At 33.9% G+C, this 130,998-nt stretch overlaps 10 protein-coding genes and 6 pseudogenes across 12 annotated transcripts; 7 read left to right on the top strand and 9 right to left on the bottom strand.

The window, feature by feature from the left end:
- Nucleotides 1-10,999: 10,999 nt before the first annotated feature.
- On the top strand, nt 11,000-16,813 carry LOC120171366 (annotated as a pseudogene).
- A 541-nt stretch (nt 16,814-17,354) lies between these two features.
- On the top strand, nt 17,355-17,927 carry LOC120171374 (annotated as a pseudogene).
- Nucleotides 17,928-20,809: 2,882 nt separating this feature from the next.
- Nucleotides 20,810-23,710, bottom strand: LOC120171375 (annotated as a pseudogene).
- A 2,793-nt stretch (nt 23,711-26,503) lies between these two features.
- Nucleotides 26,504-27,746, bottom strand: LOC120171389 (annotated as a pseudogene).
- An 815-nt stretch (nt 27,747-28,561) lies between these two features.
- Nucleotides 28,562-30,494, bottom strand: LOC120171370 (formimidoyltransferase-cyclodeaminase-like). 3 transcript variants are annotated; one of them, XM_039179081.1, is made up of 3 exons: nt 30,363-30,494; nt 29,668-30,093; nt 28,562-29,176 (listed from the first exon to the last, which is right to left on the bottom strand). In XM_039179081.1, the coding sequence occupies exons 2-3, from the start codon at nt 30,056-30,058 to the stop codon at nt 28,668-28,670; spliced, it is 900 nt and encodes a 299-aa protein (XP_039035012.1). In that variant the 5' UTR covers nt 30,059-30,093; nt 30,363-30,494; the 3' UTR covers nt 28,562-28,667. The 3 variants fall into 3 exon arrangements, with proteins under 3 accessions (XP_039035012.1, XP_039035011.1, XP_039035010.1); XM_039179080.1 differs by having other exon boundaries at nt 30,367-30,459; XM_039179079.1 differs by lacking the exon at nt 30,363-30,494 and having other exon boundaries at nt 29,668-30,348.
- Nucleotides 30,384-30,797, bottom strand: LOC120171388 (protein LTO1 homolog). The gene has a single exon (XM_039179093.1). The coding sequence runs from the start codon at nt 30,795-30,797 to the stop codon at nt 30,384-30,386; it is 414 nt and encodes a 137-aa protein (XP_039035024.1).
- Nucleotides 30,798-32,335: 1,538 nt separating this feature from the next.
- On the bottom strand, nt 32,336-34,278 carry LOC120171367. The gene is made up of 4 exons (XM_039179076.1): nt 34,097-34,278; nt 33,836-33,906; nt 33,426-33,512; nt 32,336-32,807 (listed from the first exon to the last, which is right to left on the bottom strand). Exons 1-4 carry the CDS (start codon nt 34,206-34,208, stop codon nt 32,781-32,783), a joined length of 297 nt encoding a protein of 98 aa, XP_039035007.1. The 5' UTR covers nt 34,209-34,278; the 3' UTR covers nt 32,336-32,780.
- A 16,484-nt stretch (nt 34,279-50,762) lies between these two features.
- LOC120171359 (putative pentatricopeptide repeat-containing protein At1g03510) lies at nt 50,763-52,094 on the top strand. The gene has a single exon (XM_039179068.1). The coding sequence runs from the start codon at nt 50,763-50,765 to the stop codon at nt 52,035-52,037; it is 1,275 nt and encodes a 424-aa protein (XP_039034999.1). The 3' UTR covers nt 52,038-52,094.
- A 448-nt stretch (nt 52,095-52,542) lies between these two features.
- LOC120171372 lies at nt 52,543-54,134 on the bottom strand. Its single transcript, XM_039179082.1, has one exon. The coding sequence runs from the start codon at nt 54,056-54,058 to the stop codon at nt 52,736-52,738; it is 1,323 nt and encodes a 440-aa protein (XP_039035013.1). The 5' UTR covers nt 54,059-54,134; the 3' UTR covers nt 52,543-52,735.
- Nucleotides 54,135-56,581: 2,447 nt separating this feature from the next.
- Nucleotides 56,582-56,928, top strand: LOC120171357 (annotated as a pseudogene).
- A 638-nt stretch (nt 56,929-57,566) lies between these two features.
- LOC120171358 lies at nt 57,567-58,046 on the bottom strand. Its single transcript, XM_039179067.1, has one exon. The coding sequence runs from the start codon at nt 57,973-57,975 to the stop codon at nt 57,718-57,720; it is 258 nt and encodes an 85-aa protein (XP_039034998.1). The 5' UTR covers nt 57,976-58,046; the 3' UTR covers nt 57,567-57,717.
- A 13,017-nt stretch (nt 58,047-71,063) lies between these two features.
- LOC120171365 lies at nt 71,064-71,369 on the bottom strand. The gene has a single exon (XM_039179075.1). The coding sequence runs from the start codon at nt 71,358-71,360 to the stop codon at nt 71,103-71,105; it is 258 nt and encodes an 85-aa protein (XP_039035006.1). The 5' UTR covers nt 71,361-71,369; the 3' UTR covers nt 71,064-71,102.
- Nucleotides 71,370-85,112: 13,743 nt separating this feature from the next.
- Nucleotides 85,113-85,550, bottom strand: LOC120171356. Its single transcript, XM_039179065.1, has one exon. It carries the CDS (start codon nt 85,521-85,523, stop codon nt 85,266-85,268), a length of 258 nt encoding a protein of 85 aa, XP_039034996.1. The 5' UTR covers nt 85,524-85,550; the 3' UTR covers nt 85,113-85,265.
- A 17,711-nt stretch (nt 85,551-103,261) lies between these two features.
- Nucleotides 103,262-104,400, top strand: LOC120171369 (transcription factor MYB41-like). Its single transcript, XM_039179077.1, has 3 exons — nt 103,262-103,421; nt 103,509-103,628; nt 103,704-104,400. Exons 1-3 carry the CDS (start codon nt 103,279-103,281, stop codon nt 104,398-104,400), a joined length of 960 nt encoding a protein of 319 aa, XP_039035008.1. The 5' UTR covers nt 103,262-103,278.
- Nucleotides 104,401-114,745: 10,345 nt separating this feature from the next.
- On the top strand, nt 114,746-115,579 carry LOC120171361 (annotated as a pseudogene).
- A 5,748-nt stretch (nt 115,580-121,327) lies between these two features.
- On the top strand, nt 121,328-122,702 carry LOC120171373 (putative cyclin-D6-1). The gene is made up of 4 exons (XM_039179083.1): nt 121,328-121,484; nt 121,569-121,956; nt 122,027-122,157; nt 122,249-122,702. The coding sequence occupies exons 1-4, from the start codon at nt 121,329-121,331 to the stop codon at nt 122,525-122,527; spliced, it is 954 nt and encodes a 317-aa protein (XP_039035014.1). The 5' UTR covers nt 121,328; the 3' UTR covers nt 122,528-122,702.
- Nucleotides 122,703-130,998: the final 8,296 nt, after the last annotated feature.

Raw genomic sequence — 130,998 nt, 5'->3', positions numbered from 1 at the left:
TTTTAATATTGTATCTATTTCGACAACTCTTCTGTCTACGACAGTATGAACCATTTCGCCATATCATGGCTCCAGTCTCTGCCCAAAGTGAAAGCATGGTAGCCATTGTTACTTGGTTAGGCCTCACTCCTTTGTTCCTCGTCTTAACAAAAACATCGAAAGCCTGATCTAGGCAATGAGGTTGTGAATAAGCTACAATCATAGCACTCAGATCATAACATCTTTATTCTTAACTGAGTCCAAAACTGCTTCCGCATTCTTTATCTCCCAGCGTTTCCCATACATATCAACCTAAGCTGTAGAAAGAGCCAAAGACACAAATCCCATTTCTCATAATATAAACATGTAGTTTTCCCAGCTATGATAACAGTACATGAATAAGCTAAATTTTCACTTTTGGCATACATATGAATGAAAGCCGTAGCTAAATGAACACCCATTTTCTCAAGATTCCTTGTAGCATAAGCATGTATCACTTTTCCCATTTCAGCATCCATGAGGTCTGCAAATAAATCAATCATGCTAATCATGGCACTTCACTAGGTCTTGTTCGTAAATTTTGCATCTTTCATGTAGTCTCAGTGCCTCTTTATACAATTTTCCTCTAGCATAGCATCTAATCATTGTCTCCAAAGCACAACACTTTGACGCATATGTCAAACAATAATCTGGCAGAGACCACACTATCACATTCATGCATTTGTATCAAAGCATTACTTGCAACATCTTCAGTCAATCCATTCTTCACTGTAAAGCTATGATTTCCTTTCCCAACTGGTCGTTGAAACAAGACTGCATGCTTTCAGGACTGCTGAGACCATGAAGTAATCAACTTCATTGTCCATTATTCTCAAATAAGCATGGATGTCAAGTGCACAATGCGGTGGTGTTTTTAGTGTAAGATGTCTAAGGGGATTGAATTGTGCTGAATGGCTAAACTTGGATCATCGAATTGGGTCATGACGACCACGAGAGCAGGATTGCCTGGTTTGTTCAAGGGTGTGCTGAAGAGCATTTCAATCTTGAATACGAGTGGTAATTGTTGCTGTCGGTTTGGTTGTGGTGGGTCCTACATTGCTGTCGTGAAGTAGGCTGGTGAAGGGACTGCTGCCTTTGTTGGTGCTGCCTGAACAGTGGTTTACTGAATATAGCGGAGGTGATCGGTGTTTAAAAAAAATGAAAATTAGAAAGTTTTCGGGGGGTAAAATAGATATATAATAATTGTTCAAGAACTTATTTGATGTTTTTAGCTGAAGTTTAGGGGTAAACCAAATCTTAACTTTTTTGTTAATGTTGTCACATCATCAATTTAATGAAGACGACGGTGGAGTGATTATTTTATTACAAATCAATACGTTAGTGATCAATTTGTTACTTATAAAACTTCAATGCGAAAAACAAAAATTTATTCAAAAATAGGGACTATTGGTGTAGTTTACCCTTTATTTAATAAATTATTATTTTATCGGTTACGATGATTACACCCTTAGTTTAGAATAAGGTAAACTACACAAATATTTACTAAAGTTGGCGTGAATTTTCATTTTTCCTGCTAAATTAAAAAAAAAGTAATAAATTGATTATTAATATTATCAATTTATAATAAATTGGATAATAGGTCACTCGTCGTTAATACCTGTTACGATAATAACATAAACCTGAGTGATGCATTTAGACTTCTGATTTGGCACTGTTTAACCACGTTGACGATCAAATTTTTAGATAAGTAAGTTTCATTCCAATCCAAAGATAGAGGTGTCCAGGATCTGTAAAATAGCTTGCTCGGTAATATTCATTTCTGTTCGTTTAAGTTCATTCATTTATGTTCGTTCTTTTATGTTCATTATGTTTAATACAATCTTTCTAGACCAATTTAAAATATTAAACCCCAATAATTTTAATATAATACACATAAATATTTTAAAATTAAATTAATTTTAAATACAAATAGAAAAATTCAAAACAATTAAATAAAATATAATCCTAAAATTGTTAGGAAAGAAAAAAAATTATTTTCATTTATATCGTTTACGTTCATTATTTGTTTGTTTACGTTCGTTCGTTTACGTTCGTTTATGTCCGTTTACATCGTTTGTTTATGTTTGTCATTTGTGTTCGTTTCATTTAAACGAATTAACATGAACGAACACGAACAAACTACATCCTTAACAAACGAACACGAACAATAAATTTTCCGTTCGTTTATGTTCGTGTTCATTATTTGTTTAGTTAAAATTAAACGACGAATATGAACATACTCGTTCGTATTGGTTCGATTCATTTATAATCCTAGATTCAATATTGTACTTTAATGAATAGAGCAAAAATATTTAATATAGTAAAGATAAAGTGGCTAAGCATGACAGATAAGGATATCGGCGGAAACTGTCGTATCGGTTTATAATCACATCCAACGAGTAGAAATTACTTGATGATATTGGTTTATCGTGTCATCATGGGATCGGTCTTACGGAGGCATTTCATAATTTGGAGGTCTCCTACTATCCTACTTTCTCCTTACACCATACATATGGGAATAAGGGTCAGCTAATTAATTTTCTAGGTCGATTCTTAGTGTTCCCACTCAATAAATTTGATTTTTTTTTTATAAGCTTAATAGTTAATAGTAAAATTATATATCATTAATATATAAAATATAAAATATTATTTTGTTAAGTCTATTAATTATTAAAATGATCTTTCGATTATAAGATGATGTTTTGTTGAGTCATCTAACTATATAATTATATTCAAACATTTTCTTATTTCTATTATAATTATAATTGATGATATATATTCTAAAGACTCTTAACTATTTGCGATAAATGCTCAAATACCTTGCAATCATTGATGTTCAACTCGAAATTTACAAGATAACAATCATCATTTTAACTACTAAAGATAATTTGATTCGTCAATTATATTCAATCATTAATATATAAACCGATGACCAATATAAATAATAAATAAATAGTAATAGAATCAGAGGTAAATTATGTTTACCTAAACCATTATTTTTAGTTCATTTTAATACTTAACTTTTATTTTTTTTCAAAATAATATATAACAAATTAGTTTTTGTTTCATTTTTGTACCCGCAGTTAAAAACTTAACGGAACTATTACAACTTGACACCTTTTATGGGTAAATTACGTCATTTATCCTTTAACTATCTCTCATCTATTTTGATCATTGAAATTTAATTTTTAATTTAATTACTTAACTTTCAAATTACTCTTAATTAATCACTCTAACTTTCAAATTTATTTTTTATTTCAATTATTATTAATAAAATAATTCAAAAAATATCATGTCGCGGAATATTAATAATAAAATAATTAGAGCGATTAAAATGAGCAATTCCAAAAGTTGAGAATTTAAATTGAATTTTTTTTAACTTAATAACCAAAATAAGATTGAGAAGATAGTTTAGGGAGAATGATATTTTACTCATAAAAGTTGTCACGCGCAAATTTCATTAAATTTTTAATGGTATGATACACAAATGAAATAAAAACTAAAAGTTAAGCATGAATTTAAAAAACTTAAAAATTTTAAATACTAAAATATAATAATTGATAATTTAAATATTAAATTCGTAGTCATTAGAATACTTGGTATTGATCGTAAAAAATGAGACATGTTGGCGAGGAAAGGCAAATGAAGGGAAGGATTTGAGTAAAATTGGTGGAGACTTCTTTTTGGTCCGTTGAAATTTTGTAGTTATTTTTTTAAATTAATCATTAGTATCTGATCTATTGATTGATTAATCTAAGATCGGGTAATGCAGGAGCAATGACGACCCTCCTAACATAGTTTGCTCAATTCGTAATTCGAACCTCTAACTTACTTAAGAGATCTAGTGCATCATCCCACTAAATCAACTGATTATTGGTTAGTTCATCGTTTTTTAAATAATCAGTATTGTTTTTTAATATAGAATAATTAATTATTTTAATTATAATTTAAATAATATTTATTGATTTTTATAATTTAAAATTCATCAACATTTACACACACCACAAAGAAAAAAAATCACGATGTACGAAAAGTTTCAAACAATTATACCCCATTGTTGTCTTTGTTTGACAAATTAATAAAGTAGATTTTATAACCAATAATTGGATAAAAATATCCCTCGTAATCATTTCAAAGTTTTCTTTTTCTTTTTTGAAATGTTCATTATTTCAAAGTTTTAACAGACTTGTAGTGGGATTAGGGCTTTGTTAATAAGGGAGTTTGGATAAGGTTTTATTGGTCGGAATCTCATTCTCAGTAATGTAAGATTATTAATAGTAATTTTTTTGTGTATATTACCGGGAATGTCATTACCTCCTTTCCTTAGGTATTGTTGGATTACTGGTATTTTGGACTAAAATGCCCTTAATTTTTTTTTTCAAAAATATCATTTTTCTGTCGTTGAATAATAAAAAATCTACGGAAGTTAAATTACAAATTTATCCTTAAAATATTTTAGATTTACAAAAAAAGTCTATAATTTTTTGTATGAAGTTCCGGGGTTAAATAAAATTTTACCCTTTCATTAAACCATTTTATATTTTCAATTTTGTAAAAAATTATATAAATTTTATGAATTTAATTTTTTTAAAGAAAATATAAAAAATATTTTCCAACTTGTTAAAAAAATAAATATATAATAAGGAAATTTGGTCAAATATACATTCCATAATCTTTATTCCTTTAACCAAACACGGTAATCTTACATTCTCACTGGTAATCTTACATTCGTGAACCAAACGCACTCTAAAGGTTATACTCATTACCATTAAAAAATAATTATAATGTTAGAAGAGAATCCAATTACTCTATTGTAGAATTAATTTCTTTTATACATTTGTCTAACTTTTTATATGATTTATATGTGAACATTTCATCCATTACATTTACAATATGTTCACGTAAATGATATATATATATCAGATTCTGACTATATTAAAAATATTTAACTATATTATCAATGTAAAAAAAACTTTTGAAAGTTAAATATTTATTCAACGATACATAATTGTCTGTTATTGTTATAGAATATCACTACTATTTGTTATTATTTGCATAAAAGGAAGAGGTTGTCACAATTTTTTTGGCGAAATTTGTGTTGGGGGTAATATATCTACCTATCTCTTACCCCGTACATATGGGAAAGAGGGACAGCCAAAAAAAAAGCTCTTCTCACAATGCTATCCATTGTTGTATTTTTTTGTTTGGGTCACAACTTCTTTCGACAAACTTTCCTTGTTCTCCCTTAATTCTTTTCATAATAATAGGATAATATTACGATTGTGGAGATTGATTTTTCATTTATCGGTTTTTAGATGCTCTCTAAATTCTTCTCTTTACATCTAGTGCTCAGGGATGTCAGAGTGATCTATTTATATATGATGTGCTTCAATTATTCGTACTTTTTATTCATCAGGTTATCACTAAGCGTTTTTAACCTCTTGTTCTCCCCTTCTTTCATTTCCAAAAGCTCCTTTGCTTCTCATTTTTGTTCGTTTTTGTTGCTTTTCCTCTTTAGTACTATGCAATTTCCCTCTCTATGAAAAAAATATGTGGGGGCTTGGCGTAATTAGCACTCTCTTTTTTCTTTCTTGTCGCCTTCTGCTGCTCAATTCAATCTCATTCATAGTTTTTAGAATCGGACCGGTTAATGAATCTATCATACTATCGGTTTATTGATTAATCGGTCGAATCGATTCGACCGATCGAAAGAACCGACGACGTCATAATTATTTAAAAATTAAATAAAAATACAAAAAATTTTAATAAAAATAATTTTTATATCACAAGTCATATCAAAACAAGTCATAACATATAGGTTAAAAATCATAAAATCAAGTGAAACAAATGATTCAAATAAACTACAACATATATTTAAGGTAAAACATATTAAATAATAAATAATTAATAACTATAATTAAAAAATAAATTTGGGGTTAAAAAAATCATAACAAAATGATATTGTTTGGTTTAATTTTTTTTTTAAAAACAATCCCACATGGCTAAACATAGAAGAGCATCCCAAAGTCTAAAGAGTAAAAATATGAGAACAAAACAATCTCACATTGCTAAGAAACATAGAAGCGCATCACTACTAACTTCTATAATAATAGAGGTAATTTGGCATTCAAAATCATGGAACCTTTTGGTGAGCATTGAGTGAACTATTCTTTCACTTCAATCAAGCTCGAATTTTAGGCTTCAATTGAGCTTCTAATTTTTTTTTTGAGTTCAAGCCTTTTTGAGTTCAAGTTTTAATATTAAATTTCGAGTTTGAGTTGAACTTGATAATTTTTAGCTTATGAGTTTGAGTTGAGTTGAGCTTACTTTTAAAGTTTTCAAGTTCGAGTCGAGCTCAACAATACTCGAGTTCGACTTGGCTCGTTTAACAAACGACGTGTTTGGTTTAATTTTTTTAAAAAAAACAAAAATCCTGGTTTTTCCAGTTTTTCCTGATTTTTTCCGGTTTCAGCCGGTTCAGTTCGAACAGTTTAAACGATTCTGACCAGTTCACTAATAACGGTTCAACCGATTTAGATTAACCGGACTAAGTAACGATTCTCGATTGAACCGGCCGATCCGGTCCGGTTTTCAAAACATAGATCTCATTTCATATTGTAATACACTTTTCTGCTTCTCTCTCCGAATCTGTGTTCTTTCCTTGTTTACAATCTTTTGAACAAATCTTCCAGTGGTACTAAGAATAAACAATTCGTAACCTGGAAGGAATCTGAGTTCATCTTCCATCACGCATTATTATTTAGGACGAAACTGCTGATGTGACTATAATATTTGCTGATCTCATGACACGTGGCTAGAAAAAACATTATCAACAGTGTCTCTCACGTAGAGACAAATCTATATATATTTCTTTTTTCCATATATATATATTAGTTCAGTTTATTTATTTTGAAAATATAATTTTAAAAAAAAGTTTTGCTGACATGAAGCTGATAAACACAAACAGGACGTGGCGATTACTAGACTTTTGTCATATCGTAGAGTTCTTTTTAATTACTTTTGGATGTTTCAGACCTTCAAAAAAAACCGATTTGATATAAAAATTATCTTAAATTAAATAATTTTAATTAATTTTTTTAATATTTCGATCTAACATCTTTTAAAAAAAATATATATATTTCACCAAAAATATCTTACGTAAAAAAAGGGAAGGTGCTTCATGGGATATATCTTTCAGGGGTTTTATTGACTTGACGTTACGGTGGACCCACCTTTGAAGACGCATTTTGAGACGTGCGCTTTTCATTCTCGGATTTTTGGTAAATAAATAATAATTATTTTAATACAAATTTTTAACCTTATCATTTTCTTATCAGGTTCGAATAATTATTTTTACATAGAATGCATTGTCAAAAAAATTAAAAGTTATGAAATGGTATCGTTTTATTTTAATATAATATAATATTACTTTATTAAGTTCATCGATTATTAAAAGTTATAAAATGATCATCAGACTATAGAGTGTTGTTTTTGAGTCACCGACTACTAAAGTTATAAAGTGATTATATGACAATTCATTATATTCCAACTCGTCCATTTTTCAACAACTCGTCATTTTTCGTTGAAAAATAGACGATATTCTAAGTTGAACATTAACATGTTGATTGTGATATGATAAAATCTGATCTCAAAAATTTCAAACTACTATCATATCTCAGTAATTATGTAATCTCAAGCTTAAACAACCTTCAACTTTTAATAGTCAAGGACTTAACAAAGTAATATTTTGTAGTCGAATGATCATTTTGTAATTTTTTATAGTCGATGAACTTAATAAAATAATATCCTATATCGAGACACATTTATGTATTTTACACTAAATTTAAAGAATCAATTTTCCATTAAAAAATTGACGATCGTTTAAGATTGAGGTTAACACGATGAATAAAATATGAGAGTCGTTTGAAATTTTGACGTCGTATTTTATCATATCACACAGTGCAAACACAATTGCTCAAGCCAATAAGGAAAATGGTAAGATTAAATTATATTTGTATTAAAATAATTTGATTTTTTTTAAATTTAGAAACCCAATAAAATCCCAGAAACCCGAGAATAAAAAGCACATGTCCCAAAACACGACTTCAAAGGCGAGTCCACAATGGTGACAGGTCAACAATACACGCCTTCCCTTTTCTCACATAAGACGCTTTGATGAAACCCTCATCCTTCTCTCATCCAAAAAAGTGATACATCGGTAAATTTTTTAAAAAAATGTATCTAATTGGGGATATTTGGTTTTTAGGGTGGTTTTGAGTCAAATTGCCTTCAAAACAATCAACTAATCTAATAATATTCATTTTGACGCTTATAAATATTAATTTTAAGCGTCAAATTGAATATTTAAGATCAACGAGTGTTTGTTTTTATAGAATCAAATCATCAAACACGAATCAATATAATAAGAATCCGACTTAAACAAACGAAAATTAGAGTCCAAAACAACCAAAATAATATACCATAAAAATTAAAGATTCGAACTAATACGAAATAACAATAGAACAAAGACGTGCATTATACACTGGAGTCGAATACTCTTATCTTAGTCATTGAATTGAATGATAGATGACGGCTTCCATCCTTCTTTCTATTGAGAGAACGAACTGGAACTTTGTAGTCTTGAATAAGATATTAAAAAAAATCATAAAATTTAAGACTAAAAGGAATATTTCAAACCAAAATGGATAGAAGAGATGATAAGGATAACGCATCTCTAAAAAAAAATTAATTTTTACAATTTTTTAATTTCACCCTACATTCATAAATAAAAATCATATTTGTCGTATAGTTTTTTTTAAAATAAAATGTATACCTCTGATATAAAGTTTTATCTTTTTTATATGTAACTCCACAGTTGCAGAAAAAACCTTGAGTTCAGATACGCGGGTCAGATAAAAAAGAGAGAGAGTAAATTACACAAATTGTCCCCAACTATAAGATAATAATTTTATTAAGTCTAGATTAAAAGTTACAAAATAATCATCGATAATATAATGTTGCTTTGTTGTGTCTTTACTATTAAAAGTTATAAAATGGTCACTCAACTATTCATTTGTTTATACTCGTCCTTTCCCATTAAAAAGTTTGACGATATTCTGAGCTGAACGTTAACTTACAGACTATGATATAATAATTTGATTTCAGAATTTCAAACAACTATTACATATCATTAATCATGTTAATTTTCAACTTAGACACCACCGTTTTTAATGCAAAATGAGAGTTTGGACCATAATGAATAGTCATATGACCATTTTGCAACTTTTAATAAGCGAAATACTTAACAAAATAACATTGTATAATTGTAGTACCATTTTATAATTTAATAAACAAGGGATTCAATAAAATAGTATCGTAATCGGAGATGTGTGTATTGTTTTAAAAAGGGTTAACTACATGGATTATACTTATTTTGTGTTTTGTCCACTTTTAGTCATTGTTTAAAAATACTAAGTATGAATATTTTTTTTTATTTAATTAAGATATGTCATTTTCATTCATTTAATTAAGATGGGTCACCCCGAGTTAATTGTTGTTTACAACATTAAATATTTTTATATAATCACACATTTGGTCCCTATTATACATATTCTCTCAATTTAGTCGTACTTTTAATAATTAAAATAAATTTAATCTCCAATCGAACATTGTCACTGTCATGCCAGAAGGTTGTTCAAAAATACCCGACCCTGATTGAGCTGACCTGTCGACCCGCTGGCCTAGACAAAATATTAGGTATTTATAATAAAAAATACCTGATTTTTCAGGTTGGTACCTGAACGAGTTTCTGGGTCAAGCTCGGTCACAAAATGTTGGTTAATTGGGTACCCTCCAACCCGGTACCGATTTAATATATCTTTTATTTTTCATTTTTATTTATATTAAAATTTTATTCATAATCCTCAAATCATTTAACTCTAACATTCTAAAATCTAATTTCTTAAATTTTGACGCATTACGTTCTAATTCTTAAGTTCTTAAATTATTTCACATTATCGTTCTAAATTATTTTTTAAATGTTTATTTTAACTTCAAAATATTTGAAACTTAATTATATTTATCTATTTTAGTTTTTAATAAATTTATTCAATTATTTAATTTAATTTTTAAACTTTATGGGTGAATTATATATTTTATAGATTTTAAATTTTTAAATTTAGAATTATATATATATATATTTTAAAAATAATATAATTTAAAGAAAAATAAAAAATTAATAGGTACCCGTGACCCGAATTATATATATATAATTTTATATTAACTTAAATATTTTATATTAACTTTTAAATTATTTTACTATTAAATTAATTTAAAAATACTTTATTTTTATTTAAAAAATATTTTATTTTAATTTATTAAAAATATGATTAAATTGAGATAATATAATAAATAAGGATAAAATATGTGAATATATCAAAATATTTAACTGCTGTTAATGGTGGTTACCTCATAATGATCAAATCTTGTTTAAATAAAATAAATGATCATCTTATGTATTTAAAATTAATAATCAAAAGTGAAAAAACTCAATACAGTTTCAACCTATAGTTAATCCTTTTTTTAAATGGTAAACCCTGAAACCATGACGCCCACCGACTGCCTAAAATCTGTTTAATTTCTTTTTCGGATCATCTCAGCAAGAACCATGTTTCCGACAAATCACGATAGTCTTGAAGCTCGTGTTCGGTATCCCTTTTAACGAGATAGACAAAGAAGAAGATGGTTAAACATGAGTAGGCCGCACACCATCACACTCTTCTTTCTGTTTAGTCTTCATTTTCTCATTTGAAAAAAACAAATCTAACCATGAAGAAATAGAGGGATTCATTCATATAGATAACCCCTGCTGTCTCTTTCCACATTTTGGGTCAGTAACTTTTCTCTTTCCTTTTCTGCCATTTCTTTTTCAATATTTATATATTATATTCTTTGTTTCTGCCTCTCTTTTTTTCATTCACCAATTCATGAAAGTTGGAATCTTAGCACCCAAGTTCTCACTTCCATATTTATTTATTTTTTGGTTATTTTTTTAAACAAAAGGATTAATGTATAAAAACAACTTTTGTGACTGAAAGTTCTTTCCCACTCTTCCTTTCCTTATTGGCCAATTTACTTCTAATTTCGCCTTCAACGTTTTTCTCAAACGTTCCGCTTCTTCTTCTTCTCAGTGAGTTCTTTGCTTGTTCTCTTCATTTCGTTTCCATTTTCAAAAGAAAGATTTGAACTTTACTGATGTTCATACATATATTCTCGTGTTTATGTTTATGGCCTTTTATGCAGTGGATAAGACTTGGGTTCTTTCTTAGAATCTTTTTTTTAACAAATTTAGTTTTTTTTTTTGTTAAGACCATTTTGAGTTTATGTCACTGACTTTGTCTCTCTGCTTTTGTTTTTTCAGATTGGAATTTTTTTTATTACGTGATTAATGGTGTGAAGGACAGATTTGGAATATCGGAGAGGAGTCGAGTTTAGAGATCAATGGGTAGTTGGAGTTCTGGTATGGAATGGAAGAATTGAAGATCTTTTTGGGATTTTTGCTGATATGTGCAGCTAGGATTTCGTTTGGACTCACCAATCCTAGTGATGGTAAAGCTAATCTTGCAGCATTTTTTGTTCCTGTTTAGTTTTATCTGTTTGTTTACCGAGAAAATGCGGGAAAGTGAAAGAAAATGAAAGATGTGGAACATTGGTTAGGTCATTGTCTGAAGCTGGAGAAACAGTCGTAGCTGGTTTGACTAAGTCAAATAGCTGAAATGTTGAGCAAATTTTGGTTTCATAAATTTTACTCTCTTTAATTGTTCCCTGTATTCTCTGCTAGGAATGAAGCCTTTAACTGGGAATTTTCTCTTTTCGTTTGAGCATTTTTTGATGCTTTAGTGTTTGTGTTTCCGATTCTTTTGATGCTTTGTGGTTATCATGTGGAGCTATGTATCTAATTACTTGCATTGTTTTTGCTCAAATTAGTTGCTGCCATTAATAGTTTTATACTGCATTGGGCTCTCCCTTACTCCCTGGATGGGTTGCTTCCGGCGGAGATCCTTGTGTTGAAGCATGGCAAGGCGTACAATGTAACGGTTCGGACATAGTCAGCATGTACGATGCCCCTTGTTTGACTCTTTAGATTGATCAAAGTTATGCAGCGTTGCTGATATTTGCATCTCTAATGTGACGGCCTCGTTCTGCAGAGTTCTAAATGGTGCTAATTTGGGTGGAGAACTGGGTGACAGCCTCGGAACGTTTGCTTCTATCAAGGCAATGTTAGTGGTGCTTTTTCTTTCTTCTTACGAACCGATTCTATGCCTTCGGCTGTCACTGGCCAACATTTTGAAGTCATATTATTGGTTTCTGCAGTATGACATGTTCTGAAACATTAGACGATACTATTTTTGGAATTTTTTTTGTTTCAGAGATCTAAGCAACAACCATGGGGAAATTTCCATCCAGCTTGCCTGTTACCATGCAAACTTGTATGTTCTATTCTCACTTGAATTCATATCTGTTCATCTTGTAGCGATTTCGTAACTTCTTTAAATTGGCAGTTTTCTTTCAGCCAATAAATTCAGTGGCAGCATCCCAGATTCACTATCTTCTTTGACTATGTTGACAGACATGTAAGATTTTGCCTTTCTGTTGTGGATATTACTTTGAAACAGAATATATTCTGAACTTTTCTTCTTCTGTGCCCTCAGGTCATTGAACGAAACGAACTAAGTGGAGAGATACCAGATGCCTTCCAATCCCTTTCTGGATTGATCAATCTGTATGTCCCGGAAATCAGAATTCAATTCAATTGTTAACTTCCAAGTTCTTTTCATAGTCGATTCAAAGTTGGTGTATTGTTTCTTTCAGGCATTTGTCCAATAACAATTTGAGTGGACCTCTCCATCATCAATGGAAAATTTGTCTAGCCTAACAACTCTGTGAGTTTCTTTTTGAATGGTAATGTTTATTGAATGGAAGGGAAAGCTTACTGTCTCTGTTGGCAGACGTTTGCAGTTCAATCAGCTGTCGGGGACGCTGGATGTTTTACAAGATCTTCCCCTAAAGATTTGTACTTTTCTCCACTATGACATTTGCATTTTTTTTAGAATCAACGTTTCTGACTATAATTCTCTACGTTTCAAGAACCAATTTTGAATGATTGAAGAAGATGCTAGGAGGAATCTTGGCTAACAATGTCATCATCTTTTTCATCCAATTCTGGACAGGAACATAGAGAACAACCTTTTCTCTGGACCCATTCCTGCCAAGATGCTGAGCATCCCAAGCTTCAAGTAAGCCCTGTACTACCAATTTTAAGCAATCACACATCGTTAAAGTTCATAGGTGTTCAGAAATACCAATGGGACCAATTATTTTGTAGAATTGGTCAATACCTGGATGATTTATGCACCATCAGCAATGTTCCTTTGACATTTATATTTTTAATCCGCCGCATGCTTTTGGTATGAGGTATATAATCAAATATAAAGATTTTTTTAAAGAAATTGAAAATATTTCTTTGGGCACTCACCCGAATTTGATTCACATAAAAAGTCTCCAAATTCATAGCATACAATGAAATCTTCTTTGTTGATGGATCTTGCCCCACTTCTTTCTTAAGAACTTCTTCCATATATATGTCTAAAACCAAATATACTGTTTTGTATACTTCTTTCTGTTACTTGTATGCTTGCTTATTGAAATTCTCTTCACAGGAATGATGGGAATCCGTTTAATTCCACTGTTGCTCCATTGCCTGCTCCAACATCACCTTAGCACCACCCCGTTTGCCGCCACGTTCTGAAGTACCGACTTCTGGTCAAACACCAACATCTGATCAAACACCTGGGAAACATCTGATGGACCTTCTGTGTCGGAGGGATCTACTTTTGGAGAGAAGAAGAAATTTTTAACTACAAAAGGTGGTGTGGATATCAATTGCTGGTGTTGTTTATATATTAGCGTTAGCACTTCTGCTTTTTATGCCAAAGTGTATCCGAAGAAAGGAAGAGGCTGGTGGCGTTTCAAACGGCATCAAGTAGGAGCATATAGAGGAAACAGGGAGAACCTTACTGGGGATGGATACTTGCCCACCACAACCAGTCAGACAGAGAAAGGCAAATGACAACTTTTACTATCACTTTAGATAATATTTTGTTTGCTATTTTGTCCGGTTTCAATCACTTAAGCAGTAATGGTTTTTGAAAATTCATGAACAGGCCCGAAAGAGGCAGTTACAAGACCATGGGAGGTAATCAAACAGAGAGGGGAAGCATGGGGCGATTGCAAAGCCTCAGAACAAGGAAGAGAGGAATGTGGAAAGGATAGGCACAACGCCAAAGAGATTTGACCATGAGATAGACATGAGGAGGATGACTAGCTTTGATATGATGATGCTGGAGCCCCTCCACCCCACCACCCCCCCCTCCGCCCCCACCCATCCTGTACCACTTTCTGAGAAGGTCATTGTGAAACCCATTGTGCCTGATGAAGTAACCGCAAGGCCTTCTGCCAAAACTCCAAAGACATCTACATTTGCAAAGTCTTTCACCATTGCAGCCCTTCAGCAATATACAAATAGCTTTTCTCAAGAAAATCTTTTAGGGGGCGGCATGCTTGGAAGTGTCTATAGGGCAGAACTCCCGGATGGGGAAGGTATAATTGTTGGTTTTAAAACTGATTTTATTTCATTAGAAGCATACTCCCTTAATTATTTTTCTCCAAGAGTCTGTATCGTGTCATAGACTCGCTATTTTAATGATAATAATGATGATGATGTACCTAACAGACCTTTGGAGTTAACCTGGTTACCATAACATATTGCTAGTCGGTTTTAGAATTTTTAATTCCTACTTTTCTTCCCTGGCTTCTTCCGTTGCTTAACCTGTTTTTACACCTGTGTATATGCAAGTTGCACTTGGGCATGGGGCTATAGCTTATAAAGTAGACCTTTTAGATGTTATGTATGTATCGAGCAGCTTCAGATTCTGATGGATCTGTTGTATGCATCTGTAGCTACTTGCTGTCAAGAAACTGGAGAAGAGAGTCGCAAGCCAGCAGAAGGATGATGAATTCATTGAACTGATAGAGAATATTGACCGTATCCAGCATGTGAACATTGTCAGGGTAATGGGTTACTGTGCAGAGCATGGTCAAAAGCTTTTGATCTATGAGTATTGCAGCAATGGATCACTGCAGGATGCACTGCACTCTGATGATGAATTTAGAAAGAAGCTCTCATGGAATGCCCGCATTTGGATGGCTCTTGGAGCTGCTAGAGCCTTGGAGTAAGTAATGGCATTGTTTCTCTCCATTCTAGCAGCTATAGAATTTCAACTGGTTGCTTTTGTGGTTGGAGTCTTTGTTTAGTAGATCGGGTATAGTTGGTTGCATTGTGTAAAAACTTGAGCATGATGTTATTGACAATGAACCTAAAGTTAATAATGGGTGTAAATAAAAGTTCCAGTTAGCTTTATGCTGGACTGGAAAAGTTGCATTTGTAGCTATTTGCCGTCAAAAATGAGGAGGAATAAGATACATGCATTTCCTATATGCAGATTGACATAACTAAACAAATCACTCACGGTTCTTTATGCTCGACATCGAGGCACGTAAACACTTTTTTTTCGGTCCTGATTTTCTTGTTCTATATGAAAAGGTATATGCATGAGGCCTGCCAGCCACCTGTTGTACACAGAAATTTCAAGTCTGCCAATGTTCTCTCGATGATGTTGATGTCGTCTCTCTGATTGTGGTTTGGCTCCATTAATAGCATCAGGTTCCGTAAGCCAGGTGGGTTTAAGCTTCTCATCATCTTAATAGTCTTTCTGAACGTGGTACATCGGAAAGCTGATTACTTTATCCGGCTTCTCTAAATTTTCTTATTAAGATTGCATATCGACAAGCAGCTGCCTTACAAATAATCAGTTGAATGGAAATAAAATTTAGACAAGATGACAACTGTCCTCTAGGCAACATAATTTTGAGGAAAATTAGTTTACGCCACTCGGAAGTATTGTTAATCGTTAATCATCTATCCTTGGTTTAGACAAGATTGCACCACCTGTTAAAACGACGACTAGTATAAGCATAAAAAAGGAGTGACTGGCCTTTCTACAAACATTTTCTTTACCTAAAACTGTTCCACTTTCAGTTGTCGGACAACTACAATCGATTTACGGTTATGGAGCACCAGAATTTGAGTCTGGAATTTATACATCCCAGAGTGATGTTTACAGTTTTGGTGTATTTATGTTGGAGCTCTTAACTGGCAGGAAATCTTACGACAGGTAAATGGTGAAACCTTAATGCAGTTATCATTGAGTGTCCACTGAAAATAATCTGTTCAATTTTGAGTTTTGTTGAAAATGTCATTCAGGAATAGGAGTAGAGGAGAACAATTTCTTGTGAGATGGGCAATCCCGCAGCTCCATGATATCGAAGCATTATCTAGAATGGTAGACCCTTCTCTCAACGGAGAGTATCCTGCTAAAGCGCTATCCCGCTTTGCCGATATCATTTCTCGATGTGTCCAGGTGAGAATATCATGTAACTAGGAAGCTGGCTCTGTCCTTCCACAGGATAGAGTTACATTTCTGTGTTCTTGCCTAACCGCAACTTCATTTTACAGTCTGAACCGGAATTCAGGCCTCCGATGTCTGAAGTTGTTCAAGATCTATTGGACATCATACGCAGGGAGCGTCCGAGTAACGAATCAATTGGAGACTGACTTGTACAAGGCAATAAACCTGATTAATTAGCTCGTGAACGGAAGTCACGGAGATTTGATCCGTCCGACGTTGATCCGAGAAGACACATCCATTGTAAAGGAGCAACCAAGCTTGATCCGAAGCCGGGATCATGTAGGAATCGTTTAATTTTCATTTTAATTTCGTTGTAGTCATCTTATTTTTTTTTTCTCTAAAATCATCGTTAATTTTATGTTTTGATTTCATTTTAATCTTGTGTTGGTTGAAAATTAACAGTTTTACTAATTTTTTAATAAAGAATTGACATTATTAATCAAGATAATAATATTTAAAATACTATAATTAAGTGATTAAGTATAATCAAATGATAGATAAACGAGTACATAGCGGAGCGAAATTGATTGGGCACCGATTACTGTCTGACCTGAAATCGACAAGCGACAAAACATCCGTCGCCTCAACCATTTACTTATCGCTACGCCTGTAAGCCCACCCTATCTTTTCCTTCCCTGTGTATACGGCTGATATTCAATGCTGTACACGTGTCGTTAACCTGCAGGCTATTGTTAACACTTAAACGTCGAGCAACTCTTTGCCAGTACTTCCGTATCAGGCACCCCAAAGTTGCTCTCACTTTAACCCTACTACTCTCAAATCTCACCTATACAAAATAACTTCCATTCATCTTCTACTTAGCAGCTAAGTGTGAAACTATTGGAGTCAACAGCTGTTCGAAAGAATTATATATATCCTGATCGGTGAAGCTAAAACAAAGAAGAAGAAGAAGAAGAAGACAAAATCATGGTGTGTTTCTGCTTTCTGGTTGATCAGACGAAGGAGGTGAGCAAAAGTAAGCCGGCCGCAGGGTTTTGCTCGAGGTGCGGTGGAGGGGCCAGTGTGGCCGATATGAAGACTCGTACCAGGTTTTGCTACTTTCCGTTTTACTGGAATTCTTGAAAGGCGATCGTCTGCACTTTTTGTGGGGCCATTCTTCGATCTTACCGTTGGATTCATGGGAAGAGGAGTACACATACCAGCTTCTTCTGCAACCCCTTTTCTTTTTGTTTGTCCCTTGGTTAGGGTCTAGCAGCAAATTAAGTGAGAGATGGATGATACGATACGATCTTCAATCTTTTAATAATCAAGTTTGACATAAGAAAAAAGGATTTAAATGTTCTTTCTTATGTTTGTGTTAGTCCTTGAATCATTGGATGGAACTGAACTGATCACCCCATATTGATTGAGGTCCAATGTATATGTAATACGAGTATAGATGGATTGAAGGACGGAAGGGACGATTGTTCTTTTGAAAATCTTAAATTCTCGTACCGTCTACAGTAACGTTATTAGCATTGAAGGTTTCTCTGCTTGGAAAATTATATTTTCATTTACGTAGCAAAAACCATTAAATATATGCATGTTAGTGACAACCCAAGCAGCATGAATGTATAGCTGTCGATTAGGAGGTTAAATCACACCATACTAGCTACCAAGCTACCTCGGACGTTTCTCTCTCTTTTAAGGGTAACAAAATTAAATTTTGAATAGTAATATTATTATAAAAATATTTAAAAACATAAAAATCTTACACAAACCAAACTGTTTTAGTAGTTATAGAGATTAAGGAATTGTTATTATCCCTTAATATCTTGAGTTCAAACACAATATATATATATATATATAGTAGGGAATAGGAATTGTGCTTAAAGGGGTTGTGCAAATCTAAACGAGGTGCATGTGAAGAAAGAGGACAGAAGAGTAGAAAGGGCGTGTTTGCTTCGTTTTTGTTGCAGTGAAAAGCTCATGTTGGGTTTGGTAATAATACAAATCTAGCAGTTCATATTAAATTCTGAAGGTAAATGTAAGGACAGCACCAACTACTTACTAATAAATATTACAGCTTTAGGCATTTTATTATCTTTCAAGCTCATTTAATGGTTGTCCCTTGTTCCCATATGTAATGGGGTAAGGGGAGGTAAGATAGTAGGTTGTCCCCAACACTAGGTTGAGAACAGCTTCCGTAGGAGACCTCCAAATTATGAAATGCCCTCCATGAGACTTGATCCCACGATCTCAAGATTAAAAACCTTGTGCTCTAGCAACTGAGCTGGATGATCATTTTTTTCAAGCTCATTTAATGGTCCCCATAATTAATATATTTGACAATGAGGTTCATCAACTTTCATATACAATGATCATCTTCAACTGTAAAAGAAAAGGAAATGAACATCTTTTTATCTTTTATCTCATCTGATGTTATGCTATACTGAAAGCTTACTGGTCCCGTCCCCGAGAAAAGTCAGCTTCTCTCTCTCTCTCTATATATATATTGGGAACTGAATATTATTGAGAAGAAGTCAACGCAATAAAAAAAACAAGCAACCGAGGATGGAGGTGGTCCAAGTTCCGATATGCCAAGGGGCAAGGCAATGCAGGCGCCATGCTCACATCCGACCCTGAAGTTTTAGTTTCAAGGCATATGATGATCATCAATGAATGAGAGGGTTGACCTTTTCAAAGTGTTTTATTCTTACACAAACCCTTTGACTTTTCAAAACGAAAAACTGTGGTCGGTCCACGTGTGTCTCGCATTTTCGAATGCCATGCACGCCGCCGCGCTTTTTTTAATTACTACACACGCTCGATCTGGTTGGAGGGCATTGCCGAAAGGAACTATATGAAGATCAAAATAAGCAAGCTGCCCCCGTAAAGATGTTAACTGTATCTACTACTAATATTCTCACGGTCGGCTGTGGCGGTGAGGAAGTTTGCTACAACTTGAGGTTGAAACACCGCTGCCGCCGTGGCTGAGCACAAAAAGCAGCAGAAGTGGCGTTATCATATATCAAGATTGTGGATGCTGCCGTATTTTTAATTATCTTATATTTATCGCTATTACTTATATAACAAATGTTATTATAATTTCATCATTATTATATAAAGATAATTATTTCAATAAAAGTCAATGCCACAATACCAAAAAATTATTAGATCGATCCGATTCACTACATCATTCGTGGTTTCAACAAATAATATTTTTTCATTTATTTTAATGTGATTCTTCACCTCTTTCCTGTTTAAATAAGAAGTGAACAATTATTCGAAAGTTTTTTAAAATTAATAGATGTAATTTACTGAAATCGATCGTGATGAGCCAGGTCCATAAAATTTCTCCATAATACTAAAGTTCGGTGGTACGGACCTTTAAATTTTGAAGTAATAAGGGTTAATTTTGTCAACCACCCTCGAATGATATAGGCTAGTCTTTTTATTTAACCATTACAATTCAAAGTATTTTAATTTAATCACCAGTTATCGATTTATCGATAAAATTCCAATCATGTTCTTTTAACAATAATTTATTAAACAAGTTTTTAAATATAAAAAGAGAATATAGGAATAATAATGTGTATACCATTTTAAATTATTTTTAATAAACAATCATTTAAATATATTCATTTATCTTTGTTCTATATTCTTTCTCTAAAAATATGTTTATAAAATTAACATGATTAAATAATTTAGTTTAGTAAGTTGTTATTATTATTATTTTATTAATTATGAAAAATTATAATAATGAGTGACACCTGCTGCGCGACCAAATTACAGTGATACGTATCATCACTGACTGCATACCTAGCTAATATAATGATCTAATTGCAAAGACATGAAAAATTCGAAAGACTCCATTCAAACTTTTTAAAATTTAATGACCTGTTAACAAAACATTATAAAAGTAAATGCATCATAGCAAAATAGTTTGAAGACTAATTTAAAACGTTTTAAAACTTAAGGACCTAAAATCTGAATTAGACCATATATCCTACAAAATATAAAACTTGAAATAGAGGAAGGAAGAATGAGAAATACGGAATCTGTCAATTTTATCAATGAATAAACAGAGTTAAATAGCAGAGAAAAAGGGAATATGGACCAAACATGCATCAATGCAGGGATCAAATTTTGATTAAATTAAAGTTTTTAAACCAGTCGATAGCAGGCAGCATGAAGGCTGAACCAAGGCACTGAGGGTCTAATAACAATAGCAGCAGACAGAAGTAACCCATCCTCTAACAGTTGATTCAAGCCTTGGCATTCCTAGTGAAGTCGATACAAGTTTGGCAACTGCAATCACTGAACCTACAGATTTCGCACCCGAAGCACACACAGGACGTGCAACCCTTGCATGTCGGAGACCGGGTGCAGCCCCTGTATACCCTGCGACTGGCTCGTTCTTCCTCGTCATCACATGTTATTCTGAAAACAAAATCAAACCCAATGTTGCCATAACATTATAGCAAATGATTCTACATTTCCATGCAACAAAATCGTGTCAAAACCTTTAACGTGTTCATATCTGATCCTAATATAAAGAAGATATTAACAGTAGCAATTCTCTGAGCATTTTCAAAAAAGAAAATATGCAGGCGTTCAAGAACAGAGCCAGAACATTTTGGCTTCATCAGATAATGAAACAGCAAATGATGCGTATCATGGTAGATTATAATTTTAATGTACTTGCCAACTAAAGGCATATTTTTTAAACAAAAAGGTTAATGGTTGAATGTTGATGCATAAGTTGTGCGAAACAACTACAATCAAACACGAAGATATAACCCGTTCTTATTGACCCACGGCTTCTAGTAGAATGGCTATTAATGAAACAAAACTAGCATATAATCAAAGGTAGAACCACATGCATTATCTACAATTTACATTTTAATTCCTTAACAACTGGATGTTTTTAGAGGTAGAAAAGAACCAAGTCCAGTATCATGTTCTAGAATGACTGATACCTCAATATGTTGTAGGCAGCAGGCTCGAACATCACAAAAAAAAAAAACAAGACTCAATGAATAATTGGGAGACAAACCTGTCATGTGGAAGATCCGAACATTTCCAGTTCACATCTGCTAAAGCATCATGGTGAATCCGACATTCCTCCTCCGTCCGCAGTCGGAATCTTCTCTCCTTGTTACATCTGCTGCAACGAACAAACTCATCACGATGACAAACTCTTCCATTATGGGATCTGTTAGTACCATTGGCATTTTTAGATGCCTGGTTGTAGTATTTCAGCAACACAGTCTTTGATAATGACACCTTCTCCCCATTGACTATCACCCAAACATTATTTTTCCACTTTCGAGCCGTCTCTCTTCCAGAATGCTTCTCAAACGCAGCAGGAGTCAACTTGTCTAGCCATTGAAATTAACATTCACACAATTAGAGAAGAAAAATGGAACAAAAAACAAAGCTTCTATTTTGTTAGGAAAATAGAAAGGAGCTACTATATAAAAGGGAAAAGATGATATCATATGCACCACACAATGGAAGGTTCTGATAAACAGTAAAGGCAGAGAAAACAGTACAGACAGCTTAAGCCGGTTTTAGTTGTAAGGAGACAGACTATATAGTTCGGCCACCAATTCACCTTGTTCTTTTACCAGACTATACAGCTAGTTGTAAAACTAATTTTCTTTTCGTTTGACATGGCTAATGTTTCTTCTTTTATGAACAAAAACAGTCTCCTCACAGACCTAAGGTTCCTTGACATGCAATCTACTCCTTCGAACAAGAAACCCTTTATTTCCTCGGCAATACTGTTTCAATGCTAAAGTGTTAAAATAATAGAATCTAGCTAGTACAAGTACTGTTTGAACCTCCGAGCCAGATTCGTACTACTTTCACATGGTAGCATTATGTAAAGAAAAGCACATGCACACAAAAAGAACACGTGAAAGAGGACGTTTCACCCCTCCTAGAAACATAGCACTCCTTGTAAAACGAGGCATGGAAATGATTAAAAGCATCCCTCCCTCCCAGTTATTCTTCCCAAATGGCATGCCATCACAAGAAGAGCAAAAACGTACGCATAATCCATATGGACACATGTTTGCTCCATGAGTTTGACTGTCTACTGTCTAGTGATAAGAAACAGAACTTAAAGCTTGAAAAAACAGATGCTGAAAAGACTAAATCGAAGATCTTAAGAATCACAACAATAAACAATACAATGCATGTGTTATTCTGAAGACGATTCTCATAGATCTTTACCAACAAATAAACTGATGGACTGTGCCAAAATATGAATGACCACGGTCTTGTCGTCTTACAACCAAGGAAAGAAAAGTCTTTGAGACAAAACAGCATACACATAAACTGTGCCAATAAGAAACCAGAAAACGAAAGGATTCAAGCCTCCCACCATCCACTTCTCACTATATCAAAACCTCGATTAAATAAGAAAGCGACACACTTCAACGTCAAATGCACCATAACTTGAACAAAGCACGCATTAAACACCACATAAATCAAAACCCAGATTCCCAACAACACTAGAGGAGAACAGAAAGGATGGGGGAGAGATGGAAAAAGGAAAAGAAGGGTTAAACGGAGAGATAGAGACCTTCGTTGCATCCAGGGTGCATTCACAGGTAATTTCGAGGTCACCGTTAGAGAAACCCTAAGCCTGCCACGGCATCACCATATCTATGGCTGGTACACCCACATGTCACTTCTATAAAATCTCTTCCTTTCTTAAATCCAATTACTTCTACCAACTCCTCCTCGCTAAAGATCATCGACCCACTCTCTCTTTCTACTTCATTCTCCATTCTCTCTCTCTCTAACAAGATCCCCCCCTCACTCAGACGCTATCAAACAAACAAACCACACGCACGCACGCACCAAACACGATCCTCCTTACTAGGTTTCCCGAAAGAAAGAGAATCCAGAGAGGAAAATTTTAATACGGGTAATGTTGAAAAGAGATTTTATAACAGGCCTCCAGTCTAAAACGAAGCAAGGGGTGGAAAAGCTCGCATCTTTATGGGATTACTCCCGGAGATCTGGTGGAGAATACGTTGAAATAGAGATAGAGCGAGAAAGGGTTTGGTGCTGGAGCTGTGTTGTATTTGGGGGGTGTGAATGAGCTGGCCAAAGAGAAACAATTAAACAAATGTCGTGGGGCGAAGGTAGGTATAGATGAGAGTGGTTAAAGCCTAGATGCTACTTGCATGACATGAGATGCAGAGAAAGAGAAAAAGAGAAAGGCTTTGGTTTTGGCTTCGGCTTCGGCTTCGGCTTCGGCTTTCGGCCTGGAAAGTCCCCTCATGGGAAGGGGAAATTAGTGTTGGGGGACTTCATATTTATATACTAATGTATTTTTGCCCCTTTTATTTATTTCATTTCTTTCTTCTCTTCCCAATGCAATTCCTTTTTACAATTTCACCCTGCCTATATAAATGAAACTTATAAGCCACTCCTCTAGTCTTACTACTCTTGTAAACTCATTCTTCTTTTATCAACCAATTCTTCCATTAAGAAAGACGAACTAAACGTTACAATAGAAATGTGCCGAGGCCCCTCCATCGACCTCTCCGGCTCTGTCGTCGACCAAAAAAACCTATTCTCCGTCCGGTTACGACTGAGGATACATGCGCTTTTGATCTTGCTGATATAAGATGCAACAGCTTGACTCTGACAACACCCTGTACCACGAGCTTTTGATCCTTGGTGTTTCCCCATTCATCCCAAGCATGTGAATGTGTTAGAATTATCAAAAAGCAATTGCTTTTATATGTTAAAGTAGGGCAATTAGTGACAGCAGTTTGGTCTGGAAACAGACGATAATCAAATGATGATCATATTGAGTCATGGACATCATTCATTGTCCCCTGTGCAAGGAAACAAAAGGATCTTTACCTATGATGTTTAATAAAGCATCCATTGTTTGGTGTTTGTTGGAAGAATATGGCTGGTGGCTGGCATGTCAAACGGTGAGCGACAAAGGGAAAAAGTAATTTTTAGTCCTTAAATTCTGATAATCTTTTTAATTTGATCCGCGAACGGTGAGCAGTTCTAGGTTCATATTTTAATATCTTCGACCGTTTTTTTTATCTCATATCATGGCCTCATTTATTAAATAATACATATTAACATATATGATATAAGATAAAGTACTCAAATGATGGGTAATGAGTGGAAGCAATACAAATTTTATATTTATTTAAGTAGATGGCACCTAAATAATTATATTCAAGAACAGTAATATTCTTTTTGACAAGATGCTCGCCACGTAAAACATGACACAAGTACTATTATTTACGACATTTTAAAAAATAAATTTACACATATTATAGTGAAATATAGAGGTAAGTATTATTTTTTGTTTTATTGGTATTTTTTCGAGTTAGGGGTTATTATAAGATATTATTTATTTATAAGTTTTTTTAGTTATTGACATGATACATAAATTTTATAAATGTAATTGTTCGAACTTGAATATTTTTTAAAAAAAAATAACACTCTTTTTTATCATTAAAATCATTTAATAAGTTCATTTTATTAATATCTTTTGTTGTGTTTTATCGAAAGTAAACTTATAATGTATATAAACTAACCAATTTACTTAGGGGGTAAAAGTTTTTTTATTAAGATAAAGTGATTATAAAGTAGTATTTGTTCTAAATACTCTTAACTATTTGACAATGAACATTCAATCATCATGTTGCAATCGTTGGTGCTCGAATTCGTGACCTCTAAGAAAAATAATAATTCTTTTAACCGTGAAGGTAAGTTAATTCGTGATTCAAGGGGGTAAAAGTTTGGAATGTCGAACTCGATATTGAAACGTATTGTTGATAGCAATTCAGAGTTTAACATAATACAGTAGTGCCTAGCATAGGGCACGGCCTTTAATAAAATACAGACTAGTAGCTATGCAGTCTGCGGTTAGAGAAGGAATAAATATGAACTTACTTTAGATTGTTGTATTCTCCCAAAGTTTCAAAGTACGCAAGTCCCCCTTCTTTACTGCATTTTCCATTATTAAATTAGTAATATGTGCGGGGTTAAACGATAGTTGTTATTCTTATAATTTTGGGATTAGAAAACGTCGTTTATAAGGGTGTTTGAACAATTATGGAGTGGCTTCAAGTTGTTACTTTAGATCGTGGGGTGGCTCTCCCCTTCCAATATTATGCCTTGGGGTGGCTTTTGGCACATGAAGGTCGACTCACCTACAGAATTCGCTAGAAGAGCTTTGGGTTTGAGTTGCGACTCCAAGGACCACTTCAAAATTTTATCTTCCATAGTTGGCCTACCGTTTTAACGTATTCTTTGTTGTTGTTGTTTGTTGGATCGAGTGATAAAGAGTTTAATTTTTTTAAAATAAAATATTGAATTTAAGTTTTGTAGATGAAAAAGAACCAAGTTTGGCAGAATTACAGAAGAGTCCAACATAATAAAATTCTATATCGGTGGAGATGAAATGAATGGAAAGGCATGGGGCATGGGGGGATCGGCTTCGAGTTGGGTAGCAAATAGTATACTAAGCAAAATGGTGGGCACTTTTGGCTGCAAAAGCTGTGATGAGTCTGCAGAGAGTGGGAAAATTTTTTATGCGAATCTGAACGTGTAAGGTACAGTGTATACTCAGCTTTTTGGTTATGTTTGAAGGCAGCTACTATCATGTTTTTTTTTTAATCTTGTAATACAAGGCCCCTGGTGCAGCACCTGGCCAGGCCAATCAATTTGCCGACCCATCCCCATGGCCGAATGATGTAAATAAATACCGGCCTCCTTTTAATTACCTATTTTAATCCGTTGCATGCAGGGATTAAATTACCTAATTTCAATCCATTTCATCCGAGGTTATCTCATTTCATTGAACATTCATGGAATACTTGTCGGATAATGTACATGCAACTCTTGAATATTGGAAGGGTCATACATTCTCACAAGATTTATTGGGAGGGTTAAAGGTAAAAGCTGCACAGTGGCCCATTTTATTATCAATCTCTGACAGCAGAAATTAAGTTGAGATATTTCTCAAGTATCATTTCAGGTGAAGAATCCGTGAAATAGCCCTGTTCCACATCCAACCCTTCTTTGGCAGCGAGCACGGAGCATCTCAACCCGGGACTGGACCCTATCTGCTCCGACCCGATTCGGCTCTAGAAGAATGCAAGCTATCTCAATCGAGTTCTCGCCATGGACCAGGCCCAGTGATTGGACCGTCGGAAGACCACCTCTTCTCGCGCTCACCATTCTCGCAATGCGGCGAGCCGACGCATCAGTTGACATAACAGGCACATTGTATAGTCCAAGCCATTGGGATGCCCCGATCATGGTGATGCCTCTAGCCCAAGATACACCGGTGCCCTTCATCGGGCTTTACAGAGAGTGTTTCAGGCAAAGCCCAGCCTACCCATCGATTGCCCATGGCATTGGGCCTGTAATAGCCGAGCTCCCGCCTGATGTTAGTTATCCAGGGCCCTCCCTGTTGGGTGTGCCGCACCAAACAAAAACTGGCACTGCAACATTAAAACAGAAACAATGTTACAAATAAGTTTTCAATACTATTTAGAAGAATAACTTACCTTGGAATCGGTTGCCAATGTGTGCTGCAATAGCCTTGGCAAGCCAAGCTGCTTCGTCCAAGGATGCCCAAACCAAGGGATGCAAAACGATACCGGAATGCAGCTCGAGGTTTAAGGTTCCATATGCAGCCTCAACCATGGCTAGGACAGTTTGTTGCGAGGGGCTATAAATAGCACTACCCGTGCTGTCATGAACAAAGTACGAAACAAGAGTGAAGCGTGTCCGGTTGTACACTCGGTCCTCGAATTTGTTGAGGATCACAGTTTCCGGGTCTAGCCTTGCAGCTCTCTATGGCGTCAAGGGGTTCTCGGCTTCGAGATTCAGAGAAATAGATCTTGCAGCATATCAACACCGACTGAGTTGCACCTTTTTTCTTCTGGTTATACACAAACCGTTGACAGATAGTTTAACTAGCTAGCAAGCAAAGGGATAGAAAACTCCATAACTAGAGTCGGACCTTACCTTGGTACTTGAGCTAATATTTGTCGGAAAAACTCGATAATTTTGGAGCTTTGAATGAGAAATTGATTCAAACGTTGTTGAAGAAAATGTAAAACCAATTGTTGGTTTGTAAATGTGTAGACGTGCACAATATAAGTAACGTGAATGTCCGAACCAATTGATCTTCATTAATATTATCAATTTGTAACAAAATAATTACTAACGTTATGAACTTGTACTAAAATGATCACTCGCCATTAACAATTATTAACATGGGCCTGGGATGGACCTAGGGGAGCGCGGGGTAGTCGCCTTTCCTCCAAAATCTAAAATTATCATATGATTTAGATTTTTTTTATGTATTTTCTATTGAAGATATATTTTCGTCTTCTAAAATTTTATAAGTTTAAATTTGTCATAATTGAATTGGGCGACGGTCCACGGAAAATTGAGCTGGACCGTTACCTGCCATGTTGATCGGTCACCCTACTACCATAACTGTTTCTTCTTCTGTTTTCCTTTTCTGCTATTAAAGCTGTACAATGGGATATTGGTTTCCATAGTGAAAAGTGCATGAATACCCACCTCTTTTGCATTAGTCATGTAATTCAAAGAAGCCTTGAACAGAAGTAGAACAATTTTCTAAGCAAGACGGTAATGTTGTCTTTCAAAGATTCAAGCTTTAGCTTTTTGTAAACAGCAAAGCACTTTATTTTATTTGGCTAAAACATTCAAAATAACAGAAACGAATATCGCCGAACCAAAAGTCTGCTTTTACAAGATCAAAGAAGAAATGGTCATAAAGAAGAGGAAAGGACGCATGATTTTATTTAAGAATAAAGCTTTTTTTTTATAGAAACTTGTAACTAAATATTGTTAATTTATTTAAATTTAATACACATGATTTTATTTAACTAACTTTAAGGACGCATCAGTATTATACCATATGTCAAATCATTTGCATGATCTTCATGAAGTTCAAACAAGAGAAATAAACTGTGTACGTGATTCTTAAGAAGATCAAAATGTATTTGTGAGGCAAGAGAGTAGCAGCACAAACTGAGATACATGAAAAGACCAAAAAATACATCCGAGATCACATTTCACCCATTAATGAGAACTCAACCTCATGTACCTTTCGATAATCTGGTATGGTGTAAGATCGGTGAAATACCCCTCTCCTATGCGCAAACCCTCCTCCTTTGCGAGCCTCTCAACTTCAAACTGAACTCTGTCTCCTCCCACTTGACTTGGTTCCAGCAAATAACAAGCCACCTCAGTAACACCATCGCTATGTGCAAGCCCCATCGATTGCACTGAAGGAAGTCCACCTCCTCTCTCACTCACTTTTGAAGCAATCCTACGAACAGCTGCAATATCAGTTGAGAACACGGGGGCATTGTAGTTAGCAACCCAATGGGTTGCTCCAATTAGAATAACGCCTTTTGTTGGAGATGCTTGAGCTGGACCTGCCTCAGGCTTCAGTGGCAAGGACCCTGATTTAGACCCTCCAGACCATAGAATACTGCCCAAGTTAGGCTTGAAATAACCAAGTTCTCTTCTGATAGAATCAAGCAACCTTCCCTTCTCGTTGGCAGCCCCATAAAGAAATGTAGGTACTACACAGTTAGCATTCAAGGTCATCAGCAATGATTCTTGCATACTGCCTTTCAACTTCTAAATTTAAATCAAGGCGGGCAACAAAGATGATACAATGATTCAAAATTAGAAAAAGAAAAAAAAAGTAAAAGAAATAATATCAACATGTAAAATAGCATATTTATAGTTCTAATGTCGAACGAACAAAATGTCTACGATAAGCAACATGTAGATCATTCCTCTGGCCTATTCCAGAGAGGAGAGAGTGACTGTTCATTGCAGATACTCAGAATGACAAATAACTACAACAAAAGAACAGAGAAACATCAATTCTATCAACCTCTACAATACCTGACTGGAGTCTTACAAAATAATTGATTAAAAAGGAAGAAGTAAATCTTCCAGGCTCCAATTATACATTTTCTTTGCTAAATCATATCCCAAACTTCCACTGATTAATCCAACTAATACTGGCAACATCTACATAGCATTTAATTCAAAAGGAAGAAACCTTCGAGCTTAGAGCCTATATCGGCTGCCAACCACTTTGCAATCTGAGCTGCCTGGTCCAAGGAAGTATGTGGCAAGGGGTGAAAGCATATATGATCAACAACTCCGAGTCGAGGATGGGTTCCGGAATGCAACTCAACGTCTATGGTCTCCAAAGCAGACTTAACAATGGCAAACACCGTATCTTTCAAAGGACATGAATCTTGAGATGGTTTTGGAGTCAATCTCGAAACCACCGTATACCCAACTCTATTGTAAGTCACATCTATGAACTTATTCACAATAGCAGCCTCTGGGAATAGCTGGGCAGCTCTTCCAATCGACTCCAAAGCTGCTCTATTTCGGCTTTCAGAAATATATACCTTTCCACATGCCAGCATCTTGTTCAACATCTTTGCTTCTCCTCCTCTTTCTACTTGCTCAAGATCTGCCAAAAAGGATACGAGAAAGATATATGGAGATAACAAAATGAGATAAAAGGCAAACATTTAGCCACAGTTTAAGTGAGAAGCGGGGACCAGCACTCCAGCCTAAACAAAAGGTAAATCCAGATGAGAGACAGATCAAGACTGAAACTTTAATAGCACACTGCACTACTTAATACTGATTAATCGAGAATCGATTTCCAAATTCGACAAAAACAAGATAAACAAAGAGCATTAGCATCTGATACCCAACGTATGCAGCAAAAAATACCTACAATCAAATTAGCTGAAATCAAAATTCGATGTCATTAGGTTTTGGGTATCCATTATATTCCAATTTCACACCCAACCCAGCACAGATAGCCCTAAACTTGAGTCTCAAAGCTTCCATTATTTCTTGGACACTTTCGTTTTCTGGATCCATAACAGGGTACTTTTGGATTAGTTCCTGCATCTGCTTGATATTCTTCTGAATCCGAGCAGAGAGCTTGGTCGGATCGACTTGGATGGCGGAGTTCCACACATCGACACAACCCTTGTAGAAACCGAGCTCCTCGCCTGTTTCGAAACCCGTTTTAAGACCCACTTCCTTTCCCTCATCCTTGCCGGTGGTTATGCCATGGTTGAAACCTTCTTCGTAACCTTCTTGGTAATGGATTTTTTCAAGATTTAGCGACGAATCGAAGATATCTTCGGCAGAGTCCATGAAAATAGAACCTAAAACCTTGGTTTTGGGGGCGGCTGCTTTTTATATTGAATGATTCAAAGGAAGTACAACAGGCTGGAAGCCTAACTCTGGCCCAATAAAAATTTGAATTATGAAAAATATTTTTATATAAAAAAACAATAAAATTGAAATTTAAAAATGATTGTTTGTTATGATATTTATTTATTAAAATTTAAAAATAAATTAAAAAAATTGACTATTTTTATTTATTTAAATTTTTATTGTATATTTACTTATATTTGTATATTTCGGAGAAGCCAATAGTTAAATAAAAGCAGGGCACCAACCATGACGAAATCGAAGAAGCTGACAAGATCAAACAGAATACAAACAATATGGAAGTCAAGGAACCCGAGAAAGCTTAAATTAGTTCTAAAGGTCGAAATGAAGCAGACGATGATATGTAGAATCGGAAAAGCCTGACTTTTCCAGCAATTATTGATTTCACGTTTGAATCCGAGGGTGGAGGAGAGAATAAAGAGGAAAAAGATGAGTCCAATTTTAAGTTTTGTGACATAGTTGTGGAGCATTTTAAGCAGCTGAGGATTACTCTTATATAATATTGTCATAACTTTTGACAGTACAATTACAACACAACATCAATAAAATTATATTCCCATATGCAATAGGGTAAGGGGAGGTAGGGTAGTAGACTGCTCTCAACGCATAGTTGAGAGTAACTTCAGTAGAAGACCTCCGACATTCAGAAAATTAAAAAATAAAAATAAAATGCAATGCATGTATAAATAAATAAATACATAGTTGAACAGTCTTCATATGTAGTCTTCATGTGCTCGTTTGTAATGGTAAGTAATCCCTGCAACTAAATTTCTACTTTAAAAATCTCTGCATTTAGATAGAAACGTTAGACCCGACTAAATTTAAAAAAAAGAAACATAAAGAGAATGATATCCAGAAGTCAACGATGGCAAGCTACGAGAAGGAATAATGTCAAAAGAGATAAAACCTAAACTAAGGCAACACTACTCAGCAACCCTAGTTCTAAGCCTTCAAAAATTCAAATGACAGAAACGTATAAAAAGTAGAAGTCATGGAAATTGCTATAAAGGCATTAAAAGAAGACAAAGAAGATACACCCTATGGATGTGACCCGCACTACTCGGATATCATGGTCTTAAGTCTCCATAATTTCCTATCAGAGGTCATGTCTTCGGTTATGGCTAAATCCTTCAAATCAGATCTCAAACAGTCTTCTCACTTCCGCCTTGTCATCCTCTTCTTCTGGCACCGTTGACTATAATCGACTCAACTCTCCTGACCGCATTCGACGGTTGTCTCCTAAAGACATGTCCAAACCACCATAGTCTTCCCTCCCTCAATTTTTCGGACACAGGCAACACCCCCAAGTTTAACCTAATAGCAGAGTTTGGTGTCATGTCCCACAGAGTCCTACCACATGTCCATCAAAGCATTCTCATTTCTGCGGCCTTCATCCTCCTTACGTGATCCTTCTTGATTATCCAACATTCTGATCCATACAGCATCGCTGGTCTTATTGCCATTCTATAAAATTTTCCCTTAAGTTTTAGAGGCACCTTTTTGTTATACAGAATTCCAATAGCAGCCCTCCACTTTAGCCATCCCGCCTTTATACGGTGAGTAACGTCATCATCTACACCTCCATCTTTATGTATCATAGACCCTAAGTACTTGAAACAATCCTTTGAGGAGAGAACGTGTTCTTCTATGCATATTTCTATATCTTCATCGAAGTATCAGTACATAGTCAATGCCTGCCCATAACATAATTCACACCTCATTTTCCATCATATAAAAGGTGAAATCCAATAGAAAGTTCAATTCAAAAAGTATACTTCACTACTTTTCAAATCCATCAACAGAATATCTTATCAACAAAAGCGAAAACAATATCCTGAGGACATCAAAGTTACAGGCACACATTATTACTGGGAATCTTGTAAAAACCTAAAAGCTCCAACCTCATTTTTGTGCCGTTTCCACTGCATTCTACAAGAAGAAAAAGATAAAATGAGAGGAGAAGCCATAATACACACACTACACTAATGTGGAACCTAAGAAACTGTTAAGCACTCCTATTAGCTATCACTAGTTAGATTCTCAATGAAATTAGATCACACGGTAGTGATCATCAACAAATGGACGTGTGACGGAAGACAACACTGCACTTGATCATATATAAACCACTTATGGTTTTCAACCATAATCTGGTTTTTACTGCAGGTAAATAATACTCATTCCATGTAATAACAGTAAAAATTCAACATTGACCAACAGAAACATATCCAGCCAAATGGGGAATAGATAGGCCTAACTGAAAAGAAAATCTGCAACAAAATTTGACCGATGGAATTCTCTTGAGAAGGAACTTACAGTCCATACTCCATTCCTACTTACCCAAACCTTTCATTTTCTAACATGTGCTAAACAGATATTTCGATATGAGTAAGACTGTATGATCCTCCAGATAAGAAGGCAAAGCTTAGAAAAATTGAGCATAATTGTCTTGGACTTGCACACCTCGAGTCCGAGTAACATAACATTGACAATGCAAGAAATTGCTTATTCAATTCTAGATAAGTAAAAGTTCAGAGTATATAAAAGTACCTCTTCCTTCTTGCCTTTGCCTCTGGTTAAGAACTTGTATCCGCCATAGAAAAGCAGACCCCAACCAGTTAAAGAGACGATAACGAACTGTGCAATCATTCAAAGAAGTGAATACAGTTTCTACATTTGCGCCTCCAATTTATCAACAATATCATCAAATAGATTGAAAAACAGTGCCTATGAAATAATACATGATAAAATAGGAAGTAAAACAAACATCAGTGTATGCTGCAATCTAACAGCGGCCAAAACTCAACAAGATATCATTGACAATGGAGAGGGCGTAGATTATAAATATAAATGAATCTAAAAAATCCCAATTTCCTACTCCAAAAAATCTAAAATCGGGAAATAAGACAAGAAATGATGAGAAAAATTGAAATATAAAACATGAAGAGAAACAAACTGACATGTTCTTCCTTCCATTTAGCTGGGTTCATTGGTTCTTGCCAACAATTAACTTTTGGGGGTCCATGGTGATCTGACAGAAAATAAAATCAAGAAAAATCATGTAAAATCATGTTCATAACTTCTACGATCCTTTGCCTCTGACTATGATCAAATTCAAATGACATAAAATTGAAGTTAACGGGCAGATAATTTTACAATCGAAAAGAATATAAATTTAAAGAGTAAAAAAGTTTTTTTTAAAAAAAGTATACAGAAAATACCTGCGGCGCCGGCAAGACCACGGCGAAGAATGAGAGAAGAGGCTTGAGAATGAACCGGTGTACGAGTTACATTCGCTATTCTACGACCTGCAACCGCCGCCAAGGTAGCCATCAAGGTGGTTTCTTCTTTTCTTCGGCGTCTAGGGATTATTTTTTACTATTATTATTTTTTTGAACAATTCGGTGTGTACAAGAGAATCGGGATGGCATATGTATACTGTAACCCCCTAGACCCGGCCTATGCGTTTCGACTAAGTCTAGTGGATCACATTATAATTATTAAAGACATTTTTTCGCAACCGTTATTCCATCAATATAAAATCACATTATAAAAACATGAAATTATAAACAATTTATACTATCAAAATCCAACTTGTAAATATAGTACAAATAAATAATAATTTAATTTAAAACATGTCTTCAAATTCAAAATCACAATGAACCGAGCAGTAGTAGCAAAAGTGTTATCATTATAAAATCCGATATTTTAAAATAAGGTCCATGTCACCAAAATAAAGTAAACTTGCCAGATAAAAACATTACAATCTGATTTACTTCAAGAGATATGTTGATCCTCCAAGTGCTCGAACCAAGGTATCTACCCAACAGTATCTGAAAGGGGAAAACATTTTCAAAAGGTGAGCTAGGCTCAGTGTGTCCCAACATTTCCATAAAATCACAATAGGTACAAATCATATTCCAGTAATCTCACAAATTCGTAAAAAGAGTTTAACTTTTTGAAAATCATAGTTTAAACCCTTTTCTGGTACACCATCAGTAGTTCCCAAAATTATTTCCATATAGCTTAATTTATGCACATAGCAAAAAGAAAGCCGACTTAAGGATAGGCTCTGAAGCTTGTATCCTTAAGCCCAAGTCAATAAGTCCATATAGCTTACCCTAAGCACACAGCAAAGGAAAGCCGACCTAATGAAACATCTTGGGGCCCTCAAGAGTCACATTAGGCCCAGTTAGCTTGATCAGAGCTATTCCATCGTATTTCAATTCCAAAATTCAATTGCACCGTGACATAAACTCCATAAATCCAAAAACATAGTAATCATATACCATTTCAAAACAAAAATTAGATAGCAGCCATATTCCATAAATTGTCACATTAAATTGGTGCATTCATAAAACAATAGCCAATGAATTCGGTGTACCACATATTAAAACCAATAAAACAGTTCAATAACAAGTAGGGAACACACCTCGACAATAGATTCAAATAACAAATCTACTGATTGCTGGTTTCACCACGCTCTGCTACAGTTTTCGAACGGGTAAATACTGACACACGTGGTTTAACTGATCTAGAAGAGCTGGGTCGAGCTGTCGAACGATCCGGAGAGTCTCTTGTACCTTCAAACAATAATATTTATCAGTCTCAAATCCTATTTAATTGTTCAAAGCTAAACTTCTTAAGTATATACGCATTTTTAGGGTTTGACTATCAATTTGAGGTATTTCGAGTCTGAATTTGGCCAAACGGATTACGGAATCGGAATCAGGGCGTCGAAAAACATAAAGTATGACTTTTCGAAAATTCAAATTCTTGGTCAAAGTCAAAGTCAAGCACTTTGACCGTAGATTTGGAGACCTTCGGATTCGAATTTGACAAAACGGACCACGGAAACGGATTCGGCACGTCGAAAACTATCAGGATAGGTATACTCGGAAAAGATTAACGGTCGTTTAATGCTCGGTCAAAGCCATTTTAAGTTTTGGTCAAAGAAAGTCAATGGTCAATGGTCAACGGTCAACGGTCGGGTCGGGTCGGGTCAACGGCCGGGTCGGGTCAACGGTCGGTTCGGGTCGGGTCAACGGTCGGGTCGGGTCAGGTCAACGGTCGGTTCGGGTCGGGTCAACGGTCGGGTCGGGTCAGACCGGTCAAACCGATTCAGACCGGTCAAACCGGTTCGAACCGTTTGAAACCGGTCAAACCGGTCAGAACCGGTTGAAAACCGGTTAAACCGGTTTCCAGCAGCCACTCGCCCTGCGGCGGCGCGTGTGGCGCGTGAGGCGTCCTCCGGGGCCCTAAAAATCCCGGAAAAATTTCTAAAAATTATTTTGAGCGATTTCAAGATACTTACAACGATCGGTTCAAATTTTTGAACGGCGGAGAGCTCGATTTCAAATCGGCCGAATCTTTGACTGCACCACCTCCTCACGCGCCGCCGTCTACGGCGGACAAGGTTGACACCGGTGAACTCGGAACGGCACAAGGAACACGATGGTGCGGGAGGTGTCGTAAACGGAGCAACGATCAGCGGTGAATTTAAGATTTCCTCGGCGATAGAGCTAACAAAACCGTCGCTACTTTGACTGGAAATTCCCGACGTTTGGCCGCGTTTCGCTTCAATTAATTTGAAGGGTTTGTTCCTCGCTCGATGATGAACACAACGGTGGTTTCAAAACAACGATCGGAATTCGGACGGCGTCGGAATCGGCTTTGAAGTAGAGTGCGGGAGGAGGAATTTCACAATTGTTTTCTGTTTTGAAAACAGAAAACCATTCATACGCTTAAATGAAATTTTCTGCCGACACTAAAAGGAGTAATGCAGGGCTTGGTCCCTGAATTTCCTTTAACTTCTAAATGGCCTACAATTTTGAAAACTTTCGATTTAATCCTCAAATTTTGCCAAATTACTTAATTAAATTTTTTTTCTCTAAATTTTATTCCGGGTTGTTACAATTCTCCCCCTCTACAAGAAATTTCGTCCTCGAAATTTACCTTATGAGAATAGTTGAGGAAACTGAGCCTCCATTGACTCCAATGTCTCCCAAGTAGCTTCTGAGGGGCCTCGATTACTTCACTGAACTTTGACCATTGGAATTCGCCTATTCCGAAGAACTCTTTCATCTCTTTCTAAAATCTGAATGGGCTCCTCCTCATATGACAAATCAGGTCTTAGCTCTACTTCTTCAACCTGAATAATGTGACCTGGATCTGGACGGTATCTCCTCAACATTGATACATGAAAAACATCATGAATACGACTTAACTCAGAAGGCAACTCAAGCTGATATGCTACAGGTCCTACCCTCTTCAAGATACGAAATGGTCCAATAAATCTTGGACTTAATTTACCCTTACGCCCGAATCTCAATACTTTCTTCCAGGGTGAAACTTTCAAAAAGACCCGATCTCCCACTTCAAACTGTATATCCTTCCTTCTTTGATCTGCATAAGATTTCTGCCTATCAAATGCCTCTTTCAGACGATCACGGATTAATCTGACTGTGTCCTCCATCTCTCGCACTAACTCAGGTCCCAACGTTTTCCTATCACGCAACTCAGTCCAACAGATCGGAGTGCGACATTTACGCCCATAGAGTGCTTCATAGGGTGCCATACGAATACTGGTCTGATAACTGTTATTGTAAGCAAATTCAGCCAACGGCAAAAAGTTCTCCCAACTACCATGAAAATCGATTACGCAACCCCGCAACATATCCTCCAGAATCTGAATTACTCTCTCAGATTGACCATCAGTTTGTGGATGAAAGGATGTACTATAATCCAATCTTGTTCCCCAAAGCCGTATGTAACGCCTTCCAAAATCTCGAAGTAAATCTCGGATCTCGATCAGAAATAATAGACAATGGAATACCATGCAATCTGACAATCTCTGAAATATACAATCTTGCCAGCTTATCCAAAGTATAATTTACTCGCACAGGAATGAAGTGAGCTGACTTTGTAAGTCTGTCAACAATCACCCAAACTGAATTTTTTTTTAAAGGAGTCATAGGCAAGCCAGTAACAAAATCCATAGTAATACGCTCCCATTTCCATTCAGGAATCTTGATAGGCTGTAACAAACCTGATGGATGTTGATGTTCTGCCTTAACTTGCTGACAAGTCAAACACCTAGCCACAAAGTCAGATATGTCTTTCTTCATACCAGTCCAATAATACCTCTCTCTCAAATTCCGGTACATCTTATCTCCTCCGGGGTGCATAGCATATGGACTACTGTGAGCCTCAGTAAGGATAGTCTGCCTCAATTCAGCGTCATCAGGCACACAATATCTACCTTTAAAGCATAAAACTTCATCCTGATCAATTGCGTAATCTGTGTTTGTCCCCTGCTCTACTTGCTCAAAGATGGAAAGCAAGGAGCTATCAAGGGGCTGCTTAGCTTTGATCTCATCAACCAAGGTCGGCTTAACTTGCAATTCTGCTAACAAAGTGCCATCGTCATATAAATTCATCTTGGCCATTAAAGACCTCAACTCCGATACCGTCTTTCGACTCAAAGCATCTGCTACAATGTTAGCTTTACCAGGGTGGTAATCAATCACGCAATCATAATCCTTTAGAAGCTCTAACCAGCGACGCTGTCTCAAATTAAGTTCCTTCTGGGTCAGAAGATACTTTAAGCTCTTATGATCTGTGAAAATGTAACACTTCTCTCCATAAAGATAGTGTCTCCATATCTTCAAGGTAAAAATTACTGCTGCCAACTCTAAATCGTGAGTAGGATAATTACACTCATGCGGTCGCAGCTGACGGGATGCATAAGCCACCACCTTACTTTCCTGCATTAAAACACAACCAAGTCCTGAATGTGAAGCATCACTATACACTGTAAAATCCTTCCCGGACTGTGGTTGAATCAACACCGGTGCTTGAGTCAAAACCGCCTTTAATTTCTCAAAGCTCTCCTGTTGTGCCTCACCCCAGTCAAACGACACATTCTTCCTTAACAACTTTGTCAAAGGAGAAGCAATGATCGAAAAGCCCTCAACAAAACGTCGATAATAACCAGCCAAGCCCAAGAAACTGTGGATTTCAGATACGTTCTTAGGTCGTTTCCAATTCATAATAGCCTCTATCTTGCTGGGATCAACCTGAACACCTCGCGCAGAAATAATATGCCCCAGAAATGACACTTCTTGAAGCCAAAACTCACACTTGCTTAGTTTGGCATATAGACGATGCTCTCTCAAAGTCCGCAGAACGATCTTCAAATGCTCGTCATGCTCTGCCTCCGTACGAGAATAGATCAGAATATCGTCAATGAAGACCACCACAAATTGATCCAAATATGGTCGGAACACCCGATTCATCAAATCCATAAAAGCTGCAGGAGCGTTCGTCAAACCAAAAGGCATCACTAAAAATTCATAATGACCATATCTAGTGCGAATGGCCGTTTTTGCAACATCAGATCCTTTAACTTTCAATTGATAATACCCCGAACGAAGATCAATCTTAGAGAATACAGTAGCTCCTCGCAATTGATCAAATAAGTCATCTATCCTGGGTAATGGGTATTTATTCTTGACCGTCATCTTGTTCAATTTTCGATAGTCAATACATAATCTTAGCGACCCATCCTTCTTTTTCACGAATAGAACTGGAGCTCCCCATGGTGAAGTACTATGTCGGATAAATCCTCGATCGAATAATTCTTGCAATTGGACTTTCAACTCCTTAAGTTCCTTTGGAGCCATACGATAAGGTGCCATAGAAATAGGTGAAGATCCTGGATAAGTCTCAATCTCGAACTCTACCTCTCTATCAGGAGGTAACCCAGGCAACTCCTCCGGAAAAACATCAGGAAACTCGCTAACTGTACGAATCTCCTCGATCGTGGACAATGCACCTTTGGTGTTCAAAATACAAGCAATGAAGGTCTCATATCCCTTTCGGATCATACGATCAATTTCCATCGCTGAAACTATATTGGAGAGATAGCCACGCCGTTCCCCAATTAACACAATAGTCCGACCATCTGAAGTCTTCAGAGTAGCCCGCTTGTATTCGCAATCCAGCTTTACCTTGTGTTTATTCAACCAATCCATTCCAAGAATTAGATCAAACTCCTCTAGAGGAAGCTCCATAAGATCAGCGAGAAAAATTTCTCCCTGAACCTCGAGAGGGCAACGCCGAAATACTTTATTCACTAATACTGCTTGTCCTACTGGACTCGTAACTGTAACAGTATTTTCAGTGTTCTCTATCGGAATCTGAAGGTTTCGAGATACTGAGCTCGATACATAGGAGTGAGTGGAGCCATTGTCCAGTAATGCAAAGTATGGGATAGAATAAATAGTAAATGTACCTGCAATAACCTCAGGCTCATCTCTGTCATCACGACGTCTAGTTGCATAAACCAAAGCTGGCTGTCTAGCCTCAGAAGCTGTTGGCCCTCTATTTTGCTGAGGTCGGGCTCTACTGTCTGTCCTGGACGCTGATCCTCGAGTCTTTCCTTGACTACGATCTCTAATTGGGGTCTGTACTGTAGTCTGCGAACGCACAGGAGTTTGGGTAGTGGTCTGCTCAAACGAAACTAACTGAGGACAATCCCTCCGATAATGACCACTAGATCCACACTGATAGCAAAGACCCATCTTCTTACGACACTCTCCTGAGTGTTGTTTACCACAATACTCACAAAGGGGCCCATTATAATACGACGAGGAACCGCCTCGACTGACAGCTAAAGGTGAGGATGCTGCAGGCCTAAAACGTGTATTGCTTCTCTGAGGAGCTGAAGTACGAGTCCTCTTTCCGGACTGTGCTGATGACTCCATCGGGCCTGAAAATTTCTTAGATCGATCTTGATCAACACGCTCTCTACCAGAAGCTAAAAACTCCACCTCTTCCGCATCTTTGGCTCTGCCCACCAGCACATCAAATATCTCATCCTGATGGGTTACAACTTGCCTACGCAGCTCGTATCTGAGTCCAAGGGCAAATTTACGACATCGATCTCTCTCCGTAGGTACCATACTGAATCCATACTTCAGCAATTTCAGGAACTCGATCTCATATTCAGAAACAGTCATGTCTCCCTGAACCAGGTCTTGAAACTGTTGTCGTCTCTGAGCTAAGTAGCGCTCTCCCAGAAAACGGCTCCGAAAGCGATCCTTAAAGAAATTCCAGGTCAAACGATCGGTAGGAACACTACTGGTCACTGACTCCCACCAAGTGTAGGCATTGCCATCTAACATCGCCACAGCACCCTGATATCTCTTAATTGAGTCCAAACCCAACTGATCCATGCGTCTCTCTGTATCCTGGAGCCAATCCTCAGCTTCAGTAGGAGCTCCACCTATCTGTCCCCCAAAAGTTCTAACTCCATTGGCAATCAAAGTCTGCGAAATAGGAACCTCAGATACAACACCAGTAGCTCTGACTGCTCCCTGTATTAACTGCAGAAATTGTCTACCAAAATTCTCATCCAAAGCAACTCCGGTAGACTCTAACTCAATATCGGTCGCTCCTATTATCGGTGTAGTCATGCCAATACCAGCGGCAGGAGGCAGATCCGTTGGGGTCGTAGGAGCATGATCACCTATCGGAGGTGGGGGATCTACCCGTATCTCATCGATCGGATCTGCGAATCTAGCCACTCGACCTCGTCCACGGCTAGTTCGACGACTACGTCTAGCACTCATTTTGATGGATCTCAAGTTTACTACAGAAGATAAAACTTAGGGTTAGATAAGCACTTGGAGTCTCAAACATAGTTAAAATCTTAATAACTTTGTGACATGGCCTTAGTAACTCGTTTTGTAAAATATTTCAAAACCGTATTTTCAATGTGGACTCATACACAGTCCGAGGGTTAAAAACCAAAAGCTCTGATACCAATAAATGTAACCCCCTAGACCCGGCCTATGCGTTTCGACTAAGTCTAGTGGATCACATTATAATTATTAAAGACATTTTTCGCAACCGTTATTCCATCAATATAAAATCACATTATAAAAACATGAAATTATAAACAATTTATACTATCAAAATCCAACTTGTAAATATAGTACAAATAAATAATAATTTAATTTAAAACATGTCTTCAAATTCAAAATCACAATGAACCGAGCAGTAGTAGCAAAAGTGTTATCATTATAAAATCCGATATTTTAAAATAAGGTCCATGTCACCAAAATAAAGTAAACTTGCCAGATAAAAACATTACAATCTGATTTACTTCAAGAGATATGTTGATCCTCCAAGTGCTCGAACCAAGGTATCTACCCAACAGTATCTGAAAGGGGAAAACATTTTCAAAAGGTGAGCTAGGCTCAGTGTGTCCCAACATTTCCATAAAATCACAATAGGTACAAATCATATTCCAGTAATCTCACAAATTCGTAAAAGAGTTTAACTTTTTGAAAATCATAGTTTAAACCCTTTTCTGGTACACCATCAGTAGTTCCCAAAATTATTTCCATATAGCTTAATTTATGCACATAGCAAAAAGAAAGCCGACTTAAGGATAGGCTCTGAAGCTTGTATCCTTAAGCCCAAGTCAATAAGTCCATATAGCTTACCCTAAGCACACAGCAAAGGAAAGCCGACCTAATGAAACATCTTGGGGCCCTCAAGAGTCACATTAGGCCCAGTTAGCTTGATCAGAGCTATTCCATCGTATTTCAATTCCAAAATTCAATTGCACCGTGACATAAACTCCATAAATCCAAAAACATAGTAATCATATACCATTTCAAAACAAAATTAGATAGCAGCCATATTCCATAAATTGTCACATTAAATTGGTGCATTCATAAAACAATAGCCAATGAATTCGGTGTACCACATATTAAAACCAATAAAACAGTTCAATAACAAGTAGGGAACACACCTCGACAATAGATTCAAATAACAAATCTACTGATTGCTGGTTTCACCACGCTCTGCTACAGTTTTCGAACGGGTAAATACTGACACACGTGGTTTAACTGATCTAGAAGAGCTGGGTCGAGCTGTCGAACGATCCGGAGAGTCTCTTGTACCTTCAAACAATAATATTTATCAGTCTCAAATCCTATTTAATTGTTCAAAGCTAAACTTCTTAAGTATATACGCATTTTTAGGGTTTGACTATCAATTTGAGGTATTTCGAGTCTGAATTTGGCCAAACGGATTACGGAATCGGAATCAGGGCGTCGAAAAACATAAAGTATGACTTTTCGAAAATTCAAATTCTTGGTCAAAGTCAAAGTCAACCACTTTGACCGTAGATTTGGAGACCTTCGGATTCGAATTTGACAAAACGGACCACGGAAACGGATTCGGCACGTCGAAAACTATCAGGATAGGTATACTCGGAAAAGATTAACGGTCGTTTAATGCTCGGTCAAAGCCATTTTAAGTTTTGGTCAAAGAAAGTCAATGGTCAATGGTCAACGGTCAACGGTCGGGTCGGGTCGGGTCAACGGCCGGGTCGGGTCAACGGTCGGTTCGGGTCGGGTCAACGGTCGGGTCGGGTCAGGTCAACGGTCGGTTCGGGTCGGGTCAACGGTCGGGTCGGGTCAGACCGGTCAAACCGATTCAGACCGGTCAAACCGGTTCGAACCGTTTGAAACCGGTTAAACCGGTTTCCAGCAGCCACTCGCCCTGCGGCGGCGCGTGTGGCGCGTGAGGCGTCCTCCGGGGCCCTAAAAATCCCGGAAAAATTTCTAAAAATTATTTTGAGCGATTTCAAGATACTTACAACGATCGGTTCAAATTTTTGAACGGCGGAGAGCTCGATTTCAAATCGGCCGAATCTTTGACTGCACCACCTCCTCACGCGCCGCCGTCTACGGCGGACAAGGTTGACACCGGTGAACTCGGAACGGCACAAGGAACACGATGGTGCGGGAGGTGTCGTAAACGGAGCAACGATCAGCGGTGAATTTAAGATTTCCTCGGCGATAGAGCTAACAAAACCGTCGCTACTTTGACTGGAAATTCCCGACGTTTGGCCGCGTTTCGCTTCAATTAATTTGAAGGGTTTGTTCCTCGCTCGATGATGAACACAACGGTGGTTTCAAAACAACGATCGGAATTCGGACGGCGTCGGAATCGGCTTTGAAGTAGAGTGCGGGAGGAGGAATTTCACAATTGTTTTCTGTTTTGAAAACAGAAAACCATTCATACGCTTAAATGAAATTTTCTGCCGACACTAAAAGGAGTAATGCAGGGCTTGGTCCCTGAATTTCCTTTAACTTCTAAAATGGCCTACAATTTTGAAAACTTTCGATTTAATCCTCAAATTTTGCCAAATTACTTAATTAAATTTTTTTTCTCTAAATTTTATTCCGGGTTGTTACATATACAACCTATACTACTATAATTAGGGAGGCACATAAATTTAAAAATAAATAAATAAATAAATAATACTAGAGTTCTATCCTGGTAAAAAAATATAGTATTTTTTATTACATTTGTTACATTTATTAAAACATTTTACTGTCTTTTAAATTAATTAAAATTAGGAAAACAATTTTATATATGATTGTTTTTATTAGTAATTATTTATTAGTATAAATGATTAAATAAATAAACAGTTAAGTGACTTATGTACAATTTTTAAAAGGGTAAAAGAGTATAAAAGTTGGTTTTCAATTTGGCTTCGTTATAAAAAAATATATTTAAATAATATTTTTTAAATGTTCAATTTTTTTATCAAAATATTTTACCTTCAATTTTGTTTTTATCAAGTCATCCATTAATCTATTAATTTATGTACACCTTTACTTATTAAATTTAAAAAATATAATATTTGATCATTTTTATTTTTATTTAATTAAGATACGTTCATGTTCATTTGTATTTAATTGAAATGTGGTAATGTTCGTTTGTATTTAATTATTAAGATGTGATCATTTACCTTATCAAATTTTCAATGTTTAATCATTGAAATTTTGATGGTCATTAGTGAGAAAATTAAATAAAAGTGATCGCATTTGAATTAAATAAAATATTTTTTTAATTTAATGAGAAAAAAATGTTCAAAACTAAATAAAAAATAATCAAGCATATAATTTATCCATTTTTTATTATATTTTTAAATAAAAAATTGTTTGTAATTTGAGTTTGAAATTAATTTTTTGAGATTTAAGTTTTTCATCTCACAAACAATTGAGAATGGAGAAGTATAGATGAGTTTCATGTATCATAAATAGATGATTTTTTTAAAATTAAAGTGTTTCGAGATTTTTTAATCTTTTTAAAAAATAAATTTTCAGAATTTTAATTTTTATGTTTATTTTCTTAAAAAGAATCTAAAGGAATAAATGAAGAAGTTGATCGGAGACTACGTGTTCCACGTTCATTGAATAAACTATCTTTAAAATAGATGATTTGAAAATGATTGCGAAAGAAAAACTTTAGAAACTTAATTTAATTAAAAATAATTTAAGCATTTAAAATAAAAATATATATTTTTGAAACACTTATATTATAATAAAACGAAGAGTGATATACACGTTTAATTAGAGATGAACACGAGACTCGAATCTGATGGATTCTGACCTGATTCGATCTTATTAGGTCAATTTTTTTAAATTTCGGGTTTGGATTGGATCGGGTCAGGGTTTTTAAATGTGATATTCGGGTCGGATTCGAGTTTATGGTGAAAATACCGACCCGATCCAACCCGGAAAAAAATATAATTTGACCTTATATATTTAGGAAAAATTACAATAACATGCCTCTATATATTATTGTTTTTCAATTAAATTATTGTTTTTATTGAATAAAAATAATATTTTTATTATTATTTCGGGTCGGGTCGGATCAAATTCGGATTTTATCTCAACAAATCGAGCCAGGTGGAGGATATATATTTTTCAGGTCGGGTGAAGGATATAAAATTTTCGGATCGGATCGAGTTGGCTGAAACTCGACCCATGCCCATCCCTACGTTTAATACTTAAAATATTAGTTTGGGTCTATTTTAGTACCTAAACTTTTATTTTTTTCAAAATCATACCTAAAGTTTAGTTTTTGTTTTATGTTAGTATCCGTTGTTAAAAAACTTTAATTTTTGTTTCATTTTAGTACCTCGTTCAAAATTGGGTAAATCACATGCTTACTCACTGAATTTTACTCTCTCTCTCATATTTCACTCACCGTACTTTAAAAATTTTCAATTTGCTCACTGAACTTTAGACATTAAATTTTTTGGTCACTCAATCGTTTACTCAGTAACAGATGCATGATGTGGAATTATTTAATATTAAAAATGCCACATCAGATAAGCCACGTCAGATTTTCAATAAATAATAAAGTTGAGCTCCATTTTTTATACTCCTCTCTCAAGTATTCAACCTTCATCTTCCTCTAACAATGCACTCTTCAACCTCACTCAAATCCATCATCAATGCCAAAACACACTCTCTCTCTCTCTCTCTTCCATTTTTAATCTAAACCCCATCTGTTTTATCCTCCCACATCCCTTTCTCACCTTCAAAAAAACCCTCCTAAAACCCCTCTCAACCACACTTATCCTCCACTCTCCAACCTCAACAAATCAATCGGCGTAAATTAAGGGAGGGATTAAGGTTATGGTTAGATTTAGTAATGAGGTAAAATTAGGGTTTTTTTAGATGTTGAGGGATTATAGGGGTAGAATTAAGGGTAAAAAGGCATAACGAGGATGGTCGGAAGGTGATTGGAGAGGGGGTTGGAAAGATTGATGGAATCTGGGTAGTTTTTTTTTGTTGAAATCCATATTAATTAAAAAATTTAGATAATTGTTAACAAATTCACATAATCTCTAGCAAAGAAAATAAGGTGTCGTTTGGCTGGATGGAATCCTTTGAAATTGGGAGAATTGGAATCCAATTACACCATTTTCTCATGTTTGGTTCAAGTTTTTCAAGGGAATTGGAATCCCTCATGGCTTCAACTTTCCATCAAATGAGGGAAAGTGAATTTCATCCAATAATGGATGGAATTCAATTCCCTTGTCGGAGGGAATTGAAATTTGAACATACTACCCTCATCAATCTTTTGGTAACTTATTCATATATTGAATAAAAATATTTTTTTATTATTTCGGGTCGGGTCGGGTTTCTAATTCATATATTCGGGTCGGGTCGGGTGAAACTTTATTTTGGCCGAGTCGGGTCGGTTTTTTTAAGTGTGATATTCGGGTCGGGTCGAGTTCGGGTTTAGGGTGAAAAATACCCGACTCGAAAATATATATAATTTTACCTTATATATTTAGGAATAATTACAATAATACTCCTATATATATATATATATTTCAATTAAGTCACTATTTTTATTGAATAAAAATATTTTTTTATTATTTCGGGTCGAGTGAAATTTTATTTTGTTCGGGTCGGGTCGGGTCGGGTTTTTTAAGTGTAATATTCGGGTCGGGTCGGGTTCGGGTTTAGGGTGAAAAAAACCGGACCGACCCGATAAAATATATAATTTTACCTTATATATTTAGGAATAATTACAATAATCCCTTATATATATAATTTTTTCAATTAAGTCAATGTTTTTATTGAATAAAAATAATTTTTTTATTATTTTGTGTCGTGTCGGGTTGGATTTCTAATTCATATATTGAATAAAAATAGTTTTTGGTAACTAATTAACATACTCCGATTAGAATGTATCAAAATATTGCTCTATCTTTTTAGTAACTTATTAACATATTATGATTGCAATGATTTTAACTTATGATGTTTATTAGTATGATTTTTATAATTTATTGAAATGAATAATCAATCAATAAAATGAAAATTTGATATTTTTTAATTTTTATAATATATTACTACATATAAGTTGTAAAACAAACTAAAATAAAGCAAAAAAATAAGAAGGACAATTCTGTCATTTTACATTACTGAAATCAAATTCATCTGACATGTCTGCGAACCAAACAGAATATGAAATTAGATTCCAATTCCATTTCCTTCCAACCAAACATAATATGAAATTGGATTCCAATTCCTGACAGATTCTAATTCTTTTACAGATTTTAATTCCCTCATAAACATTCCAACGAACCAAACGTCACCTAAAAGTCCAATCCAATCCTTGAAACCAATAGCTAAAAATAGGCACCACAAAATCAATATCAAAATAAAATAAAAACTTAAATTTCATTAAAGCTTCTTGCCTTCTTCACCTACAGATTCGTGAACCTTACCCGTGGCGAATAGTTGCCAAAATACTTCTCTTTGGCTGCTGGCTTATTGATCTCTTCTGGTTGTGAGCAGAGAATAAGATGGGTGATTGAATGAGAGAGAAAGAGAAACAGTGATTAAATGAGCAGAGAATAAGAAATGGGTTTAGAGGAGGAAATAAAACGGGGAAAGAGAAAAGCTTCAAAAATAATTTAATTTATTTTTTGATATGGAATTTAATTTATCTATGTCATAACGCTGCTAGATATTTAACAGCAGAGTGACAAAACAAGTTTAATGTTTAAAGTTCAGTGAATAAATTGAAAAAATTAAAAGTACGGTGAATGAAATATGAGAGAGAGTAAAGTTCAGTGAGTAAGCGTGTAATTTACCCTTCAAAATTTAACGTTAAGTTTTTAAAAAAATGAAAGTTTAGATACTAAAACAAACTAAAACTAATAGTTTATGTACTAAACGTGTTAAGTTTTTAACTGTGAGATACTAAAATGAAACGAAAACTAAATGTTATATATGATTTTAAAAAAATTAAAAGTTTAAGTACTAAAACAGATAAAAACTGATAATTTATATCCTAAATTTGTAATTCACCCTAAATCGAATAATGAATACTTTCTGGAACTTGAAAATAGAGGGAAGAGAAATGAGAACGTGACACGGGTGTCACTTTGGTTCCCTGAGGCAAATTTAATTACACAGGAAGCGAACGGTCCTTTTATGTTCCTTGAAGTCGAAGATTTAATGCTCTAGTAAGGAAAGTCATACGCTCAGCGACCAACAACTAGCGGCAAGGAAACAATGGAGGATAAAGAAGTAGTAGTCATATCAGCATCGTCGGCGAATAAAAACACGAGGCTAAGCAATATCACATGCAAAAAGGAGCGGCAGGAACGCAAACCTCATCACATTTTTCTGAAAAACATGGACATGGAGGATTGCTATATTATTGATTCCAACCCTTTTGATTCCACTGACATCGCGAAGCTCTCCATTACCGATGACGATGATGTATCTATCGTGGCAGAGAGGGGAAAGGTGGCTTGTAGGGATTATCTCCATTCAAGACATCTCTGTGTTTGATTTCCCTTCGATAAAACAGCACATGAGGAACATTGTGACCTGGTATGTATAAACTATGAAACTGGCCGTCTTTTACTTTGTTCTGCTCTGAACATCGACATTTGGTTTTAAGGATTGAGTAACGTTGGGTTGATTCGTATTGCAGTGTTAATGTTATGTTTGTGATTCAATGGCTCCATGTGGGTTTTGGGATTTACATTGTGATGCATCGGAGCATATTTAGCCTGGGAGGTCTGAGAGGAATTCGACCATACTGAAAAAATTGCCTAAAATAGGCATGTGAAGAACCTTCATTCTACGCCTTTGTTTGTCTTTTTGGATGTTAGAAATAGGGTTCGAACCTATCGAGAAAAGACAGTCCTTTTTAATATAATTTTCAATAATTTGATATTAAATGCTACCCTTACGATATTATTAGTGCTTGAATTCAGGATCTCAAATGATAACAACCTTAGTTTAAAAAAGCGCCGCTTAAGCGCGATTAAAGCGCTAAGCGACTCGAGCGAGGCCCCTGGCGCTTCAGCATAACAAAAGCACTACGAATTCATTAAGCGGTAGTAATCGGCGCTTTTGCAGCGCTTTTAGCAAAGCGCTAATCGGAACTTAATCGCGAGTTTAGAAGATACGATTCTGGGCTTTAGCAGATACGATTTTTGGGCTTATTTAGGGTTTAGCGGGCTATTAGATTATCAGTTTTGGTTTTTTTCTTCTTGTAGCTTCACACTAAGAAACGAAACAGATTGGCACAATCTAGATTGAATGACATGGTGTTTGTGAAATTCAATCATGCCTTGGAGTGCCGAGCTAAAAGTAAGGAGACCGATCCCATTCTTTTGCAAGATATTGATGAGAGCAATGAGAGGTTGATGGGAAGAATGGAAGATGATGAAGATGATGATGAGGCGGTGTTTGTTGGTGAGGATTTGACATAGAGTGATGTTGCTAACGCTTCCGGTGCATATGAGCCTAGTTATCTAACTAGAGCATCAAAAGTAGTGAATGATGGAGCCGGACCATCGAGAAATGATAAAGGAAAATCTCATGCTCATAATTCTATCTCTAGTAGACTATCTCGTAGATGTTTAGTTGATGAAGATGATATGGAAAAAGATAAATAGAGCGTCTAGTGATGAAGGAGATGGTGTTGTCCGAGTTAATGACGATGACGATGATGATTTGGAGGATTTTTAGTTATAAGGAATTGAGGGTTTAGAAAAATACTTCTGTTCATCTCACTTTAGACTACTTTTGGTGTAGACCATCTTTTGAGATTAATATTCTCGTATAGTCGTATGGTTAATCGTATATAAGTATTTAAGTGTTTATAACTTATAAGTAAATTGAGAATTATATTTTGGTGTTTAAGTACTTATAAGTTTTGAATATATGTATTGACACTTTGATATTTAAGTATTTATAAGATAATTTATAAATATTTTGTATTGTTTTTTGAATTTTGGCCTTTTTGACGTTTCGTGTGCATAAAGCGAGCGCTTTCGCTTAGCGCTTAACGCTTCAGCGTCTAGGATCCTAAGCGCTTTAGGGCGTTTTACGCTTTTTAAAATCAAGATAGCAATAGTTTCTTTACCACTGAAGTCGTTTGATTTGTGCGTATTGAATTTGTTATTTAATTGATTGATTCAACTCATTACATAAACCGCCCATTACATTCTAAGCATTGGATTATCGAAACATGAGTTCCAACTATAACAACTACATGCGATTACTGTCTTTAACGAAACAGTTAACGTCTTACGTGAACCAAGGCCGTCACTTGGACGCCCTCTCTCTCTTCCATACTATGCAGACCTCGCCGTCGCTCACTCTCGACCCTTTCGTCTTCCCCCTCGTTCTCAAATCCTGCACCGCCATCCACCGCCCTCGACTCGGCTCCTCCATTCACGCTCACGCTACCAAGTCATCTCTCCTCTCCAACCAATTCGTTGCTTGCGCTCTTATCGACTTTTATGGCAAATGCTTCTCCATCTCTTTGGCCCGCAAGTTGTTCGACGAAATCCCTCAACGAAACCCTGTTTGTTGGAGTTCCATGATTTCTCTCTACTCGCGCTCCGGCAACATGGAGGTGGCATTGGAACTTTTTCGGTCTATGGATGTTGAGCAGAACGAGTCGACATTTAATGCCATCATAGCAGGTTTGAATGAATCGGAGGATGGATCTTTTAAGGCTATTGGATTTTATAGAAGGATGCAGAAAATGGGGTTGAGGCCGAATTTGATTACCCTTCTTGCTTTATTACCTGCTTGCGTTGGCGTAGCTGCGTTGAGTTTGGTTAAAGGAATTCATGGCTATGCGTTTCGAAGCAACATAGAACCTCACCCGCAGTTGAGAAGTGGTTTAGTGGAAGCTTACGGGCGATGTGGAAGTCTTGTTAATGCACGGAATGTATTCAGATGTATGAAAGAAAGAGATGTAGTGGCTTGGAGTAGTTTAATATCAGCTTACGCTTTACATGGTGAGGCAATGGTTGCATTGGAAGTTTTCAGGCAAATGGAGTTGGCAAAAGTGCGGCCTGATGACATTACTTTTCTTGGCGTTTTGAAAGCTTGTAGCCATGCTGGATTAGCTGATGAAGCATTGGATTATTTTGATAGAATGCATACGGATTACAAAGTTGAAGCAAGTGCTGATCATTATTCGTGTTTAGTTGATGCATTGGGCAGAGCAGGGAGGTTGTACGATGCTTATAAAGTTATTAAAGAAATGTCTGTCAAGCCGAGTGCAAAGACTTGGGGAGCGTTACTTGGTGCTTGTAGGACTTATGGAGAAGTTGAATTGGCCGAGATTGCTGGGAGAGTTTTGTTTGAGATAGATCCGTCTAATGCAGCCAATTATGTGTTATTGGCTAGGATTTATGCTAGTGTTGGAAGATATGAGGAATCTGAGAGAATGAGATTGGAAATGAAGGAAAGGGGAGTGAAGGTAGCTCCTGGTAGCAGTTGGATTTAAATGATCAAGACCAAGGAATTTTCGTGGATTTTCTTGTACCCTTTGAGAACTAGAAAATATGACGATGTTACATGTGCGCTTCCCGTCGCAACTGTAAAGGCTATCATTGCCTCATTGTTGAGCGTTTGCTTAGGATCCTGGTGATCACTGCTTATCTATCTCTACCTATCTTTCATCACTCAAAGAAGCTTTTAGAGGTGGAGGAGCAAATGGTAGGCGTTGCTAGCCACAGATTGAGCTCCCAATGCCATCGTTAGGAACAATTTTGGCTATTGGAATCCAACGTTAGGAACAATTTTCAAATGACTAATGGTGTTTCTTTGTTCTTGTTCCAATAAACCTTCACTACACAGATATGTTGCCACAGATGGGAACAAGGAAGCTCATTCAACTGTGAAGCTCATTCAACTGTGAAGCTTATTCAACTGTGAAGCTATATGGTTTCAGTATTTCCAACAAAAATATAGCCTAAAGAATAACTTTTTACAATATCTTCATCTTTCACCCCAAAAGGAAGAGAAAAGCTCATTTTATTTTGCATTTGCAGTGAAAGAAAAAGCTTAACCTGTAACATATACATATGAATTACAAGCCAACGTAACCATTCATAGCCCATAACAATGGTTATGGTTTACTTCCTGAAACCCCAATGTCTACAAATGTAAATGACAAAAGGAAAGAAGAAGAACGGGAATGAATCACTCTTCCTCACCATCCCCTTCTGCAAAACTCAGAGCCTGACGAACAGAGTCCTCCATATTGAAATATGATTTCCTTCCCATCAGCTCTGCCACTCTTTTGGCTGGCCCTGAATCCCGAGGACTTTCATGCCAAACTCTCACGGTCCTGATCTTTGGAAGAAGATCATTGATCTTATCAATTGACTGCGGTGATTCCTCCTTTAGAATGATCACTTCACTTGGAATTTCCCACTTCTTCTTCACTCTGTTCTCACTCTTTTCATTCTTGCACGAATCAACTATCTGTTCATTCGAAACACGCCTCTTATCGTGCTTGTTGCTATCCTGCTTTCGAGCATCGCTCATTGTTAAACTCGCATTTCTCTGGTTGGGAATCTGATTGTACCTGCTACTGACGGCTCTCCCAGGTTTCAATGGTTTCTTTGCTGTTACTGGTTTTTCTCCATCTTTGAAGAGCCTTTTAGGCTGAATTGTAGAAAGAACGCCCTCTTCTTTCTTCACCGCCCTTTTAGCCCCGACCGTTGTTGCTGCCGGCTTAGGAGCAATGACCTTGGAAACAGTTTTACGTGGCTTAGGGCTGAGACTCAAGCTCTTGCCTCTCTCTCTTGTAACCTTGCCTTCGTCAATATCTTGAAGCTTAAAGAAACAGGATTTGCGGCGACTCTGTATCGACTGTATAGGAGTTGTGAGTTCCTGCTTCATAAATTGCCTCGATTTTGTTGCTGAGAAAATCTCCGCTGGACCTAAACTAACCCCCCTTCGATTCAATTTTGGTTTAGCACTTGAAAACGGAGTATCTTGAATCATTTTTACCGTCTCCAAATTCTTGATGCTCTGTTTTGGCTCCATGAATTTGGCAGGCACAATCCTTCCTCTCATCGCGATACTTCTTGCATTGTATTCGGCTTTTTCGAGTCGGAGAGCTTCGAGTTTCGATGACAAACGAGTGACCTCCTTCTCTGTCTCTTCAATCTCCATATCAATCTTTTTCTCATCACGCTTCTTGTCTTCTTCCTTGCCAACCCCACTCATTACTTTCGCCCAAAATGGCTCTTTCGTGTTCCCGGGAACATTCTTGGAACAAGGCTCGACAAGAGGCGCAGTAGATTTGAAATAAACTGGGGATTTTAACCAAAGAGGACTCTGGTTTTCTTTGCTTCCATCGGATTCCAGTGACTGATTCATCGACCCAGAATCAAGATTACACCAAGAAACCTTGACGGCGTTTGCATCTTCAGACTCCCCATTGTCGAAGGCCGCATTGTTCCAGACTTGAAGCTCTGGAACATTAAACGAATCTGGGTATTGAAGAATACTCATCCTTATACACTATAGATCGAGGAGAAACAGAAAATACAACAAAAATTTTGAATGTTGAAAGAATACGCAGAGATGAATGTAGTTTTGGTACTGATGTTTGAAGGATTTTGGTAAAAGGGGTATGAATTTATTTTCTTGGGAGATATATGGCCGTTGGGAAAAAGTAGACGTTGGTTGAATCTGATCCGTTAGATTAGGTACGCTCCTATGGAGGCTCCCATTTGATTGAAAGGTTATTTTATTTGAAAAATTCACTGTATCACCGTAATTAAACTCTCATTTGACGGTTTTTACGGTTGATTTTTTTTAAAGTCTTTTTTAAATATGGATAGATTATAATAGTTATAAACGGTATTATTTAAAATAATATTGAAAATACATTCAAAATAATTTTAAATAAAATATGACAGTGAACGACTAGTTACAGTCTGATATGTAAAATGGATTTAAAAAATATGAACAAATATCTATAATAAATGAATGAAAAATTGATATGTTAATCGCAATCTCATCCCATCATAATGAGAATAACTAAAGAAAGGTCAATTATGAAAAATATATAATAAATTAATATATTAGATATATTTAAGACAAACATTTTTTTATTGTGTAATCTGTAAGGTGAGTTTAGGGGTCCACATTCGTGAATGACTCAAATTTTATTTGGTTAAAATTTAATAATCGTTAGTGATTCGAATTTGATTTGACTCGAATTTAAACTGGATTTAAGATCTTAACAATTTGAGTCGAGCAAAGTTCAAATTTACGAGTAGTTTATTAATTTTTTATACAATTTTTATTTCACAAGTAGCTAATTAATTTTTTTATATAATTTTTAATAATTATTTTAAAAAACATTTCATTCTAAAAAAATTAAGGCAGCTAGTAGTTGATTAATTTTTTAATATAATATTTTAGTAGTTATTTTAAAAAATATTTTATTCAAAAAAATTAATAAAAATGATGATAAATAATTAATCTATTAATTTTCTAATAAACAATAAAATAAATATTAATTTATTAATTTATATTTTATTAGGCCGAAAATTTAAACATAATTTATTATTTTAATGTATTTGTAAATTGTTACTTTAGAGTTTAGACTTTGAAATTATTTTATACACTTTTTTAAATATTTTTTTGTTAAATTTATTAATTTAGATTTACATTAAGCTATATATAATATTAGTAGATTTTAGTTTTAGTTAAGAAAATAAGATAAAAGTCTTGGAAAACTTAACAAGTAGTGAGAAAAGCAATGTGTATCAAGCTTATCAGACATCGAATTTAATGAATAACGACAAGTATTAATTTTTTTTAACGAGCACGAATTAAATAAAATTTTAATAAATTAAACAAGTCGAGTTGAATAACAAAATTTATTAATAAATACGAGTTAAATATTGTCTAACTCGTGATAGACTTGTTCGATAAAGATGTCTACGTGGGTTAATGAATACGGAACACGTACTACTGAAATCACAGCACGTTGCAAATAACTTGCCTGCGTGGCCTTCAATGAACTCTATATTTCAGTTGTACCAATTCCAAGTGGATGGATAATGAATAATAATTTTTAGTTTTTATTAAAATAATATTTGAAAATCTTTTATTTATAAAATAATATTTATTTTTATCACATAAAATGAAAATATGCTTACGTGGTACCACCTCTTGAAATTATTAATGACAAACCACTGCTATTTTCAGTCAACCAAATCCCAATTTTGCCCCTGTCTAATTCATGCCATTAATGGAATGTTTAATGAGTTGAGCAGTTTGTGAGCAACTCGAACTCGACTCGATCAAAGTTCGGTAAAAACTCAATTTGATTCGAGTTAATTCAATTTGAACTCAATTTGAGACCTTAACGAGTTTAGTCAGACAAAATTCAATTTGACTTGATAAATTTATGACTAGTTCGTTAATTTTTTTTATTTAATCTTTAGTAGTTATGTTAAAAAAATATTTCATACACTCAAAAATCAAATCTTGTTTATTATTTTAATATATTTTTAGATTGTTACTTCACATATTCTTTTGGTAAATTTTTTAGTTAAATTTATTAATTTATGTTTATATTAAATTATATATAGTATTAGTAGATTTTATCTATATTTAATAAAATAAGGTAAAATTTTCGTTGAAATTAATGAATAACAAAGCGAGCAATGAGCGTCGAGGTTAATGAATGACGAGTTTAATGAGCAACAAGTTGAACAATATGTTTTCTTAACGAGCACAAATCAAATAAAATTTTAATGAGCTTAACAAAAAATGAGTTAAAACAAGCAACAATTTTTTTAACAAATATGAATGGAACGTTATCCGACTCGTAGTAGACTCGCCCGGTAAGTATCCTTAATCGTCGAGTGGTTTGCTATGGATGTTTAGGCTCATAAAGAGAAAACCATCGGCTGTTTCCAGTAACTCAAAACCTCGAGCCACACAGCAAATAGTTTATTTCCCCTGATCCTATATAATACAAGAAGCTTCATCGGTAGCCCCCATCAACAAAGTACATCTAAATCCCGTCTATCTTTCTAATACGATCTTCTTCAATTTCAATATCCCAAAATCAAGGAGTGTTTGAAAATATGAGTTCAAGCAGCAGAGCATGGATTGTTGCGGCTAGTATCGGAGCTGTGGAAGCACTGAAAGACCAAGGTATTTGCAGATGGAACTACACTGTCAGGTCAGCCGTGCAGCATTCCAAGAACCATCTCCGGTCCGCTTCTCAGGCCAAGAGCCTCTTTTCTCAATCCTCAGCAGCGATTTCCAAGGGATTGAGCAGGGAAGACAACTCCAACTGACAATCGGAAGAGTCTTTGAGGAAAGTCATGTACTTGAGTTGTTGGGGTCCAAATTGAGCTATGCTTCGAGCTTTCCATTGATTTGTCTTGTCCGTATGAATGTATATAGCATAGAAAAAGATGTAGGAGAGGAATATTTCTCTATCATCTAATGAAAAGGATTTTGAGAATTGCTTGCTTCTTATCCCTGCTTCAGTTTTCTTTCCGTCGTTTTCATCAATTCCGGGATAATTAGAAAAAGACGATTGAAAATCAGAAGATAAGATACAAGAGTGTCGAATAACCAGAGTTTATCCTTGCAAAGCTTAAGCCTATATTTATAACCAGTTGAATACCATCTCCAAGAATCTTCACAATTTTACCAATCCCATTCAAGCACTTACACTGTTTACAAGGTCTTGATTCAATTTTTCATGTTTTTTAAAAACAATGAACAAAAGTAACAAGATACAAATAAAAGTGATCATCTATATATCTAACCCTAAATTTAATTAAGTGAGATTAATGGCATTAAGATTAGGTTGGGTTATTTTAAGTCTAGATTCTATTCACTTTATAGATCAGATTTATAAATCGAATTTATCGGATTAATTTTCGGATTGCATTAAAAATATTAGATCAATTAGCTTATTTTTTCCGATTACAGGGACATCAATTGTAGGAGACAGTAGCGAAAAGAATGAAATGGCAAGCGATTCGCAAAATTCTCTTTCATTAAGTTATATACGATGATAGAAAGCTATTTACATTAATTATACAACCCAAATGAGTATGTTGGCTCAGTCCTCAAACCTTATCGAAATGACCAGCAATTCACTCAAAGGATGTTTGCTGTAAAGAATTGGTTCAGTTGGGACCCCAACAGCTCAAGTACATGACCGTCCGCAGAGACTCTTCAGATTGTTTAGACTTGAGTCCTTTGGAAATTGCAGCGGAGGATTGAGAAGAGAGAGTCTTGGCCTGTGAAGCAGACCGGAGATGGTTCTTGGCATGCTGCACGGCTGACCTTACAGTATAGTTCCATCTGCAGACGCCTTGGTCTTTCAATGCTTCCACTGCTCCAATACTAGCTGCCACGATCCACGCTCTGCTACTTGAACTCATTTCGTGAAGTTTGAATTAAGAAAGAGACACTGAATTTTGCTGTTTTGTTGATGGTAAAGTGGAAGAAGGGGATTCTTATATTTATAAGAGAACCAAAACTACTTGCTATCTGCTCATGGTTTCGACAATGGTTTTGGTTCGGTGGGCGCATAGGTTGGACGGATTTGGAAGAATATGACATAAATGTCCTTGTGAACTCACTCGATGACAACAAGTTGTGAGGGCAAAAATGGGATTCAGAATGATATTCGATCCCAAGATAATTAAAAAGTGGGCAGTGGGCACATGGGTTTTGGAAGGATGTGACAGAAATGTCCACGAAAACCACCTGTGTTATGGGGAATGCAAAACAGGCTACAAGTTTGGAGGAAAAACAAGAGGCATATTTTGGTAATTGAGCAAACTATTCATGGTTAAATAGTTTAAATGTTCTTACCTTATGACTTGCTGGTACGATGCTTACACGTCGTCTAATCCACTTTGTAGCAGGATCGGCTGACAGCAGTCTCCGAGCCCGGGCCTGGTGAGAGTGATTATTTTTCTATATTAAAATTTAAATTTTTTTAATTATTTATTTTATTAATTGTGTTAATTTTAAAAAAATTATGTTCATCTTGATATATGAGTTTTCCTCGATTAGTTATTTATTTTATGGACTGTATACACCCTGAAATTTTATTTGTATCTAACATATTCAAAAATTTTATATTGTTAACATATGTGTGCTCACATTGAAAAATATTTATGAATCCGCAACTTATCGACATACTTAATTAACTAGTGTTTATTTTGTGCAACATTTTATGATTAAATGCTCATCGTTTGTTTATTATTATTGTTGATTTTACCTTTTTACAAGATATTATTTCAAGGCAATGACTTCTAGAAATGTGTTTAAAAAGACTAAAATTTGTACTTTTTATTCTGGAATCGAGACTGGAACAGTGAGTATGAATTTGGGCATGAAATGTTGATGTGGCAGTGAGTCAGCATCTTTTAGAAGGTTCGCACAGCAGCGTTCAATGTTTATTTTGGCCAATATTTTATGATTAAATACTCCTCGGTTGTTAATTATTATTACTGATTTGGGTCTTTTTACGTGATTTCTGTGTAGGGCAATGACTTCTGAAAAATGTGCTTAACATGACTAAAAATTACACTTTTTGTTCTCGAATCAAGGTTGGAACAGTAGGCATGAATTTGGGCATGAAATGTTGACGTGGCAGTGAGTCAACAACTTCTAGAAGCTCCACTCAGTAGCGTTCAATGTTTATTTTGGACAATATTTTATGATTAGATACTCCTCGTTTGTTCATTATTATTGCTGATTTTGGCCTATTTATGTGATTTCTGTGCAGGGAAATGACTTCTGAAAAATGAACTTAAAATGACACTTTTTGTTCTCGAATCAAAGTTGGAATAGTGGACATGAATTTAGGTATGAAATGTTGATGTGGCAGTGAGTCAACAACTACTAGAAGATCCAGTTAGCAGCGTCCAGTCAGCAATTCTAGAAAGTGGATGGACGGCTGAAGTATTTCAAGCATTTGAAAATCAAGTTTTTAGGAATTATCTTTTTAATTTTTAGGATTTAAATTTAAATAATTATCTTTTGTATTTTCAGCATATTTTAGGGTTTTAGGAAGATATAAATACACACTTTGGGTAAAGCTTCAATGACATCTCAGATTGCATGATTTTTTTCTTTCTTTCTTTAGTTTAATAAAAATCCTTTCTTATATTCTATTTTCGTTTCATTTAATTTTCTTTTAAGCTGATGGCTAAAGTGATGATTTAATTCCAACGTGAGAACTGAAAAACACTCAAATAACTTCAGAAATCTCTCTCAATTTCTTGCGTTTATTTTAAAAAATCAAAACGATTTCAAAACCAAAGATTGACGTTGGTCAGGATGTTGTTAAGATGAAATATGTGGAGGAAGGATCGACTTATTGAAAGCACATTCGACTTCTTGGGAACACACTTAGCAAATTGATTGCTAAGAGGGAATTGAGGTCGAAATATGTTATTATTGAAACAACATAATTCGAGTCGCTCTTTTACGAACTTAAATGGTTTTTAATCTACAACAATTGATGTTGATTACTTAATTTCCAAAGATGGAATCAAAGGTTGCACTTGGGTATTTGGTATACAAAGCATAGTCATAAGGATTGATCATTATAGACAAGTAATCGACGTGAATCCCGAAGTAAAAACCATTTTTGATGATCCAAGGAAACTGAGCCAAAGAGAAAGCCCAAGGCTGATTTTGCCATATTGAATTTATTTCTTTTAAATCTTTTTCTTAATCTTCTTTCGCTTCTCTTTAATATTCTTTATTTTCTTGTTTTTATTTTATTTTACTCTCTTCATCTACAAAGCCTCATCATTACTTGAATACCACACAATCCACTTATTGGCACAAACATTAAACAAAGCACGAATAAATCAGGAAGTCTCCTTAGTCTCTATGGGATCGATCCTTACTTCTCCTTTACTACGTTAAATTTTCTTTATTTATTAATTTAGAAGAATAAATTATTTTGACACGAAAAATGATGCATGTCAAATTGAAGGCGTTGTCGAGGACTAACGATAATTTACTAATTTCTTTCTTTCTTTTGTTTTTAATTTATGACCAAGAAGTGGTGTAACATCCTCAACACCGGGTTAGTGACCAAATTGTAAAACTTCATAATTTAGTGACTAAAGTAGATAAATTGAATAGTTCAGGGACTTGTATGGAAAATTTTGTGTATGGCTAAATAGAAAATAATGATGAATTGAAGGAAAAAATGGCCATTTGATCCAGAAATGAATTACAAATGTATTGTGGTAAGGATATAAACACGCGAAATTGAAGGATTAAGGGAAAAGAAAGTTTCCAGATAACTCTTCTTCCTCTTTCAACCGTGAGTTATCCAAAAGCAAAGGTGAGTTTTTTGTTAGCTGATCTTGAATTGAATTTAAGTTTGGTTTATGTTCTTTAGATGATACTTAAGCTGAAATAAAGCTTAAGTTGTCTTAAAATCAAAAGATAAAGGAGTTTGGAAGGATTAAAGATAAGAGGTTTATAAGTGAAATTTTGGGAGAGAGTTAGTAAGTAAAGTTTGAAACTAAATATGACTTGTAATCAGCTAAATTAAGAAGTATGAAGTGTTAGAATTGAAATTAGAACATTTTGAAAAATTGGTAGGATTCTTAATTTCAAAATATAGGATGATATTTGGAAGATAAGGCCGTGTTATATGAATATAAATTGATTGGAGTATGTGTATGTAAGTTTAAGTATATGAAAGGGGTGAAGGAATGAAAGGTTTAGATTAATATGGGTAAAATTTGGGTTTAAAAAGTGATTTATGGGCTATGGGTATTGGTACTGATTCATCAAGTACCGATACTTCAAAGGTAAAAGAGTGATATTTAGTATATGGGGTATCGATACTGGTTGAACAGTATCGATACCATAAGCCAAAATTTAACAAGTTATTTAAGGGGTATCGATACAAAATGGGTAGTATCAATACTCAGGGTACCGATACCATAGATCAGGTATCGATACCATTTTGGAAATAAGAATCACAGAATCGAAAATGGGTATCGATAACACAGCTAGGGAAGTATCAGTACCATACAGGGGTACCGATACTACTAAAAGCGGAAAATTTTATTAAACATTTCTTTTAGCTTGGGTTATTAAGGATCGAAGTGTGATACCTAGAATTCTGATATGCACATCAAATGTATGATTGTGTAGATATTGAGCATAAGTAAATTCTGGAACGACCGAAGAGTTAGGATCGATTAAGAAGAATAAAGTCATAGAAATTGATTTGGATTCAGTGAGGCTAAGATGAATGCATGTTATAGTATAGATGTAGTTTTATGAAAATAAGACTTATGATAAGTCTATTTCCTATTTTAAAGTTCATGGTTCAATAGTTATGAACATGTATATATTATGATTATTATAAACACATGCATAAGTGTTATTTGTTTATATGGTTTTACATATGCTACATGATACATGTGAATATAATCAAACAACATAAGATATATGACATGATATAGTTGATTATATGTATATGTGATACATGGTATGTGATAAGGCATACATGATTATAAGAGAAATGATATGAGTATATGAATATATGATGAATTAGTGATGATATCGATATATAGAACATATAAATATTTAAGCCCATGTTATGTAATATGAGAGCTATAGGTATAGTTGACATGCCAAGAGTCGAGGGTTATATGAGGTCTTTCGGGACATATACGATGTAACATCCTCAATACCGGGTTAGTGAACAAATTGTTAAATTTCAAAATTTAATGACTAAAGTAGAATAATTAAATAGTTCAAGGACTTATATGAAAATGTTGTGTAGGATTAAACTATAAGAGGGAAGAATTGAAGGACAAAATAGTCATTTGTAAGGAAAATAATTAAATATGGTTATATATATTAAGCACGTGGGGGAAAGAGGGGAAACTAAATGAGTTTCCAGAGTTCTCTTCTTCTCATTTCTTCTTCACGTGTGGAAGCCAAGAGTCAAAACTGAGTTTATGGTTAATTGATTTCTTGTTAAATTTAAGGTTGCGTTTTGATTATTAGGTGATAATTAAGCTTAAAGAGAGTTTAAATTGTCTTGAAACAATAAGATGAAGATAATAGAGGGAATTAAAGAAAATAGAGGAATAAGCGAAATCTTGAAAGAGAGTTCTTTAATGAGGTTTGAGAGTGAATTTGACTTGTGATCAATCTAATTAACATGTATGAAGTGTTATAAATGGATTTGTAACATGTTAAAATTTGGGTATGATTCTTGAATTTCATAAGGAGTAGAGGATATGGAGGTTGAAGAATTGATTACTGAATAGAAATGAGTGCAAGTATGTGTATGAGAGTTAGGAATATTAAAGGGGGTGAAATATGAGGAGTTGAGGTGAAAATGAAGTGATTTTCGAGCTCAAAATGTAATTTCTGGGTTGTGTGCGTCGATACACATTCAATGTGTACCGATGCACTCTCAATGGAATAAAAATATCGAATGTAATAAGTGCATCGATGCATAGGGAGTGCATCGATACACCCCTTAAGATGAAAAAATCGAATGTAATTTGTGTACCGATGCATAGGTAGTGCATCGATACACACGTTCAGGAATGCATCGATACACACGTTCAGGAATGCATCGATACATTATAGTGTGTACCGCTGCACTTCAAGGGGAAATAGAAATAGACATTTCTTTTGGTCTAATAAATGATAGATTAGAGTATATCAATTGGATATTGATATGTATCAATGTATGATTATGTAGATATCGAGCACGAACAAGTTTCGAGATGACTATCAAGTTAAGATTCGATCGAAAGAAAGGGAATCATAAAAGGGGATTGGAACTTAGTGAGGCCAAGGTAAGTGCATACTAGTTGTAAATGATGTATATGGAAATAAAACTCGCGATGAGTCTAATTCCAATATTTGATTGCATATTAGTGTATGTTGTGAGATGACTAGAATGTATGCATGAATACATGGATAGATTCGTAAAGGCTATATGTTATATGATGTGATAATGAATATATGAAATTATAATATAAGCTAGGTGATATTGACATAAGTAATTATAGGAACATGTAATATAAGATAAGTGAACTTAAAATAAGTGAATACATGGAAATGGTATATAATTAATGTGATGTATATGTAAACATATGTGAACAAGTTATGGCATAAGTTATTACATGAACATAGATGAAATAATATAAACTATGAGACATGATATATGTGATTACATGTTATATGATATGAGTTTGGTGTTTACACATACATGTGGTATGTGATAGAAGATGAGGAACATGTGATCATAAGAGTAGTGATATGAATCATAATGATAGTGCCCATATTATATGATGTGAGAGCTATAGGTATAGTTAGCATGCCAAGAGTCGAGGGTTACCTATGTCTTTCGAGACATATGGACAGTTTACCTATGTCATTCAGGACATATGAACAATGTTACCTATGTTCTTCGAAACATATGGATAGGTCCTTCGGGACACAGATTTCATATGCCACTTAGTGGATTTTATACGAACTGTGGTGACAGCATATGTGTGCACAACCTCAAAATTCGTATACGTTAAGTTCTCAATAGTGTACATGGGCTTATAAAAGATGTAAAGAGTGTGTACAGGTTTGCATGCTGATGTGTTAATGTTGTTTATACTGATTCCTATACAACAGTGTGGATTTATAATGTAATATGCATAATTGTTATTAGTTACTAGATTGCATGTTCATACTTATAGAAATTCTTTATTATAAGTTTATGCCTCACTAAGTCTATGACTTAACGTGTAAGTGTTTTACACGTAGGTATTAAAAGCTCGAGGGTCAGATTTGAGACCGGAAGAACAATATACTTTCACAAGAGATCAGATCAGAAGTAAATCACATAGTAGGTATTTTGTTGTATTAAAGGTGTTGGCATGTAAGTAAATGTAGATTTTCGTATGCTCTGATCAACTTTATAACGTTTCGAACTCAATGATGTAAATATGACTTTTGTGTTAATAAAAGTTTTAAATTTCATATAGTTTTTATGAATATACATGTTTTGAAAAGTTAATGTGTCACATCGGACTCGTATCCGGGTTGGGTACAAGTTGGGGTGTTACATTTAATGGTATCAAAGCTACGGTTTAGTCGATTCTCGGCATAAACCAAAGTCCAAAGTGTCATAAAAAGTGTACATGCCAACATAGTAGTAATAACTTCTGATCTGATAAGAGTAAAGAGTATGATGTTGTACTTATAGAAATATTTGGATATATCTTATTAGATGTCCGGACAAGATACCTCTCGAAGTGAAGCGAGAGATAATATATTAGCTGAGAGCAGTAATTCACTTGCTCTGACCAGGTAAGGTCAAGAACATGCACCTTCTGGAATGCCTGTAAGTGATCAAGATATGTTCTTCAGGACGTTGGACGCGGTATTAGCGCGTTTCCAACCTCCTGCCTCTTCAACTTTGAGGATGAATGTTGCAAAGGAATTAAAGGGATTAGGAGCTCTAGAGTTCAAAGGTGAAGCCGAGGAAGGTCTGGTTACTGCGGATATTTGGCTCAACGATGTAAATATTATGTTAGAATGACTCCACTATTATGATGTGGAGAAGCTAGATGGAGTAGTCTCATTGATTCGTGAGAAAGTGAGAATCTGGTGGACAAATGTCATCTTGAGGATAATCAGTGATCAGGTGACATGGTCTCTATTTTTGCAAGAGTTTATTCATAAGTACATAGGAGACCAGTTCATTAAGTAGATGAAACAAGAATTTTTGAACCTGAAGCAAATAAACTGCACCGTGTATGAGTATGAGTGTGAGTTCAACAAATTAAGTCACTTTACAACAGAATTGATGCCTACAGAAAAAGATGCATGTGAGTGGTTTAATGAGGGTTTACACCCGAAGCTTAAAGAAATATTAATAGTGTTAAATATATCCTCGTTTCAAGAGGTGATAAACTGTGCTAAAGCTCTAGAGAAAGCTCAAAATGAATGATTTGGGGAGCAAAGAGCCAATTCATAAAAAAGAATTGGGACTTCATTAAGTTCTGCACCACCCAAGAGAGGCAGAGATTCTGAATTTCGATCCCAGGTAAGGTCTGAAACGATGACATCCTCCGCTAGAGGATCAAATTAGATAAGAATTGGGCAGACTCAATCAGTAAGGTCTGGTGATAGAAGAGCACAACAAAGACATTGTCAAAAGTGTGGAAGATACCACAGTAGGACATGTAGAGTTGAGTCTGGAGCCTGTTTTCGATGTAGGGAGACATGATATTTCATGAGAGATTGTCCATTGGGGACAAGAGAGCCTGTACAGTTGGAGGGATCTGCTTCGATGTCTCAGAGATGAAGAGGTAGAGGAAGAGGCAAATGTTAACCAGAATCCTCTACTTAACAGGAAGTTTGCTCCACTGCTAGAGTATAAAATCTTAATACCATGGAAGATAAGGATGATCCAGAGATAATCACATGTACTTTTCTATGGTATAGTAAATGTGTTATGGTGTTGTTTGACATGGGGTCTAAATATTCATGTATTAGTAATAAATTGGTAAGAGAAGTGAGAATACAATTAGAAGTTAATGGTAATGATTTGATAGTGATCAATTCGTTAGAACAATGCTCGGGTGAATAGAGTGTGTTAAGGGTGTTTCCTACTGATTCAGGGAATTGAATTCCCTGCTAATCTGATGAAATTACCTTCTAATAAATTTGAAGTGATGCTAGGAATGGAAATGTTATATCGCTATCATGTAAATATTGATTGTGAAGGAAGAATGAAACATTAATTATTTTAGAAGAATGAGAAATTATCGTAGTAGAAGATGATATCCGGATAAATTAATCAAGTATCAAGTAAAGGAAATAAGGATTCGGATGACAAGGGAAAAATTAAGGATTGATAGAAAGGTTAAGATGATAAAAAGGGATATGTGTATTGTGATTCGAATAAGTATTTTTCAAATAATAAGATTTATGCAAGTAATGCTAACTTGGAGTTATTGAATGCGATAAAGATTGATGATCAGTGATAAGTATAAATGATATGAAAAGAGTATATGAGTATGAAGGAAAAGATATGGTCTATTTATAAGGGGATTTTGGTTTCTGGAAAAATAGTTAAATTGAAGTTAAAGAGAGAGTTAAAGGATCCAGTACAATAACAATTATTTTGAGGTGTAGATTATAAGTTTAATTAGAAATAAGAAAAATATGTAAAGTTGTATAAAGAGATTGTTGGATTCTGCAAAGAGTATATTGTAATCATCTGAGATAAAGATTTAAAGTCATGTCTCTTAGTTAAGCAGATATGGTCAATAAAATAAATAATAGTTTATATGTATTAAGGAAGTTTATAAGGTGGTTAAGTGATGATAGAATATGATAAGGAATTCTGATCGATTTATGATTTTGAATAATAAGAATTGATGTTATTGTTTATATGATAAGTGAAAATAAAGAAAGATAGTTGAAGAACTAAAGGAATAAATACAAGTTTTGACGATGACATAAAATATTAAATAAAGGAAGCAATATGAGAACATTAGAAGATATATTTTTATCAATGTGTGCAGTGAAAATTCGAGGATGAATTTTCTTAAGAGGAAGATTTGTAACATCTTTATACCAGGTTAGTGACCAAATTGTTAAATTTAAGAATTTAGTGACTAAAGTAGAATAATTAAATAGTTTAAGGACTTATATAAAAATATTATGTAGGATTAAACTATAAAGAGGGAAGAATTGAATGAAAAAATGGTCATTTGTAAGGAAAATAATTAAATATGGTTATATATATATTAACCATGTGGGGGGAAAGAAGGGAAACTAAGTGAGTTTCCAAAGTTCTCTTCTTCTCCTTTCTTCTTCACGTGTGGAAGCCAATAACCAAATGTGAGTTTCTGGTTAATTGATTTCTTGTTAAATTTAAGGTTGAGTTTTGATTATTAGGTGATAATTAAGCTTAAGGAGAGCTTAAATTGTCTTGAAACAATAAGATGAAGAGAATTAAAGAATTAAAGAAAAGAGAAGAATAAGTAAAATCTTGAAAGAGGGTTCTTTAATGAGGTTTAAGAGTGAATTTGACTTGTGATCAATCTAATTAATATGTATGAAGTGTTATAATTGGATTTGTAACATGTTAAAATTTGGGTATGATTCTTGAATTTCATAAGGAGGAGAGGATATGGAGGTTAAAGAAGTGATTATTGAGTAGAAAAGAGTGCAAGTATGTGTATGAGAGTTAGGAATATTAAAGGGGGTGAAATATGAGGAGTTGAGGTAAAAATGAAGTGATTTTCGAGCTCAAAATGTAATTTATGAGTCGAGCTCAAAATGAAGTGAATATGTACCGATGCACTCTGAATGGAATAAAAACATCGAATGTAATAAGTGCATCGATGCATAGGGAGTGCATCGATACACCTCTTAAGATGAAAACATCAAATGTAATTTGTGTACCGATGCATAGGTAGTGCATCGATACACACGTTTAGGAATGCATCGATACACTATAGTGTGTACCTATGCACTTCAAGGGGAAATAGAAATAAACCTTTCTTTTGGTCTAAGAAATGATAGATTAGAGTATATCAATTGGATATTGATATGTATTAATGTGTGATTATGTAGATATCGAGCACAAACAAGTTCCGGGATGACTATCAAGTTAAGATTCGATCGAAAGAAAGGAAATCGTAAAAGGGGATTGGAACTTAATGAGGCCAAGGTGAGTACATACTAGTTGTAAATGATGTATATGGAAATAAGACTCACGTTGAGTCTAATTCCAATATTTGATTGCATAAATATAGGAATGTTAGTGTATGTTTTGAGATGACTAGTATGTATGCATGAATACATGGATAAATTCGTAAAGGCTACATGTTATATGGTATGATAATGAATATAAGGAGTTATAATATAAGTTAGGTGGTATTGACATAAGTAATTATAGAAACATATAATATAAGACAAGTGAACTCAAAATAAGTGAATACATGAAATGATATATAATTAATGTGATGTATATGTAAACATATATGAACAAGTTATGGCATAAGTGATTACATGAACATAGATGAAATAATATAAACTATGAGACATGATATATGTGATTACATGTTATATGATATGAGATTGGTGTTTACACATACATGTGGTGTGTGATAGAAGAGGAGGAACATGTGATCATAAGAGCAATGATATGAATCATAATGATAGTGCCCGTGTTATATGATGTGAGAGCTATAGGTATAGTTGGCATTCCAAGTGTCGAGGGTTACCGATGTCTTTCGAGACATATGGACAGTTTACCTATGTCCTTCAGGACAAATTTCATATGCCATGAAGTGGAAATTATATGAGCTGTGGTGACAACATATGTGCACAACCTCAAAGTACTCATATACCTTAAGTTCTCAGTAATATACACGGGCACATAAAATATATAAAAGAGTTTGATTTCTTATAAGATATCATGTTATTATTGGTTAATGGTGGATCATAAGTGATGTCATTAAATAGTAAAATGATAACTGTGATTGCATATGGAATGATTAGATTGCATGTTCATACTTTAGGAAATGTATTATTTTATTATAATTATATGCCTTACTAAGTAAATTACACAGTATGTATTTTGTTGTAACAAATGTATTGGCATGTAGACAAATTGACAAATTGTGATTTACATATGCTCTGATTGGTTTTTGTAATATTTTGATTGTCCTTATGTAAATGGTTAACTTTATGTTAATGAAAGTTTAAATTTTCCATGATTTCTATAAATATAAACGTTTTGAATTATCAGTGTGACACATAGGATTCATATTCGAGTTGGGTACAGGTTGGGGATGTTACAAGTGGAGAAAACATCTTACGGAACCTGTAGTTTGAATCAGGTCGTCATGCTAACGACGTTAAATAAAGCACTTTAATGGGAGGTAACCCATTTTTATATTTTATTTGCTTAATATTTAATTAATTAATTAATTAGTTAATTTTTATTTTTCTTTGAATTTTACAGGTACTCCGTCATTCCTAATTAAATTTGGATTTACTTGATACATTATGCATATTCTTGTGAGCTTTGAGTCTAATGAGCATACACTTTTCGTTTTTTCTCTTTTTTTCTTTGTGTGTGTCAAACTAGTTTTAGCATTCTAAAACTTGTGATGTAACACTAGTCGAGACTAAATCCATGAATTTGATGTTTTTAGTATGATAGAGGCCCTTAGAATTAACCCTTTCGCTACCCAAAATGCCTACCCTTTTACCCCTTAGTGAACCATATTTGAGCTATTTTCCTTTTTTTCTTTGATTTTCACCTCATCAAATTAAACCCGAAGCCTTTTATTTCATATCTTTTTTTGCATACCTTTGCCGAGACTCGAGATTATTGTTCTACGATAAAAAACAAATTTTCTGTTCAATAAAAAAATTCTCATTGAAAAAAAGGAAAAAAAGAAGTTTAAAAAAAATAGTGAACAATGCGTTGTTTTAAAAAACAAAGAAAGAAAAAGAAAAACATACCCTTTATTCGAATAAGAAGAAAAAAAAAAGAAATTTTGGTTGTTTCAAATGTCTTTTATCTATTATTTTTACTTGTTCTATTTTTTTAAGCTTTATGTTAATTTATGGATTATTTCGAATCTCTTTGATCTTTTATCTTGAAAACTTAAATCATTTCTTTTCGGCCTTTATCCTTACCCATACCTTAACTAATTTACAATCTTATTTAAAGACCTCTTGAATTTTACATTATATTTATTTTTAAATAGTGGAGATTGGATTTAATTATAAGCTTATGGTGATGCTTTGACTTATTTTGAATTGAGTTTTGCATCACGAGATTTGTGAACTATCAGTATGTCTATCTATACGTGTAAATAAACTTATAACATCATTCGATTAAAAATTAAATTTATTTTTATTTATTAAAAGTGTGATAAAACTAAGATAAAACTAAGATAATGTGTAAATAAACTAAGATAATGTGTAAATAAAAAGATCTAAATGTGTGATGATATTAAAATTTTAATTGTTATTACTGACATTTAACTTAAGATAATTATATATTAATTAAATAAAAACAAAATTAATTATATTTTATGTTTTTCAAAACTAGTAATCAAAAGTAGACAAGACAAAATAAACAAAAGTGATCTATCTAAACCTAGATGTAAGTGAGATTAAGGGCATTAAGATTAGATTGAGTTATTTTAAGTCTAGATTCTGTTCACTTTATAGATCAGATTCACAGATCGAATTTATCGGATTAATTTTCGGATTGCATCAAAAATTTAGATCAATTAGTTTATTTTTTCCGATTACAGGGACATCAATTATAGGAGAAAGTAGCAAAAAGAATGAAAAGGCAAGCGATTCGCAAAATTCTCTTTCATTAAGTTATATGCGATGATAGAAAGCTATTTACATTAATTATACAACCCAAATGAGTGTTGGCTCAGTCCTCAAAAACCTTGTCGAAATGACCACCAATTCACTCAAAGGATATTTGCTGTAAAGAATTGGTTCAGTTGGGACCCCAACAGCTCAAGTACATGACCGTCCGCAGAGACTCTTCAGATTGTTTAGACTTGAGTCCTTGGGAAATTGCAGCGGAGGATTGAGAAGAGAGAGTCTTGGCCTGTGAAGCAGACCGGAGATGGTTCTTGGCATGCTGCACGGCTGACCTTACAGTATAGTTCCATCTGCAGACGCCTTGGTCTTTCAATGCTTCCACTGCTCCAATACTAGCTGCCACGATCCACGCTCTGCTACTTGAACTCATTTCGTGAAGTTTGTATTAAGAAAGAGACACTGATTTTTGCTGTTTTGTTGGTGGGAAAGTGGAAGAAGGGGATTCTTATATTTACAAGAGAACCAAAACTACTTGCTATCTGCTCATGGTTTCGACAATGGTTTTGGTTCGGTGGGCGCATAGGTTGGACGGATTTGGAAGAATATGACATAAAAGTCCTTGTGAACTAACTCGATGACAACAAGTTGTGAGGGCAAAAATGGGATTCAGAATGATATTCGATCCCAAGATAATTAAAAAGTGGGCAGTGGGCACATGGGTTTTGGAAGGATGTGACAGAAATGTCCACGAAAACCACCTGTGTTATGGGGAATGCAAAACAGGCTACAAGTTTGGAGGAAAAACAAGAGGCATATTTTGGTAATTGAGCAAACTATTCATGGTTAAATAGTTTAAATGTTCTTACCTTATGACTTGCTGGTACGATGCTTACACGTCGCCTAATCCACTTTGTAGCAGGATCGGCTGACAGCAGTCTCCGCGCCCGGGCCTGGTGAGAGTGATTATTTTTCTATATTAAAATTCAAAAATTTTAATTATTTATTTTATTGATTGTGTTAATCTTAAAAAAATTATGTTCATCTTAATATATCAGTTTGTTTTAGATGATTATCCAGCTCAGTTGGTAGAGGACAAGGTTCTTAACCTTGAGGTCTTGGGATCGAGTCCCACGGAGGGCATTTTATAATTCGGAGGTCTTATACGGAAGTTGCTCTTAACCTGTTGTTGGGGGCAGCCTACTTTCTTACCTCCCCCTTACCCCATTATATATAGGAACAAGGGACATCCATTTTTTTTATATATGAGTTTTCCTCGATTAGTTATTTATTTTATGGACTGTATACACCCTGAAATTTTATTTGTATCTAACATATTCAAAAATTTTATATTGTTAACATATGTGTGCTCACATTAAAAAATATTTATGAATCCACAACTTACCGACATACTTAATTAACTAGTGTTTATTTTATGCAATATTTTATGATTAAATGATCATCGTTTGTTCATTATTATTATTGATTTTACCTTTTTACAAGATATTATTTCAAGGCAATGACTTCTAGAAATATGCTTAAAAAGACTAAAAATTGTACTTTTTGTTCTGGAATCGAGGCTGGAACAGTGAGTATGAATTTGGGCATGAAATGTTGATGTGGCAGTGAGTCAGCACCTTCTAGAAGGTTCGCACAGCAGCGTTCAATGTTTATTTTGGCCAATATTTTATGATTAAATACTCCTCGGTTGTTAATTATTATTACTGATTTGGGTCTTTTTACGTGATTTCTGTGTAGGGCAATGACTTCTGAAAAATGTGCTTAACATGACTAAAAATTACACTTTTTGTTCTCGAATCAAGGTTGGAACAGTAGGCATGAATTTGGGCATGAAATGTTGACGTGACAGTGAGTCAACAAATTCTAGAAACTCCACTCAGTAGCGTTCAATGTTTATTTTGGACAACATTTTATGATTAAATACTCCTCGTTTGTTCATTATTATTGCTGATTTTGGACTATTTATGTGATTTCTGTGCAGGGAAATGACTTCTGAAAAATGAACTTAAAATGACACTTTTTGTTCTGGAATCAAAGTTGGAATAGTGAACATGAATTTAGGTATGAAATGTTGATGTGGCTGTGAGTTAACAACTACTAGAAGGTCCAGTTAACAGTGTCCAGTCAACAATTCTAGAAAGTGGATGGACGGCTGAAGTATTTCAAGCATTTGAAAATCAAGTTTTTAGGAATTATCTTTTTAATTTTTAGGATTTAAATTTAAATAATTATCTTTTGTATTTTCAGCATATTTTAGGGTTTTAGGAAGATATAAATACACACTTTGGGTAAAGCTTCAATGACATCTCAGATTGCATTATTTCTTTCTTTCTTTCTTTAGTTTAATAAAAATCCTTTCTTATATTCTATTTTCGTTTTATTTAATTTTCTTTTAAGCTGATGACTAAAGTGATGATTTAATTCCAACATGAGAATTGAAAAACACTCAAATAACTTCAGAAATCTCTCTCAATTTCTTGCGTTTATTTTAAAAAATCAAAACGATTTCAAAACCAAAGATTGGCGTTGGTCAGGATGTTGTTAAGATGAAATGTGTGGAGGAAGGATCGATTTATTGAAAGCACATTCGACTTCTTGGAAACACACTTAGCAAATTGATTGCTAAGAGGGAATTGAGGTCGAAATAGGTTATTATTGAAACAACATAATCTAAGACGCTCTTTTACGAACTTAAATGGTTTTTAATCTACAACAATTGATGTTGATTACTTAATTTCCAAAGACGGAATCAAAGGTTGCACTTGGGTATTTGGTATACAAAGCATAGTCATAAGGATTGATCATTATAGACAAGTAATCGACGTAAATCCTGAAGTAAAAACCATTTTTGATGATCCAAGGAAACTGAGTCAAAGAGAAAGCCCAAGGCTGATTTTGCCATATTGAATTTATTTCTTTTAAATCTTTTTCTTAATCTTCTTTCACTTCTCTTCAATATTCTTTATTTTCTTGTTTTTATTTTATTTTACTCTCTTCATCTACAAAGCCTCATCATTACTTGAATACCACACAATCCACTTATTGGCACAAACATTAATCAAAGCACGAATAAATCAGGAAGTCTCCTTAGTCTCTATGGGATCGATCCTTATTTCTCCTTTACTATGTTAAATTTTTTTTTATTTATTAATTTAGAAGAATAAATTATTTTGACACAAAAAATGATGCATGTCAAATTGAAGGCGTTGTCGAGGACTAACGACAGTTTACTAATTTCTTTCTTTCTTTTGTTTTTAATTTATGACCAGGAAGTGGTGTAACATCCTCAACACCGGGTTAGTGACCAAATTGTAAAACTTCATAATTTAGTGACTAAAGTAGATAAATTGAATAGTTCAAGGACTTATATGGAAAATTTTGTGTATGACTAAATAGCAAATAATGATGAATGGAAGGGAAAAATGGTCATTTGATCCAGAAATGAATTAAAAATGTATTGTGGTAAGGATATAAACACGTGAAATTGAAGGATTAAGGGAAAAGAAAGTTTCCAGATAACTCTTCTTCACTCTTCTTCCTCTTTCAGCCGTGAGTTATCCAAAAGCAAAGGTGAGTTTCTTGTTAGCTGTTCTTGAATTGAATTTAAGTTTGGTTTATGTTCTTTAGATGATACTTAAGCTGAAATAAAGCTTAAGTTGTCTTAAAATCAAAAGATAAAGGAGTTTGGAAGGATTAAAAATAAGAGGTTTATAAGTGAAATTTTGGGAGAGAGTTAGTAAGTAAAGTTTGAAACTAAATATGACTTGTAATCAGCTAAATTAAGAAGTATGAAGTGTTAGAATTGAAATTAGAACATTTTGAAAAATTGGTAGGATTCTTAATTTCAAAATATAGGATGATATTTGGAAGATAAGGGCGTGTTATATGAATATAAATTGATTGGAGTATGTGTATGTAAGTTTAAGTATATGAAATGGGTGAAGGAATGAAAGGTTTAGATTAATATGGGTAAATTTTGGGTTTAAAAACTGATTTATGGGCTATGGGTATTGGTACTGATTCATCAAGTACCGATACTTCAAAGGTAAAAGAGTGATATTTAGTATAGGGGGTATCGATACCATAAGCCAAAATTTAACAAGTTATTTAAGGGGTATTGATACAAAATGGGTAGTATCAATACTCAGGGTACCGATACCATAGATCAGGTATCGATACCATTTTGGAAATAAGAATCACAGAATCGAAAATGGGTATCGATACCTAGAATTCTGATATGCACATCAAATGTATGATTGTGTAGATATTGAGCATAAGTAAATTCTGGAACGACCGAAGAGTTAGGATCAATTAAGAAGAATAAAGTCATAGAAATTGATTTGGATTCAGTGAGGCTAAGATGAGTGCATGTTATAGTATAGGTGTAGTTTTATGAAAATAAGACTTATGATAAGTCTATTTCCTATTTTAAAGTTCATGGTTCAATAGTTATGAACATGCATATATTATGATTATTATAAACACATGCATAAGTGTTATTTGTTTATATGGTTTTACATATGCTACATGATACATGTGAACATAATCAAACAACATAAGATATATGACATGATATAGTTGATTATATGTACATGTGATACATGGTATGTGATAATGCATACATGGTTATAAGAGAAATGATATGAGTATATGAATATATGATGAATTAGTGATGATATCGATATATAGAACATATAAATATTTAAGCCCATGTTATGTAATATGAGAGCTATAGGTATAGTTGACATGCCAAGAGTCAAGGGTTATATGAGGTCTTTCGGGACATATACGATGTAACATCCTCAATACCGGGTTAGTGACCAAATTGTTAAGTTTCAGAATTTAATGACTAAAATAGAATAATTAAATAGTTCAAGGACTTATATGAAAATGTTGTGTAGGATTAAACTATAAAGAGGGAAGAATTGAAGGACAAAATAGTCATTTATAAGGAAAATAATTAAATATGGTTATATATATTAAGCACATAGGGGAAAGAGGGGAAACTAAGTGAGTTTCCAGAGTTCTCTTCTTCTCCTTTTTTCTTCACGTGTGGAAGCCAAGAGTCAAAAGTGAGTTTCTAGTTAATTAATTTCTTGTTAAATTTAAGGTTGAGTTTTGATTATTAGGTGATAATTAAGCTTAAAGAGAGTTTAAATTGTCTTGAAACAATAAGATGAAGAGAATAGAGGGAATTAAAGAAAGTAGAGGAATAAGTGAAATCTTGAAAGAGAGTTCTTTAATGAGGTTTGAGAGTGAATTTGACTTGTGATCAATCTAATTAACATGTATGAAGTGTTATAATTGGATTTGTAACATGTTAAAATTTGGGTATGATTCTTGAATTTCATAAGGAGTAGAGGATATGGAGGTTGAAGAAGTGATTATTGAGTAGAAATGAGTGCAAGTATGTGTATGAGAGTTAGGAATATTAAAGGGGGTGAAATATGAGGAGTTGAGGTGAAAATGAAGTGATTTTCAAGCTCAAAATGTAATTTCTGGGTTGTGTGCGTCAATACACATTCAATGTGTACCGATGCACTCTCAATGGAATAAAAATATCGAATGTAATAAGTGCATCGATGCATAGGGAGTGCATCGATACACCCCTTATGATGAAAAAATCGAATGTAATTTGTGTACCGATGCATAGGTAGTGCATCGATACACACGTTCAGGAATGCATCGATATATTATAGTGTGTACCGCTGCACTTCAAGGGGAAATAGAAATAGACATTTCTTTTGGTCTAAGAAATGATAGATTAGAGTATATCAATTGGATATTGATATGTATCAATGTATGATTATGTAGATATCGAGCACGAACAAGTTCCGAGATGACTATCAAGTTAAGATTCGATCGAAAGAAAGGGAATCATAAAAGGGGATTGGAACTTAGTGAGGCCAAAGTGAGTGCATACTAGTTGTAAATGATGTATATGGAAATAAAACTCGCGATGAGTCTAATTCCAATATTTGATTGCATATTAGTGTATGCTGTGAGATGACTAGTATGTATGCATGAATACATGGATAGATTCGTAAAGGTTATATGTTATATGATGTGATAATGAATATATGAAATTATAATATAAGCTAGGTGATATTGACATAAGTAATTATAGGAACATGTAATATAAGATAAGTGAACTTAAAATAAGTGAATACATGGAAATGGTATATAATTAATGTGATGTATATGTAAACATATGTGAACAAGTTATGGCATAAGTTATTACATGAACATAGATGAAATAATATAAACTATGAGACATGATATATGTGATTACATGTTATATGATATGAGTTTGGTGTTTACACATACATGTGGTATGTGATAGAAGATGAGGAACATGTGATCATAAGAGCAGTGATATGAATCATAAAGATAGTGCCCATGTTATATGATGTGAGAGCTATAGGTATAGTTAGCATGCCAATAGTCGAGGGTTACCTATGTCTTTCGAGACATATGGACAGTTTACCTATGTCATTCAGGACATATGAACAATGTTACCTTTGTTCTTCAGAACATATGGATAGGTCCTTCGGGACACAGATTTCATATGCCACTTAGTGGATTTTATACGAGCTGTGGTGACAGCATATGTGTGCACAACCTCAAAATTTGTATACCTTAAGTTCTCAATAGTGTACATGGGCTTATAAAAGATGTAAAGAGTGTGTACATGTTTGCATGCTGATGTGTTAATGTTGTTTATACTGATTCCTATACGACAGTGTGGATATATAATGTGATATGCATAATTGTTATTAGTTACTAGATTGCATGTTCATACTTATAGAAATTCTTTATTATAAGTTTATGCCTCACTAATTCTATGACTTAACGTGTAAGTGTTTTACACGTAGGTATTAAAAGCTCGAGGGTCAGATTTGAGACCGGAAGAACAATATACTTTCACAAGAGATCAGATCAGAAGTAAATCACATAGTAGGTATTTTGTTGTATTAAAGGTGTTGGCATGTAAGCAAATGTAGATTTTCATATGCTCTGATCAACTTTATAACGTTTCGAACTCAATGATGTAAATATGACTTTTTTGTTAATAAAAGTTTTAAATTTCATATAGTTTTTATGAATATACATGTTTTGAAAAGTTAATGTGTCACCTCGGACTCGTATCCGGGTTGGGTATAAGTTGGGGTGTTACATTTAATGGTATCAAAGCTACGGTTTAGTCGATTCTCGGCATAAACCGAAGTCCAAAGTGTCATAAAAAGTGTACATGCCAACATAGTAGTAATAACTTCTGATCTGATAAGAGTAAAGAGTATGATGTTGTACTGATAGAAATATTTTGTTATATCTTATTAGATGTTCGGACAAGATACCTCTCGAAGTGAAGCGAGAGATAATATATTAGCTGAGAGTAGTAATTCACCTTCTTTGACCAGGTAAGGTCAAGAACATGCACCTTCTGGAATGCCTGTAAGTGATCAAGATATGTTCTTCAGGACGTTGGACGCGGTATTAGCGCGTTTCCAACCTCCTGCCTCTTCAACTTTGAGGATGAATGTTGCAAAGGAATTAAAGGGATTAGGAGCTCTAGAGTTCAAAGGTGAAGCCGAGGAAGGTCTGGTTGCTGCGGATATTTGGCTCAACGATGTAAATATTATGTTAGAATGACTCCACTATTATGATGTGGAGAAGCTAGATGGAGTAGTCTCCTTGCTTCGTGAGAAAGTGAGAATCTGGTGGACAAATGTCACCTTGAGGATAATCAGTGATCAGGTGACATGGTCTCTATTTCTGCAAGAGTTTATTCACAAGTACATAGGAGACCTGTTCATTAAGTAGATGAAACAAGAATTTTTGAACCTGAAGCAAATAAACTGTACCGTGTATGAGTATGAGTGTGAGTTCAACAAATTAAGTCACTTTACAACAGAATTGATGCCTACAGAAAAAGATGCATGTGAGTGGTTTAATGAGGGTTTACACCCGAAGCTTAAAGAAATGTTAATAGTGTTAAACATATCCTCGTTTCAATAGGTGATAAACTGTGCTAAAGCTCTAGAGAAAGCTCAAAATGAACGATTTGGGGAGCAAAGAGCCCAATCATCAAAAAGAATTGGGACTTCATTAAGTTCTGCACCACCCAAAAGAGGCAGGGATTCTGAATTTTGATCCCAGGTAAGGTTTGAAACGATGACATCCTCCGCTAGAGGATCAAATCATATAAGAATTGGGTAGACTCAATCAGTAAGGTCTGGTGATAGAAGAGCACAACAAAGGCATTGTCAAAAGTGTGGAAGATACCACAGTAGGACATGTAGAGTTGAGTTTGGAGCCTGTTTCCGATGTAGGGAGACATGATATTTCATGAGAGATTGTCCATTGGGGAAAAGAGAGCCTGTACAGTTGGAGGGATCTGCTTTGATGTCTCAGAGATGAAGAGGTAGAGGAAGAGGCAAAAGTCAACCAGAATCCTCTACTTAACAGGAAGTTTGCTCCACTGCTAGAGTATAAAATCTTAATACCATGGAAGATAGGGATGATCCAGAGATAATCACATGTACTTTTCTATGGTATAGTAAATGTGTTATGGTGTTGTTTGACATGGGGTCTAAATATTCATGTATTAGTAATAAATTGGTAAAAGAAGTGAGAATACAATTAGAAGTTAATGATAATGATTTGATACTGATCAATTCGTTAGAACAATGCTCGGGTGAATAGAGTGTGTCAAGGGTGTTTCCTACTGATTCAGGGAATTGAATTCCCTGCTAATATGATGAAATTACCTTCTAACAAATTTGAAGTGATGCTAGGAATGGAAAGGTTATATCGCTATCATGTAAATATTGACTGTGAAGCAAGAATGAAACATTAATTATTTTAGAAGAATGAGAAATTATCGTATTAGAAGATGATATCCGGATAAATTAATCAAGTATCAAGTAAAGGAGATAAGGATTCGGATGACAAGGGAAAAATTAAGGATTGATATAAAGGTTAAGATGATAAAAAGGGATATGTGTATTGTGATTCGAATAAGTATTTTGCAAATAATAAGATTTATGCAAGTAATGCTAACTTGGAGTTATTGAATGCGATAAAGATTGATGATCAGTGATAAGTATAAACGATATGAAAAGAGTATATGAGTATGAAGGAAAGGATATGATCTATTTTATAAGGGGATTTTGGTTTCTGGAAAAATAGTTAAATTGAAGTTAAAGAGAGAGTTAAAGTATCCAGTACAATAACAGTTATTTTGGGGTATAGATTATAAGTTTAATTAGAAATAAGAAAAATATGTAAAGTTGTATAAAGAGATTGTTGGATTCTGCAAAGAGTATGTTGTAATCATCTGACATAAAGATTTAAAGTTATGTCTCTTAGTTAAGCAGATGTGGTCAATAAAATAAAGAATAATTTATATGTATTAAGGAAGTTTATGAGGTGGTTAAGTGATGATAAAATATGATAAGGAATTCTGATCGATTTATGATTTTAAATAATAAGAATTGATGTTATTGTTTATATGATAAGTGACAATAAAGAAAGATAGTTGAATAACTAAAGGAAGAAATACAAGTTTTGACGATGACATAAAATATTAAATAAAGGAAGCAGCATGAGAACATTAGAAGATATATTTTTATCAATGCGTGCAGTGAAAATTCGAGGATGAATTTTCTAAAGAGGAAGATTTGTAACATCTTTATACCGGGTTAGTGACCAAATTGTTAAATTTCAGAATTTAGTGACTAAAGTAGAATAATTAAATAGTTTAAAGACTTATATAAAAATATTATGTAGGATTAAACTATAAAGAGGGAAGAATTGAATGACAAAATGGTCATTTGTAAGGAAAATAATTAAATATGGTTATATATATTAACCACGTGGGGGAAATAAGGGAAACTAAGTGAGTTTCCAAAGTTCTCTTCTTCTCCTTTCTTCTTCACGTGTGGAAGCCAATAGCCAAAGGTGAGTTTCTGGTTAATTGATTTCTTGTTAAATTTAAGGTTGAGTTTTGATTATTAGGTGATAATTAAGCTTAAGGAGAGCTTAAATTATCTTGAAACAATAAGATGAAGAGAATAGATGAATTAAAGAAAAGAGAAGAATAAGTAAAATCTTGAAAGAGGGTTCTTTAATGAGGTTTAAGAGTAAATTTGACTTGTGATTAATCTAATTAATATGTATGAAGTGTTATAATTGGATTTGTAATATGTTAAAATTTGGGTATGTTTTCTTGAATTTCATAAGGAGGAGAGGATATGGAGGTTAAAGAAGTGATTATTGAGTAGAAATGAGTGCAAGTATGTGTATGAGAGTTAGGAATATTAAAGGGGGTGAAATATGAGGAGTTGAGGTGAAAATGAAGTGATTTTTGAGCTCAAAATGTAATTTCTGAGTTGAGCTCAAAATGAAGTGAATGTATACCGATGCACTCTGAATGGAATAAAAACATCGAATTTAATAAGTGCATCGATGCATAGGGAGTGCATCGATGCATAGGGAGTGCATCGATACACCTTTTAAGATGAAAACATCAAATGTAATTTGTGTACCGATGCATAGGTAGTGCATCGATACACACGTTTAGGAATGCATCGATACACTATAGTGTGTACCGATGCACTTCAAGGGGAAATAGAAATAAACCTTTCTTTTGGTCTAATAAATGATAGATTAGAGTATATCAATTGGATATTGATATGTATCAATGTGTGATTATGTAGATATTGAGCACAAACAAGTTCCGGGGATGACTATCAAGTTAAGTTTCGATCGAAAGAAAGGAAATCGTAAAAGGGGATTAGAACTTAATGAGGCCAAGGTGAGTACATACTAGTTGTAAATGATGTATATGGAAGTAAGACTCACGATGAGTCTAATTCCAATATTTGATTGCATAAATATAGGAATGTTAGTGTATGTTTTGAGATGACTAGTATGTATGCATGAATACATGGATAAATTCGTAAAGGCTGCATGTTATATGGTATGATAATGAATATAAGGAGTTATAATATAAGCTAGGTGGTATTGACATAAGTAATTATAGGAACATGTAATATAAGACAATTGAACTCAAAATAGGTGAATACATGAAATGATATATAATTAATGTGATGTATATGTAAACATATATGAACAAGTTACGGCATAAGTGATTACATGAACATAGATGAAATAATATAAACTATGAGACATGATATATGTGATTACATGTTATATGATATGAGATTGGTGTTTACACATACATGTGGTGTGTGATAGAAGAGGAGGAACATGTGATCATAAGAGCAATGATTTGAATCATAATGATAGTGCCCGTGTTATATGATGTGAGAGCTATAGGTATAGTTGGCATGCCAAGTGTTGAGGGTTACCGATATCTTTCGAGACAGTGTTACCTATGTTCTTTATAATATATGGATAGGTCCTTCAGGATACAGATTTCATATGCCACTTAGTGGATTTTATACGAGTTGTGGTGACAGCATATGTGTGCACAACCTCATAGTACTCGTATATCTTAAGTTCTCAATAGTGTGCATGGGCTTATAAAAGATGTAAAGAGTGTGTACAGGATTGCATGCTCATATGTTAATGTTGTTTATACTGATTCCTATATGACATTGTGGATATATAATGTAATATGCATAATTGTTATTAGTTACTAGATTGCATGTTCATACTTATAGAAATTCTTTATTATACGTTTATGCCTCACTAAGTATATGACTTAACGTGTTCGTGTTTTACACGTAGGTACTAAGAAGCTCGATGATCAGATTTGAGACCGGCAGAACATCATACCTTCACAAGAGATTAGATCATAAGTAAATCGCATAGAAGGTATTTTTTTTGTATTAAAGGTGTTGGCATGTAAGCAAATGTAGATTTTCGTATGCTCTAATCAACTTTATAACATTTTTAACTCAATGATGTAAATATGACTTTTGTGTTAATAAAAGTTCTAAATTTCATATAGTTTTTATGATTATGCATGTTTTGAAAAGTTAATATGACACTTCAGACTCGTATCCGGGTCGAGTACAGGTTGGGGTGTTACATACGAGGTCCTTCGGGATATACATGAGGTCCTTCAGGACAAATTTCATATGCCATGAAGTGGAAATTATATGAGCTGTGGTGACAACATATGTGCACAACCTCAAAGTACTCATATATCTTAAGTTCTCAGTAATATACACGGGCACATAAAATATATAAAAGAGTTTGATTTCTTATAAGATATCATGTTATTATTGGTTAATGGTGGATCATAAGTGATGTCATTAAATAGTAAAATGATAACTGTGATTGCATATGGAATGATTAAATTGCATGTTCATACTTTAGGAAATGTATTATTTTATTATAATTATATGCCTTACTAAGTAAATTACACAGTATGTATTTTGTTGTATCAAATGTATTGGCATGTAGACAAATTGACAAATTGTGATTTACATATGCTCTGATTGGTTTTTGTAATATTTTGATTGTCCTTATGTAAATGGTTAACTTTATGTTAATGAAAGTTTAAATTTTCCATGATTTCTATAAATATAAACGTTTTGAATTGTCAGTGTGACACATAGGATTCGTATTCGAGTTGGGTACAGGTTGGGGATGTTACAAGTGGAGAAAACATCTTACGGAACCTGTAGTTTGAATCAGGTCGTCATGCTAACGACGTTAAATAAAGCACTTTAATGGGAGGTAACCCATTTTTATATTTATTTGCTTAATATTTAATTAATTAATTAATTAGTTAATTTTATTTTTCTTTGAATTTTACAGGTACCCCGTCATTCCTAATTAAATTTGGATTTACTTGATACATTATGCATATTCTTGTGAGCTTTGAGTCTAATAAGCATACACTTTTCGTTTTTTCTCTTTTTTTCTTTGTGTGTGTCAAACTAGTTTTAGCATTCTAAAACTTGTGATGTAATACTAGTCGAGACTAAATCCATGAATTTGATGTTTTTAGTATGATAGAGGCACTTAGAATTAACCCTTTCGCTACCCAAAATGCCTACCCTTTTACCCTTTAGTGAACCATATTTGAGCTATTTTCTTTTTTTTCTTTGATTTTCACCTCATCAAATTAAACCTGAAGCCTTTTATTTCATATCCTTTTTTGCATACCTTTGCCGAGACTCGAGATTATTGTTCTACGATAAAAAACAAATTTTCTGTTCAATAAAAAAAATTCTCCTCATTGAAAAAAAAGGAAAAAAATAAGTTTAAAAAAATAGTGAACAATGCGTTGTTTTAAAAACAAAGAAAGAAAAAGAAAAAACATACCCTTTATTCGAATAAGAATAAAAAAAAAAGAAATTTTGGTTGTTTCAAATGTCTTTTATCTATTATTTTTACTTGTTCTATTTTTTTAAGCTTTATGTTAATTTATGGATTATTTCAAATCACTTTGATCTTTTGTCTTACTTAAATCATTTCTTTTCGGCCTTTATCCTTACTCATACCTTAGCTAATTTACAACCTTATTTAAAGACCTCTTGAATTTTACATTATATTTATTTTTAAATAGTGAAGATTGGATTTAATTATAAGCTTATGGTGATGCTTTGACTTATTTGAATTGAGTTTTGCATCACGAGATTGTGAACTATCAGTATGTCTATACGTGTAAATAAACTTATAACATCATTCGATTAAAAATTAAATTTATTTTATTTATTAAAATGTGATAAAACTAAGATAAAACTAAGATAATGTGTAATAAACTAAGATAATGGGTAAATAAAAAGATCTAAATGTGTGATGATATTAAAATTTTAATTGTTATTACTGACATTTAACTTAAGATAATATATATTAATTAAATAAAAATAAAATTAATTATTTTTATGTTTTTCAAAACTAATAATCAAAAGTAGACAAGACAAAATAAACAAAAATAGAGAAGACAAAATAAACAAAAGTGATCTATCTAAACCTAGATGTAAGTGAGATTAAGGGCATTAAGATTAGATTGGGTTATTTTAAGTCTAGATTATGTTCACTTTATAGATCAGATTCACAGATCGAATTTATCGGATTAATTTTCGGATTGCATCAAAAATTTAGATCAATTAGTTTATTTTTTCCGATTACAGGGACATCAATTATAGGAGAAAGTAGAAAAAAGAATGAAAAGGCAAGCGATTCGCAAAATTCTCTTTCATTAAGTTATATGCGATGATAGAAAGCTATTTACATTAATTATACAACCCAAATGAGTGTTGGCTCAGTCCTCAAAAACCTTATCGAAATGACCACCAATTCACTCAAAGGATATTTGCTGTAAAGAATTGGTTCAGTTGGGACCCCAACAGCTCAAGTACATGACCGTCCGCAGAGACTCTTCAGATTGTTTAGACTTGAGTCCTTGGGAAATTGCAGCGGAGGATTGAGAAGAGAGAGTCTTGGCCTGTGAAGCAGACCGGAGATGGTTCTTGGCATGCTGCACGGCTGACCTTACAGTATAGTTCCATCTGCAGACGCCTTGGTCTTTCAATGCTTCCACTGCTCCAATACTAGCTGCCACGATCCACGCTCTGCTACTTGAACTCATTTCGTGAAGTTTGAATTAAGAAAGAGACACTGATTTTTGCTGTTGTGTTGGTGGGAAAGTGGAAGAAGGGGATTCTTATATTTACAAGAGAACCAAAACTACTTGCTATCTGCTCATGGTTTCGACAATGGTTTTGGTTCGGTGGGCGCATAGGTTGGACGGATTTGGAAGAATATGACATAAAAGTCCTTGTGAACTAACTCGATGACAACAAGTTGATGAGGGCAAAAATGGGATTCAGAATGATATTCGATCCCAAGATAATAAAAAATGGGTTTTGGAAGGATGTGACAGAAATGTCCACGAAAACCACCTGTGTTATGGGGAATGCAAAACAGGCTACAAGTTTGGAGGAAAAACCAGAGGCATATTTGGTAATTGAGCAAACTATTCATAGTTAAATAGTTTAAATGTTCTTACCTCATGACTTGGTGGTACGTGCATACACATCGTCTTATCCACTTTGTAGCAGGATCGGCTGACAGCAGTCTCCAAGCCCCCACCTTGGTGAGGGTGAGGGTGAGGGTGATTATTTGTTTATCTTAAAATTTAAATTTTATTTAATTATTTATTTATTTATTTTATTTATCTTAAAAATTTTATGCTCATCTTGATATATGAGTTTTTCTTAAATAGTTACTTATTTATAGATTGTATACATCTTGAAAATTTATTTATATTTAGCCCATTAAAAATTTTATATTATTAATATTTGTGTGCTCACATTGAAATTTTTTATGGATTCGTAACTTACAGACATACTTAATTAACTAGTGTTTATTTTTTTCAACATTTTATGATTAAATGCTCATGTTTGTTCATTATTATTATTGATTTGACTGTTTTTACAAGATATTATTCTAAGAGAATAACTTTAGAAATGTGATTAAAAGACTAAAAAATGTACATTTTGTTTGGAATCAAGGCTTGAACAGTGAGCATGAAATGCTGACGTGACAGTGAATCAACATCTTCTAGAAGGTTCACACAACTGCGTTAAGTGTTTATTTTGGGCAACATTTTATGATTAAATACTCATCGTTTGTTAATTATTGTTGATTTGGGTCTTTTTATGTGATTTGGGTGCAATGTAATGACTTTTGAAAAATGTACTTAAAATAATTAAAAATTACACTTTTTGTTCTCGAATCAAGGCCGGAATAGTAGGCATGAATTTGGGCATGAAATGCTGACGTGACAGTTAGTCAACAATTTCTAGAAGCTCCACTTAGTAGCGTTCTGTGTTTATTTTGGACAACATTTTATGATTAAATACTCTTCGTTTGTTAATTATTATTGTTGATTTGGGTCTTTGTACTTGATTTTTGTGCAACGCAATGACTTTTGGAAAATTTGCTTAAAATGACTAAAAATTACACTTTTTGTTCTCGAATCAAGGCCAAAATAGTAGGCATGAATTTGGGCATGAAATGCTGGTGTGGCAGTTAGTCAACAACTTAGCAAATTGATTTCTAAGAGGGAATTGCGATAATAATATGTTATTATTGAAATAACATAATCTGAGTTGGTCTTTTATGAACTTAAGTGGTTATTGATATACAACAATTGATGTTGATTAGATTAATTTCCAAAGCCAAAATCAAAGGTTGCACTTGGGTATTTGGTATACAAAGCATAATAATAAAGATTGATTCTTGTAAACAAGTAACCGACGCGAATCCCGAAGTAAAACTCATTTTCGATGATTCGAGGAAACTGAGCCAAAGCGAAAACCCAAGGTTGATTTTACCATATTAAATTTATTTCTTTTAAATCTTCTTCTTAATATTCTTTTACTTTTCTCTTTAATCTTCTTTATTTTCTTTTATTTTACTCTCTTCATCTACAACTCCCATCATTACTTGAAGACCACTCAATCCATTTCTTGGAACAAAGATTAAACAAAGAACGAATAAATCAGGAAGTCTCTTTAATCCTTGTGGGATAGACCTTTATTTTTTCTTTATTACGTTAAATATTAAAATATGAAACAAACAACTATATGTTGGTTTTTTTGGGGAAATAAAAATATTTAAAAACTTAGGAATCTAAATTTCTTTAAATTTTGAGAGGGTTAAATTAAAATTTTCAAAACATTTAAAGAACTTGAAATAACTTTTCCATAATCTTTCTTTATGATCCGCCGTAATATCACCAGTAATAGATCTCATTATAATTAAATATTAGGTAAAATACATAGATAATCTTTTCATTATAAGATATTATTTTATCGAGTTCTTCAATTTTTAAAAGTTATAAAATGGTACCTTAATTATGAGATGTTATTTTGTTGAGTCCTTTAAATATTAAAAGTTACAAAATGATCACTCGACTATTTATAATTTCTAAACTCATATTTTTTTCATTAAAAAATTAGCGACAATTTGAGCTAAGCGTTAACTTGTTGACTGAGATATGATAAAATTTTATCTTAAGATCATTTTAGTTGTATTTTCTTTATCGACTATCTATTTATATTATGTCATCGAGCCAATACTTGAAAGCAACAACGATGCTAATATGCATCATTAAAATATGATTTTATCAATCAACAGATTAACGTCTAACTCAAATTATCGTCTAACTTGAACAATCATCAATGTTTTAATAGAAAAGGACGGGTTTGAAATATATGAATAGTCAGTGACCGTTATATAACTTTTAATAGTCGAGTAACTCAACAAAATAATGTCCTCTGATCAAAGATTATTTTGTGGCTTTTAATTGTTAAATACTTAACAAAACAATACCCAATAATTAGACGACTATTTATGTATTGTATACATAAAAATTAATAGTTATAGAGAAATATATAAATACAATTTATCCAAAACCCGACAACATAAATTTTCTATGGAATGAGACATTTCTTAGGATAAAAAATAGCTTCAAGAGCTGACGTTAATTAGAATATATCTAATCACACATTCATATTTTGGGACTTCAATTTTTTAATTATAAAATTATAAATTAATATTGTTATTACTTATGAATTAGTAGACCCGCCAACCATAATATCATCCGCATACATAAGGTATGGACCTTTATTATCGTGCGAACAGTTACTCGAGGACAAGGCGTCACTCACACTGATATATCTTATGTGCAACCGACGATAACTATACGTCGATATACGCAACATCTCAATCTAGCCTATCACCTCTTATGATAATCAATCAAGGTTAAGGATACGACAACTAAGAACCAAGGGCGTATCTAGGGGTGGGCTTACCTAGGTCACGGCCCACCTCATCTCCAAAAAATTAAAAACAATATATATACTATGTTTAAAAAATGTATTGGCATAATTGATATATATTTGGTACTTAATTATAACTTTTATTCTATTTTGATACATAAATTTTATTTTTTAATTATACTTAACATTTTTTATTTTAGTATCATTTCGTTAAAAAATTAACAAAATTTTTGAGGTGACATCTTTTTTTCAATGATGATATGATATTATCTTAATGGTGACACAATAACATTATTGTTAAATTTTAATGATAGAGTATGAAAATGAAATCTAAACTGAATATTAGGTATGATTTTGAAAAAAAAAATAAAGTTTATGTACCAAACTTAACAAAAATAATAGTTTATGTACTAAACTTAACAAAAATAAACGTATGGTCACTCGATTTTAAAAATTTAATTCGTAGTTAATTTCGTTTCGTTTTAATTAAGATATGGTCAATTTCATTCTATTTTAATTAAGATACGATCACTTAGCTTAAACGGATGTTAAAGGTTCAATAATTTGATTATGTGGTATGTTAATAAAATGGTTTAATTTTTGTTTTAATCCTTAAACTTTAGATAAAATTTAATTATAAACTTTTTTGTAACCTTAAAACAGTTTAGGGACAAGTTTGCAATTTACCATTTTTTAGTATGCTTTTCTCCTTAATTCCCCTTACACCGCACACTAGGGTGTTCAAAAAAACCCGAAACCGATAACTGTAATCGTTAATCGGTATAATCATTATATTTAATAGATTAATTAATCGAACCGTTAATACTAAACGATTTTGATTAACCGAACCGCTAAAAATGATGGTTAACGGTTAAGATTACGTTTACGATTATAAATTTTGATAAACGGTTAACCGTTGGTTAATCGTTAATAAATTAAATTTATAACTATATTTTGAATTTATTATATTTTTACATAAATAACTTAATATAAATTTCAGTTATTTATAATTTATATATTTTTTAATAAAATTTGTATACAAATAACTTAATATATATATATATATATATATTTTTATTTCTTTGAAATATAGAAACACTTACACTAATATAATTATATGTTTATTGTGAGGTATTAAGATATTGGGAGATGTACATACTTACATCGCTGTAATATGTGTTAAGTGCTACACTTTTTTATTTTATTTACTTACACCATTATAAGTATGTGTTAACTGTTAAGTGCTACATTTTTTTTATTCACTTACACCAGTGTAAGTATATGTTGAGTGCTACACTTGTTTATTTTATTCACTTACATGGTGTAAGTATATGTTCTGTGTTATAATTGTTTATTTTATTCACTTACATCAGTGTAAGTATGTGTTAAGTGCTACATTTTTTTGTAGTATGAATTATGAAAAAAAATTTACAAACAATTTTAATAGGTTAACCGTAAGTTAACTTGTAACTGAACCGTTAATAACGGATAACTATTAGCGGTTAACCATTTCTTAATGGTTATGTTATAGTTAGAAAAATCTCATAACCGTCCATAAACACCCCATCTCTTCCTCCTCCAGCTATGGCAAAGCAAAGAAATTTAGTTGAAGAAATTTCTCCAAAAGATTATGACGCATCATCTCCATTTCAAAATGGATTTTTCTTTTCCCATAATTTATTGAACAAAACGATATAATTGTATGCCTCGTTAAAAACCTTAATAATCTTATGAAGGGATAAAATAGAGAAAGAAAACATAGAACAAACCCACTTTTTGAAGACATATATATTCAACACAGACTTCCCGCTACCAGTTACAACACACTACAACACCATTCCAGGAACCGAAACACCAAATAACTAGGACTTGCACTAAGACACTTATGATTAACCTTACAAATTCCCACAAAACAAACATAAAAGATTTCATCTCTAAATGACTTTATAAACACTCCTAATACCAAGATTAAAGTATACTGCACCACCAACAAAATTTGATACTACCGACCATCCCCACACAAACCTACTAGGACCAAAGCAAGACTTGGAAACCACAATGGATCTGTCTCACATCACCACTTAGCCACCTATGCAAACCAGATTAACCAACTAAAGAAGAGAACATAAGCAAGTAAAACACAACATTCACCATCCAAAAAGACATTTACTTAAGAACATTCACCATGCTTTGAAAGGTTCGGACTTCAGCAAGTCTTCAAGAGCCAAGCAAGCAGCCAATCTTTTTGAAACTCTCTACATAATTGATTTTGAGTTTACCAATCCGTTTTGACGGAGAGTCAATTTCCCAAATACTCCACGAACGATAGTATGGATTTTCAAGACAATTTTATACCATCCTCGAATGAAGTTCCAAAACTAATTTCTTCTTCCCAATCCAGCCCACCTCCACAAACAGCTCCATAGCGTATTTAACAGCCTACATTTTAATATGGTCTACCGCTTCCATCCCTATCGGCAACGCGAACACAACTCTTATTGAACAACTACTTGAACGAAGAACTCCTCAACCTCCCGAAGTTTCATTAACTAAGATGACCACTCTGCTGAGACTATCGATCTAGGAGACATAGATCAACGGCTTATCCCACCATTCCTCCAAGTTTATTTCAGGAACACTTTTCACTACATTTAACCAAACCAACGATCAGAGTTTTGAGTAAAATACCAGATTCCTGATATTTGTAGATTTCTTATTGAAAACCAAATAAGTTCTCGCTAACCATATGCTCCATATTGCTGCCGCAACAGAAATATGCCACACTACTCAACGTACCACCAAATTTCATTGGTAGGCAGAACCGAAACAAAGCTTGAGACATTATTTACTCCCACCCACGAGACCCCCCACCATCGGCCAAATAGTTGCCAAAAACAACCCATTAGTCTACAATTCACAAAGAGGTGATCCGAGTCTTCTAACCCGATCCAGACTCTGAATCTGCCAAATCCATGCCTCTGCTCTTAAGAAATAATTTTGGGGGGATTCTATTTAATATCAACATCCAAATAAAACTTTTCAATTTTTGCGGCACCTTCAATTTCCATGTAGATTCAAAATCACAATCTGGCACGTCAACGAGAGCTTCAAGGATAAGTTGAGATAACCTTTTCACAGAGAATAAACCCGAACAATCGTGAACCCAAACAAATCTGTACGGCAATTTCAAATTCAATTTCACAGCCTGAATTCTGATTTGAAGTTCCCCCACCATCTTCTTTTCTTTATCAAATAAAGCTCTTGAAAACCCTAAAAGAATCTACGCCATTGTTGACCTGGATCTCGACCTGAAAGAACCCTAAACAATGCTTATCTGTAGCCCTAGTCATAGGTATATCTAGGGAAAAAAGGTTCTGGGGGTATTTGTTTCTCTTTTGAACTGCTGAAACTCACTTGGGCAAGCTTCTTCTGCTTGTTGATAAGGGATCAAGCTTTTGAAGTGTTCCTAAATCATAAAATCCCCAGCTTTATATATCTATCTTGTGCTTGTTTTAGACAAAACCAGGCTAAAATTCCACATAAAATATGAGATGATAATGAGCTACTTTCCAAGTTAAATCCAGAAAATCTCATGATCCATGATAGATAAAGTGAAACTTTTTTTTAGTTTTCCACAAATACAAAAAAAAAAATATTAAAAAATGGTAAATTACAAATTTATTTTTAAACTGCTTTAGATTAAAAAAAAAAGTATATAATTAAATTTTATTTAAAGTTTAAGGATTAAAACAAAAATTAAAATATAGTCACGTCATAAAAATATTAAACTTTTAACGACTGTTTTTAAAATAAAATGAAAGTGATCCTATAATCTTAATCAAAACGAAAGTGATTATGAATTAAGCCTTTTTTTAATTGAGTGACTATATGTTTATAAAACTAAAACAAAAGTGATCAATTCTGTAATTTACCCTTTTATCAATTAAGTCGTTTAAACTAGGTGAATAAAAAACGAAAAAAAGAAAAATAAAGAATATAAATAAAAAGAGAAGAGAAGTGATAAAAAAACGGAAGGAAAGAAGAAGATTTCGCGTACCTTTTTAAATTATTATAACTCACATAGATGTGTGGGTGTATATATATATATATATATATATATATATTATTTTAATCAATTATATATTTTATATTTAGGTTAAGAAACTTGTCAAAATCTCTATCTATTTTCTTTCCAAATTATATGTGTACAATTTCCATATTCCCTCGTCATTTTGAAGCACTACAAGTCTTAACATACTACAACTCCGGCTATATACATATGTATCAAAAATAAAAAGGATCCTCAGTATCAGTAAGGACCCCAACAGTCAAGTACATAACTTTCCTCAAAGATTCCTCAGCTTGTTTTGCTTCTTCATCTCTAACTTTGCTTGGAACAATCGAAGAAGAAGAAGAAAGCTTCTTGGCTTGAGAATATGATCCGAGATTATTCTTGGCACGTTGGTCAAGTGACCTTAGTGCATGACTACACCGGCAAAACTCTTGGTCTTTCGAACCCTCTACGGCCCCAACACTTGCCGCTATAAACCACACTTTGCTTCCTGCTCCCCAACTCATCTTTAGCCCATAAAAACTAGTTACTTCGTTGCTTAAGCCTGAAGCCTTACTCTCGAGTACATATAGAGAGAGATTAGACTGACTGATAGCCGTTGGTTTTATTGTTTAATCAGCTAAAAGAATTCGCCTTTAGCGATCCATTATTGCTGCCCGCATTAGATACTGATCATAATACACGCAGCCCGACTGGCAAACCTCGTTTGGCCGTTGGTTTTGACTTACGAGCACCTTTGTATGGACAAGACATAAACTTGATGTGGATCCCAAGTGACCTCATTTTACAGAAACCGATGGTTGTTGACAAATGACAACCTTGGTTTTGGCTGTTACTCCCGAGTAAAACAAAAAACGAAGACCGAACGAATGACATCGCATTGTCCATCCAAATGCGGATCCAAGGCTGCTAACACCAGGAACTTGCCCCTGGAATGAAGCCGATCCAGCGGCTAGTTCATGGTCATAAGCATATATTCTCGGACTTGGTTCAAAGCCCATAATAGATATGTGGTAAAATGATTGCACCGTATCTTGGTATACAATATTCTATTTAAAATCATGTTACACTCTTAAAATAAATATCTATTATTCCAAAGAAAGCCCATTATCTACAATCATCACCCATTATCTACAATCATCACATGTAGCATAAAAATATATGGTTCACTTGTAAAACAAATAAGACCATTTAAATAGAATATTGCATATATAGGTGTCTAGGGATGAAAGACCGTAGCTATAAAGGGATGATGGAAGGGGCAAAGGCTAATTACGAGAAGGAGATCAGGCCGGGATCGGAACCCGGAGACTCGTCATCTCAGGTGGGATGGATCTCAGATTCGGAGTCGAGCAGCCGACAAACCGTGAAAAAGGTTGAGTTGGACGATAAACAGAAGCTAAGGGAAGCTGAGAAGGCTGAGAATCTCATGCATCTCATCTGCTTCGGACCTTGTGTAAACTAGTTTCTTCTCTTATGTATGTTTATATGTAAGGCTGTTACTTCAAAATATTTCTCTTCTTCTTCTTCTTCTTCTTCCTCCTCCTTTGTGTATGCGCCGAAATTATGATGCGGGCGTTATAATATGAAAGATTGTTAAAAGTCTTCTCTATGTAGCTATTTAGATGAATCGGAATTTTCATTCTTCATATTCTCTGTGTCATTAACGTTGCAACATCATATACAATACAATCCATCTCAACATAGCACTATGAGTATTCTGGATTCAGAATCCTTACAATTTTATTTTCCATACTTGTAAATGGAGATTGATTATGTGTACAAAGCTGATGTTTTAAAATTTTGGGGGCTAAAGTATACATTTTTAATTGTATTAATTTATAATTTCATAACTTTCAAAGGGACTGAACTAAAGTTTCACCCCTTATCAGGACCTGGTTATTGCAACCCTGAATTTACGGCCACTAGTGTTTTTTTTTTTTTTGATTGAAAGATGTAGCTGAGGTAAACCAGTAGGACATGGTTTTAAAGCAGTCCAGCAAAGACCAGATATAGACTATAAATATTAGATGTTACGTTTTGATATTTGTGGAATAAGTGGCTGAGTTTGTTTGAGTCCATTTTCTCAAATAAATGGCGAGTTACGCTTTCAATTGGAAGGAAGATAAAGGTGGTTTTCTTGGCTCAACAGGCAGCCCGAAAAAAAAAATTGTAAAATAGGGCACTTTTATTTTGGGACTACAATATTTTATACGTTGTATGAAATTCGTCACATTATGATGATGAGTTTCAATAAAAAATATTTTTTTTATTTAAATTTTTTATCTTGATGTGATAAATTTTAATAAAAAATATATTTTAATAAAATTCATCACTTCATGTGAAAAGTTCTAAAAACACTATAAAAAATATAAGATCTCAAAATAAACTTTTATTTATCATATTTTCTCTAATAATTTACTCGTTTACCCAATTGGAGCAAATAATCCATAAAGAACCAATCCACGACATTCTTTGGAAACAATGGTTCGAGCCTGCAAAATTGCCCATGTTACAATGGCAAACTCGTCCTGCCAATAAGACTAGTTTTTTTATAAAATATATTTTAATGGATACAAGCATGTGGGTCTTGTGAGTTTTAATATTTTAATATATTTTTGAAACTCGTCATATTTATTTGGTGAGTTTTATTAAAATAATATTTTTTTTGTAAATTTAAAAAGTGTTATTATAAAAAAATTCCTAAAACTCGTAATGTGAACTTGACGCATTTAATTTAAATCCACTAGCTGTCTATAACTTTTGGCCAACAAACAAGTTTTTAAATTCATTGCATTTAGGGTTATTAATGAGACGAGATAGATTGTGAGTTACTCGAAATTGACTCGGTCAAAGCTCGATAAATACTCCACTTGAATGGACTTGACTCGAGTTCGAGTTCTTAACAAGCCTAAACGAGCTACTTGATATTCAACTCGAAAAGCTCGTGAGTAGCTCGAAAGTATAATATATTAAGATTTTATTTTTTAAAATAAACTATTAATAATATTAACATTTATGTGTTGGTTTTTTTTAAATGTAGTATAATGTTTTCACGTATTTAAGGTTTAAGTTCAAGTTTGAGTTTGATGTTTCAATCAAGTTAAGTTTAAGAATTTTTTCATTTCGAGCTTTTATGAGCATTAGTTCATAGATTTGAGTTCGAGTCGAGTCGAGCTCTACAATATTCGAGCTTGACTCAGCTCGTTTACAACCCTAACTGCAACATATGAACCTCCAACCAATTTGGTTGGCTCTCCTAGGGGTGAGCAAAACTCGATTTGAAAAATCAATTTTTTTTTCAATTTTTAGTTATTCAAGTCAATTCGAATTATTAATTCGTTTTTCGAGTTCGAGTCGAGTTGAAATTTTGGAATTCCGAGTTACTCGGAAAACCAAAAATTTGAGTAAGTATTTTGACAGTTTTACGATTTAGTCTCTAATTTCATTATTTTTTTTTTCAATTCCTCCCTCATTTTAAGTCCGCTTTTCGTCAAATTTGAACCACATACTCCTAAACCATTGTAGAATACATGTGTACTTTCAATTACTCTTTTTGATAATAAATTTTCTATTTTTCAATTTAGTCCCTCAACTTTTCATATCTTTCTTATTTCTTCAATTCATCCTTTATTTTAAGTTCGTTTTTTACCAAATTTGAACCACATGCTCATTTACCATAGTAAAATACCTATGTAACTTCAATTCTTATTTTTAACTAAAAATGAACTCTCTTTTTTATTTAGTCCCTTAATTTTACATTTTACTCAATTTGGTCTTATGATTACAGTCGTTTGCAAATTCTTGCTCATCGTCAATTCTTCGACTCCTTTATACTCTCATCAAATACTTTCTTTAAAATACTTTCTTATATTGTTAGACAAAGTCAAAAAATTGGAATAGATCTTTTCCATAAAACTATAAATAACTATAATAAAATTAGTATAGAAACTTGAATAACTCGACTCAAAAAAATTTCAAGTTAAGTTCGAGTTGTGAAATACAACTCGTCAACTCGAAACTTTTTGACTTGATTCGATCGAATGCTCACCCTAGGCTTTCCATTAAAACATGATATGGAGGATAAAAAACCATAAATTGTTTGAGATGCAAAATATTCCGCAAAAACAGAAAAATAAGATGATGATGATGATAATTTAAAAACTTGTCTATTGACTAACAACTATAAAAGGCTAGTGGATTTAAATAAAAAAGAAATCGTCACGTTCATATTACGAGTTTTAGAGTTTTTTAAATAATAATTATATAATTAAAAAAATAATTTTTATTTTTTTAAAAAATATATTATTTTAATAGAATTCATCACGTACGCATGACAAGTTCTAAGAAATATATTAAAATATTAGACCTATAGGGCCCATATACCTGGGTCCATTAAAATATTTTTTTTGAGAAAACTTGTCGAGTGGGACGTGACGAATTTACCTTATATTGTAGCATTTGTCGTAGATACCAAATAAATTTAGAATTGACTTATTGGGTCAATATTTTTATTCACTTGATCTATTGGGCTAATTTTACCGGTTCAAGTCACATTTGTCGTGGGCTGATATGATATCCAGAGGACTCGAACATTATGTGTTTTCCTTTTTAAAAAGTCGGGAAGAGTTTCTAAAGACCGAGAATGTCATCATAGGTTGTTAGAATTGTGTTTCATTACATGATCGGTTGCTGCTTTGATAAATAAATGTTTAAATGCAGGGACGGGAGGAGACGGGTGAGGTAGTGATTATCTTGAAAATTTAAAATTATCATATATTTTTTAATTTTTTTTTAAAATTTTTTATTGAAAATTTGTTTTCACCTCTATGATTTTACAAGTTTATCATTCTCTAAAATTTTAGAAGTTCACCCCTTATTATAAAATCACGCGCTCGTCTCTATTTAAAGGATAATTATAAAATAATGGTACAAGAATGAATTAATTTAAATAAAGGAGTATGAATTAATTTAAATAAAGGATAATTATAAAATAATGTTTTAGTTTGTGCCGTTCATTTATTAATTTAAATAAAGGAGTATTAATTAATATTTCTGTGTTCGTTTAATAAACGAACGAAACATAAATAGAGGTGTATCCAGTTCGTTTATGTTCACAAACAAGATCATTTATTGACTCATTTATCGACACATTTATAAGTTAATTTATTCAGTTCTCTTTTCCCTTTTATTTTTAGGCAAGTTACGTATTTAGCACTTAAACTATCAGTTTTGGTCTGTCTAGTATCTAAACTTTCAATTTTTTCAAAACCATATGAAACTTTTAGTTTTCATTTAATTTTATTACCCCATCGTTAAAATTTTAACGCGTTTAGTACCTAAACTATTAGTTTTGATCCGTTTTAGTACTTAAACTTTTATTTTTTCAAAACTTTTTAAATTTTGAACGAGATACTAAAATGAAACAAAAACTAACGTTTTTAACGACGTGATACAAAAATGAAATAAAAACTAAAATTTAGGTATGATTTAAAAAATGAAAGTTTAGGTACTAAAATTGATCAAAACTATAATTTACCCTTTATTTTTTACATTTTAAATGTTGGTGAAGAGAAGGACTAAATTGAACATAGTTTGTACTTTAGAGTTCAAACTATGAAATCTAAGGAGCTTAAGGACTAATGGCATAATTTCACTATTTTTTTGGCTTGCAAATCGAAAGATAAAAAGAGAATATCGTTTGTCGAGGGGACTCAAATCATATAAATGAACATGTTCATGAACGTTAAACAAATTGAACAAGAACATATTCAAAAGTAAATAAACAAACCCAAACAAAATCTTATTCGTTCAAATTCAATTCGTTACACCTTATCGATCCGTTTGGGAAAAAAAAACATATAACTCACATATGAGGACTGATCCAGGAACGATCTCCCGAAAATACATCTAGAGTCTTCATTCTTATAATATAAATAACAAAACCTTTGAGTTGACCACATTTTAAGCCACCCACGATATTATACACACACACTACCTACTAGATCGTTATCGTATAACTCTTTCCTTATCTCTCCACGCCTACACCAACTGGTACCAACTTCAGCTAAAGCAGTTTCATCAAACCCTAAAAGTACATACCCTATATGTGAACTCTTCGGAAAGCTCCATACAAAGATTGTAAAACACAAGTAAAGGACTACATTAATATTCAAAGTTTGTTGGAATTATTGGACATCTTCCAACAAGACCTTAACAAACAAAATTTTCATATATAACCACTCTACATACTTGTATTAGTAAAATAATTTGTTTTGGGTCAACTTCGGAGATGTGGCGACTCTAGGCACACAAGCAAGCCTTATATATGCGACAAGTTCCACGGACCGGGGTCAAGGAGCGAGTGACACTTGCGGCCACAAATGTTATGGAGAATGAGGATCGCAACCTGTGAGCCGAAATCTAGGTTTATTTTATTGGTCTTCAAATCAAACGAGGAGTGCAGGCGTGTGTCGTCATGGTAAACGTTTCTTAAGCTTATTTGTTGGTTCTTTTTTTATTTATCTAGAAGGTGAGATGTTTCTAGACTTGTAATGGGGAGACAAGAGTTTAGTTAATTATGATTTAAGATATTGTTTCACAAGATCATACAATATTAAAAGGTGACAAGATCTTGGTTGTGTCGTAGAAGTTAGGGACTTTTGTTGTATCTTATTCGGATTTTTTTCGGTAAATAATATTTTCACGATTAATTTTTTTATTTATTAAAGTCTTTAAAATTTTATATCTTTCGAATGGTTATCTTTATTAATATGATTGTTATCAATTTCATTATTGATTAAATCGATTATATAATAGTCAGATCTACTCATCTTATCGACCTACAAAAATTCATCATCACCCTAAGAATTACACCACTACTATACAAAATAAAGAAAAGAGACTGTTTCTCTCTATAAGAATCTAAATCATTTCTATTGTTCATCCTCTTCAGTCTGTCATCTCTTTCTCCCAGAGATGAAACTAGGATTAAATATTGGGAGCGACAAAACATCAAGTTCAAAATAATAATGACTTATTACATATTTAATCTAAAAAATTGGAGGGAGCAAAATAATGATTTTACTTAAGTTTAAATTGATAAGGACCTCAAATTCTATTAGACAAAAATTTTAGGAGGGGCAAGAGTCTCTCCCACTCTCCGTATACATCTTTCCCTTCTTTTTCAAAACTATCGTTCAAACCAGAAAGGATGGACCGTCTACGGCCATCACAACCACTATTTTATCCGAAACATTTTTTAAAAAGTTTAATCATACTTAAACTTATGCACATGTGTTTAAGCAAACAGGGTTTGACCATTACAAACGCATTTGACCAATTGATGTTTATTGTTGATGTTAGATAGGGGTGGATGAAACTATGCACCTCATTGTCAATGACTTTGAATTGAGTTTCCCAGTTCCAGTGTTTTGGCCTTAAAGCTTTAAGCTTTTGTACCAAAACCATGTTACTTGCTTCCCCTCTAGTTTTAGAGTAACAAATGTCAAAATGAAGCACAGCCACACAAAAGGCTTTGCCATGCTCCAACAACAACAAAATTATATATATAAAAAAGACAGGAAATACTCAGAGGATGGTTGATTTTGTAATTTGTATATGTTTGCTGGAAGTGGACATGTGCCCAAAATATAGTGGTCTGTTTCAAAAATAGGAAAGTTGTCACATGCGTTTAGTGTTAAAGGAAATCTCTTGTTAAACTAGGTTGTCTTGTGTTTAAAACTAAGGGGTTGTTTGTTTGCCTCTTAATGGAACCATTCAGCTCTTAATGTTGAACCGTTCAGCATTCAGTTTGTTTGTTTCGCACATCTGAATGATTCAGTGTTGCCTGATTCAGCAAAACAGTGCTGAATGATTCAGCACAGAAGTACATTCTAAATGATTCAGAGTCATTATCAAACAGTATAGCACATTCAGAACTAATTCATACAGAGCCTTTTAATAATTCAGCATTTGAATCATTCAACGTTTAATCATTCTAAAGTAAACAAACAACCCCTAAATTTCCATAAATGGGTTCTAGTTGTTGGACAAACAAAAAGGAAAAGTTTGAAACTTTAGGGATTATTTATTAAATTGAGTGGAAAATTTTGCTGAAATTTCCCACTCAATATTTTGCTTGTGCTGTTTTCGCATTATTGGTTACGACATTAACGTAAATAAACTTAGGGGATTATTAAAATGGGTGAAAAAATAGTTTTAATTGAGTTAATGTGTATTATTTTATTATTTAAAATTTATTTGAACTTTTTATTTAATTAATTTTAATTTTTAAAAAAATTTAATTGAACTTATTTATATAATATTATGATATTGATTTGATTTGATTTAAATAATTTTTTCTAATCCTATACATTACACATAAATATTTTTTCATATTCTTTTACATGTGTAGGTAAGATTTGTTATTTTATTTAATATATTTATAATATTATTGTTCAAAGAAGGGATTTTAAAGGGAAAAACTATTGATGAAAATGTAAAGGAGTCAAAGAATTATTGGGAGGAAATAATTTGCAAAAAGTTGTGGTAGGAGGATCAAAGCGAATAGTATATAAAGTTTAAGGATTAAATTGTAAAGAGAAAATTTATTTTCGAAAAAAAATAATTGAAGTTGCACTAGCATTTTAAGATAATTGAAGTTGCACAAATGGTTGAAATTCAGGAATTTGAGTTTAAAATGATAAGTTTGAATCCTACTACCGTCACTCTTAATGAGCAATTTGTGAATTATTATGTAAATCAAATTATTTCACCTAATTATTTAAGTCCAGTGATAAAATTAATTTTATGCCAACAGTGTTGGCACAAGTGGTTGGGATTCAGGAATTTGAGTTTGTAAGAATAAGTTCGAATCCTATTACCATCACTCTTGGTGAGCAATTTATAAATTATTATGTAAATCCCAATTGGATCATGGGTGTGTGCTATCCCTTGACTGAGGAGCCACCAATGACCTAAACTTTTGTATAGAAAAATGATAAAAATAATTCTATTATCAATACAATATGAAATTGACAAAATATTCTAAAAACTTAAATTTAACTTAAACAAGATTTTCGGCCAAGTAGAATTTCATTCTCGTCTGAAATTTTCAAAAGAAATCATAAGAATTTATCGTCGTTGAAAGAGAAGCTTTAGTTCCTCTTTTTTCTTCTTCTTAAGTATCAAAAATCATTTTTAGTGACAAAAGTTTTCGTCGCAATTTCATTCGCTATAATGAAACGCTGTCAAATTTTCGTCTATTGTGGATCGTGTACTTAACTAACCTTACCCACCGATCATCGTCAACGTCAACTTAAGACGCTGTCGATCAAATTGCCTAGTTGACATTCATCGCTTAAATCTGGGTTTAGGGTAAATTAGATAGCAAATATTTCTCTACACTCCATGTGATTCATGGCTTCAAAATTCAAAGGACCTATACTAAATATTCAACCCAATCAACTTGACAACAAAATGGTGGCATGCCATTTTCAAAATGTTTAGAAATATCAAATAATATATACCTTTCTCAACAAATAATAAATTAATTGATTGATATTTTAGAAATATCACAGGACCAACCTTTTTTTTGTTGCAATAATCACAATTGATTTTGTTTTTAGTAGGATCATTAGCCTTTTCTCTAAAAAAATATGTTTAATAGAATATATAATGTCATTGCTTTCTAAATTTCATGAATTTCATTTTTCTTTCTAATTTAGAATTAATATCTCTACTTCTTCAAGATATGATATGTTTTTTACCATTCAATCTCACGATGCCTTTGTCACGGACATTGTCACAGCTGTCCACCCTGTTTACGCTACTTATTAGGGATTTAAACATAGAATAATACAATCAAAGAATTGTTCTAATATCATTTGTCATGAGATTATTATTTGAAAAGAAAAACATATATTTGACGGAATATATAATATTATAATTGTTAATGCGTGTTGGCACAAGTAATTGAGATTCAAGAATTTGAGTTTGTAAGATCAAGTTCAAATCCTACTACCGTCATTATTGGTGGACAATATGCATATTTATAGGAAAATCTCAATTAAATCTTATGTATGCTTTGACCTTCGATTGGGAGAATCATTTATGACCTAAACTTTTATTTACATGTGAGATTAATATCCATCTTTTTTTAAAAGGGTGGCAAATACATAAGAAAGTTTATTATTATTGTTTTGAGAGGAGCATTGAAGGTTATTACCGTACCGTGAATTGATGGATAAATAATCAATTAGTCGTGTATGTAAACGTGTGATAAGTAGAGAAGAAGGTATGTGTGTCAAAAGGCCGGCGCCAAATCATATTGACTTCAATCATGCTACCACTTCTTGTTTCCATCTCTCTGTATATAAATGGAGCTCATTCTTCCCCTTAGGGTCGACAGCTTACACTTTAGCTTCTCCATTGTTAGCTGCACCATCCGTTTCATACTTGCTTTGGAAACTTGTTATCATCCAATGGGAAGATCTCCTTGCTGTGACAAAAATGGACTCAAGAAAGGTCCCTGGACCCAAGAAGAAGACCTTAAACTCACCAACTATATTCAGGTTCATGGACCTGGAAACTGGCGTACTCTCCCTAAGAATGCTGGTATGCGTTTGTGTTTCTCTATTCTCTGCACACAAAACATGTCACATGAATGCGTTTTTATTGATTGTTGTTTATTTGAACTGTTTAGGGCTCCAAGATGTGGGAAGAGTTGTCGTCTTAGATGGACAAACTACCTTAGACCTGATATCAAGAGAGGTAGATTCTCCTTTGAAGAAGAAGAAACTATAATTCAACTGCACAGTGTTTTGGGGAACAAGTAGGTTGATCATGTTCGTAAAATAATATTTTGTTGTAGAGGGTTTACTGATTTTTGTTCTGAATTGAAAATCAGGTGGTCGGTCATTGCCAGTATCTTGCCGGGAAGGACAGACAACGAGATCAAGAATTACTGGAACACTCGTATAAGGAAAAGGCTATTGAGAAATGGAATCGATCCGGTGACACATGCTCCACGGCTTGATTTTCTTGAACTTTCTTCCATTCTGGGCTTGACTTTGTGCGGCCAATCTGTTGTTAACGCGTCCAACTTGTTAGGTGCACAAACTCTCCTAAATCCTCAGCTGCTAAGCCTAGCCAACACGATCCTGTCTCTGAAGCAAGAAAACCCAGATTCAGTGCTGCAATATCTCAACCAAAACCAGCTCTGCACCACGTCGACTGCCGTTCCATGTACGTCGATGATAAACCAAACAGGACTCACGCAAGAAGGGTTTTCTTCCGACATGACAAACTTGAGCTACCCAAATTCCCAAGAAAATCTGACATCTTCCATTTTAACTAATGCATTTGTGGGGCAACCAAACACAACAGTTCCCGTTCTGTCTGAAACTCCGAACATGCAATCACTGGACGGCAATCAGAATTACAGCTTTGATTCTGTGAGGTCGACGCCGACATCAAGTCCGACACCTTTGCATTCATCATCTACGTACCTGAACAGATGCAGCACCGATGACGAAATAGAAAGCTTCAGCACCTTGTCTAAATTTGAAATTCCGGAGGGTTTGGATATCAATGATTTTATGTAAATATTATACATAATATTAATGCTTAAAATTTTGGACTTGTAAGCTGCATGCATCATCATTGTTTATGAATTTCGTTTTCTTTTTCTTCCAGAGCTTAAGATTTTGGACTATATGATACAGTATGATAATGTCAACTTTTTCAAGCTGCAGATGATGGATGGATTACGTATCCTATAAATCCTGTTCAAAGATGGATGATTATGGAAAATTTTACCGTTAAACACGTAAGAATGCCAACGCGATCACATTCTAGAAGCATATTTCCCTCCAGCATCGAGATCATTAATTAATTAATTAATTAATTAATTAATCAAAATATTATGATTTTCTTTTAGTCATCTTCATCCTTAAGCGATGACAAGTAATTCCGTCACCGAAACTCCATTGTGCTTCGATTTCATATCAATGCAGACAAAGTGAAGTCTTGTCTTTTGCATGTAATGGTGTTCGATGACTAGTTCATTAAGAGTTTGATCTCTATTTATTTATAAAACTAAATAAACTAATAATATTTTAAAACTCGTTCATCAAGTAAAATGAACTCTCAAACAATATATACTCAATTTAAATATGTTTACAAAGGGACTTATTTATAATTTTATTTGAAACTCATTTAATTATATACATAAAATTTTAATTTTGATTCAATTATACACATTATATTTTTATTGATATAAGATGATTACAAGTAGTAGTATCTATTTTAAAGACTCAATTATTTGATAATAAACATTTAAATACACTACAGTCATTAATGCTTTGACTCAAAACTTATCGGGATAACAATTATATATGTTCATTTATTTTTATTAATATATGGCTTTTGTTACGTTTTTTCGCATACATTTGCGGTGCCTGGACGTTAACCGCCGTTAAAAACAAGTGACATTGTCACGTTCTGGTAATTTTGAAATTTTTTATTTAAAATAAAAAAAAATATTTTTTTTGATTTTTTTTAAAATCTAAAAAAAACACTAAACTTTTAAAATCTTAATTTTAATTCCATTACCACCTTCGGCCACCATCAACATCGTCAATCGACCGAACACCCAATGACATGTGATTGACCAACCACCTACGAACAAAACCCCCATACTTTCGCAACCGATCGAACACCAAATTCCCCTAAATTAATAAACTCCTAAACATAAATCTTTAAACCTAATACCCAAATCCCTAACCATAATCCCAAATTTATTCTTAAATTCAACCCAAAATATAATGAGTTGAAACATGAGGTTGATGGGGAGAGCTCGGGCGAAGGGAATGATGGGAGAGCACTGGCGAAGGGGAGGGGAAATGGGGAAATACGGCGAGGTGGGAGTTGGAATTGCGCATGTTTTTTAATTTTTTAATTTTTTTTTAAAATTAAAATTCTAAAAATTACCAAAATATGACATATTTCATTTAATGTGGGGTTTTTCTTAACGGCTGTTGATGCTCATACTCCTAAAATGGCAACGAAAAAAACGTTAGACACTTAAAATTGTAACGGAGAACACGTTAGGCACTAGGATGAGTCAGAAAATAGTTTAGGCACCTATTCGAGAAAAAGAGTACAATTTAGACCCTTATTTTAGTATTAAGCCTTATATCTATTATTATTCCTTCCACGGGCTTATGGACTTGCGCTCTTGGAAATATTCATTTCCTGCCCCACTAATGCAAATGGAAAACGCATTTTTCTGAGTTGTAATAAATATTTTCTCTCAGTACATTTGAAAACGGTGAATAACATTAATAACTTCCGCATTGGAAATTATAGGAAAAATTACTTGAATAGTCATTCAAACAAAAATTCTTGTAATTTCATCATCTAACGTTTAGTGCGTTACCAATTTAATTATCACCATTAAAAAACTGGTTGAACACTTAACAATGTTTTGACTCATCGTATCATCTCTAATAAGATGGTGACACATATTATCACATTTCTCGTAACAACATAAAAAATTATTTTAAAATTTAAGGGAATTAAAGCTATAACCAAAACTTGAGAACTAAATAACTATTGCATCGAACCAAAATATATATTACACCCCTGTAAATAAGTAATTTTTAAGTTAAATGAATAATAAAATTGTTTATATTTATTTTATAAAAACATATTAATTATAAACCAAATTTATAATTAATACACTAATGTTATAATGTTAAAATATAAATAAATTAAAATTAATTAATACTATACATAATTAAATTATAATTAATGATCTTAACACATTTTTTATAATGAATGGAAGCATAAGTGATGGATGAGGAGAAAAAGTAAAAAAATGGACATAAAAGATAGTCTTAGCAATACCAGATAGGGGTGACAAAGAAATGATAATATTAAAAATAAATTATAAATCTAATCTTAATTCTACCTATAGAAAAGGAGAAGGGAGAATCTAAAGAAAGGAACGGAAGTTGTGCTCTTAGTGGATCTAGAACTCATACTCTAAGAAAATATGAAAGAATAAATATGATCAGCTTAATTACTCGACCAAATGTACTAGCTCAAAGTTAGACAATTATATTTATAATTGTTTATCACATTAATATATTAATTACGATTTATATAATTATTTAATAATATATATATATATATATATATATATGTTGAAAACATTTTGATATTTCGATATAACAAATTAAGTTAAATGAATTTTAAGATTTTCCAAATGATTTGCTAAGTATATTCGATATAACTATTCGAATATCAAAACATTACTTCAAATCTTTCAAAGATCATTTTTAATCCTTACTCAAGTGTAAAATTAAGTTTTAATCTTAAAACAATCTCAAAATAATTTTACAAAGTATTTCGAACCATTTCAAAGCCAAAAATTCCAGATTGCTCAGAGGGAACCGATTCCCCCCAAGGGGGTACCGATTCCCCCCTGAATGGTTTGGCTCCGAGAATTCCAGTATGCTCAGAGGGAACCGATTCCCCCCCAGGGGTACCGATTCCCCCTTGTATAACGGTCGAAATATTTGAATTTTACACTTAGGGAACCGATTCCCCATTGGGAGTACCGATTCCCCCCACGCTCCAAGCTGATTTATTAATTGTTTTCACACTAAAACGACTATATTATCTTCTCTAATCATCCCCAACGTTCAAAAGTGATTCAAGGTGTATTTAAGCAAGCTTAGAAGCCATTGATCAAAACAAGAAACATCAATCAACTAGAATCAAGAGAGAATCAAAGAGAAAACATCAAACCTCAAGTTTGAGCATTTCAAGCCTATTTTTCATTCAATATTCATTTTGCTTTCAAGAACACTTATTGTGCTCAATTGTATTTATTCTTGAGTGTTCTTTCTTTGTTCTAGAATTGTGCAAACATATTTGCCTTGTGAGGTTTTTCTTGTAAGTTTGCAAATTTGTATTTCTCTTTGAGAAAAGAGTGTTCTCAAGAATTGGGGTATATTCTTGAGGGAGTTGTAAGGTTATCTCTTTGGCCTCAAAAGAAAGAACAAATTAGTGAATTTGTTGGAAAATCCTTAGTGTGGATAGCTAAGGTAGTGGATGTAGACTTTGGTTGATAAAGTCGAACCACTCTAAATCGTTGTGAAATTTCTTTCAATTTTCTGCAAAAGCTTCCACCAAAATTTTTATTGTCAATTCACCCCCTCTTGGCCGATTCCGTCAATTGATTAACTCAACAATATATATATATATATATATATATATATATATATATTCTTTGCATAAAAAAACTAGGCATGGATTATATGTGAATGGATTAAAGCATAATCTATTGAGTATTAGTCAATTATGCGATAAAGGATTCAATGTCTTATTTTAAATTAATGGTTGTAAAGTCATTGACATTGCATCTAATCGGATTATGCTTGTTGGTCATAGAATAGGAAACATATACATGGTGCATTTAGATTCTTTTGATATGACTGATTTATGCCTAGTTGTTAAGGATGAGCATGATAGTTGGTTATGGCATAGGAGACTAGGACATGCTAGTATGAGTGTTTTGCCATAGTTTACCATCAACTTGTTCGTATTTTCTATTCTAATGTCGTTTGTGTTAAAAAACCAAATTGAAACCGAAACCATAGGAATTCGTTCCTACGTCATAGGACAATTCTTATATATTGACTCTGCTTACATAGCCAATACATTCGGATTAGATAATGATGGTATTTCAAATGAAAAACAGGTTTTAGGATCTCGTTATAAAAGAAGAGATAGTGCAAGTGTCTTAGACCTTCATAAACGTTTTCTTCATCTAATGATTTATTGGTGGTTTCGACCATCCGGAGGTCGTTATTCTACTCTTAGAGCCTTAGATCTTTGGTGGTTACATTGTTTCGAAAACAATATTAAAATTAACCTACCTCGGATTATTTTTGCTGAAATTGTTGAAACCGTAAATCTTGTTCCTAACAAGAAACTCTGTTCATCTCTAGTTTACGGTTGCATTTTGAGTAATCTGTTTTCCAAAGCTGGGCTTAGAGTCGGTCTAGATGTCGTTTTCCTTAAGAAACAAATTAATCTTCTTTCCTTAACGAGAGCGGGATGGATTAAGGATAAGGAAACAGGTGAATGGGTTCAATCTTCTACAAATACTCCGGGAGCTAGTTCTTCACAAGCTCCACCCGAAGCTGACGAAGATCTTGAGCTTGAGCAATTAATGTGAGACATCGTTGAAGCCGAAGATGAGCATGAGCAGCCCGAGGAGCAAGAACAACAAACGCATCAAATACCTCCATATTTTCAATCCTTTATGGAGACATTCGATTTCCGATATGCTACCATGGATTCGCGCTTTACTTCTATAGAGTCCCATTTATCCACAATGGGAGCTCAACAATTAGAAATTCTTCGGGAGATGCGTGCAAACAATGAAGCAACCAATGCGCGTATTAATGACCTCACTCACGAAATGGCCGCTATGCGAGCTCGTTTTCCTCCTCCTGATCTGGATATGTGATTCTGTGCTTAAATTTAAAACTTTGAACTAAACGATTATTGCTTCAACTTTTTGGATTGTTTGATTTTTGTGATTTTGGATTTGTTTGGATGTTTAAATTTGTGGATTCATTGATTTTGAATTTTTTTGGATTTATGGATGATGTGAACTTATATATTTGGTGTGATTTATTCATTATTGCATCATTTACATAAGTTTAGCAATATGACCAATTTTTCAATGTCACATTAATTATGAATATTGATTATGAAACTAATGGCTAACGTTTCTCTTGGTTGTGATCTTAGCAACTTAAAATATAATCAATTGGCTAAATGATTTCAAAACCTTGTTTAGATTCTTTAAAATGACTTTTTGATTTAACAAAAAGGGAGAGAAATGTTAAATGTGTTTTTAAATAATAAATGGGAGAAGTGTTAAAGTAAGGGGGAGAAATTTCAAAACTTGATTTCAAAATCTTAAAAATTACTAAAATGTTTTGTTATATCAAAAAGGGGGAGATTGTTGAAAACATTTTGATATTTCGATATAACAAATTAAGTTAAATGAATTTTAAGATTTTCCAAATGATTTGCTAAGTATATTCGATATAACTATTCGAATATCAAAACATTACTTCAAATCTTTCAAATATCATTTTTAATCCTTACTCAAGTGTAAAATTAAGTTTTAATCTTAAAACAATCTCAAAATAATTTTACAAAGTATTTTGAACCGTTTCAAAGTCAAAAATTCCAGATTGCTCAGAGGGAACCGATTCCCCCCTGAATGGTTTGGCTCCGAGAATTCCAGTATGCTCGGAGGGAACCGATTCCCCCCCAGGGGGTACCGATTCCCCCTTGTATAACGGTCGAAATATTTGAATTTTACACTTAGGGAACCGATTCTCCATGGGGGTACCGATTCCCCCCACGCTCCAAGCTGATTTATTAATTGTTTTCACACTAAAACGGCTATATTATCTTCTCTAATCATCCCCAACATTCAGAAGTGATTCAATGTATATTTAAGCAAGCTTAGAAGCCATTGATCAAAACAAGAAACATCAAGCAACTAGAATCAAGAGAGAATCAAAGAGAAAGCATCAAACCTCAAGTTTGAGCATTTCAAGTCTATTTTTCATTCAATATTCATTTTGCTTTCAAGAACACTTATTGTGCTCAATTGTATTTATTCTTGAGTGTTCTTTCTTTGTTCTAGAATTGTACAAACATATTTGCCTTGTGAGGTTTTTCTTGTAAATTTGCAAATTTGTATTTTTCTTTGAGAAAAGAGTGTTCTCAAGAATTGGGGTATATTCTTGAGGGAGTTGTAAGGTTATCTCTTTGGCCTCAAAAGAAAGAAAAAATTAGTGAATTTATTGGAAAATCCTTAGTGTGGATAGCTAAGGTAGTGGACGTAGACTTTGGTTGATAAAGTCGAACCACTCTAAATCGCTGTGCAATTTCTTTCAATTTTCTGCAAAAGCTTCCACCAAAATTTTTATTGCCAATTCACCCCCTCTTGGCTGATTCCGTCAATCGATTAACTCAACATATATATATATATATATATATATATATATATTATATATATATATATATATATATTCTTTGCATAAAAAAACTTCCATCATAACTTAATCTCTCTTTCAATATTTTTGAGTCACTTTCATCATTTCTTTTGATTTTTGTTTAGCTGACAACGGTGTTAATTTTAATATTGATTACTAACCGCCGATGATTATTAATTCTCTTATTTCTTATACCATGTCATTTGTTTTCCTTTTTTCTTAATTTTTTTCAATTTTGAATAAGAATCTATGTCCTCGTGACACGTTTTTTCTCTGTTCTTGTGACATGTGTTTTCTCTACTCTTGTGGTACAATCCTTATGGCTTTTGTTACGTTTTTCGCATACATTTGCGGTTGTTTTGTTGCTCGCACTAAAAATATTTTTTCTGATTTATTTGTCCGTGGTCAAATATAGTCAAATACACTCTTTGGTTAAAGGTTGTTTGCTGATATAATCAGAAATGTATATCTAAGCAGTCTGTCAGATAATTTGGTTAACTCACCGCTCTTTTATCATTTCGTAAAACGTCTCGTTCGACAAAGACAATGAATTTTAATGAAAGTTATTGGATTCTTTTGATCTTAGTCGTCATTCTCAAGCGAAAAATTTCGTTGTATTTTTGGATTAATTATTTTATGCGAGTTTTTTTTGACTATTCCCATTTTTCTCTGGTTGAGTGTGTTGTAATTCCGATTGCTTACTTTTTTTTATTAATAAAATTTAGTTACTATTATTAAAAAAACCTTCCATCATGAACTGTTTATGAGTGCAGTCAATGAGAATTAAAGGCAGAGAAGGATTTCTCACCGTATATAGTTTGAATTCTAAAGGCAACCAAAAATTGTTTTATTTAAAGAAAAAAGGAAATTATTATCGCCCATATATATGTCGGCAAGATTTTGAGGTTTCACCTTTTATTTTTCATTCTTAGGGTCAGTAATAATTAATTAATTGTGATTTTAGGTTTCATTTGGGACAAAAAATTTGGAATTTTCACCTTACTCATTAACAAAAATGTCGGCATTAATTAAATTTTGTTGGGTAAATGTCTTTAATTTCATTCCAACTGATTTTAATTAAATGGTCCCTACAGTTAAATAAATCCAATGCAATAACATGTTAGGGCAAACGGGTAATTATTTGAGAAAATAAGGTAAGTAGAAGTTTATTATGGTATTTACGGTATTTTTTATATAGAATTCATCATGTTGAAGTGATGAGTTTCATGAAAAAATATTTTTATTGACGTGATGAGTTCTAATAAAATATAATTTTTTTATTAAAATTTATTACATTGAGATAAAAAAAATTGAATAAAAATATTTTTTATTAGAACTTATCATCTCGACATGACGAGTTCTATGTCATTGTACAAATACCGTACATATTTAAATAAACTTCTATTTGCCCTATTAGATTAATTAATTAAACAGTTTGCCCTATTGGAAAAAAAAAATCCTTGAATAACATGGGTTCTCTTCCATTTTCACCATGGTAGCCTTGTTGTCATTGTAGCCTGGGGTTATTAGGTTAGTCTCATCAGGAACAAAACTCATTAGGACTAAGAGTTTTTCTTCTCTAATATGGGGTTACGAAAAAAATATTAAGACGAGTCACTCGAATAATTGATTATCGTAAATAGATTATAAGGTATTTAAAAAAGAAATATTAGAAGATACCCTTATAAAATATTTTTAATTAGATAAATTACAGTGCATATCATCTAATTATTAGTAATATTATAAATGAGTCACATAATATGATCATAAAATGATCACATAATTAAAAAAAATCATAAATGAGGCACTTAATTAATAGAAAAAGAATTCTATATATAAAAAAAGAAAACTCATTTTGAGTTCTAAACTTCTCAAAGATCAAGGGATATATTTTACGATATAAACAATAGAGAGGTTACCATTGGTGAAGGAGCGAATATTTCTCTTAATATACTGTTATGTCAATATTACTGTTAAATTTTTAATGGTGAATGACCAAAATATAAAGTTAGCTATATATTTTTAGAAAATAATAGTTTCGTGATCGGAATAAAAATTAAGTAATAGATGGATGATCAAATAAATAGTTTATCGTGAAAAAAAAGGTACTCTCTATTTTCTCCTGCTTTTCCGATAAACTATAAGTCACTCAATTTTAGGCGTGCTTGTGTTTTGTCATTCAATTATAAAAATATTCAATTTAATTATTGAACTTTTGAATTTTGCTCTTTTAGGCCACTCAAATGCTGAACCATGCGTTTTGAGGTCATTTATTTTTGAAATAAACCTAAAATTTTAATTTTCTTTCTAATGATTGACATTTTTTCATCGTCATTCGATCAATGTTAGATATTATTTACTACATAATTGGCGTAAAAAAATTCATATAAGTTTTTGAATTATTAAATTACCGTTTAGTTTAACACAAATGGTCCCTGACTATAGGATACCACTTTATTGAGGCCCTTAACTACTAAAAATTATAAAATAGTCCTTCGACTATAGGGAGTTACTTTTTTAAGTCCATTGATTATTAAAAGTTACAAAATGGTCACTCGACTATGTTCCAAACTATTCTTTTAAAAAAAAAAAATTAACGGTCATCTGAGTTGGACGTTAACATGTTGATTGAGATATGATAGTCATTTGAGATAATGAGGCCAAATTTTATCACATCTCAGTTAGTAGGTTAACGTACAACTTAGACAATCGTCAATTTTTTAACAAAAAAGAACGAGTTTGGAACATAATGAATAGTTGAATGACCATCTTGTAACTTTTGTTAGTTAAGAGACTTAACAAAACAACTCCCTATAGTTAGAGGATCATTTTGTAACTTTTAAAAGTCGAGAGACTTAATAAAGGAATAACTCATAGTTAGGGGACCATTTATGTACTTTACCCATTTTAGTATTGTGTTTAAAAACCTTTTTCACCATAATTTTAGGGCTAAAAATAAATGTTGGACATTGCTTATGCATTGGAAAGGCACTTATCACACGCCAAAGTTACCCTTATTGACATATAGGTTTTGTGAAGCTACGTAATCATCATAATATTTTATTTTTTTCGTTACAAAAAAGTGTAGGTCATGGTGGCCCCATAGTCCAGGACCATAGGTCCATAATATACTTAAGACTCAATTGAGATTTATATAGCAATTTATAAATTATCCACTAAGAGTGACGTTGGTATGATTCAAATTTAACCTTACGAGCTTAAATTCATGAATCTCAATTACTTGTATCAACACTCTTTGACGTCGTTGTGGTATTTTCACCCCAAAGATAATTATACCTAAATACAAACTACATACATAAATTTTATTAAGAGAATTGTTGATAATATTATATGATAACGTCAATATGGGAAAAATAATAGTAGGACTTAAGAATGGAAGGATGTGAGTGAGAAAGAGTGGGGGCGGTTAGTCTCATACCATGCACAATGCCATTGCTATGGGGCCAAAAGAAATAGAGATAACGAAGAGGAAAAGAATATCACCAAATCCTCATACTACACATAATCTCTGTCATTTCTCATTTTCTCTGATTAAACAACAGAAAGAGAGAGAGAGATGCCGGATCCCATCTCCATTTTTTCATGGCTCTCTCCCTATCATTCCCTTTTGCTTCGTCTTAGCATGCCTGCTGTAATTTTTTAAATTTTAGGTCTGAAAAAGGCACAAAGCACCACTCTCCTATGTAAAAAGGTGATCACTATTATTGAAGCGATTCGAAGTCGTCTCCTTTGCTTTGCTTTTGCCTTCCCCACCTTCTGTTACCTTTGAAAAGTACTACCTAAAAGGCAAAAGCCTCATCATTTAGACGTAGAAATCGGATAAAAGAAACCCATGGCTTCTTTTTCCGTCATTTCCACGTTTTCACTATTTTGCTCTTTCGCTATATTCCGTCATTCCCTTGCCGGTTTCCAATCTCAACCGGTTCCCATAGGCGACTCATCCCCGAACACGGTCCCCGCACTCCCTACTCAACCCAAGATCAATTTGCCGGCTTGACTTGTCGGCCGAGCTATTCGGCGGTGTCAACGACGCCTGTGGACACAACCTAGACAGGAGCCGGTGCTGTCCCGTCTTAGCAGCGTGGCTTTTCGCTGCTCACGCCAGGTATGCTTTACAGGTGTCGGCTCCTGCTCCTGAAGAATCTGAGCTGCCGGACCAGCCCATGAGGCCGGACGATTCGCAAAAGTGTGTGAACTCGTTACAAGGAGCATTGTTAAGCAAGCGCGTGAGGATTCCTCAACCGAACGCCATTTGTGATGCGGTTCTATGTTTTTGTGGGATAAGGCTACACCAGATTAGTTCCTTGAGTTGCCCTGCTTCGTTTAACGTTTCCGGTCACCGGAACGCGATACCTACTGCTGCCGTGAAGAATTTGGAGAGGAATTGCAAGAACTCTTCGTATGCTGGGTGTACAAAATGCCTAGGCGCTCTTCAAAAGGTAAGTCATCATTAATGGAAGTTGTTTCCTTTTCTTGGGTCCATATCTTGGCTGAGTAGTTAATGAGCCCCGACAATCCATTCATGCGAATACATTAATACTAAGAATTTTGTCTTAAAACTCCTCCTGTTTCATGAGCTTGCATTTAATAAGTATCTCATACAAAAATTTGTGCTTTGCAATGAACTTTTCACAACCCAAAACTTCAAAGTTGAGAACTTTAGAGGCGATGGAGGAGTGGGTCGAAGATGGCCTTTTCAAGGCAAAAGAGGATCTACTTTTTGCCAAATTTATGTTAGGGGCCAATGGCATTTTGATAGACCCAAAAAAGTGATATTGTCATGTGAATGAGGCTACTATCCCTTTACATTGCAAACAATTAGACCTTCGGCCGTTATTTACTTCTCCATCACATTTCCCCCTTAGTGCACCAACTTAGCCATAATGTACAGTGCGCACCCTGACGAGTCCAACTGCAGCCCGGATCAAGAGAACGTGCCCTTAGCCGTTGATTCTCTTCAGTTCGAGAAAGCACAGTCGTCGGCACCAATCTCACCGCCGTCGTGGGCGTCTTCTGCGGCCCTGATTCTGCCCCCTATGATTTTTGTTTTAGTTTTCGGGTAGCCTCGACTGGTGATGGTCGTCTGAGACTGTCGGGGAATCACGTGAACCTTTCTCAGCTAGCAGACAAAAAGAAACGGGCTAATGTGAAGTCGTTTTTGTTTTCTTGTCCACTGTAAATTTCAGCTCGTTCTCAGATTTGTTTGTGAAATGATGTAACAGACGAGGTCGAGAAGAAGGAACGATTTTCCATTAATATGTAGCTATGATTATTCAACTTTTTCTGGCCATTTCTTCATTCCACAACTTAACCACTATTCCTTCATTTCGCTTTCATTACTTATATGCTGCTCCCCTTTTCTGACATCCACATGTACCAAGCAACTATTTTCTTCTTTTCTTTAATTCTATCAAAATTTTGTTTTCAAATTAAGAACGATGAATCCGTCTTCTTTAACCTAATTTTTTTAATATTTTTATATCATCTTCTTATCTTTCTTTATTTTCTTGTCTAACGGTGACATCAATTTTAATATTGATTATCGACCGTACATGATTATTATTTTTATTATTTATTTTCATATTATGTCTTTGTTTTTTCTTGACTTTTTCACTTTTAAGTAATAATCTTTGTCCTTGTAACATGCTTTTCTATGCTCTTGTGGCACGTTACTTATGGTTTTCGGTAAGTTTTTCACATACTTATGCGCCCGTGTTGGTGCTTCCACAAAGATCCTCATTGCAGTTGTTTTTTGATTGACTTATCGGTGAGGACGTATTGTCAAATCCCCTCTTTTGTAAATGGTTGTTTCCTGATATAATCATAAATGTGTAACGAAGGAGTATGCCAAATTGTTTGGTTCGTTCACCACTCCTTTATCATATCGTAAAACGTATCGTTCGACAGAGATAAGAAGTTTTACGAAGGTTATTGGATTGTTTTGATGTTTGGAAAGTTTCATCCTCTTCGTATATTTGGGTTTAATATTTTTAGTTTATGTATGAGTTTCTGGTGACCATTGTCTCCAATTTTCTCTTTAAATGTGTCGTAATTTTTTGATTCATCCATTTTCATTAATGAAATTCAATTGCCATTCTTTAAAAAAATTAAGAATGATAAATTACCCATGTAATCACTAAACTTTTAGGTCATTTTCACTTTATCATTGAAAAACTTAGATTACAATTATTAAATTTTTAGTTCGCTTTCATTATAACCATTATAGTTAAAATTAATGATATAACACATTAAAATTCTCTTTCAAAATGATTCTAATTTTCCAAATTAAAAGCCATCATAAATGTTAAGTTTTTGATAAGCAGAGTGGCCGTTGATTAATCCCATCAGTGGGAATTCTTCATTTGGTTAGAAGATTAATATAATTTAGTTTCAAGTTGATTCAATGGTTGATAACGACAGATCAATTTTTTTTAATAAATTTAAACAAAAGAAAAGAAATAAAAGAAATAATTCGATGATCTTTTCAACTGAAGTGACCATTGAATGATGACATAAACAATAACAAGGAGGAAGTAACAATTCAGTTGAAACTAAAAGCTAATTTTCCGAACTACCATGATTAAAAGTTGGATTAGCATGGAACCAAATTATGGTAACGTTTTGCTCAAGCAAAACCATTCTATCGTTGGAATTAATTAATGACTGTTTTGTTTATCGAAAACTCGACCTTTGTGGAGATTATTAATTTAAATTTTTTTTAAAAAAAAATGAATATTTACTGAATTTCTTTATTCACTGTGAACAAGATTTTCACATGCATAAGATCATTATTTGTTTGAACTGCATGAACAATCCTTTTTTTTTTTTTACAAACATGAACAATCTGTGTCTTATTTGTATATATTTTTGTTTTTACTATTTTCACCCTATTATCACTGACCTAAAAGTATTATCATGATACAACTATATAAACATGGTGTTATTTTTTTGGTACATAAAGTTTAGGTCAAGGGCGGCATTCTCATCAGGGCATACTTAAGATCCATTTTAGGCACAATACCAAAATTATCCTCCAATATTTACTGAAATGGTTATTTTCCATCCTATTCTTTTTTGGAGGATTTTAGCCCCAAAGTTTCATTTTAGGAAAAAAAGGTTCATAACATTTAATCGAATATACATTTTGGTTCTTATTCTTTTTTATGGAGCATTTTGGCCCTCAATGTTCCATTTTAGTGTAAAAACCCTATTTTAGAGTGTTAATCATTTGTTAACTAATTATTTCCGTACATAGTAGGGCATTTTTGTCCCAAAATGAAACATTAAAGGTCAAAATATTTTAAAAAAAGAATAATGGGTAAAATGACAATTTTGATATACGATGAGAGATAATTTTAGTATTATGCTTACTTTTTAATCACGCAAGAAGGGCTTCCACATCACGTGTGAGCTTGGTCATTCAGCCACTGATTTTTTACTCACGTTTAGACCAGTCAACCCAACCTTTCAAGACTCGACCCAGGAATTGGAAGGAGCCAACCACAAATCAGAACAGAAAGAAAGAGAAATACAATCCTCCGCACTGTTAGTGCTATCAAATTATGTTTTCTTCAGTTTTTAGGGTTTAATTTTCTTAATCATATTTAATTTTGAATAAAAATAGTTTGGTGACTAAAATGAAACTATAGGAATAATTGGATGACTAAAATGAAGACCAAAAATATTACAGAAGACCAAAATATAACTTTAGGTATGATTTTGAATAAAAATAATAATTAGAGGACTAAAATGAAACTATAAGAATAATTGGATGACTAAATCTGTAGTTTACCCTTTAAACTAATATAAAACTTACTTTTATACCAGTATGATATGACCTATTAGTAGCGAAAATTTATATTGTAATTACCGGTAATTAAACATTGAATACATGCAAAAATCAAATTATTTTAGTAGTTAAATAATCATTGTTATTTTTAAAAGTCTCAGATTCGAATATCAGATATTACAAAGTATTTGACATTAATTTTGTTATTTCGGTCGGCCATTGAATTAGTTCAGTTTGAGAAATGTTAACACTTTTTTTCAATATTTAGTTATCGATTAATTTGGTTTGAAATCTATTAATTAACCGAATTAATCGAAATTATTAAATACTAAATACTCTATATATATTAAATACATATTTTAAGTTCAAACCCGTTAAGAATTAATACTCAATTATTTTTTAACCACACTAGACTCATTAAATAATCAATACCTAACTAAATTTTAACCCAAATCAAAAAAAATATTCTATTATATTCAAATTAATCTAATTAAAAAATTATTAAAAATTCGGTTAACCGATCAAAATAACCGAACTTTATTCGGTTCGATTAATATTTTCAAAAAAAGTTTGATTCGGTTAATGATTAAAGGAATAAAAAAGTTCCGTTAATTCAATTAATGGAAATTCTATTCAATTGGTGATCGAATTAACCGTTTAAACACCTAACATGGGACGTTGTTATTGGTCGTCAAACAAAGATGATTTTAATGCACTAATTAGAATGATAGTCCAAAAATTCAATTCGATCGGTGACCGAAATAACCGTTTGACCACCCTACCTTAGATGTATTTTTTCCTCACATTAATGTAATATGTTGTTGAATAAAAATGATCACACTTTGGAAAGTTGAAACAAACTAAATTTATTTAATGTATAATTTCCCCTTTCCCCAGGCAAGTGTAGAAACCTTGCAATCTTGCTCTAAACTTGTACTACTCTGTTGATGATTATTGTTATACTTTCTGTTATATCTCGTCACTCTGAAGAGATCTTCAAGACGTAATATAAAGCCATAATAACAAATCACCTTATTATCTAACGATCCACATAAGTCATGGAGTAAAATTATTAGACTTTTAATGATTGAAATTCGAATCTTATATTATATATTCAATCTAATTTTTATGCAATAAAAAAGATGATCAAATACTCGAAAGACAAAATAAAGTACCTTAGATTATCAATTTCGAGCCTAGTCCAAACAAACAAAATTCAGGATTTTACGGCTTCCTCGCCTATGTAGGGCGTTGGAATTTTTTTTCCCTATATAGGAAGGACTCTATCCAAAATTATTTCTTGAACTGAGTATTTGTTACAGTGACCTCATTGGTCACCAAGTGCTCCATAGATCGCTAAGTGCTACTTGTGACAAAGTCTCTTCTGTTGCAGCAACTCTTCTCTCTTGCCTCGCTGTTACAGTTCCATAGGTCGCCGTGTGCTTATGGAGACCTATAGAGGTCGCCATGTGCTCCTGAAGACCTATGGTGGTCATTGTAGCAATCAACATACTTAAACAAATAATTATTCGACTGCACTATGTGAAGAATTTTTTTTCATTGCATTATTCAAACACTTTTGCCGGATTTTACATACTGACACGTAGGGTCCAAGTCCAACTAAATGGACCGACTAAGATTTGATTGTATCTTTCATATTATGGACTATGTAATTAAGGTTTATTTTACATCTAGATAAATAAAATATATGGAAGTGGTTTGTCCGGGGTACTATTTCAAAGTTTAAAGTATAAATGATTATTTATTTCTCTGTATATCAATTGTGCATTTTACCAAAGTAGTCCACCGGTGACAGCTAGCCTGCCATGATATATAATTAAAGTAGGTCCACGGTAGATTACCCACAGTAATTATTGCATGGCTAATTTAATTTTGTAAATAGGACCACAATTGGAAAATTAAATATTTGAAGATTTTCACCTGAACTTGGGTTTCTGATGCGAAATTAAACACAACTTATTAACTTGTTTTTATGATAGGAGGACCCGCTTACCAATATTAATTAAAGCGTTGTTGAGTACTGGCCGCTGAATATCGAGAGTAAAAAATGCCACCAAATTGGGTGAAATATTTTAAGCTTAAAATTGTAGTAGTTATACCAATACTATATACGTGGACAGTAAAGTTTTGATGGTTTTACGAGAGAGCAATAAACAAGTTTGTTGATCACTTAACAATGAAGAAAATGGCCTACTAACTACTTTTGAAGGGTTTTTTTATTCCCTCCGGTTCTGAAGTTTCGTCCTGTTTAATTTGGACCAACCTGTATCGCATATTTAGTTTTGGTGAATGAATCTTTCGGTGGAGATTTTCTGCACACAACAACTAGAACTTGAAACCTTACTTAAACGATATCCAACTGCTTATCACTTAAACCAACTCGTTGATAACACTGGCCTACTAACTTCTAACCGTAATATTTTAAGTTTAAATTAAAATAATATTTGTTTAAATTAAAATAATTAACGGTGGATCCAATGTAACTTAAGCAGCAGTAAACTTTCTCTCACTTCTTTTAACAGTGGAATTTGTATATATAAAGATTGCTGAGCTCTGTCCACTGCCACTGGGCTGACCTTTAAGGATTTAATTCTGCAACCAATTCATGGAGTTGGATCTTGAAAACCCTTTGTTAAATTTCAAGTCTTCCCTCTTCCAGGTTGAATCCGATCATATGCCCACACAGAATTACATAAACACTCTGGAAGGTTGTCGTCTTCATATTTCGCTCAGACGAGAAGTTATCTCTTCAATCTCACAGGTATAAGTATTCAAGTAACTCGATAGCCATGTTACTGTGTGTTCATTTTCACTGATGCTGGATTTGCTTTCTGGTTAGTTTCAGTTTTCTTGCAAGCTAGGTCCCTTTTCATCGTACCTTGCTGTCAATTATCTTGACCGATTCTTATCAAGCCATGGAAAACTGGGGCTGCAGCAACCTCAGACATGGGTTTTGAGACTTGTTGCAATCTCTTGTGTCTCTTTAGCTGCAAAGATGACCGGAGCAGCGTTCGCTTTCGTCGACTTTCAGGTAGATGGGGGCTTCGTGTTTGATGCACTGACAGTAGAGCGAATGGAGTACTTGATCTTGGGGGCATTAAAATGGCGACTGCGTTCGATTACTCCATTCTCTTTCGTCTCATTTTTCATTTCATTGTTCAAGCTCAAAGAAGTTGCAGTAATTCATGCCATTAAAGCTCGTGCTGTTGAAATCATCTTCAAAGCTCAAATCGGTATGTTGGTCTGCTTCGCTAAATATGCCAAAATCTGTACTTATACTTAGCCATTGGGCGTAATTAACAGATACAAAGCTTTTGGAGTTCAAGCCATCGATAGTTGCAGCATCGGCACTTCTCTCTGCTTGCCATGAACTTTTTCCCTTGCAATTCCCCAGCTTTAGAAAAGCAATTTCCAGTTGTTCATATGTAAATAAGGTAAATAATATAGTTTTCCATTGCACATTGCTTTGAACATGAAGATCATGACTCCCCCCCCCCCCAGGGGTTAACAGCTAATTGGCTGCAGGAAAACATGATAAAATGCTTCAATTCGGTGCAAAAGATAGCCAAGGAGGGCTACGGGTCAATATTAGATATGGTTTCGAAATCCAACACGCCGGACAATGTGCTTGACCGGCATGTTTCCTGTTCGGGAAGTGAAATGAGCACCGCCAGTGCAACCACCGTAACTTCCATAACACAGAGAGACATAAAGAGAAGAAAAAGTAATGATTACGGAACAATTATCAAATGCTCCACTTCTCTCAGGTCCAAATCAAAAGTTCTAATCCATGGACCATTGTAAGAGTGACAAATAACCATAGCACTAGCTTTCTTTCTGCAAATAACAGAGGAACAGAACAAAAAAGAACTGGGAAAATGAAGATGAAGGAATGAGTTCCAGAGATGAATATGGGAGCTCGCAGTTTCGTTCATTGCTACTGGCTATGGTATGCCCCAATCTCTACTGTTTGCTTGAAATGGAGGGAGGAAAAACCAAAAGATCGAATTTTGCTTCCTTTTGAGTTTTTCTTCTTCTTTTTCTGTGGTCTGCCATTTTGCTTTTAGGCTGCAGACAAAGACAAAAACATAGGAAGCTGCTTGTGCTCTTGGAGGTCTGCATGAAATAGACGTCGTCTCCAATCTCGTGTGTCGTAAAGTATAATACGTACTTCTTTAATCACAAAAACAATAAAATTATTTCAATTGTTGTATGTGAAAGAAGGTTCGTGGAATGTGTTCTGTTCACTGTCTGGGGCCTACTGCCATGTTAGCGACAGTGATTAACTGCAAAATTCCAAACCTCTGCAATCAACATACTGCGCAGTTGCATGGAAGCCGAGAGAAATGAGGGGGGGGGGGGGGAGAACTCTAAAGGCCACAATTATACATATTGATATAACTTGCCACAATTATACATATTGATATAACTTACCATAATAAATGAGCAACATCGCGCCAACGGCTCCCACGGTTTGACTCGAAATCATGAGCTGAAGTTCATAAAAGCTCGTAAAGACTCAAAATTAAAAAAAACTTAAACTTAACTCGATTAAAGCTTTAAACTCAAACCTGAACATTCAATACATGAAAACCTTATATTGTATTTTTTTTAAAAAAAATCAACACATAAATGTTAATATTAATAATAGTTTATTTTTTTTAAAATAAAATCTTAATATATTATATTTTCGAGCTGCTCGCTCACGAGCTTTTCGAGTCGATTATCAAATAACTCATTTCGGCTTGTTAAGAATTCGAGTCGAGTATTTATCGAGTTTTGACCGAATCGATTTCAATTAGCTCGCGATTTGTCTTGTCTCATTTACAGCCCTAGTCCTTGGTGCTGAATCCTTGACGCCTAATGTTTTCCTTCAAACTGTTATCATTGAATTGATAGTCGATCATTTTTCTAAGATTTTATGTTAAAAGAATAATTTTTAAAATTTTAAGAGAGACGAAAATATATTATCATCAGAAAATATATAATTATTTGAAATTGTTAGAGAGACGAACCTCCTATCTGCTCTGCCTCAATCTATCTCAGGGTGCAAGATGTCACAAATCACAACCTCACCTGCACAGTTACGAATAATGATCCCCGGAGTGGCTAAATGTAAGGCACCTAGAAAGCCCGCCTCAACACTAGACTTACTAAATTATAAGCACGAGCCACGGGGGACCGTAGTGGTGTTCTGTGTCCCTCTCATGCAACGCTTTGTCACGAGCATTCCAGAAAACTAAAAATTATCCGATTAGTCAGTCAATTATCGAGTCTATTCTTTTTTAGTCATTAATTAAAATTCTTGTAAATTTAATTGATAACGTTACAAATTATTTATGTTTAATCACCGGCTGTTAAGATGATAGTAAAATTGTTGATGTGAATGTTTATAAATGAACGTAATATTTAGTCTTAAACATATATACAATATAACAATTTGATCTTAATTTTAAATAATTTAATAAACTTAACTCTTCATATTTATAAATTTTAACAATTTAGTCCGAAAAACTCCTTCACACTTAGAGCGCCAGGTCCTGACCGATTTAATATGGATTTTTTAAAGAAATTCTGGCATGATCTAGAAAGCGAAATTATGAGCATCTTCGTCGATTTTTTGAGAGGAAAAGTGTCTGACCCTTCATTTCAATTATCCTAAAGAAGCCAAACGCTGAGTTTGCGGAGGATTTCAGACCAATTTCTCTACTGAGCAGTATTTATAAAATAGTGGCCCAAGTTATTTCCAGAAGGCTATCAGGGTGTATAATTGAGGTCCCTGGCGAACCACAATTTGCCTTTGTAGCCTGGAAATAAATTTCTGATTGTGCTCTAATAGTAAACGAAATTATAGACGATCTTTCTAAAAGAAGAAGAGAAGCGGTGATTTTAAAAGCTGATTTTAAAAAGGCATACGACTCGTGGATTGGAAGTTTCTCGATTTGATAATGTCGAAGATGCGTTTCGGAAGTATGTGGAGGAAATGGATGAGTCTGTCTCTCTCAATCGCTTCTATCTTTGTGTTGATAAACGGATCGCCTTCAAGTAACTTCAGGATAAATACAGGACTAAGGTAAGGCTGTCCACTAGTCTTTCTTATTTAATCTTGTCGGTGAAACCTAGGGATGGCAATAGATCTTGGATTCAATCCGAATCTGTAGATTTAGATTTGTTTTATAGGGTATGGATTCTAAAATTTTATACCCGATAGATTCAGACTGAATCTAGCTCCTCTGATTAAAGTACAGATCCGGATCTGGACTTAACATTGAGATATTAGATTTGTACTAATTTTCCCGTTTATAGAAAATCTCACATTTGATTTTAATATATTTATTTTATAGAGGGAGATGCATGCGTTCTTATAGGATTGAGTTCTTATAGATTTTAAATTCGACTTGCGACAATAGAATGTTTCATGATCTATATATTTTTTAATGTTTGTATTATTCAAAAGACATTTGTGTAATTGTGTGGAGTTTTTTTGAGACTTTAGTTTATCGTTTTTTATTTTATTACTAGTTGTATTGAAATTAATATTTCCTCAATTGGAGATGTGATATGAAATTAGTCAATGTCAGTTTTATTACGTTAAAAATACGTCGAATGATCGTTTTTTAACATATACGTTTTAGACCTAGATCTATGAGATCCGTTGAATTTGGATCTGGGTCTTGATATTCTAGACCCGCGGATCTACTGGAAGTCAAACTCTTGAACAATCACATGTGCATCCAAACTTAACAATAAAAAAAAATATGTCGGCAAGATTTAAGGTGGTCCCATAAATCACAAGTGTGGCAGCAATAAAACAAATGGCAGCAGCTACAAAAAAAACAAATTGAAGATAAGCACAAGCAAATTCAATCACGCGGCTAGAATATTTTAGAAACAAACATGAGGCGGCAACGAGAAATTGAGAAGCATCCAGAGTAAGTTAAGTCGGTTTAGTTTTCCTATATATACGTGTAATTTGTAGCAAAGGGTGTGTGTGTGAGTGAGAAAAGCAAAGTACGAGTGGGAGAAAAAATTAGAGAAAATTGAGAGAGCTTAGCAAAGCATAAAATAGTGAGGTTGTGTTTGTAAACTAGCCGCAGCTAGTATTGCAGTATTGTAATATTGAGAGTGTCGTTGTAAAATATTTTGTTTCGTATCAATAAAAATTTCTGAGAGTTATAAATTATTGTGAGCTCATCTACGCTTCCAGCAAGTGGCCTCAGCGCCAGGTTCGAGTTCAACGTGGTGGAGAAGATGACCAACATGATTCAACCACAAATCCCGAGATTGACAAAGACAAATTATGGAAATTGGAGCATTCAAATGAAGGCGTTACTAGGCTCCCAAGATTGTTGGGATATCATCGAGGATGGTTACACCGAGCCTGAAAATGCAGCAGCAGAAGCAGTCCTGGCCAATGAAGAAAAGAAGGTATTGAAGGAATCCCGGAGAAAAGATAAAAGAGCGTTGTTCTTTATTTTTCAAAGGAGTAGACGAATCTACCTTTGAAAAAATTTCTGATGCAAAGACCGCAAAACAAGCATGGGAGATTTTGCAAAAATCTCTACAAGGTGCCGAAAAAGCAAAGAAGGTACGCTTACAAACTCTCAGAGCTGAGTTTGAGATGCTAAAATGAAAAATACAGAAAATATCGATGATTATATTAGCCGTGTGAAAACGGTCGTAAATGAAATGAAAAGAAATGGCGAATCACTCGACGATGTTAGAGTGATGGAAAAAATTTTGCGGTCATTAACACGAAAATTTGATTACGTGGTGGTGGCAATCGAAGAATCAAAAGATTTATCCCAGATATCGATCGATGAGCTTGTGGGTTCACTTCAAGCCCATGAGCAGAAAATAACACAAAATGAAGATTCTGAAAATTTGGAGCAAGCTCTACAAAGCAAGATGAATGTCAACGAAGGAAAAGCTAGCAGCAGCTACACACAAGGACGAGGAAATCGTGGTGATTATCGTGGAAGATATAGAGGAGGACGAGGAACTCGTGGACGTGGTGGTCGATCATATAGCACCGATCAAATGAGTGAAAGCAATCCAACATCAGGTCGTGGACGAGGATTCAGAGGCCGAGGTAGGGGCAGATATCAACAAGGAAGTAAATTCCAGGTACAATGTTATAATTGCAATAAGTATGGTCATTATAGTTATGAGTGTAGATCTGCTCCTAAACAAGAAGAAAGAAATGACGTAGCAGCAGCTGAAGAAGAAAAAATTGAAAAATCTCACGTATTCCTCACTTATAAAGGAAATGAAGAATTCAAGAAAAATATTTGGTATCTTGATAATTGTGCCAGTAACCATATGTGGTCAAAGGGAATTGTTTGTGAAATTAGATGAAACAGTCCGTGGATGAGTAACGTTCGGAGATGACTCGCACGCAGAAATAAAAGGAAAAGGCAAAGTCATGATTACTCAGAAAAATGGAGAAAAGAAATATATTTCAGATGTTTATTATGTACCTGCTTTGAAAAGCAATATCATCAGTCTTGGTCAACTCCTGGAAAAAGGATATGAAGTGCAGATGAAGAATCGCTCGCTCGCCATCAAAAATAAAGAAGGAGAATTGATAGCCCAAGTTGATATGACTCGAAATCGTCTCTTTACAATTGATATCGAGTCAGGAGAAGTAATGTGCATAAAGACCGCGATCAAAGATGATTCATGGCTATGGCATCTAAGATATGGACATCTTGGATTTTCTGGATTGAAGCTGTTGTCAAAAACAAGCATGGTGAAAGGACTACCAGAGATCAACCCTCCAAATCAATTATGTGAGGCTTGCATCAAAGGGAAGCAACATAGACAAAGCTTTGAAGTTGGTAGATCCTGGCGTGCCCAAAGACTGCTGGAGATAGTACACACAGATATAGCCGGTCCTTTTGACATACCATCACTTGGCGCTAACAGGTACTACCTAACTTTCATTGATGATTTTAGTAGAAAATGTTGGATTTATATCTTGAAAGAAAAGTCAGAAGCGCTGGAAAAATTGAAAGAATTTAAAGCAATGGCGGAAAAACAAAGCGGTCAATATTTGAAGATACTCAGATCAGATAGAGGAGGCGAATATACATCAAAGTTATTTGAAGAATTCTGCAAAGAGCATGGTATCATCCATCAGCTGATAGCCAGATACACGCCACAACAAAATGGAGTTGCAGAAAGGAAGAACCGCACAATCCTGGATATGGCGAGAACCATGATAAAAGGTAAGCAACTACCGAGAAATTTCTGGGCTGAAGCAGTTCGATGTGCAGTTTATTTATTGAACCGATGTCCAACAAAAAGCGTGAAGTATATGACGCCAAACGAAGCATGGAGTGGACAGAAACCAGGAGTTGGACACCTCAAGATTTTGGATGCATCGCATATGCCCATGTTCCCGAACAGACCAGAAAGAAGCTTAATGACAGAGGAGAAAAATGTATTTTCATTGGCTATGATGAAAGAAGCAAAGCTTACAGATTATATAATCCTCTTACAAAGAAGATAATAATTTCAAGAGATGTCGAGTTCGATGAAGCAGACTATTGGAGATGGAGCGAAGAGGAAAAGAAAGTTGAAGGACTATTTTTTGAAGATAAAGATGGTGATCTTATCAATCAAGATGAACAAGATGATGATCAAGATCCTCGACAAAATCTACCATCGTCGTCAAGCAGCAGCAGCGATGCCAGCAACATAATAGAAGATCGTGAAACACCTCCCACAGAACTTCGAAGATCCACAAGAGAGAGAAGAATGCCAGAAAGGTACAACGATTATGAACTAAATAATGTTTCACTTTTCTGCTTGCTTGTGAACAGTGATCCAATAACATACGAAGAAGCGGTTGAAGATGACAAATGGAGGAATGCAATGGATGAAGAAATTGCATCAATAGAAAGAAATGATACTTGGGAGCTAACAAGACAACCAGAAGGCCATAACCTAATTGGAGTAAAATGGGTTTACAAGACAAAGATCAATAAAGAAGGAAATGTTGAGAAGTACAAAGCGAGGCTAGTTGTCAAAGGCTATAAACAAAGACAAGGAATAGACTATGATGAAGTATTTGCTCCAGTAGCAAGGATCGAGACCATCAGACTTCTCACAGCAGTCGCATCACAAAAGGATGGAAAATTTATCAAATGGATGTGAAGTCAGCATTTCTAAATGGCTACCTAGAAGAAGAAGTTTATATTGAGCAACCACCTGGATACATTAAAAAGGGACATGAAGACAAAGTTTACCGATTGAAGAAAGCTCTATATGGTTTGAAGCAAGCCCCGAGAGCATGGAACACGAGGATTGATGAATATTTCCAGAGAAATGGGTTCATGAAGAGTCCATACGAGCATGCCTTATACACAAAGAAAAATGAAGACGGTGATATCATGATCGTGTGCTTATATGTGGACGACATGATTTTCACAGGAAATAATCCAGGTATGTTCAATGATTTTAAGAAAGCTATGACTAAAGAATTTGAAATGACAGATATTGGAGAAATGTCATACTTCCTTGGAGTTGAAGTGAAGCAAATGCAAGAAGGAATATTTATATCACAAAAGAAGTATGCAGAAGAAATTTTAAGAAATTTCAGAATGGAAGATTGCAAGCCGGTAGCCACTCCAGCAGAACCAGGAGTCAAATTAAGTGTGAATTCAACAAGAGAGCAAGTGAATCTAACGTTGTTCAAAAGCATAGTTGGAAGTCTAAGGTATCTGACTATCACACGACCAGACATAATATACGCTGTGGGATTGGTAAGCAGATTCATGGAGCATCCGAAACAAGATCATTGGAGTGCAGCAAAAAGAATCCTCAGATATGTCAAAGGTACAACAGGTTATGGTTTATTCTACACGCATTCAGAAAATTCAAAGCTGGTTGGTTATTCTGATAGTGATTATGGGGGAGACTTAGACGATCGGAAAAGCACAACTGGATATCTCTTTCATATCGGCTCTGCAGTATTTTCATGGTCATTAAAGAAGCAACAAACGGTAGCTCTTTCAACATGTGAAGCAGAATACATAGCCGCAGCAGTGTGCACTTGCCAAACAATGTGGTTAAGGAATATTTTGAACGAGCTAAATTTGGCGCAAGAAGAACCAACTACAATCTATGTCGACAACAAGTCTACAATTTCCCTTGCCAAGAATCCAGTCTCTCATAGCCGAAGCAAGCATATTGATACAAAGTATCACTTTATACGAGAGCAGGTGAAGAACAAAAATGTGGAGCTAATTTACTGCAGAACTGAAGATCAACTAGCAGATATTTTCACAAAGCCATTGAGAGCAGATATATTCAACCGACTCAAAGAGAAGCTCGGAATGGAAAGTCGAGTTTGAGGGGGAGTGCTGGAAGTCAAACTCTTGAACAATCACATGTGCATCCAAACTTAACAATAAAAAAATATGTCGGCAATATTTAAGGTGGTCCCATAAATCACAAGTGTGGCAGCAATAAAACAAATGGCAGCAACTACAAAAAAACAAATTGAAGATAAGCACAAGCAAATTCAATCACGCGGCTAGAATATTTTAGAAACAAACATGAGGCGGCAACGAGAAATTGAGAAGCATCCAGAGTAAGTTAAGTCGGTTTAGTTTTCCTATATATACGTGTAATTTGTAGCAAAGGGTGTGTGTGTGAGTGAGAAAAGCAAAGTACGAGTGGGAGAAAAAATTAGAGAAAATTGAGAGAGCTTAGCAAAGCATAAAATAGTGAGGTTGTGTTTGTAAACTAGCCGCAGCTAGTATTGCAGTATTGTAATATTGAGAGTGTCGTTGTAAAATATTTGTTTCGTATCAATAAAATTTCTGAGAGTTATAAATTATTGTGAGCTCATCTACGCTTCCAGCAAGTGGCCTCAGCGCCAGGTTCGAGTTCAACGTGGTGGAGAAGATGACCAACATGATTCAACCACAAATCCCGAGATTGACAAAGACAAATTATGGAAATTGGAGCATTCAAATGAAGGCGTTACTAGGCTCCCAAGATTGTTGGGATATCATCGAGGATGGTTACACCGAGCCTGAAAATGCAGCAGCAGAAGCAGTCCTGGCCAATGAAGAAAAGAAGGTATTGAAGGAATCCCGGAGAAAAGATAAAAGAGCGTTGTTCTTTATTTTTCAAGGAGTAGACGAATCTACCTTTGAAAAAATTTCTGATGCAAAGACCGCAAAACAAGCATGGGAGATTTTGCAAAAATCTCTACAAGGTGCCGAAAAAGCAAAGAAGGTACGCTTACAAACTCTCAGAGC

The sequence above is a fragment of the Hibiscus syriacus genome, unplaced genomic scaffold (genome assembly GCF_006381635.1).
Source record: "Hibiscus syriacus cultivar Baekdansim isolate YM2019G1 unplaced genomic scaffold, ASM638163v2 tig00111833_pilon, whole genome shotgun sequence".
Taxonomy (NCBI): Eukaryota; Viridiplantae; Streptophyta; class Magnoliopsida; order Malvales; family Malvaceae; genus Hibiscus; species Hibiscus syriacus.
Note: the sequence above shows the minus strand (reverse complement) of the source record. Positions and strands in the feature narration are given on the sequence as shown.

Bases quoted from the DNA above. Each gene is read 5' to 3' on its own strand.
- LOC120171370 (XM_039179079.1), bottom strand. From the start codon at position 30,154: ATGTTTGCCTTTTATCTCATTTTGTTATCTCCATATATCTTTCTCGTA. The intron at 29,177-29,667 runs GTTTCTTCCTTT...CTAACTGTGTAG, and splicing joins TATAGGCTCTAAGCTCGAAG to TACCTACATTTCTTTATGGG.
- LOC120171388 (XM_039179093.1), bottom strand. From the start codon at position 30,797: ATGGACTCTGCCGAAGATATCTTCGATTCGTCGCTAAATCTTGAAAAA.
- LOC120171367 (XM_039179076.1), bottom strand. From the start codon at position 34,208: ATGGCTACCTTGGCGGCGGTTGCAGGTCGTAGAATAGCGAATGTAACT. The intron at 33,907-34,096 runs GTATTTTCTGTA...ATTTTCTGTCAG, and splicing joins TGGTCTTGCCGGCGCCGCAG to ATCACCATGGACCCCCAAAA. The intron at 33,513-33,835 runs GTCAGTTTGTTT...ATGATTGCACAG, and splicing joins CTAAATGGAAGGAAGAACAT to TTCGTTATCGTCTCTTTAAC.
- LOC120171359 (XM_039179068.1), top strand. From the start codon at position 50,763: ATGAGTTCCAACTATAACAACTACATGCGATTACTGTCTTTAACGAAA.
- LOC120171372 (XM_039179082.1), bottom strand. From the start codon at position 54,058: ATGAGTATTCTTCAATACCCAGATTCGTTTAATGTTCCAGAGCTTCAA.
- LOC120171358 (XM_039179067.1), bottom strand. From the start codon at position 57,975: ATGAGTTCAAGTAGCAGAGCGTGGATCGTGGCAGCTAGTATTGGAGCA.
- LOC120171365 (XM_039179075.1), bottom strand. From the start codon at position 71,360: ATGAGTTCAAGTAGCAGAGCGTGGATCGTGGCAGCTAGTATTGGAGCA.
- LOC120171356 (XM_039179065.1), bottom strand. From the start codon at position 85,523: ATGAGTTCAAGTAGCAGAGCGTGGATCGTGGCAGCTAGTATTGGAGCA.
- LOC120171369 (XM_039179077.1), top strand. From the start codon at position 103,279: ATGGGAAGATCTCCTTGCTGTGACAAAAATGGACTCAAGAAAGGTCCC. The intron at 103,422-103,508 runs GTGTTTCTCTAT...TAGGGCTCCAAG, and splicing joins AAGAATGCTGGTATGCGTTT to ATGTGGGAAGAGTTGTCGTC. The intron at 103,629-103,703 runs GTAGGTTGATCA...ATTGAAAATCAG, and splicing joins CACAGTGTTTTGGGGAACAA to GTGGTCGGTCATTGCCAGTA.
- LOC120171373 (XM_039179083.1), top strand. From the start codon at position 121,329: ATGGAGTTGGATCTTGAAAACCCTTTGTTAAATTTCAAGTCTTCCCTC. The intron at 121,485-121,568 runs GTATAAGTATTC...GGTTAGTTTCAG, and splicing joins TTATCTCTTCAATCTCACAG to TTTTCTTGCAAGCTAGGTCC. The intron at 122,158-122,248 runs GTAAATAATATA...AATTGGCTGCAG, and splicing joins GTTGTTCATATGTAAATAAG to GAAAACATGATAAAATGCTT.